The 144,179-nt window shown below is 41.1% G+C and overlaps 3 protein-coding genes across 5 annotated transcripts; all 3 read left to right on the forward strand.

Moving 5' to 3' along the window:
• Nucleotides 1-2,326: 2,326 nt before the first annotated feature.
• On the forward strand, nt 2,327-13,190 carry slc38a11 (solute carrier family 38 member 11; the record flags this gene model as incomplete). The annotated part of the gene is made up of 12 exons (XM_080752770.1): nt 2,327-2,392; nt 4,018-4,138; nt 5,062-5,136; nt 5,222-5,356; nt 5,442-5,507; nt 7,944-8,050; nt 8,155-8,234; nt 8,318-8,388; nt 10,842-11,003; nt 11,117-11,229; nt 12,647-12,778; nt 12,926-13,190. The coding sequence occupies 12 exons, from the start codon at nt 2,327-2,329 to the stop codon at nt 13,166-13,168; spliced, it is 1,371 nt and encodes a 456-aa protein (XP_080608896.1). The 3' UTR covers nt 13,169-13,190.
• A 1,745-nt stretch (nt 13,191-14,935) lies between these two features.
• cobll1b (cordon-bleu WH2 repeat protein-like 1b) lies at nt 14,936-48,105 on the forward strand. Of its 3 annotated transcripts, none has more exons than XM_080752564.1 (15): nt 14,936-15,504; nt 15,735-15,821; nt 31,913-32,092; nt 35,854-36,061; nt 36,177-36,402; nt 37,015-37,059; nt 37,154-37,248; nt 37,443-37,679; nt 37,967-38,081; nt 40,746-40,883; nt 44,324-44,393; nt 44,470-44,558; nt 44,699-46,146; nt 46,944-47,092; nt 47,486-48,105. In XM_080752564.1, the coding sequence occupies exons 2-14, from the start codon at nt 15,757-15,759 to the stop codon at nt 47,049-47,051; spliced, it is 3,024 nt and encodes a 1,007-aa protein (XP_080608690.1). In that variant the 5' UTR covers nt 14,936-15,504; nt 15,735-15,756; the 3' UTR covers nt 47,052-47,092; nt 47,486-48,105. The 3 variants fall into 3 exon arrangements, with proteins under 3 accessions (XP_080608690.1, XP_080608689.1, XP_080608691.1); XM_080752563.1 differs by having other exon boundaries at nt 14,937-15,645; XM_080752565.1 differs by having other exon boundaries at nt 14,940-15,645; nt 44,324-44,381.
• A 7,439-nt stretch (nt 48,106-55,544) lies between these two features.
• On the forward strand, nt 55,545-102,294 carry grb14 (growth factor receptor-bound protein 14). The gene is made up of 14 exons (XM_080752615.1): nt 55,545-55,930; nt 57,612-57,741; nt 86,503-86,659; nt 88,831-88,952; nt 89,429-89,503; nt 90,076-90,213; nt 92,996-93,106; nt 93,275-93,370; nt 93,773-93,835; nt 97,618-97,734; nt 98,079-98,148; nt 98,259-98,346; nt 98,840-98,933; nt 99,703-102,294. The coding sequence occupies exons 1-14, from the start codon at nt 55,746-55,748 to the stop codon at nt 99,847-99,849; spliced, it is 1,593 nt and encodes a 530-aa protein (XP_080608741.1). The 5' UTR covers nt 55,545-55,745; the 3' UTR covers nt 99,850-102,294.
• The last annotated feature ends 41,885 nt before the right edge of the window (nt 102,295-144,179 follow it).

Consider the following 144,179-nt stretch of genomic DNA (forward strand, 5'->3'; position numbering starts at 1 on the left):
GGCAGAAGAATAAAATGAACAAATACAAAGGGGTGCTTTAGCACTGCATGCTTGGTCCCCTAATATTGTACATTTGGTGTTTCTATAACTAATCTGGTATCTGATTGTTATTGTATGTGGTCTTTTAAGAATGCAAACTCAAACCAACACAACCAAGGAAACACACGGCAACTAGCCCACAGTACAGCTGAGCTTTACTGACTGACAATTCTACATCAAAGACAAAGATCTTCCCCTCAAACCAAGACACCATTTAAATCATCGCGATATAATGTAATATGTTTAATATATCTGAAAATGAATTAATTTAAGAGGTTAATCAATCATTGTTCTTTTATTCCTATTCCCAACAAGACATTGCCCCAACACCATAATCCACTGTCAACATTGTGACATCTATGGAAAGTCTATCTATAGACTGTCTGCTAGCCACGATCATTAGACTATAGGATACAGGCAAACATAGATCTTTACAAAGAGAGAGAGAGAGAGAGAGAGAGAGAGAGAGAGAGAGAGAGAGAGAGAGAGAGAGAGAGAGAGAGAGAGAGAGAAATTGAGTTGGGTAGTTAGTTTATCAATGGTAGTGCTGTCCATGGTACTGAAGGTTTCCTCCACTGGGTTTACCAAAAGGTAACGATGGGATAATCTCACACTAGGGAGAATTAATCTACCATTGGAATAGTCTGTCAATATTATCTGAGAGAATGAGCAATGTGGGTGGTCATCTGGGAATATGAGCCGACTGTATATGTTGGCTATAGTGAATTTGCGCTCTAGAGAAGGGGAGCCGCAATCAATCAATCAATCAATCAATCAATCAATCAATCAATCAATCAATCAGTCAATCAATCAATCAATACCACAACATTGACATAATTTGCTCTGTACACAGGACGTCACATATTCTGGATGGGGTCTAACGCCCTCCATAGGCACCTCCATCCACTGATGAGAGCACCTGCCACCAGGGGCAGGGCACCTCCATTTACTGATTAGAGCTCCAGTCCTGACACCTCAATGCACTGATGAAAGCTCCCCAAGCACCACTTGAATGGAGCCTCTATGTGCGCTACAGACTCGTAGGCCTACTAGGGCGTTGGCGAAATAAATAAGTTGTGGGATGTGAGTATCTGAATCAGACATGTTACCAGGAAAGTGGAAGCTGTTGGTTTAATTTGTTTACAATAAATTGAGCAGCAGACTGTAAACTCTAGCCCAAGGGTCTTCAATAGGGGGTCCGGGCCCCCCAGGGGGTCCTCAGAGTTACTACAGGGGGTCCTCCAAGGGGGAAAAGAGCAGACTAAGTACAGAGTGAAAGTTCAAGTTTATTAAGTATTGACGGTTCAAGTGGTTAAACATCTGAAAACACAAATTGACAGGAATCCAAAATACACTGATGATTGTGCTGTCAAATGATGAGTCAACCAAGGAGTCCTTGGCCTGAAAACGTTGAAGACCCCTGCTCTAGCCTATTTGGCAGGGCTATGGTATGGGCTATATAGGGCTATGCAGTTCCTAAGTTCGATGTGGACTGGTCTACTGCGCACCATTGCGTCTGCCATGCCCCATAATAACACTAAATTATTTGTAAGCTCCCGAGGACTTGATAACATGGATGGTCCCTAATCCCTATCCACGTTATCAAGTCCTGTCCTCGGGAGTTTACAAAGTCAGAGCAATGACGAGAATTAGAACTAACACAGACAAGACACAAGTCATGTTTTTCTTCACTTTCTCTAGCCTATAACGACCCTTTGGGCACAGCCCTCTCCAGCTCAGGCCTAAACCAAGGTCGTTACAGGTGGAAGAAAAACTAAATATCAGATACATTTAAAATATATTTCATGTAGCCTATGCTATCTCCGTCAGATTCTACCCAAAAACAAGTTGTTCTCAAGTTGAAAACTTACCACATATAGCCCACATATTTTAAATGTGGCCTGTATGACCAAAATACAACGTGACAGGCCTACCACAAACTTTTAGACCTATCACAACAGAAACGGACAGGGAGACATAACTTTTTTTAACATAATTATTAACAGCAATAACATAAATGCTACTCACCAGGCTTTAATTTATCCTCTGGCAGGTGAAGAAGCTACTCGAAAAGAATTACGAGGCAGGTTGTCGTCGGTGTAAAAGAAAAAGAAGCAAAATACAAAAAAATCGAATATGTCGTTCCACATTTCAGTCTTGGTTTTCCACACCTTTAGAATGAATATTTCCCACCTTGTAGAAGAGAGTAAAAACTGGGCTACAGTGTAGCGGTTTGTGTCTCGTCCGTCTGTCGGTGCAGCGCGTCTGACTGTTGCGCTCCTCCCGGATGTTAACTGGGTACCAGACTGGCAGCAGAGAGCCAGTGAGAGGCTATGAGCAGTGGTGGAAAGAGGTAGGTCTTTGTGAGTATAGGCCTACTTTTTCCACCACTCAAGTAAAATACTGTAATATAGAAATATACTCTCAATTACAAATAAAAGTCCGCAATTCAAAATGTTTCGAGTAAAATTATGAAAGTGTTGGCATCAAAATGTTGTGAACTTGTAGATCTGCTATTTTCAAACATTTTGTTGGCTACTTTTACCAAAGTACAAAATGTTTGAAAAATAGCAGATCTAGAAGCTCACAGCGCGCACAACGCTTTGTGAGCTTGTAGTTCTGCTAATTTCAAATAGCAAAAAAAAAGGGCTAAACTGGTTTGTGTATGTTTTATAATATTATAATTTATATCTTCAAAGTAACAAGTAGACTTAACTAAAGTTTTCAAATAGCCCAAATGTAGGAGTAGGCCTACCTACATTTTTGAGTAGAAGTAAAAATATTGTTAATTAAAACTACTCAAGTAAAATTCACCTCAAAATGTTAGCCTACTTTAGGCTACTCAAGTAAATGTAGACTACTTCTTTACTTTACACCACTGGAGGCTGAGCGCTGAAGCAATTAGCCTACTGACTGTGTTGGTCATCAACAAGCGTAAAATTCCAGGAACAGGGCAGCAATATGTCTCGGAAACTGAAAGGTGTCATTATAGACTATCTCTGATTTCTCCATATATTCTTTTCCCCCTAGGAATGTTTGGAACACAGTTGTGTGATATAGTGCCGCGTGTTGTCAATGTTGTGGAGTGGAATCTGAAATGTCGAGTGTGTTGCTTGAAGTCTGATAAGAATGGAGTCTGGATGACGCCAGGGTAGCTCTTTCATTATGGCCCTGCCAGTGTCGAGGAGGCTTAACACTTAACCAACCAAGTGCACGGGGATGAACATATCCTACCTTTGAGCCTACACTGTCTAAAAGTGCAATATACTTTCTAAAGAGCTACAGTATGCCTATCTCGGTATGGGGATGGTGCGCAAAAACCTTAGACGCACTTCCAATAGAATGAGGACACCTGGTGTCTGTTAACAGCACTAAATTAAAGCCTTGGTCAGGCTACACAGAACTGAATGCCTCGTAGGCTAACTTGTGAATGGGAGTACCAGTGGAAAGTCACAGTGGAAACTGGAAAAAAGTGAGAGAGAGGGCGAGTGCTGGAAAAGTTGCCAATAAATAATAATAAATTTCACATCTTCCGTGTGTGCAAGTGAGAGTAAGGTTTTTGAAGGTTTTGTGCTGCGTCATGTGTGCTGTGTAAATGTAGCAGCCTACATGAACCGATTTGACATGAACGGACATGAAATGTGATGAACTATACATCCAATAGGAGGCAGTGTTGCGATGTTTTAAAAACCTCAATGCTGGGTTAAAAAAAACAATTGGCCGTTCTGCTATATAACTCATTCATTTTCATTGCAGATTAGACTATATGCCTATGGGAGAAGTAGGTTAAACACTGGAATTTGCTGTCAATAATAGAACCTGAAAACGAAGCGCCAAGACGGTAATCAACAGGTGCTTAAAATGGCTGAACAGGTACAGTGATGCCTATGTTATTAGTAGCCTACGTCCTATAAATTCATTTATTTACGTTGTGATATATTTTTGATTTAATTTGATCAATAATTCTCTTCTCCCCAGTTGAACAATGAAAACAAGAGTATCCTTATGCCTGCTCAAAAAGTGGCTGGAGAGACAGGAAGAAGTTCAATGATAGCAACGTTCAATTTTATTAATTCGATAATAGGATCTGGAATCATAGGTAAATAGCCTAACTAACATAACTTTAGTATTGATGAGCAACAGCAACTCTTTAATATGCCAATAAAGCTCTTTTGAATTGAATTGATTTGAAGTATGCAGCATGTTTTTGCTATTAATTAAGTAGGTCTATAGTTCTATAAATCGGTTCTTATGCCTGAGTTTTCGAGCAGTAATAATAATAACAAAGAAACCCCTTGGGTCATATGACTAGCGCCTGGTAACCCCCACCCCTTCTTTTAACTCTTTCACCCTCACAGTTTGCATGACCAGTGGTGGAAGAATTAGCCTGGAAATTTAGATTCTAACATTTTACTATTAAAAGTAAAAGTAGCACATTTCGAAATATTCTGTTAGTTTGTATTCAGAAATGTAGGCCTACTTAAAGGAGTAGTTCACCACTTTTCAACCTGTATTCATATAATAGGTCCTCACTAATGTTCATAACAAAATAGCACAATTATTTTCTATTCAGTCTGGGTCTCATAGGAGAGCTGTCAAATCCTTCTACCGGTGACATCATCGTTTGACAAAAAAAAATCTAACAATATTTTTGAAAAAAATAAATAGATTTTTATTATCACGAGAACAATTGCTTCCACTTTAACATTGCAACTTTTTCAGGAATAGAAAGCCTGCAGTTTCTATTAGCTTGCATTTCCCATTGATGATGTCACCGGTAGAAGGATTTGACCCTCTCCTATGAGACCCAAACTGAGTAGAAAAAAATTGTGATATTTTATCATGAACTTTAGTGAGGACCTATTATATGAAGATAGGTTGAAAAGTGGTGGAGTGCCCCTTTAAGTAAAAGCACAAAATGATTGGCATCCAAATATATAAATACCACATATATATGTATATATATATATATATATATATATATATATATATATATATATATATTATTTTCTTCTACCTCAGGTTTACCATATGCATTGAACCAGGCAGGCCTTCCTTTTGGCCTTCTGCTTTTGATAGGTGTAGCTTTCATTACAGGTGAGTATATATCTCAACATGGTAATAGGGATTGGTTGCATGAATTTGACCATCAAATAACATACTGCTTATACTTCAATTACAGATTACTCAATCATCTTATTGATAAGAGGAGGTAATCTATCTGGGACAAACAGTTACCAGTCATTGGTTTACAGCACTTTTGGATTCCCAGGATACTTGCTTCTGTCTGCACTACAGTTCCTATACCCGTTTATTGGTAAGATATCAAATGCATTATGATAGTTCATCCTTGATACAATAAATAATGATATAAAGATAATTTACAGTGTTTTCTTCCATAGCCATGATCAGCTACAACATTACAACTGGCGACACATTGACCAAAGTATTTCAGAGAATACCAGGAGGTACTGTATGCCACATATATATTTTCCACAAAAAATGGGAGACCCCTTTCACACTGAAGAAACAATCCAGGAAAGACCTTAGTTTTAGTGTTGGATTATTCCTGTATCATAGAGGCACACTAGGCATATACACTTAATACAAAGGCAAGAACACATGGTAAAAGAAATCAAGTAGTGGACCACCTGACACATTAGATCTTCTGTGTTAACTTTGAAAATGTGGTATTCACTTTAATGACATAAAAACTACAAGTACACTTGAGGATCCAGGTCTTGTGTGGGGATTTATTTATTACAGTGCAAATCATTGGGTGCCTTACAGAGCCTACACACTAATACCCTGATTACGTTTAATAATCTGGTTATGGCAATACTTCAATTGAAGTGTTCACATGCATAGCATTATAGTGCGACTATGGCAATGACCTGTATTAGGCTACTAGGAATGAAACTGTTCCCGCTGAAAATCCATATGGTACTGGGGTTCATGTGTATGAGGGTCATTTAGTTTGGCTAAATGTTTAGGGCAGTTTGCAGACTCACCAACCCACAGAATTAGAATTATTTTGGGTTCTCAAGTGCATCTTGATATCTGTGGACTGGAGAGTAGGTTTGATCTGTTCAGTCAACTAAAAAATTGAATGTGCAGTTGGAATTAGTGAGTAGACAAGATAGGCTGAAGTTAGAACATTTACCAGTCCCCTGACAATACCCTCCATCTCCACTTCCCTGCTGGTGCTGTGAAGATATTGCAATGACTTTCTCACACTACACAGTCACACAATGGTTAGAATATATGGTCCCTTGTGTCTCATCAGCTCAGCTTGTTTGCTTGCTTATTATGTTTTACTGTGGACTTTGAGAGTTTTGGCCCACTCAGTCAGAAATCTCATTAACAATATATGGAGATTGGAGTGTGTCTCCAACCATGGTAAAGACTCCACTTGATATTACAGTAAAGTAACCTGACACCATGGTCCAAATGTATGAATAGGCATGATATGGCTTATTATGACCATCTTCTTCCTTTTAAAACTTAAGTCACCCAGGGCAAATTCATTCTGGGTATGTGAAAAGTCATGTTTTATCACACAGGCCAGTCTTTAGTTGACCTGGGTGAGAGAAGTGATAAAATGACAGTAGGTAGAAAGCTTCTGATGATTGGTCAGCTGCAATATAACCCTTAGTGCTGAAACAGCAACTTTTCTGCAGCTGTGGCCATGGAGCTCAGCATGTCAAACATGGATGAGACTTGGCCGAACAAAAATGGCTGCTTCTTCTCGGCTGAGGAGACACGGTGTCAGGCATAATCGCCTATAACATTTTCGCCAGGTCTTTTCGCGGGGCACTTTTGCCGTGGAGGAGAGTCTTTTCACCTACCTGTCTGAGCCATTTCGCCTACCCTCAATTCTGCTGTCAGACTGTCCATGTTTTCATATTATCTCTTTGTCATTTAAATATTATAGTGACTGTGACAGTGGTGTTACATGTCAAACCTACACACGGCTATCCTATGCACTCCATATAGTAATCACATAAATACAGAGCTATTGGAATCAGGTGCGCCCAAATAATTAATTTGGACATGGATACATTCTTTGGTGCAGTATACTGTATTGAACAGTATTGTAAAATGAACAGTATTGTAGGCCTATATTGTTTTAACATTAGGCTATACAAAATATATATGTAGGCTATTAGCCTATATAGGTCTATATAAGATATGCTACACCTAAATAGCCTATAGAATCAACCTTGCCTGTCAACAGGCATAAAAAACTATTTTGCCATTTTTTAGGAATAAAATGTGATGTAAATAATAAATGTCAAGTAAACTGTTAGATTCACTTGACACCACTGTCACAGTCACTATAATATTTGAATGACAAAGAGATAATTTGCAAACATGGACAGTCTGACAGCAGAATTGAGGGTAGGCGAAATGGCTCAGACAGGTAGGTGAAAAGACTCTTCTCCAAGGTGAAAATGCCAGGCGAAAGGACCAAATGCGTGTAGGCGAATATGTTATAGGCGAAAGTGCTGGTGACCGGAGACACTGGAGTTTATCTGGAACCAAAACACAAGCAGAAAACTGCGACCTTTGTTGGTTCACAGAATGGCTGTGTAATAATGGTGAGGCTCGCAGGCAGCAGCACCACGTGCTGTGTTTTAACAATTCTTCATACTGTCTAGAAATCCCAGCGACTCTTTGCTTTTGTGTCAGTTTTGTGTAGGAGCCTATTTTACCCTTGCAATAACCCAGTCAATACTGGGTACCAAAACCTGTACAACACATCGCTTTGCCATTATTTTCTTTAATTATTAAATCTGATGAATTTGATGCATTGATGCATTTATCTTCCTTCTATAGCTCATTCTGTGCAACTTGTTGTGTTCATTCATAGTTGACAGTAATACATTTGATCATGTTTGCAGTTGGTCCAGGCCACATACTTGCAGAACGTCACTTTGTGATCTTGGCATCCACCATTCTATTCACAATACCTCTCTCACTTTATCGCAACATAGGAAAGCTTGGGAAGGTAAGTCTACTGATGAGTCAGTCTGATGTGACAGTCTCTGTGATGTTTTAACAACACACTGTTCATTCATACTATGCTGTTTGTGTTAAAACATGTGTTCTTAGGTATCGTTCGTGTCAATGATGTTGACCCTCATCATCGTCATCATTGTCATTATCAGAGCTGCTACATTAGGACCTCAAATGTATGTGATATTCATCCACATTATGCTAGACATTTCAAGTGATCTCATATGCTTTTTTTAATGCACTTTCTTTCGCTCTTTAGCCCCACTACAGTAAATGCTTGGGCATTTGCCAAGTGGAATGCTATTCAGGCTGTTGGTGTTATGTCTTTTGGTGAGTTAAGGGTGATAATGATGTCAATGTTGAAAACTGCATTGATGTGGCGAAAGTACAAAAGTAGTGCAGTAGGTTCAAAATGTAATTATGTTGTTTTTGTCAGAAAGCATTATATAATTAAAAGGACAGTTCTGTCTGCTAGATACAAGCTTGGAAGCTGGCTTAAATATAGAAAAGTAAAACAAAACGGCTTGACAACTTTTGTTTTGGCTAATAATAATAATAATAATAATCTTTATATAGCACTGATCAAAACAAGGTGCTTTACATAAAACTGAAGAAGAAAAGAAGAAAACTAGAATCAGTAAAAAATAAAAACATGCTAAACAAAACAAGGAGTTACCTGACATTTGTTTATTTAAATTGGATCGTTTTAAAAAGCAATTTAAAAAGAGGCCGGTTATGGATGATTTAAAGCATTTGGCATATGTTCCTGGCTGATAAGCTTTTAGTCATTTAAAAAAAAACCTCGGTTCGAAGTGGAGCGGTGAATTTGAGCAGCTGTACCCTATGTGAGTGAGTGAGTGAGTGTAAACTGTGCCTGTGAGTGAGTGGTGAGTGTGCCTGGCCTGCACAAAACAGCGCCCCTCCTTTAACTAGTGTGTTGTGTGTGGCCACTCAAGGTATTGCCCAGGCTACGGACAGGGCCAGCCAGCCACCCACCCACCCAGCCAGCCAGCCACATACCCACGGATATACCTGTTCATTGGGAGCGCTTTCACCGCTCCAAATATCCCATTCCAATGCTCTGACATGTGGAAGCAAATTTCCCCCTATGCTTGAATCAACAGGTTTTTGAGCACTGGTAGTGCCCAGGGCTCTACGTGCAGCAGAGTAATTATTTCAGGGAGCCAAGCTTTTTGAGCCAGCGGGGAGCTTGTGGAATCATTCAGTCTCCCTTGATGGACTCTCTCCAGTGTGGACTCAGTTCCACTGGAGAAAATGTGTAAAGCGGGGCCATGGGCCATGAATGCACTGGGGTATCTGCTTTTATGTTGACGAATAGACTTTTTCATTGGAGGTTAACAGATCTGTCTGCATCCCCACTGTTGTTCCATTTGAGAGACCACCCTGGGTGAAGTCTCCATTCTTCTGTCAGGGGTGTTGCTGAAAGAGGAGAATCACTGCCAGATTCTTGACACACTGAATTTGTGTGACTTTTAGTGATAACAAGTTCCTGCTATTCCAAGTTAGCAAAGCATGTATCGATGGCAGGGGAGAGAGAATCTATTTCTCCCTGAATGTTTATAGGAGTCACACTACACAACGGCATGTGTTGTGTATGATTCAAGAGAGATTCAAGAGGTTTTATTTATTTGTCGCTCTCGCATCCAGGTTCAAGCAGTAAAAGCAGTGTAGCATGCTACAACAATAAAATATTACAGCAAGATAAAATAATAATAATAATAATGGATGTATTTATTTTTAATTAAATGCTTGTGCATTTATGACCATGCTCATTTTCAAGGTTCTTCAAATCCAGATGCACTGTGAGGAGATTTAGGGATATTGAGTTGGTCAGCACGTTACTCCAATGACCAGGACTTATCGTTGCACACTTGGAGAAGAGAGCCAGTCCTTCCAGAGCATAGCATATGACAGGGGGCTGCTCTGAGAGTCTTGTGTCTGTGTGAGTGCCTCAAGGGGTTTAGGTGAGTGTCTAGAACCCAGCACTGAAATGTTCTCATGTGTTATTATGAAGGTCCTAGCAGGACTAACACTATGAGAGCTACCAGGCAGTCTCTACTACTCTAACTAGTCTAGTCTTCTAGTGAAAGTGTAGTATTAACTTTACCCATATTCTCATGGGTAAATATTCATATTTTAAGGCAACTGTGAATAATAATACCAATCTTCATCCTTTGGAGGGACTGATATATTCAGTTTGCTGTTTTGTACCAATTAAGAATACCCTCAGAGTTGGGACACGGCCTCTTCTCTTTAGGTTTAATATAAACTCCAAGTGCTGCAGGAGTACGAGCGACTAAAATAACATAGATACTGCATGTGCAATTATGCTGTACTATTGCCGTCCCTTGATCTCTAAAGAATAATAAGGCGATCTGCTGTAAGTGATTCCGTTTGCACAGTAGTTATGCAATACTCCTGCCCTGTGGTCTAGGGCAGGGACCCCTAAGAGAGAGTAAAGCTGGGACCCCCACTGTGAGTGTGTAGATCGTCTATTTTCAGCAAAGGTTCCCACCAGAATAGGGATTCTATATCACGTGTTCCCCTGTAGTAACATCTGTTGGAGACCCATACATATGTATGTAAAGAGCATGTCAAGTTAGTAAACAAGCCAAATAATAATAATCGTAATAAACCGTAGTCACATGGTTGTCATGTGACAGCAATGGCATGTACAGTATAATGTTTTTTATTTTATTTTGTAGGACTATCAAACTCTGATGCTGAGAAGAACTGTATCTTCTTTCTGTTTCTATTTATAGCCTTTATATGCCACCACAATAGCTTTCTGATCTATGGCACTCTGGAGCAACCCACTCTAACTAACTGGTCTCTAGTCACACATGTGTCAGTCGGCTCTGCACTGATCGTCAGTGCTGCATTTGCTGTTGCAGGATACACTACCTTCACTGGCTACACACAAGGTGATACACTGTCAAAAATGTGATATACTGTAAAATGCATTATTACAACTGTCAAAAAAGTATAAATGTTACTAACACATAGGCCAATCAACATCTCCTCTCCATGTTTCTAGGCGATATCTTTGAGAACTACTGCAGAAATGATAACCTGGTGACAATTGGCCGCTTCTGTTTTGGAATCAGTATAATAACCACATTCCCGCTGGAGTGTTTTGTGACACGGGAGGTAAGCTAAGAAATAATGAATTGTGCAGAGATCATGTTAGTTGAGTTATTTAACTCATAAATGTTTATTTTAAATATGTTAGAGACAGTACCTTCATAAAGATTAGATACATGCTTGTGACTGAACAGCAAATTGTACATAGAGGAAGGAAATAAACAACACTTCCCTCAAACTAATACTTGTATATGTTACTGCAGCAACCGGTCAACTGTTACAGAAAGTGTTTGGAGTAGGCTAGGAGCTTGACTAGGACAGTCAAGACATTATTGAATGTTCAGTTGTTTATTTTTTCTACGCAATTGAATTGTTGCTAATACCCCCCCTGCCTCCACAATGTGTGTATAGATCCTGTCTCTGCCAACTCCTACTAGTTGGTTTGGGCTGGGTGTAGACAACCATGTGTCTCCTCCGATACACGCGTTGTCAGCCACTTTACACCTGACAGTGAGGCGTTGCGCTGGGAGGGCGAAACATGTGAGGACGAACCACACTATCTTTCCTAGCTTTGCTCCATGCTGAACAGGCACTTCAACTAACTTTGAGGAGTCCTTAAAGCAGCGACAGAGAGAGAACGCCCCCCTTCCCCCTCCCACGAGTGCCCGGCCAAGTTTGTTGGGACGGCCGTAGCTGCTGAGTGGGTACGAGGCCGTCTGGTAATCAGAAGGGCACCGGTTTGTCCATGCCTACGTGTCTAAAGGTGTCCAAGATACTTTAAACCCTAACTGCTCCCTCCGAGCACTCAACATTAGCATCTGAGCCAACAACTTGCTGAAGCTGATACTGAATTTCCCCCGCAGGATTAGAGGTTTCCCTCAAGCCAGGGGCACCGTGGAGGAGTCAAAGCTCATGCAGTCCCCACAGTGGTGGGCAGGAACTGCAACCCCATGCATGAAATCCCACATATTAATGCAAATTTAAGTAGAGAGCAAAATCAATTCAAACATTAATGGGAGCATCAACCTGGTTCACCTTGGTTTCTCTGTCTTTAACCCATGTAGCCTACTTTACGACAAGTTTTCATTTTCTTTTCCATAGCATCGCCCCAGTCTGCAAGATAAAGCACAGAGAAAGTTATTGTCTGATTGCTGTGACCCTGTAACCAACAACAAACCGCACCCCACTGCCACATTTCAACATGAAATGTTATAAGTTGTACTGAGTTAGATCTGAGGGGTGTGTTGTTTGCCCTCTCTCCCCCTGATAGATGCTGCTGTAAATGTGTTTGTTGTCATCTTGCTTGAGTTTTAATAACCTAGTTGTATACTCTCTTTGTTTGTGTGTGTGTGTGTGTGTGTGTGTGTGTGTGTGTGTGTGTGTGTGTGTGTGTGTGTGTGTGTGTGTGTGTGTGTGTTGTGTGTGTGTGTGTGTGTGTGTGTGTGTGTGTGTGTGTGTGTGTGTGTGTGTGTGTGTTTTCCAGGTTGTTTCCAATGTTATTTGCAGTAGAGGTCTCACAAAGATGGAACATTTGATCATCACTTTGATCATAGTTGCTGTGTGCACTGCGATATCTATGGCCTATGATTGTTTGGGAATTGTTTTGGCACTGAATGTAAGTGACTCTTTTTTTCTTGTTCTTATACAGCACTGATATTATGCATTTAATACATATTTCATAAGGATATCTATATACCCATTTGGACCACACATAGCCTGATATATATTCTACAATGAATGTATTGGTATTTATACCTTCCAGGGTGTTGTGAGTGCTACGCCCCTCATCTTCATCATTCCCTCGGCATGCTTCCTCAAGCTCTCATCTGGTCGCTGGTTCCAGGGTGAAAACCTGATAGCATCCATTCTTATTCTACTAGGTGTGTTTGTCATGGTAACTGGCTTGACCATGATTGGTGTCTACCCCCAAGACTGTTCACATGGTGCTGAGATGTTCTACTGTGCAGACGCAAATGTTTCTGCTGGCACCCAACCACCAAACTAACTATTTTTAACTTTCACTTCTGAATAGCTTGCTTGTTCTTTGTTTGTGTATTCCTTAACTAAGACGTGGTGTGGTGTATATTTGTTTGTTTGATTGATTGATTGATTGAAGACTTTATTAGAAGTTTGCATAGGAAAAGGTACAGTTTCATGACGGTACAGTTCACTGGTACAAGGTCTACTAAAAGGAGATTTCCACAGGAAACCATTTAAGTATCTCATATAACATTGAATGACAGACGAATAGAACACAGTACTATGCAGTAAATATGTAAAGCAAATAAAACTAGAAGCAGTGCTCTTCCGAGCACAGGTCTCCACCAGGCTGTGTGTCCTGGTGGTGCTACTGTATAATAGGCCAATGTAAAAAGGGTGGCATATGTTCTTCACCATAGATCTTTCATGGAAATCGGACGCTGCATGCATGATTTGAAGCATTGTGTTCCAAAAATTTGTTTTGCTAAAGGCTACCTGCTGGTGGCGCTATAACAGGCCAATGTGAAAAAAGGTAGCTTTTGTTCCTTGACCTAGTGGGAATATGTGTGGCAAATTTCACGGTAATCGCAAGCTGCGTTGATGATTTGAAGCATTTTGTTCTAAAACGGAGCAATCCTGCAAACTTTGGAAGCTAATATTAGCCAATCAGGATGGAATATGAAATATCAGACGGATCGGACTTGATCACATGACTATAGAGATACTGTGTACCGATTTGCGTGATTTTTGGATAAAATCTCAAGGAGTAATATCCAAAAATGTGTTTTACATAAGTCGGTCCAAAGGTGGCGCTATAAAAGGCTGGTGTGAAAAATGCAGGGCAAAGGTTTATCCTTAGCCTCTAGGGAGTGCACTTACAAAGTTTGAAACTAATCGGTGGAGTTATAGGTAAAACCACAAATCGGCCTGTTATAGCGCCACCATGAGGCTGATTTAAAAAAAATTAAGTGGCTTTTCTTCCTCGGCCTAGTGGGAACGTGTGTGCGCGATTTCATGATAATTGCACTTTGCGTTTGGGATTTGCGGCATTTTGTTCAAAACGGCTCAATCCTACAAACTTTGGAAGCCAATCTTAGCCAATCCGGATGGAATAGGCTATGCAAAATCGGACAGATCTGTGTCGATCACATGACTGTCGAGATGCTGCCTACCGATTTGTAGGATTTTTTGACAAAATCTGTAAGAGTAGTGCACAAAAATGTGTTTTGTGAACATCGGCCACTAGGTGGCGCTAGAAAAGGCCCATTTGAAAAATTTAGGGCAGAGGTTCTAGATTGGCATCCAGGGAATGTGTGTGCTCACTTTGGCAGCGACCGGGCCAACGGCGACTGAGATTAGCTGCACACAAACTGTGAGGACACACGGACGGACGCACGGACGGACGGACGCACGGACGGACGGACGGACGAAGGGGAAAACATACTCTCCCCCAAGCCTTCGGCTGGTGGAGACAATGAAAGAACAAAAAAAAAAGAAAACAGTAAGTCTAAACAAACAGTAAGTATACAAAGAAGGGGCAGGGGAGGGTAGGGCTGGGCTAGGTTTTTTTTTTCTTTTTTATCAGTTGCGAACGGCTGCTTGATATCCTACTACTCATATGGTTGTTTTAATTTTGTTTGTGTGATGTTGTTTTATTAAGGTAATCTTTACTCATATTTATTCTGAATTATTTGTTTCAAATGATAATGTCCAGTAGGATGTCTCTAAAAATAATAATGTCCAGTAGTCTCTAAAATCAGCCACACGATGTCACTGTAACCAAATAAAGCAGTCCAATTCATTAAATTAGTACAAAAACAATTCCTTTATATTTGTTTCGAAGTAGCGTCGGTCGTATGTGTATTTTGCGCGCGTGCACGTGTTATTTTGAAGTTTATCTGCGTCTGCGGTCTGCTAGAATCATAGGCTAGAATATGCTATGTGCGTTCCAGTGTAACTACAAAGTTGTAGCTTATGCTTGTCAAACTCAAACCCCCTATGGAAGAGAGCAAAACTGGACGAGATAGACGCCCTACAGACTACAGTACCGTTACAGCGTCCAGCCGCAATGCAATGCCCTCGATGTGCAGAGAAAAGTTGGCAGACTTGTGTGTATGGTGTCATGACTAAAAATTGTGTCGCTGTGCTGCGTCTGTTTGGATAGTTAAAGAGGAAGGGAAGAAAAGTGTAGGTGCTCTGGAATGCTGTGCATGAAGAAGTGGAAAAAAAGGCACGGAACTTCTGAACAGAAAGAATGGATGACTGAACAAAACAAAATCGAAGCGTAACATTAGTCCGCTAATGTTACCTTGGTTTGGTGACTGGTGACGGTTGACAGCTGCCCCGAAAACGACATTCATGGTAAGACATGATCCAATAAATATCCAACACATATAGACACAATCTGTCGCTCGAAGAAGGGAAAAAAATTATTCATGACTTAGAAACCGATGACCTCATGTGGGATTCGCCCATCTACATCACTTCAAGCAGCTAATCAAAGTAAATGCATACTTTTCATTCTTTAATCATCGATTCTTTAGGTCAGAAGTTATTTGTGAAATTAATTGTTTTGTTTGTTGTTTGACTAGTCCGGGGGATTTTGTATAACCTATGCAATTAGTCATGGATGATCGTGGATCCCAGGGTCCTTCGCATCGACGACGCTCTGGTATGAGGTAGGCTACCATATGATCTGTCATTTGGTTTACAGTAACTGTCATCTTTATCATCCTTCTTTATCATTTAGATTAGAGGCAGCATAGTTTAAAAGGACCTATGTGACCCATGCTAGCGCGGGAGAACATTTCCAGCTGTGCTGAGATAGCTTGGAAAAGGATATAGGAAAAAAGTGTCAAAGCTGAAAAGGAAAATGTCTGAAAAAAGAAGGGAAAAAAGTGTGCAATGCATAGCCAGGCGCCCTAGCCTATGAACCAATTGCTTTATCTAGATATGCCTATATAGCCTAAACAGTGGTATATATCCAGCATGCAAATTTGCAAAATTGTTTGCCTACGCCACAGGGTAAAAAGCAGTGCATCTTTCTGATCAGCATCTAACAAAATATCCTCTTGACTTAAGTCCCTAAGTGAAGTCACAGTTGTTGCAGACATTTCAACCTTTGAACTTTACTCATTTCCTGCTCTCAAAGTTGTACTGAGAAATTGCCATGACCACATGTAGAGGTCATGGGAAGCATTTAGAGGCAAACCAGTCTGCATCCCTTGCCTATACAGTGATGAGCTGTAGTGTGAGCTACTACAGATGACTGATGAGCTGTAGTATAGCCTATGAGCTTAACTTTATTTTGTGGGAAGTATGCGGTCAGTGTGCTTCAAACCAAATATTTCATTTGATATGCGCAATCGATCTCAAGTATTGATTTGCCCTGTCCAATAACAGTCAAAGAGGCTCTACCTCAAAGTGTTGTGAGTGTATGACACGTTGGAATTTCCCATCCAGTTTGGTTCAGGGACGTGGAGATGAGATGATCTCAGCTGCCTGTGTTCCAGTGGTACTTGGAATCATTAAAAAGAGGGAGTGAGTTTCCAAAGTTTTCGTTCTTTTCTTTTTTCACAGTTGCTGCTCATTCCTTTGGCATTCAAGGGAGGGCTGCAGACTTATTGTGATTTTAATTAGAGGTGAGATGGATAATTTGAAAGCTTGATAGCAATCCATTGGGATGTGTCCAAAGTTGCCGTTTTGCGTTGCAGTTTTAAAGAAGCTAAAAATAGTATTTCTGTACATCATATGCAATTTGATGAAGAGAAAATATGGTCTTCTTGGTGTGACTATGTGACCATATTTCATAAGCATTGTGTAATTTGGTAGCAGAGCCACACTTTGGCAGTGGTGAGTTGCAGACTACCCAAATCTCTCTGTGGTTTGACTGTTATTTGGAAAAGAAAACCACTCTCTCCATAAGTGTGGCGCGGGGGAAAGCACATGTTCCCTGTCTTATTTGTGGCTCCTATATTTGGAGCCAATAAACCACTGCTTCTGAAATCCCACTCACTTTTGAAGTACATTTGTATGCGAACACTCCATGTGACCCTCAATGCTATGCTGTATTTGTTAGCCAGCTACTGACGTTGCCAAAAACACTGGGCCAGCTGTTCTCTAAGAAGGGCTGTTGGCACATAAATATATTGCTCATATAAAAAACATATGGTTCACAAAATTGCTGAAATCTTTATTTTGTTTGTTGTGGAAACTGTCACATCTTTGTTTTTATTTTAAAGCACCTGTGTCATTGTGGAGGCTTGACAATTTGGCAGTAATGCTGATTTTTACAGTTTCGCTTTTTGGAGCTGTGTGAAGCACAGGCTCCCTATACGTGGCCGTGTGGGTGGGTCTGTCTGTGTGTCTGTCTGTATGTAGCCTGAACTTCCTAAACTTCGGCACGCCACTAGTCCCACAGTTTTGCCACCACACACTCGCGCCATATGTCAAATCGAACGGCTTACTCGGGAATCGTGGGCTATTACTTTTCTAAGAGAAAGGTTCTATAGTTTAATTGATATTAATTTATTAGTGAATTAATTTTCCCCATTGACTTATAATGGGAATCGCAAAAACTCACATTCAATTATTTGTCTCTCGCAAACCATAGGGGCTAGAGTTTCAAGACTTGGAGAGGAGGTTCATAATGATTTCAAGGATTAAATAAAAAATAATTGTGTCATTTGGCCGCATGGTGGCGCCATAACACCCCACTTTACGTTTTGGCCTGTAACTCTTGAACCGTAGGTCGGAAAATTAAAAATATTTTTCCCCTGGATTCCTTGGGTCATGACGCATCTCCCCATATAGGCCACGCCCATTTGCGCCATGATAGATTTTCCGCCATCTTGAATTTTCTCCAAAACACACTTTTTGCTCCTTTTCCTACATATTTTCTTCAAATGTCACAAAAATCGGTACACATGATCCACACACACACACACACACACACACACACACACACACACACACACACACACACACACACACACACACACACAGCTCCACTTCACACGGGTGTGATTTTTTTTTTTTTCTCCATAGTGACATAACAAGTAGCATATAGATTTATTCTTGCTTAATCTAAAGTGCTCTGCTTGGACCTATTCCTGATAATTGGACACACCTTTAAACCATGATCTCACATGGCTGGCTTTCCTCAGGGCAGAATGTGGAATTGGTTAAGGTATTGTGAATCCCCACAGCTGTTTCCAGACATGCAGGCAGTCCAAGGGCACAGCTGCTCACATGAATCCAGTGCTGAAAACGATGGCTAGAGGGATGGGCCAGCCTACAACAGACTCCCAGAAAATTCTGATTTAATTCTGAGATTGAACAAATGGACCTGAAAGGGTCCATTTGTACACTCTCAGAGTTAAATTAACACTCCGGATTTTACAGCACAGACGATAGAAGAGCATTAAGCAACAGGCCATGTCATGCTGAAACATTGCTCAAGCAAGATGTTATAATCCTGTGTCATATCAGCTGTCATTATAGAACAGAACACGCAAGACTACCTTTTAAGATTGTTTTAACCACCAGACCAAATCATTGAACCTCATTAAAACACAGCAACATTATTGATTTCTTTGTGGTTAAAAAATAATGCATTTCCCTTTGAAATGATCCTGACTGAGCAATAAGACTGTTATACCAGAGAAACCAGACTGTTTGGCCATGAACATAATTCCCACTGTAAGCTATATCAGAACATAGTGATAATACATAATAAATGGCTCAAACAATGCAACCATTTAAAAGTCAGTTTAATCATACTACTGTATACCCCATATCCCAATAATGATCCACCCTCAAGGATATTGGAATAGGTCATTCTTGCAGTGTCTCAGACTGAGGGTCAAGAGTGTAGTGAAATGAAGGAGAGAAAAAATATTGACTTGAAATAACAGTTTGTAGCAAACTGTTGCTGTTGAAGAAGCCCAACAAATATTTGACAATGTGAAGTCCTGAGTCTGACAGTGGCATTGAATACAGGGACTTTTCATGTGAGGGATGGTGTGCCTTCTGCTTCACAGAGCTAAATGAGACAAGATGGCCAGCATCCAGAGGATGGGGAATAATGGGTTGTCTTTGTTGCCCTGTCGTAGTCAACCCACTGACCGTAAATACCAATGAATGCATATTACTGGCTTGTTATGAAATCATAAACTCCAATTCATGAGTTGTTATGGATTGTTTTGAAGCAGAGTGTATACAATGAATGGGCAATGTTTTGATGTGCGGTGCCACTATTAAATATACTTCAGATGACTTATTGGATACAACCCACCTGAACACCAGTGGGAATGTAAGATATGCAAATAGGCTAGAAGTCTTGGCACTTGGTCTGTGTCTGTTGTGCACTCGCCCAGTCCATAACAGATGGGTGCCTCCCACACTCAGTCTGCATGGCATTATGAATTGCTTAAAATGAATTTGTTCTTTGTTATGCTTTCAATAGGAACTTTTCATGTCTCATGTGAATGAGTTAAGTCATCACGAAACCGATTGCTTGCATTTGTTTGACCTCTTTAGTCAGTGTTTGTCTTGGTTAGATGAAATCTCTCTGAAAAGTGTCCTAACAACAAGAGGTGGCATGTCATCAGTTGGGATTTGGACAGAACTGGACCTGTTTATTAAACAGTTAATCCATTTAGGCCTAGAATTATTGAATGCTTTAACTATTGAAAAATAGCAGATATACAAGCTTTTTTTGAGCTATTTTTGAAAAAGTTGTGAAAATGTGTGTGAATCTTTGAATATATGTATTTTTAAAGTGAACGTTTGTAAATTTTGCTTCTGGGTGGTCCCTGGAACTAAATATTTTGAGATGGGGGTCTGTGGCCAAATACACATCATTTTGGGCGTCCTTCACCTGAACAAAATTTTGAGAACCACTGATATAGAAACATAGGTTTTTCAAAAAACCCTAGAAGGATTCAAAAAACACTTATAGAATTGGGTCAAAATCGGGTCAAAATTCAAATTTTCAAGATAAAAAAAATAGCAGATCTACAAGCCCCCAGCGCAGCACTCGGTGCCGCACTGTGATCTTGTATATCTGCTATTTTTCAATAGTTAAAGCATAAAATAATAATACGCAATAATGCGTACCCGGTCTAATTAATTGAACTCTTCAGAGTTCAATTAACACTGCAGAGTTTTTCTGTGTATAGTTTTGACAACAACAACAACAACAATAAACAATAAATGCAAGGATTTAAGGCTTTAAATCAACGTGTTAGTGTACAAATCCTCCCAAGATGTAACTTTCATGTGCGCACATTCTTCTTACTCACAATATCAAACCTGTGCAGCAATTATATATTAACCACTTAAACCATACTGTAGTTCATTGACTGGGGTCCCCAGGGCTCTATACTTGGCCCCCTCCTTTTTTAGCCCTCTACACCAAATCTTTGTAAAATAGCAGATCATTGCAACGCATTTTGAATTTTTTCATCTCCTATTTCAAACGAATGCGCGCTTATTAAGACATTCACAGAATTGGGATGCTTACCTGCAAACCCATAATATAGTAATACACACCTGTAATTAATTCAGGCTCATAATAAGTACAATAGCTTCGCTCTATGCAGCTGTATCAAAACATTGAATGTCTTACTTTTGCAGTGAAATGAAAAAAAAGAACATAGCTACCGTATGTGTTTCAGTGCTTCATGTGACCAACAACAGGGGAAAAGCACACTGGTGTGCCTTTGGTAGATGCCTCAGTATACACAATGCTGCATTGTTTCAGAAGAAAGGACACAGTGTGATAGTTATAATTATGACTCAAGGGATAACTTTCTCTCTTCCCATGTCATCTTATGTAAAATGTTTGTCTCACAGAAAGCATCCACTTTGAATTGTCTACTGTTTTCCGTATATTCCATAGGCAGCTGTGAGTTTCCATGTGTATCTGATGGATTTTAGTTGACGGTCTGAGGAAAAGCCTGGTGGCTCGAAACGTTAGACAAGTAAACATGCATCTGGGAGCAGCAATATTGGTGTGCAGATCGTTTATTCTTATATATTAATTATTTTCTATCAATTGCACACCCCATGATGTCTTTAATTCATGGAGATTGTAGCATTCCTGACTGAGCCAATCATTTGATGACCGGGTCATCGGTCAATAGGAGACTCAGTAGGAGACTCTTTGAGTCTCACTCCGCCGGTCATCAAATTATTGGCTGAGGAATGCGACAAAAACTAAAGAAAACATGAATCCAAGGCTTCATAGAGTGAGTAATTGATAGAAAATAAGTCATTTTTTGGGTGAACTACCAGTTTAAATACCTTAAAGCACCTACTGTACTCAAATTCTACCCTCTTATCAAGTTAAAAGAAAAAAATGATTGTGCATATACTGGGACTGAAACACAACCGCTTGTTGTTCACTTAATGTTTGGCAGATGTTTACCATTTGTTGACCTTGCCAAGTCACTGGTTTGTCCTTGGGGAATACTCTGGGCAAGAATATTTGAGCTCCACTGAGATAAGGTGTGGGGAACGTAGACGGTCTAGCTCACAAGCTAAGATGACCTCCCCTGTTTTGGTTCATTAATAAAGAACTGAAAGATCAGCAAGGATTATTTGAAATCTCATCATCTGACTGGCAGACGTACGTATTACTGACTCTTTGACCTGCTGGCAGTCAGTCTTGCAGGGGTTTTCCTGGCCCAGAATGGGCCTTTGAGGGTGAGTATGATAGTAAGCATGATACCCCTGTGTTGCAACTATGTGCTACAGTAAAGGCATTAATTAACTCAACTTTACTTGACAGATAAACTACTTGACCATTTCATAAACTAAAAACATTATGATAGAGGAAATGTAACCCCAAGTACCTAAATGCTTTAATTCTATATTTTTTACAACTTTGGAAGAGGAGCGGGAGCCAGCCAGGTGATTGGCTACAATGATTTGTTGATGATTTGTCTGGCGCTGCCGGTGAGGATTAGTTCACTGAAAATATTGAGGGCGGATGTTTTGACGCGCCGCATCCACGCCACCTCCGCGTCTGGTGCGTTTCCCTTTACTTGGGCACCAAGGATACATAATGTTTTTATTCTAAATTCTTATCATTTTGGTGCAAGTGGTTTTTCCTCTATCCAAGAAAAGCCATGGTCATCATGGGCTCTTGGCTATGCTGTGGTATTAAGTGCTGTACAGTTTATATTGCAGGACAATGAGTGCCACAGGGAGCAATGAGTAGTTAATGAAAATGAGACAGATTTTAGCATATGGCTCTTATACTGTATTGAGAAGCTAATAACACCCTGTGGTTGGTACAGTCCTTGTACAGTATATCTACCAGACGTCTACTGTAAATAAGGGTGCCGAGTATCTGCCTTGGGAGTTTGTGTTTGGTTGCGCGTGTGTTGGAACCCGTTGTGGGAAAATGGTTTTGTTTTGCCTAAAATAATAAAGGATACACATAGGAAGTGGGGAGTTCTCATAGGGTCCCAGTGCTTTTTTCTTCTCCCTAATCTCTTTCCATCCCACACAGCTCCTGGAGTAATGGCCTTTCCAGACCCTCTTTAAACAGCTTGTGTTTACTGTGAGTGACCTCTCACCAAATTACCAGCTGTGGCCCTGGCCCTGTGTTTTGTCTTTCCACAGGGATTTTAGACCCCCCCCCCCCTCTTCTGTGCAACTCTTCAACCCCACCTCTCTGTCCAGTTCCCACTAACTATAGTACCACCACTTCCCTCCTTATAATCTGGGATTTGTGTTGCCGTTGAATGAGAGATCAATTCCAAAGTGAAAGTGTGTACAAGTCCGGCCACTGATGGCGAGTACCAAGACAGTTAAGCACTTTCAACCTGGTATTTTTTATTTTGGGCATGTGATTATAGGCACACAGATGTGTTAAAATGTGTATTTAAAACATTTCAAATATATATAGGCCTATATTTTCATACAATGAAGCATATAGGGCTTGAAGTGGTTCTCTTATTGTCTCCGCCAGGCCAAAGGCCTGGCTGAGACCATCCGTCCGTCTGTGTGTGTGCCCGTCTGCAGACAGTGAATCTCTGGCCTGTTATAGTGCCACTAGGAGGCAGATTTTTGCGAAACAACGTTTTTGATATTGCTCCGACATGTTTTGTCCAAACATCCCGCAAATCGGTACATAGTATCTCTATTGTCATGTGATCAAGATGGATCTGTCAGATTTTTCAAATTCCATCCTGATTGGCTAACATTGGCTTCCAAACTTTTCAGGATTGGTGTGTTTCGAACACAATGCCTCAAATTCTGAACACAGCGTGCAATTTCTGTGAGATTCAGCACGCACATTCCATTCTACTAGGAAGAAATGACACCCTTTTCACATTGGCCTGTTATAGCGCCACCAGCATTTTTGTAGCCTGAAGGAGCCAGACCCTTTCTAAGGACTAGAGGGGCGGATACAAATTAGCGCTGGCTCCCTATTGGTTCACCAATCTGTGTCCCCGCTCCTGCCGGCTCCCTATTTGATCACGGATCTGTGTCCCCGCCTCTACCAGATTCCTATTTGTACACCGATCTACAGCCCAGAGCCCCCCTAACGTCACAACATTTGGAGCCACGCCCCCTGCACTCTGGTTGTTTGGGGAAATGGAAGGTTGACTCCCACTTCCTATGCCTCAAATGCCAACAGTTTAGCCTAGGCTTTTCTTTTTGAGCCAAACGTAAAGGTCAAAGGCCAAAATAAAGGGTCTGGGTACGGAGGCTACACATTTTGTGAACAAAATGCTTCACATCATGAATGCATTGCCAAATTGTCGTGAAAGGCAAAGGCACCTTTTCCAGATTGGTCTATTATAGCACCACCAGGAGGCCACAATAACCTACCTGACTTGGCGGAGACCTGTGCTCCAAAGAGCACTTTTGCTAGCTCCAGAATGAAAGACATAGGTCACAGGAAAAGTATGCCTTGCTAAAAATAGGCATAAACAAAATAGGCTATTATATTACAATCAGTACGCTTTTAAATCTATAGGGTGTGCCAAATGTAGTTCTAAAAGTGGCCATTTCTTGGGTAAACACAGCCTAATTACACAGGTGTTCTGATTAGACTATAGCATTAGGCAATCAAACAATTGAAACACCTGTGTTTTTACCCAAGAAATGGCCGCTAAGGACTACAATGACGTAGGCGCTGGCACACACTATAGAGAATACTATAGTCAAATTATGCAAGGCATCGGCTTAAAGGTGATACACCATGCATTTAAAAAGTAGTTAAGTCATATTGTTTATGTCCCAAAAACGTTTTTCAAAAGGTTTGAGGCTAAATTACCACTCCTAAATAGAGAGCCTCTCTCATTTTTGAATGGCTCTCAGAGCATTTTCAGCTGCAGTACCACCTTTGGCCTGAACTGCGCCAGCACCCCCCCCCCCCCCCCCCCCCAAATCTTTTTGAAAAAAAAATTTTTTTTTGAAAGATTTTTTTTTTTTGAAAAAACATTTTTTTTTGACCTTTTTTTTGTTTTTTTTGTGATGACGTCACAATCGGCAGATGGCGTCACAATCGGCAGCAAATCTGGACAAACTGTTTTGAGAACCCGTGGGATACTTTTAACCTTCGCCTTCTCAAAACCAGAGAAAGACACAACGGTCAGACTTTGTGAGGATAGGTGCTAGTGGGACCCCAAAAAAAGGTTTTAAAATAGGAAAAGTGAAATTTCATGGTGTATCACCTTTAAGGGAAATGCCATGCTAACATTGTTGATTTAAAGTTTTCATTGTGCTTCAGGAAATTTGCATGAGTAATAGAGCATGACTGCTAGAAGCCAAGGTTAGGCTTCCTTCTTTTTGTTGCAAATATTCAATAGAACTATAGAAGGACTCCTTGCATAGACTTTTCCACTGCATATTAACTACTGCATGATCAGAACTGTACTATGTAGAGTGTACTGGTTTATATGTGGCATTTATCATATTATTAGGTAATGTATTTAATGTGAAAAGGTTTCCCATTTGAGGTTGTAATGTATAATTATTGTTTTGCAGCTATTGTAATGTGTTGACTAGATTAATGATGATGAAAGCATTAGAACGCTTGCCAGAGTGAACAGTGTCCCTGGTTTCACAAAGTGATACGTGCTGACAGGCCCTTTTCTCAGCCATCACTGTTTACTCTTTACATACAGTATCAACCATCTGTCTCTGTTGTAGAACTTTGTTGAGTTTTGAATATTTCATTAGCCATGCCTTTTCCTCGGTTTGGTTACTGAAACCACATTCTAAGTTACTATCACCATGTGTAAGAGATTTATAGAGCGTCTGTGCAAATTCAATCAAGTGAAACTGATATAAAAAACGGAGAAAAAAAAACCTTTGGCATAGCCATCCAAAAGCAAAACTCTTGATTACAAGTTATTTAAAATGGCAATGATGTAATGTCTTTATTTGTCTGATGTAATAATCTTCACATTCACACAATCAGCTCAAGCTCTCTAATTTGTTTTTGGAGTGCTTCACTGTACTACCAGGACAGAATGTGCGTCCTGCTGACCCAATCAAAAGCCGAATAGTGAAAATAGCTGATCTACAAGTTCACAACACGCTGGGATGCGTGCACGCAGAATCTGCTATTTTAGCAATTTTAGAAAATGATTTATTTAACTTTTAATGCCATGGCCAAAATAAGAATGCCAGGTTGAAAGTATAGTGCACACACCCATGTCATGGTGTGTTTCAGCGCACTGCTCTTCCGGCAGGCCCTGCCCACAGGTTTCATGTCTGTGCAGGGAGGTAAAGCTGCTTACGGCTTTGCTTCTTACTGACAGACAGTGGGGGAGTGCCTCTGCGTTGCAGCCACGCTGTGCTGCCGCTCTCCCTGCTGAGACTCTGTGAGAGGGCCTCGGTGACAGGGATTTAGGTACAGGAGACAGATTTCTCTGATGTCACCGATGGGGCGCGGCATTAAGGTAGACCTGTGGCAGCTATACAGATCTCTATCGCTCTCTCTCTGTCTGCCCAGGGGAGATACACTCAACAGCATGGGAAGTATTTAGGAAGAGGGAACCTCAGGCAAAAGAGGTAAGGCAGAATAATGATTATTTGGCAATCTGCTTGGATGAGTGTGTCTGTCTCACATGCAGTCACATGGCTTTCCAACTTTCCACTGCTTTTGCCTTGCTACGGCTAGGGCTAGGCCTTTACTATACTATACTATACTATACTATACTATACTATACTATACTATACTATACTATACTATACTGTCTTTATACAGCATAGCGATAGGCAACTGTAAATGCACTGGCTTACTCCAATTGGTATTGTAGAGATAGAGGTCCCTTGTAATTATTGGTTATAAGCCCCATCCTGCCTTACAAGCTTGTACCAAGCCTTAGATAATTACACTATTGAACACAAAACAAGAGATGGCCAACGTATGTATTTAGTGCACAAAGCGTCCGGGTTATGGTTAAGCTATGTTACAGTTTTGACATTTGGCTGAGATGGGGCATGCAATTGAGTGATAATGCTGTGGCTTGTTGGAGCCTGCACAGTTGACTTGTTCCACAACTGCTCTTAAGTAGAGGACTGTGAGAAACGGTGTGTTGTTTGAGCTCATGCATTGATGCCGTTGTTTCTTAAAATATGCTGGGTGTTGTCTGAAGGGGGACAGGAGCAGGAAGCTTCCTTTGAGAACTTGTTTGCACCTCTGTCCGTGAACCCACCTTTCCCCAAGGGGCCCACTATACTACTAGCAGCTGGCAGCTGACATACCACAGCAGCCAGGCCTGATAAACTCAAGCCTTTCTCAGAAACTATAAGAAGGTCAAATATGAATCCTAAACACTGCCTTTTTTTGAAAGTTTTATTCAGGTTTTTCACACAACACAACAAAACAAAACATAACATAGACATACAAACCCCACAAGACACACAGTAAAACATTAAAACAAAAAGAAAAACATAAACTGCAAAACAAAACTAAAAAAAGATGACAACTGTTTACATGACAATTCTAGATTCAAAATAGTGAAAATAGGCGATCTACAAGCACATGCGAGGCGTTGTGTGCTTGTAGATCGACTATTTTCATTAATTTTGTGCAATACTTGATGAAGTAGGGCTTTAATTGACCAAAAAACATACACATTTGAAACTTGGAGATACAAGGTTTCTGCCTGACAGTGACGACATTCTTGTACAGTGTTATATTTATTATTTCCAAGCCCTGCCTTAAGGACATTAATATTGATTGTTCTGAAGAATCTCTCAGAAATGCAAGTTCTGGTTGAAGTCCCACCAGCTGCAACAATGTGCAAAAGAATGTAAGGAATTTGGACATGTCTCTGTTTAACAGTTATTTATCAATAAGATCACTTGTCTATATTCTACTACTAGACAGATACTGTACATCCACTTGACTAATTGATATTATATACATACATACCACTAATGTATTCATATTAAATACTATGTGTTACTAAATGTTAGTGTTCACAATTACACCCCCCACTCCATATCTGTAGCTCCTCTCTCTGCCTCTCTTGTCACACTCACGCACATCTTTCACACAAACACACACACACACACACGCACGCACGCATGCACGCGCGCACACACGCACGCACACACACACACACACTGCTCTCTCTGGCTGCTCTCTCTTTTTCTCTCGCACACAGAACCATGGAGGTATTCCAAGTATTTTTGCATCAGAAACTGTATCTGGGGCTGATGTTTGATAGCCAATAGACAAAGAAGTGCTTACTGCTTACATGGACACACAAAAAGAAACATGCCCAAGTTGGAAATTTGGCTTCTGAGAATATAGGCATTATACTATAGAATATCAATTATTTCTTAATTATTTAGGCTTCTTTTGTCTGTTTGCGGACAGAGAAGAATCTGTGGGATACACTAGTGCAGTGTTTCCCAATCATGAGGTTGTGTGACCTATTTTGGGTCGCGGACCCGTGTTTGGGGTAGGGAGCGAGTGAATTCCATGTTCCTTTAGAAAGTTTCCTAAAATAATTAAAAACATTTTCAGAAATTGGCGGTGTCACAATGCGATGCGATGTGAGCTTGTATTTTGGCTATTGGCTAAGTTCTTAAAGCTACACTATGTTTTTTATTGAATACATTTTTATTTTGATGGTGAAGGGTATGTTAAAAGCAATATAACTAACACAACTGCAGTGGTTGTATTCGGTCTTCCTTCTGTCCCTCCGTCCGTCCGTCCGTCCGTCCGTCCGTCAGTCAGTCAGTCAGTCAGTCAGTCAGTCAGTCAGTCCCTCCGTCTGTAAGTCACGTCACGTCACGGCACGGCACGTCACCTCACATTTTTGGCCCTACTCTTATCTCTGCCACCGTTAGCCCCTCAGTTTCTCCCTGGAGTAAGAGGTGTGCTCTATTAGCCACTTGTGTGGGTGAACTGGGTTTGAATCTGGAGTGGCACATTACGTAACGTTACTGAGGGCAGCTTAAAGTGCTTCATTCATAATGTATTGTATTTTTGTACGTCCGGGTCCCAGGGAGACACCAAATCTTTCGGGTCTCGAACTGAAAAGGTTTGCAGTAGTCGCAGGGTACAGCCAGGCAGCACTAGATATGTAATTGAAGTTATTACAATTTGGCTAGACCCCAACAGTCTTTATCACAGTTGCTGTATGGTGAGTAAAGAGGACTCTTATTGTGATGCTGTGGTTCTCAGGATTAATCTATGATGAACCATAACACATGGTACAATGACACAAGGCCTGTTATTTCCTGGAGGTCTGTGATCATCTCTTACAACTGTGCGTCCTGTGGCATTGAAAGGGCTTGTTTGTGAGCATCAGACCTCCCTGGGAAAACCTGTGAATGAGATCTCAGCCTCGGGTCAAGCTGCAACACGTTTTCCCCTTATCCAACACACCCAGAGCTTCTGAAAAACATGGGTTTGGACTGTAAAAACAATACGGCATCCGTCTCCTTGTCTGTCATCTGCCTCAAGGTTCAAGGTTTCTTTATTGTTACGTTGTATACGGGTACATACTGTATATTTTTGTTATGGTTCCTCAGACATTGTAGCACCAAAAATAATAACAGTTTTCTATTTACATTTTACATGGCTGGGTTGGCTTTATCCAAAAACATATCCACAAACATAAGGCATTAATTCTGCTTGCGCATTTTCAGATAGATTAATATTTTGAACATCCACTGCTATTGTGTATATTGTTATTTATTTTGAAGATTTAGCATTCGTATTCCAAAGGATTCACACCCAGTCCAACCATAGCGCTTCATTGCACAAAGTTAATGTTATATAGTTTAGTATGAGAAACCGCACATCATGTGTATCACAGCATAATATCTATGTCAATTAAATAAATTGACCCATTAGGTTCAGTAGTAGCTGCTACGAATGCCTATGATAATGTGATGAAGTGAGACAACTTATTACTTGCGCCAGCAGAGCGCGCAAGTACTGCGTTCGGTGTATCATTCTGTGCATCCCTGTGAGTCTGTGTTCATGTCATCCAATGGGAAAACCCTTGAAAAACCGTCACCAACTTGGTGATGTCACCAACAACAAGTGCGACCTGGCATAAATAGCAATGGCACAAGTTGGCACCTCTGCAGAGTGTCAACTTGCCCATCCACATGCATACAGACAGCACCGAACAGCACCGATCGCAGTACTTGTACGCACAAGTACGCCTAGGCCATATATGGCCACGAGTGCATGAGGCGCAAGTTGGCATCTCGACAGAGTGCATTTTTGGTTTGTAATCTCATTGAGACAAATTGACCTAGAATGGCACAGTGTGTGTGTGTGTGTGTGTGTGTGTGTGTGTGTGTGTGTGTGTGTGTGTGTGTGTGTGTGTGTGTGCGTGGGCGTGGGGGGGGGGGGCACGGTTTAGTTGACATACATATTCACGTCAAAAGAAAATAGTAAACGCCTGCACACATACTTCGCTGCATTTATTCATTTTAAAAAGAGACCTTTCTCAATTCTTGAGAGATGAAATGTGGACCTTCTATCCTTCAATCAAGGCAGAGGTGAAGTGTGTGGGGGAATTTCTTTCTTTCTTTCTTTCTTTGTAATTGGATCATTTGGGGACTTGGGGATGGGGACTCCCTGTAACACAAAATAGACAAAGCAAGTGGTGAGTGCGTGTTGCCTTCTACTTAACACTGATTTGTTCACGGTCATATCTAGAGGCTCCAGACCCTACTGTGACCGTGGGCTTTATATTATTGTTTATGTAACACTTTTACTTCCTAGTCTGCAGTGCATCCTGTTCAGTGGGCTTCCTGGGCTCCTGGCAGTAATCCTATTCTATTATTTCACAGAAACCTTTCAACAACCTTTTGCTGTTATACCAATGTTACTGAAAGTGACTGCAGAGATAAGCAGCGATATCATTGTGCCGCTAATGTGTTTGTACACATTTCACTGTAGGGTGCTATAGGAAATGGCTTTCAAGTGCAAAGTGTATACTGGCTGGAGAATGGCAAGCGACATTAGAGCTGTGCAGCAACTTTGAATACGATTTGTTTGTGTGCTTGTCTGTGTCTGTGTGTGTGTGTGTGTCTGCACGTATGTGCTTTCATTTATATCATTGTGTTTAAGGACAGGAACCCCCTGGAGAAACTAATAATCCTTTCCAAGATGTGGCTTAGTGGGGCCTATAAACTTTAGACATTGTTCAAATTCCTCTTTGGAAGTAAGTTGTGCCCCCAGAAGAGACTGTGTGGGTTGTAGTTTGCTTGTAACTAGTTCATGAAATAACTTACATTTATACATACTTTCATTGAGATAAAACATTTGTTTTTAAAGAAACATGCCAGACACAACAAAAGTATTAAGTATTAAAAACTGAGTATTAACGTAACTCTGTTAGTGTAGAAATGGACCCATACAGGTACATTTGTACAATTTTCAGAGTTCCATTAACTCCATTTTACTGTGCAGAACTAATCCAGCTTTACAATGAGGATCCTATTCACATAATTTTTAAATGCTGTTTAGAAGAATACAGCTCTCCTCTCTTCCCAGGGAGCCCAATCTATTTAATATGATAATGGTGTAATTAGCTTAGAGGGCAGACTGCTTCACAGTAAGGATTTCCTATATGGTAACAGATGGCTGGCTCTTCAAGCCTAGACTAAATTAAGTCAGACAGTTTGCTTGTCCAAGACATTTTCTGTGGTTTACATGTTGGTAGATTGCTGGTTGTCTCACAATTGCCAGGATTCTCAGACAAACATTCAACAATAACCACATCATTATAATATCAACACAATCACACTAAACTCGATTCACAATCACTCTCTCAGAGTGAGGTTTACTGATACAGTACATAATTATACTAAACTTACCTTGTACAACCAAAATGAGCTGTCTACAGTTATTTAAACTGAGATCACTTCTCTATGCTGTATTTGTCAGTCTCACATGCCTTGTCTCTTTCACTGCAGGCAATGAGTAAATCTCTCCACTTGAGTGTCTTGTGACTTGTTTGCAAAGTGGACTTGAGCTCTTTCATGTAATAGCCTCTCTGCTTACTTTAACATGGGGAAGAAAGGATTCCTTTCATACTGTCTGATGCAGTTTGATTTTCAATCAGATTGTTGTCTAAGATTGCACAGACCTTTCTAATGAAATTATAAATAAATAAATAAAGACAAGTGGTATAGGCATAGAATCTACCATTTGTCACTTGTTTTTCTAACTGGTTAAGTTTGAATGTCAGTGTGTATGGAACGGATGCTACCGTATTGTGATAATAATGTGTTTTTCTTGTCATCCCAATAACAGGGTGTCAACCAAAAGCAAAGCCCCATCTCCACCAGTACTAAAGAGCCTGGACTCGCCTGGCTTCTCACAGAAGTACCCAGGATACCCCCATCTGACCATGGACCAGAGAGAGAACCAAGATGTCTCTCTGGTGGTCGTACTACCTGGCGGAGCGGAAAAGACAACCACGGTCCCTTGCAGGTAAGACTGCGCCTTAACCCATTTAGACTGGGTATAGATATCTGTGTCACCACTTTAACCATTATTTCAAGCTTTAACTACTATCACTGGCCATCTGGCAGTGAAGTATATCGGACCAGTTACCCATATATGGAGATCCATGTACTGTACGGTATGTGGAGATATGCTGTGAGAGCCCAAACATGCTTACTCAGTTATTCGTTATGTGAAAGTCAGTAGCGCTTTGGAGGCCGGACGCGACCGGACGGCGTGTGGTCGAAAAATTCCCACACGGACGCACGGACGGCACCGAACGGTGCACGACCGTGTAAACGCGTGCATACCCCCCGCGAGAGCCGCGACAACCCCCCACCCCGCGAATCTGTGATAACTACAAGCAATACTTTAATCAGTGGCTACTACTTTGCATAACAGGTTTCTAGTGGTGAATGTGTGAGCGTCCTCAAGCCCCCTCTATTCATATGGATATAGCCTACTACTTTAACACCTAGGTTTCCAGCTGTGACTGCATGTGCATGTGTCGATGTGTGTGTGTCCTCATACATGGCTCCATTTAGTGTTTGAGATTAGTTCAAGGCAAACTTTGTATCTCTAGCCTACTGCAGCGCTGTATTTTCTAAATGAATTAAAAGAAAGTAGAACATAAAATCTTAAGTAACAATGGAAATGTAATTAAGACTAGAAAACTATTGTTTTCCCACCATTAGATCTGCTGACATCCTTTCTATCTAAATAGCCTCTAGAGGCGCGTGCACGTGACGTCAACAAATGACTGTCCGCCCGGAAAAGAAAATCCCATGCACCACTGGTGAAAGTCCTATGATGTCTATGACATCTGACATCATACCCTTTTATGCCCATACATGGAGATCCCTGTCTGTAGAACCAGCCACACAGATATGGTCTGTCTTGGCCATATGTCTTGGCCATATGGATTCTTTTAGTGTGGTATGTGGCCCATGTGGCCTCCATATATGGGCATTCATATATGAAATCCTGTTAGATATGGGCTTAATATTGATGACATCAGGGAACTCCATATATAGGCATAAAAGGGTTTCTGTTAGTGTGCCATCACAGTGAAGCCAGAGCGTGATGTCAGAGGAGCGGCAAACCCAATCTGTTAAGAGTGGTTCCCCTGACATCACAGCGATGTCAGAGCATGATGTCAGAGCGACAAACCCATAGACCTGTGATGTCACAGTGATGTGTCAGGGAAACCACAGTGTCAGGCGTGACCTACAGAGATACATGGACAAGATGTGCCGGTTTTCATAGTTAACTGCGACCTATGGTCGCAATTAAAAAATAGCAGATATACAAGCTCACCGCGCGGCACTTGACTTGGTGCCGCGACTTTTTTCTAAATGGTTAAAGAAATAGATTCATATGGGACTCATGAATGGTATCAGCTATGCATATTCCAGTGTAAGTATATTTAATATTATACAATAATATACGAGGAATTATTGTATTATTGAGGAAAAGGACATAGTACATAGACTGATAGGCTTTAAAGACAAACTGTTTGGAGCTTTAGCTGAGACACTGTATCATGATCATACTTGTATTATGTCATCCTTGCAAAAATGTGTTCCAGAGAGGTTGAGTCAGAGAGGTGGAGCAGCTGAAGTTGTGGTTTTGGTTAACAGTACGTGTGCCATTTAAAATAAAAAATATATTGGCTGGACTTCTTTCTAGTACTATATGATTACCAAATGTGAAAATACAACAGTAAGGTTTCATGCACCATTGCGTCGTGTAAACTCATGGCTTAATACAAACTGGTGCATATTCAGTACAAACACATGTACCGGTATGTACTGTATAGTGGAAGTCTCACACTGTTGGATTTGAGCTGTAACCACACCATTTAATCAGATCAACATGTGTCAACACATCCACGTCAATGAGGCCTTTTAGAACAAGGTCTTTGTGTCCTAGACACGCACACACACACACACACACACACGCATGTACGCATGCACACGTGCGCAAGCACACACACACACACACACACACACACACACACACACACACACACACACACACACACACACACACACACACACACACACACACACACACACACACACACACCATCAACACCATCGAGTTTTTCCATCAACAAAGTTTATTCATGATATCATTGTTCTCTCCTCAGCTCACAATGCACATTCCCTCATATGTATCTGGTGCCCCTTGGCCTCTTGTGAAACAGCTGAGGCCATTTTAATATAAAAGGATTAGGCATAACATTCTTCACCTTCTTTTCTCTTTCTAAATGTGTTCCAACTGCCTGCAGACTTCAATGAACTCTTTATGTTGAAGATTAAATGTTTGACGTTTGATGTTGTATTTCACCCCATGTGTATACTCAATACCGTAGTCCCTGTTACTGCTAACCCTCTACTAAAATGTGTATTTTTTTTCTTTTTTCCATCAATATACTTATTACATTTTTTTTACAAGCATAGCACAACAAAACAACATGACAACATAAAATCAGATAATACAATCACTTAAACTGACAAAACAAACCACAACAGAAGACATACGTTAAATACATAAACAAATTAAGAAATAAAATATAAAAAATAAGGGCACTTAGTCTGGTATCACCATCTGAGTCCTAATGGCCACAAGACCAAACATCTGCAGAGAGTCAACTCTATTTACCTGACCAGGAACACACTACGCCTCCCTCAACAGGCCAGGCGCCCCAACCTGTAGGAGTCACTTGTGCTGCAACAGAGATTGGCCCTCCCCTGCTGGCTTCTAAAACATGAACACAGCCAATCAAACCCATGTGATGGGCAGTTACTTTACCCTTGCGTGCATGGGGTTTTAATGTTAATCTGATATTGTAAATACATGTAGACACATTTGCTTGGAAAAAGCCTGGGCCATAAGGATGGCAGTTGTTCAGTCTGCCGGTCCGTCCGTCCGTCCGTCCATACTACTGGTTGTACGCCCTCATGCTCCCCATGGCCCCTACTGACGCTGGATACCCCTGCTAAATGCCTAAACTGTAAACTGTAAACTGTAAGGCATTTCCTCTAGCATCACCATTAGGCCTAAATGTCAAATTGCATACAATTCAATTGCATACAATATTTCCATATTAGATGATCAAATTGCCATGACAGTTGCTTAATTCACTCTACAACTGATTCTGGTGACCCCATGGTCTCTTCTTTAGCACAACCCTTAGGCCAAATGTACAGCTTGCATGCAAGATGTCTCAAAATCTAATGAGTTGGATTGCTAAAATGTCAACTTTGCACACAAGATATCTCATACGCCAACAGGCAGATTGCAGGATTAACCCTACTGATTTTGGTGACCCCATGGCCTTTCCCCTAGCTAGTGTTATCCTTTGGTCAAAATTACTGGTTGGTTGTAAGGAGCAGCACAGCCTCTAGGGGCTACACGCAGTGCTTGTATCACTCGTTAATGTTTTTCTTTATATTATAATATACAGTATATCTTTCACAAGACTCATTACAAGTGCAATTACCTTGTTAGAACTAACCACACAACAGACAGCTACACATAAAAACTGTACTTCCATGATGCTTTTCCACTGTGACAACCAAGCATGTCAAATTATATATTTTATTAGATTCCTAGATGACTTAATGAGGATTTGCTATTTTGCAGTGAGCCAATGGCACTAAATCAGACTTGCCCAACATTACACCCTCTGATGACTAACACCGAGCTTGTTTTTGTTTGGGTGTGTCTGTCTTGTCTTCCAGCAAACCCCTAATGGATCTCCTTGTGATGCTGTGTGCCAAGTATCACCTGAACCCTTCTAGCCACACCTTAGAGCTGGTCACCACCAACAGAAATCACATCAAGTTCAAGCCCAATGCGTTGATAGGAACATTGGAGGCAGAGAAAATACTGCTCAAGCCAAAAGGAATGGAGGATAAGAACAAGAAAACCAGCCCACAGATGCCTGAGGTACTGATGTCTCAAGTTTATGACTCACGTTTTTGCTGGCATAAACATTGTCATCTTTCATTCCCACTAAATAAACTGTACAGTATGTCAAAGAGGCTTCCTTTGTTTTCTCAAGGCGACTGTTCGGATGGTGATAAACTATAGGAAGACTCAGAAAACGATTCTACGAGTCAATCCCAGAGTCCCTCTGTCCGAGCACTTACCAGCCATCTGTGAGAAATGCGAATTTGATGTGCAGACGACAGTCTTGACAAGAGATGTACAATCACATGGCCCTTTGGATTTGTCCAATTCTCTCAATGATTATGCCATAAGGGAGGTATATGCAAGGGACACAAAAGGTGAGAACGAATCGCATTCAATAACAATTACCATTGTATAGCCAACACTAGTATGGGATGAGATTTGTTTTACATACAGCAGGGGTCTTCAACGTTTTCAGGCCGGGGACCCCCAAACTGATGGGGAGATGGAGCAGGGACCCCCTACCACCTCGTAGGGTGGGGGGTCGGGGCTACGACATATTTTTTTTATTTTAAACATGTACAAGTTACAGCGAGCAGGGTGGGCCGTACCACTACCATTTTTAAACATACTACTTATTAACCGAGAACCAATGTCAATAATATCAACAATCTGTCAATTGCATAGTAATCATGTATTCAAGCTATTCAAAATGGATAGAATCATGATTTATTTTTTAACATAAATGTAAAAAAACAAAAAAACAAAACAAAAAAAAAACATTTTTGGATTTTTTTTTTCCTTTTTTTTCTTTTTTTTAAGCAATTATTTCGCGGACCCCCTGCAGTACCTCCGCGGACCCCCTAGGGGTCGCGGACCCCCTGTTGAAGACCCCTGACATACAGGAAGCATATTTGCTTTGCATTGTTTTTGTAAATACACAATGTATTGTTTTACTGCTGTACTACCTGCTGTCCTCTCACATGCAGACCAGCCTCCCTCACCTATCTGTCCAGCCTCACCAACTCTTTCAGGTACTGTAGCTCAGCCTGATTCCAGCATTAATATACAACTTGTGCACTTCACATGAACAATGTCACCAAACCATATCAACACTGTTCTTTACAGATACAGTGACTCCAGGCAAAGATAAAGTCCAGAAAGAGAAAGAAAATAAAGGCCTTTTCAGCATGTTTAGAAGAAGCAAGAAAACATCTGAGCAGGTAGATCATGGTCTATATACAGCACATTGGTTCCTCATTTTCACCTGCTATGAGAATACATAACGACTCAGCTGATTTATATGTACATAGGGAGGGTTGATTTCTTTGGGCTGCCATTGGTTGAAGCGTGACTTTTTTTTCTTTTTGGAAATGGGCCTCTTATCATGACCTGACTGGATGTTTGTTCTTTACAGGGAAGGACAGCCAGCGCTCCAGCTTCCCCAGTACTAGTGAGCAAGCCTCGACCTCTCAGCATGGCCTTGCCCAGCACAAACTCCTCTCCGTTCATCTCCACCACCGCACCGATTGACACGCCAAAGAAGAGACGTGCGCCCCAGCCCCCTATTCTTGTGTCCCAGAGCTGCCCCTCAGACCTCAGCCCTCGCCAGAGACTCAACTCTGAGCCTGAGGCCCAATCCGATAGTGACCAGGTAAGTGACTATTGACAGAAGGGAGTCACTCTGGCTGCTTGAGAGCTTCAACTCTTTAACTGCATGGATAGTATATTTTGGGAATGACTTTCTTGTTTGGGTGAATTGATTGCTTTAGTCAACTCACTCAAAGTTTGTGTCATCGGTAATGTGGAAGTGTAGAAGTCTTAGTCAACTCATCCATGGTCTGTCTCATCTGTATCGTTTGTGTCCTCTGTAAACTGTCTTGTAGAAGTGTGTATAAGTCTTAATCAACTCAACCATGGTTTGTGTCCTCTATAATGTAGAAGTGTGGTATAAGTCGAGGATCCTCGGCTGAGTCTTCCCTGAAGAGAACCAAGCGCAAGGCTCCTCCACCCCCTGTTGTTGTCCAAGATAAACCTCTAAACGGGAGTTCACAAGGTTTGTTGTTGTCAAAAATGTCTCTATGTTTATCAGTGGAGTATTGACTGATTGCATTTGATTCTGTTTATTTCAAAGGTAGTTTATGAATGTATAAAGAAGGAAAAACATTGGGATATTGGGGCATTTGTACTTTGCCCTGAAAGTCAACAAATCAAAGCCATAGAAAGCCCATGTTTTTTTTATTCAGACTTCAACAGTTCCTTTCCATTTGACTCTTTTGCCACCTAGTGGTCATTCTGAGACAGTGACTCAATAAACTGAAAAAGTTTTTTAAGATCATTATTTTGTAAAAATGCAGCAGTCAAAGACCGGGGGATGATTTTAAGTTGGCATTCTGTTTAAAATTGCAGATTTTGATTCATCATTGGAAGGCGAGTGAGAATCAGTAGGGTGCTGTTGCTGCTTCCTTCTTCCAGCCTATGCCTGCTTCTGTGCTGTCTGTTTCACCTCTTCAGTCCTCCAACATTTTGAACTGTTTTTCCTCCTTCACCTGCGCTTTGACCTCTACTCTGTATCTGCATGATACCGACCTTGTTGCCACGGACTTTATAATCTCCCAGTTTCACTCTTTACTCATCCAATACACAGACTCTCATAATTTTCAGTTCATGCTCATGAACTAGTTTTTTGCAATGACATCAGATTTATGTTTTACAACTGATATAAAAGATAATGTTCCAATATAAACGGAAAAGGCTCAAAGTAGGCCTAATCCTTGATACATTCCAATTGTCTTCTTTATACTGAGGATTATGTATTTGTTTGTCTTTTGGATTCTTTGTCCACTCATTCTTTAAATCTTTTCATTGTGTTTTTCTGTACTCTATTACTCTACTATTTTCTTATTGTCTTTAATTTAACAAGAAATTATGTAAAGCAGTGCTCTACATAATTTGTATGAAATTGTATGTGCCTTACTGTTTCATAAATCATTTCTGTATGTTTCATAAATACCAGACATGATACAAAGATATCTGAAATTAGCTGTTGTTTCTGTGTTGAGTAGTGGACAGTTTACAGGTCAATTCAGATAATGTTGTTTAAGTTTCGTAACAATATTTTGAATTGATACATTGATACAGTCATCTGCATGTATCAAAGCATTTGTCTTACAAACAAGCATTTTGATTGGAACTATTCACCAGTAATAGTATGTAATGTAATAGTAAGTAATACCATGTAGCCTAAATCTGATATATACACACAGACACTTTCATTCTATCTTGGAATTTATGTTCAGAATGGAAATTATATAGATGGGAACTGGGTTGTCAATGCTGTTGCTTGATTACATACAGTATGGTTGACTTGTTTCTCAAAGTGCATTATAGTTCAACTATTGCAATATGGCAGTGCAGACAGACAATCCTTCATCACATGTAGCTGACCTAAAGAGATCATTTTCATGGACTGACATGATGTGTTGTGAATCAATCTACCAGGCCCGGTGGCACAGGGGGGCAAAAGGGGGCCGGGCCCCCTCACGTGGACCACCTTTCCCCTCCCCCGCGCATCAGCTAAACCCTAAGCCATTGTTTCCTGGCGCTGGGCTTGCTGTCTACATGTTTTGACAATTCTTCATACAGAGTGTCACATTTATTAGCTATTCTTTCTGTATGAAAGATACTTGAACAGCTGTGTGTGTCCCAGATTTCGTAAATATAAAGTGTCATCATAGATACTCTACTACGCCCTGTATGTAGCATAGTATATACACTATATACATGATCATGTTTTGCCTTATTACTCTTGATATTTCATAGAGAGATCAACTTAAGAGGGACACCTCACTAGCTCAGCGGTAATACAAGTTTGAGCTACAGTGAAACAAACTGAGCAGTGAGCACAGTGAAAAGCATCTGCTTTTTATTAAGCAACTTTGAATATTCTAGTGCTGAATTAGAAAGTATAGGTGAGGGAATTGGCATGCGGAAGATATCTTCATCAGGTGGAACTTGCTCTTCAGAAGAGATGAATATTAAGGGTGCTGTAACACAAAAGAAATATGCAAAATGGCAACAAACCACTCCATTCCCATTGAAAAGCATTGGCAGAATCCACCCTCATAGGTAGAATTAAAGTTTGGTGTGACCGTTAACTTTGTCCTAGTTAATTGGGTAGGTATAACACAATTACAAATATTCTTTTGAATTGATTCTACATATTGCCCTTAAAACGCTTTTTGGAAGGTTCTGCCAACAGAGTTGTACTGTTTCTCTTTCACTCAATATTAGCTATTTTACTTTCATAGGATATCACCAATTTACTTAAAGGGCCACTTCACCTCTGGGACAACCGACCCTATCTTATTTTATTGTTGTTTGTCTGTGTTTTTAGATATTTTAGTATTTCAGCATGACTAGTGATGCATTTTGCATCATCAGTGATGCCACTAGTACATGCTGAAATACTAAAATATCTCAAAAAACTGATTGAACACAAAAAATAACTCAGGATTGTGTCGATCGTGTCCCAAACAATAATAAAATAAGATCGGGTTGTCCCAGAGGTGAAGTGGCCCTTTAATTGTTGGCTTCAGCTGGATCGGCACAACATTCAATTCAACATACAGTATGTTTTCTGTTGAATAGTCCTTCTCAGCTGTCATACCTGTCTCAGTCTATATATCTTTGGTTGAGGTTTTCTGTGCTGTTGTTACAGAGAGCTCTGCTAATAACACACTGGAGGAGATTGTGGAGCAGGAAGAGAGCACTGCCTCCATCGTCTCTGGAACCGTGAGCGATGTCCAGGGAGACAACAGCAGTCTCAACCTGTCCGCAGACGTTTCCTTGGACCAAGGTTATTATAGTTTTGCATTTATTTTTATTTTTATTTTATTGCGACCGTCAGGGAGCAGTTTACTATGAAAACCTCCACCGGCCGTCCGTCCGTCGGTCGGTCGGTCACACGTCACACGTCACACCTTTGCCCTGCTCATATCTCCGCATCAGTATATAGCAGGGGTCTTCAACAGGGGGTCCGCGACCCCTAGGGGGTCCGCGGAGGTACTGCAGGGGGTCCGCGAAATAATTGCTTAAAAAAAAGAAAAAAAAGGAAAAAAAAAATCCAAAAATGTTTTTTTTTTGTTTTGTTTTTTTGTTTTTTTACATTTATGTTAAAAAATAAATCATGATTCTATCCATTTTGAATAGCTTGAATACATGATTACTATGCAATTGACAGATTGTTGATATTATTGACATTGGTTCTCGGTTAATAAGTAGTATGTTTAAAAATGGTAGTGGTACGGCCCACCCTGCTCGCTGTAACTTGTACATGTTTAAAATAAAAAAAATATGTCGTAGCCCCGACCCCCCACCCTACGAGGTGGTAGGGGGTCCCTGCTCCATCTCCCCATCAGTTTGGGGGTCCCCGGCCTGAAAACGTTGAAGACCCCTGGTATATAGGGCTTGTTTGTTTATTGTATGACATCACGCCACATCATCAGCTGTGGACTCTGTGATGTCATCGTATCGCATCAGTATATAGGGCTTGTTTGTTTATTGTATGACATCACGCCACATCATCAGCTGTGGACTCTGTGATGTCATCGTATCTCCATATATGGCCATCTCCGTATATGGAGATATAAGTCGTCCATGCCCAAGTATGGGCTGGTGAGGTCAGACTTTGTGTGATGCGTAGGTTATCTCCATATATGGAGATTCAACATTCCAGGCAATGCTCTCTTCCCTGGTGAGAATTGCCCCTTTATATAGGGCTTGTTTGTGTATTGTATGACATCACGCCACATCATCAGCTGTGGACTCTGTGATGTCATCGTATCTCCATATATGGCCATCTCCGTATATGGAGATATAAGTCGTCCATGCCCAAGTATGGGCTGGTGAGGTCAGACTTTGTGTGATGCGTAGGTTATCTCCATATATGGAGATTCAACATTCCAGGTGTAACTATGGCTACCCGTATGACGTGAGAGGTGGAGGTTGTGATATTTGTGGAGATAAGCGACCAACGGTCGCTTATCTCCCGATTAGGGAGTCTTACTGGTATATATATATATATATATATATATATATATATATATATATTTTTTTTTTGAGCGGTGGTCACACCGTCTCCATAGCGTGGCCGTGTGTGTAGGTATGTATGTTTGTTTGTATGTATGTATGTATGTATGTGGGTGGGTGGGTCTGTATGTAGCCTCAAGCCTGTGGTGTAGTACCTTTTCTGACCACACATGTTAAGGGAGGGGCGCTGTTGTTCAGGCCAGGCCAGAACAGGCAAGGCACACTCACACTCACACACACGCACGCACGCACGCACGCACACACACACACACACACACACACACACACACACGCGCGCGCACAGACTCCACCGCTCAGTTCACACGGGTGTGATTTTTTAGTTTAAAGGGCTGTATTTTGATTGTCTTAAGTAACAGCTCTTATGCCTTAAAGCTATACTGTGTAAGTTGCTCAACTAGTGGTCTGTAGCAGTATAGCAAACCGCGGTCGCGTCTGCTTTTTTCGGCCGTTTTTCGCCGCGGACCGGGCCGTCAGACCACCGCGTCCGCCTCGCCGAGCCCAGACGATTTCAATGAGGTCTCCCGTGTCCCTCTACGAGCAGCGGTTGGGGAGTTACATGCTAGACTTCTAGACCAGCAGTAAACAAAGCTGTTGAAGCAAGCTATTTCCTGAAAAGACGCAAGATGCACTGTAATTGGCCGGTAGTGTATCATGTGTGTACTATCTGCGATGTGATTGGCCAACGTATACACAACGTATACAGATGATGCAGATTACGTCATTTTGCCGCGAAATTCTCCCCCCTCACGGCTCATAGAAAACATATAAAGAGAAGGCTTCAGAAGCTGAAAAGAACGGAGTGGGTGTTCTAAAACTTTAGCGATTTAACAGTTAGGACAATTTTAAGATTTGTTTTATAAAATAAGTTACATGGTATAACTTTAACTTAACCCTTATTGTGCCGATCCCGAACAAGTTCGGCTTTTTTTCAATACAATACAATATATTTTTTTGCTATTTTACTTACCCTGAGCTGCTTGTAGAGACGTGGGTGGTCCTGGCTCGTCCTACGCTTTCCAACGAGCAACGAGATTCTACGTGGTCCGACGATTTATTCCATTGAAAATGGCCAGATGCAAAGTTTAGAGCCCCCCAATTTTTACTCCATCTATGCTGTCGGCGGCGCGACGTATTCCGGGGTGCCGATCCCGAACTAGTCCGGCTTTTTTAATAAAATAAATTAATTAATCGGAGGCCTCGCCGAAGCCTCCGTCTAAATTTTCATCCAGGCCGCCAGACTGTGCTCTGTTTACACGGCCCGTGAGAGGGTAACGCTGCCTAATCGCGCCGCCGAATCCAATACATTCTCACATCTTTAGAGGTCATTTTCTCTGAACTGTGTTCCTATGGAAGCGAAAAAAAAACTTGCGGCTAAATAGTCCCAAATCGAGCTTCTAAAATGACTGAGTGTTAGCCTATAGCCATCTTGTAGCGATCTTCATGCGGGTCACTTTCATTCCACTAGTCAACGTGTAATGAAAACTGACTGCTGGTCCCCATATGTAACAGCAGTGGTCTGTGGCGGAATGTCTGGCACTTTGGCGCCCTCTTGTGGCCTTGGCACGCAACTTGTTAAAGGCCTGTCCATACTGTCCCCGACCACCAAACATTTCGTCTGAGAGTTCCAACTTTCCGACGTGCAGCTTTCCGAACGCTAATTCAGGGTAATGCTTTTCAGAAGATGCGAGTGACGTCATTTTGTAATTGAACCGTACCTTTACGATGAAAGGTTTGGTGGTCGCAGACAGTATGGACAGGCCTTTAAGTTAAGGCATAAGAGCTGGTACTCAATCAAAATAGAGCCTTTTGTCTTCAGTTCCAGGTTTAGTTTTGATTCGTTTTCTAGTTTAGTTTAGGGTTCAGTTTTTTGCTTGTAATATGGGGTAGTTTGGGGCAAGATTTGAGAAAAATAGCAAAAATAGCAGATATACAAACTCACAACGCACTGATGGGACACATTGTGAGCTTGTAGAGCTGCTATTTAAAAAAAAAACTAAGGACATTTTATCTAACTATATTTAGCTATAGTTAGTTTTAGTTTTGTAAATGCACAGAACAGTTGTAGTTAGTTATCTTTTTATTTTTGTAAAGCCTTGTTTTATTTTTATTTCAGTTTACTAAAATGTTTTCTCAATTCAATTTTTCCCCTCTTTTTTACTACTGTATAATAACTCTCGCAATCCCCAGATGCTGAGAAGCTGAGCTTGCCACCCACTGATTCCTGTGATCTGTCCTCAGATGGCAAGTACGAACTCAAGTATGGCTTCCTAAGAATAAGGCATGCTTCTCGCTCTGGTATCTGGAATGCTTTTAATGCTCTCTGTATTTGACAGGCCAATGGAGAGCACAGCAAATGATTTTGTTGCTCACAATAATCAGAGGCTAAGTGCTGATATGGATTTATCTGAACCGGCAGATAGTGGTGGGTTGACACTAGGATTACATACAGCAATTTCCTGTTAAACTCTGTTTCTGTACTTGTATTTTTCTATATTAGTTTGGCACACTATTTCTGCCTTAAAACGGGCATCCTATCATGTATTGTTTTGTTCTCTACAATAGAGAGTGGTCCATGCCAAGTTGAAGAAGTAAGTCAGCAGCCTGCATGCGAAGAGTCCCCAGCAGAAGTGGTCGAAGGCAGTACTGTGTGCTGTGGCTCCCCCAGCCTACAGACCGAACCTGCAACTCAGGGTGCAGAGGCACAGGCCTCTGTTCAGGCAAACACTGAAACCCCCCGGGAAGAGACAGACAGGTTTGAAAGCCCAGTGGCCAATGGCACATCACGTCCCCATGGAGAAGACGCTCAGGTGCAAACAGATTTCACTCCAGTCCCTGAGCCGTCACAACAAGATGTGGACAAAGTTCTCTCCTCCGCTCAGCCAGCCAGCACTGGAGCAATGGGGCAGAAGAAAGATATGGCCACTTTCACAGAGGACCTGAGCCCTCCTGACCTGAACCCTGCCTTATCTCACACCTCAGAAACCTCGGCATGCCAAGTATCAACACCAAGTCCCCTCGCTGCAACAAAGGAACCTTCTATTTATGCCCCGGACTCTGAGCCAAAACCTAAGCCTTCCAATGAGCTGACAAGGGACTACATTCCCAAGGTGGGGATGACAACATATACCATTGTGCCTCAGAAAACTCTGGAGAAACTCAGATATTACGAAGTTGAGCTGACTCTGGAGTCACCACCACCTGCGGCGCCAGAAAAAGAGCTGGATATTGTTTCTCTTAACCTGGAGGATGGCACTGCACAGCGGGAACATCCAGAAGTCCCAGCGCAAAAAACAACCAGGGAAGACTCACTGATGTCTGATACTACTACTATTTCTACTACTACTACTAGCCAGAGCACTGTTAACGGAAGTATGACTGAACCCATTCATTCCCCATTGACACCAACAGGTTTACCTGCAACAGATGACAAGGTCCCATCCCCAACTAATGGGGGATTCCAAGCGGGTTTGACGACAGAAGGCAAGGAAATGAAAATTCCACCCGCAACTAAACCTAAGCCTGGTTCTTTCCGCTTGGCACAGCACAAAAGAACACCTGGGTATTATGTAACCTCGGCAGCAGAGAAGCGCCTCAGTGCCACTCCTGGGGCTGACCAGAGGGAGGCTCCAGGCAGCTTAGAGAGGGAAAACCTGCCTCCTCCTCCACCACCTCCTGTGCAATGCCCAGAGGAGCCAGTAGGGGGTACTCATGTTAAACTGAGCCCCAAAGAGGGTGACAGGATGAATGTGCCCATGATGCGACTGGCTAGGCAAAGTAGTTTGCCTTCCAAAGAGCCAACCTTAGGGTTAAGCCTGGAAAAGTTAAGGAGTTTTGCAGCCCCTAGACCCTATTCTCCCTCGACACCCTCCCGCTTTGCACAGGCGGTGTCCTCAGCTGTCAAAAGGACGAATTCCTTACCCTACGGGCCAAGGTCTCCTCAGTCGCCAGTGTCACCAATCATCTCTCCAATTACAGGCCACTTTTCAATGAAAGAGTCAAAAGCATCTAAGGTGAGTTGTTGAGTTTCATATATATATATATATATATATATACACACACACACGCACGCACGCACGCACGCACGCACGCACGCACGCACGCACACACACACACACACACACACACACACACACACACACACACACACACACACACACACACACACACACACACACACACACACACACACACTAGCTTCTATTCAATGTGTGTGAGAAGCTGTGTCCAAACTTTTGACTATTCTGACTATTTTGACAATTCCATAATTGCACAATTCAACAGCGTACCTCCTTGTTTGTGGCTGAAATCAGATATCTGAATAACATACAAGTTAAGATGATGGTGATGGAGTGAAGGAGACTAGGATTGAAGATGACCCGTGCTTGTACATCTGCTATTTTTGAACAATCGTGACATTTTTTGCAAATCTTTTAACTTAAATCTTTGCTTCTGGGAGTCCCTCAAACAAAATATTTTGAGATTGGGATCCGCGGCCTGAATACCGGTTAGGAAAAGTTACGGATTGCAGGTTTAAGCCTGTTTTCTCTTTGAGAAAGATACACAGTTCTCTCTCTCTCTCTCTCTCTCTCTCGTCTCGTCTTTTTACCATGCTATAAAGGAAGCCATTGTTAATATAGTAAATAATAAAAATCAACATTAGTGAGGACCAACTATACGTAGACAGGTTGAAAAGTGGTGAAGTCGTACTTTAACCAAATTAAATGATCAGGATGAGGATTTGAATGCACACTTTGTTCAGAGTCTTTTGTGATTGCATTGCATTGCGTCTCTTCTCTGCCAAACACAGGAGAGCGACAATGGGGAGGTGGGCGATGTGGACAAAGCCTCCACAATACAGGAAGAACCATCAGTTCCTGGAGGAATGGTTCAGCCAGCAGGGGAGACCGTGCCTTAACCATTACCTTAACTGAACACAGATCAGCTCAACCGTCTACTGTAAGGAAAATACTGTGTTGTTGTTTTTTTTTCCTTCTTTATGTTGCGTCAGTGACACATAGGGCTTATTAATTGTCACTCAAATAATTGCGATTAATGATTTAATTGTGTTTTTGTCGTTGACAATTACGTTTCTGTTTGGATGGTAGGCTTTGAAGTTGCACATGGCAGATATGATACATAACCGAGATATACAAAGAAATTACTGACATATTTGACAACTTTATACTTAAAAAAGAACATTGATAGTGGAAATAGCCGATCTACAAGCTCACAACGTGTTGCAAGTGAAAAGGATCGACCTTTTCACTGACAATGGCTAGCCAGACTGCCCCTTAGTGACACAACAGAAATTTCATTAAATCTAATTGCAGCTTCCTTTTCCGTCTCTAGGAGGAGCCTGGTGTGCCTTCCATGGGTTTGCCCAAGACCGTGACACATGACGAGAAACCAATTTTCTGTTTTACCTCCTTGGGTATAGTCTCAGTAAGAATGTACATACAAAACAAGAGGCTGTGCTTTGATAATAATTAATTGCTGTATTTCTCATACTACATGTTATAAAATAATATTATTCTTGTCTGTTTTTAATTCTGATTTTATTTTGTGATGACCATCATGCATTAAATGCATAGTTGTCATGAATGGACAAGTCATATTAAGTCGACAGTATAATAAATTATTAGATATGTTATTGCGTTTTTCTCTTACATTAACTTTTTATTTTAATGTTATGTACATTTTAATGTTATGATATCAATAAAGTCTTAGTGTTTTGACAATTATTTAGGGGGCCCACTATACTGCAATATACTCAGCCCACCAGTGGGCCCTGGGTTAAGAATCACTGCACTGTCTAATTGATTCTGGGCTTCAAGGTCAATTAGTGGTACTTACATCATTTCAAATCTGCATATCACACCAAGCCATGTGCAGGCTAGGCCTGTTTTACTGTCAAACAGTGCTGTTACGAATAAAGTTTGTTGTCATTAAAGTTTCCTTTAAGAAAGTCATACTCTGCATTCTTGCTACATTTAATAGGTACATGTTTTTCAAAGACAAAAAAAAACATAAAACATTATTTTAACCAATCTATATGGTAGAGTAAAGAGCAGTTTGTTACAGGTGTTTTTTCATTGAGAATTTTAGAGTTAAGTGCCGGACACCTACTGGTTGAGAAGTGGTAGGGTGAACTGAAAAGTGTATTTATTTTTTTAAAGGCGAAGTGCATGTGCAAAGCAACACGTCGCTTCGCACAACGTTGCGAGCTTGTAGATAGGCTATTTTCACTAATTCTTAAAGGGAAACTAGTTAACTTTAAGACTATTTTTAATTGCGACTGAAGGTCGGAATTAAAAAATAAAATAAATGTAAACCGCCACATCCGGTTTGTAGGGGTCCAGTCATTCTTTCAACCTATGATGCAGCAATAGTAACACCTCAATGTCTATAGCTGACCTCAATGCCTGTGGCTGACCTGCCCATATATGGAGGCTCACCTGCAAGGGCGAGGTCACTTTTCGCCCGTAGGTGTCTTACTGGTATTATGTACAGTAGCCTATATACATTTTTTAGCAGTCATTTCCCTTTATCAGTCACTACTATATTATTGTGCTGGGTGTTTCCTTGCAGAAAGACACATTCCCCTGACTGTATTTTGGTTCTGTTCCACTGTTTATGTTGACATTCATCCCTTGGAGGGACGTTTTTATCAGGGGGAGCTGGCCAGAGGTGTTGTGCACTGAGGTAATTGATTGGGCCATAAAAGTGTCAAGTGCTCGTTAGTGATCTCTTATCAATGAAAGCATTAAAGACAACTACCTGTGTGATGCCTGTCATAGAGGGGAGGGGATAGGGGGTAATGTGTTTGTATACACACAGGCTATACTTTAGGGAATTTATTTCATGTTATTTTATTTTATTTATTTATTAAATTACTTAGAAAAATCATTGCCTTTATTTTATTTTTATTTTTCCATGAAACTCTTAGCTTTTGGGGAAATGTTTTTTGAAAATGTTTTGAAATAAATAGGCCTAAATAATTAATTTAAAACAAAAGGGTTAGGGTCCCAGTGTTTGGGAACCAGTGGTGTAGTAGAGAGACGGACGGGCTGAGAGCTTTGTTGGTCGACTATTCTCGGCACGCGACACCTTCGCACGGCGAAGTATGAATCGGGCGAGTTTATGCTTTCCAGCCGCTGCAGCTAAGCAGCGATATGAAGAGCAGCACTGATCAGCCACTCTCTGCAGGCATAAGGTAAGAGAAACAGACAGTCAGTACAGACGTTGTGTGTGTTTGCTTCTCTTTTCGAAAGTGTAATGTGGTTCATGTATTAGTGCGAGTGCGACACATGCAGAACACCTGTGGAGTGTGGAGCAGCCGATCACCTTTTGGACACTTAAATCTTGACACCAGTAGTGGAAAAAGTAGCCCACTACAATGTTTTAAAAGTATCAGTACTGCAATGTAGAAGTAGGCTACTCTGTTACAAGTAAAAGTCCAGGAATTCAAAAAATGACTTGAGTAAAAGTACAAATAAAAAAAGTACAAGTAAAAGTACTCATTATACAGAATGTCCCATTTAAAGTTCTCAAAGCTTAGTGGGTGTGTTTTGTAATAATCTACAAATTAAGTAACCATTTGTCAACTAAAGTTTTCAAATAATTGTCGTGGAGTAAAAGTAGGCTGCCTACAATGTAATGTGCCTCTGAGATGTAGCGGAGTTGAAGTATTAATTACTGGAAATTAAATTGGAAATACAAATATACTCATACATAGTAAGTAGCCTACATCTACTTTAGTTTCTTCACCACTGTCTTTGACACATTCTGAAGTTTTTTCTTGATGTGTGCGTGTGCCTTTACTCGAGTCACTGTCGGGAAATTAAAGCACCTGCTTGTCAGGTTGTTGTTATTTTAAGACAATTAGGCATGGCATGCTGTTAATGGAAAGCCTAATGGATAATTTAACAATCCTATTTGTGCAAAGTTTGTGAAAACTTTCTATAGCGTTTTTTTAACCAGTGTTTTGTCCCTTAATTATGAAGTAAACGTAGCTATACCGGATTATTGGCACAATGTGACGGATCTTGCGTTAAAGGCTACTCCACTTTATCAAACAACGACAAGGATAGATTATCTCAACCAATACGACGTCGCATTACGATGCGTTCGAGATGTGTTTTTTTTTACCAGCGACACCGTCGTACTAAGAATTATAAATGCAACTGTGCCTGTATAGTTGTGGGTTTGAAATTCCCCTGTGTCCACTGTCCATTCAAGAGGAGCATCCAGGTTCATGTTGACACTTGTAAGCTACTGCTTATTTGCACAGGATGCAAAGATGTATCTCATACAACATTGAAAGACAGAGTGATAGAAGATGGCAACATTTATTTTACTGTTATGTTTAATGATACAACACATTGACACATGTATGTGAACGTGCTACTCTGTAAAGCTTTAAACCACATTAAGTACAGATTTTGACTATAGCTGCAACTGTTACTGCATAGAAAACAATAGGCTACTTTTATTTTCAACATATAGGCCCTATTGACATAAAACTGAACTTTTGTCGATTAAAGGTGTACTTTGGATTCCACAATCAGGAAAAGGGGGTACTGCCAAAAAGGTTGAGAACCACTGGCCTAGGCTATCCACAAGTTTCCAGCGTCCCATCGTGCATTGCGTTGTGGGCGGCAGTTCCCAGCTATGTGATGTGAGCTTGTATGTCAGCTGGTACCCGCATGTGTCCCACACATAATTCTACAGTAAATTCCCTTGGAAACAGGTGGATATAGTTTGCTGACAATCTATAGGTATAGCGTATAGGCGAGTTTGAGGACAGAAGTAACTGCTAGCCATATTTAGAGTAAACTGACAATGAATAGCCTACTCATACACAGTACACAATGGCTGGAGGCTGGAGCTATTAGACATTTATAACCAACGTTGCATATCCAGGTTGGTTGTGGGTGCCTCAAACTTCTACACTATCGAGTGTATTATTTCAGTAGCATGTTGTAGCCTACAGTTTGTTTGGAGTCAGTTTTCTCATGACAACATGTAGGCTTCAGTAGGCCATCATATATCACCCTTTTTCAGGGATATAACATCAGAATTGTACTTTCATAGGTTTGTGAATCTACTACAAATTTGAACATAACAAGCCGCTTCATATAGTTTAATATACATTTATCAGACATTACACAATTCTGGTGTCTCTGTTGGCGATGCAGGCTGGGGGTAGACATGTGGTAAGTTGTGCTGTAAAGGTCAAATGAGTGAGATAGTGTGTAATGTAGAGCTAACCTGACTGCGCCCGATGATGGCAGCAGTGCATATGCCTGGCTGCATATCGCTCTGCTTACCATCATCTGGGATCGCTCGGGCAGACCCGATGTAAGGGGCGGGCCATTTTTTCAAATTCTTTAGCAGGTGATTGGATGTGGCCGTCTCTTTATCACAGTCTGGGAGTGCCAACTCCAACCACTCATATTGGCCTGTCTGCATCCACGTGGTCTGCAATCAGACTCTATTGGCTCAGAGCCGCTCAGAGCCCGCCCGTAGCTGCCGCTGATTCGTCCGGCCCGGGACTTTACAAGCGTTATCAACTCCCCCCGAGAGATCTCAGATGGTAAAGTAGCGCGGTAGCCTACGCACTACTGCCACCATCTGGCTCAGTCAGGTTAATGTAGAGCCTGACTGATGCCAGATTTCTTAGGCCTGATGACAATCTTAATTTTGGAGGGTCTAGACTACTGATTATGTCCATAAGTGTAAAATCTTCTAATCAATTTGAAAACATTTGATTTGATTAAAGTTTCCATTCGAGAAGATTTATCTTATGAACAAGCAAACAGATCAAAATAAACACCAATAACTTTTTGATGGATAAATAGGTACAGTATAAACTTAAGCCTATATCAAAAATGTTTCGAGCTTGTAAATTTGCTATAGCCTACCAATGTCATCACAAAAGTAAAATAATGTACAATATTTGTTATCAGTCAGACCGATATATTGGTCAAAGTGCTCCTTGTTTCTTATATGCAATTATGTTTCTACGTGGCAGTCTAAGAATAACTGTTTCTAGCTGGCCATAAGTGAGCCCCACTTGAATGTTGCTTAAAATAGGTTCTACGAGTGTGAGCTGTAAGGATAACATAAGGATGCTTGCCCAATAAATAAATACAACTAAAAACGAATGAAACCTTTGCTGCTTTCATGTTTTTGGGTTGTTATTTTCAACATGCTCTAACAATATTTCTACAAATTCAGCTTTGTTTTTTATAACCATCTTGACATGTGTCAGTAGGAGGGGTTAAACGTTCTATACTTGAGTTGGTGGTGCTGTACTTAGACTGCTCTTTTAAACCTCTAGTCTACACCAAAATATTGCCAGTCTACAAGCTTTGCAACTTTTGAGCTTGTTGGTTAGCTATTTTCCGTTAATATTTTATCTGTGAATAGTTAGTGTGAAAACGTCCACCTCATGTCCGTGAGTCCGCGAATCACATCCCTATGTCACGCTAGTAACACTCACTCACATGGATCTGTAGTGTGTCGCTGATTGTCTCTTACAATTTGGCAGCGTACACACACAGACACAGGCTTTGTCTCAGGTTCTTAAATGAAATCCTATTTCCTACACTTCTATCCTATTTCCTTGTATGTTAGTCCTGCCCTCTGACAGTAGAACACCCCTACAAGGGAGTTGACCTATCACCTGTAATGTTGTCAAACTTGTCATCAGAAATGGGACATCTCTCTTCTCTATTTCCTCAATGGGAGGGTCTAACATACAAGCAAGGGGTGCAAGTGTAGGAAATAAGATTTGATTTAAGGACCTGAGACGCAGCTATACACAGTCTGCGAGAGGATCGCCACAACTGACTGAGCTTCGGTCCGTGAAACTGCGTGTTATACACAACAATTACCCAGAAAGAAGATGAGTGGCAAAGCAAAGCACACAGACTCACTGGGGCCCGTTGAACTGCGTGTTATACAACATCCAGTCGTATTTAGAAGCTCTGTTTCAGCACGACCCGCCGGTCGCTTCTCGCCCTTACGGCGCGTTACTTGTGCTAAACCAAAACTTGTGCTATAAAAACTCCTGTGAATGTCTGAAGAGGGAATCTGAGCAATGATCAAAACAATGCAATTCCAAATACTGACTCTGTCCCTATAAACCCTCCTGAATCCCTGTTGCATGTTCGGTTGTCATCCTATTATAAATGCTTGAGTGTATCTGTCCTTCACCCTATCTCCAGAACAGTCTGACTGATCAATTTCAAACTCACTGCGTGTATCGCCGAGGACTTCCATATGTTATGGTCATAAAAGGGACACTGACAGTGAGATAGATGCAGAGATTTCCATATATGGGCATAAATGGGACACAGACAGACAGATCTCCATATAGGCCTAAGGGCATAAAACGGACACAGACGGACAGGTGAGTACAATGGGTACTTTGACAATGGGTACAATGGGCACAACAGGTATTGCATAACTGGATGGGGCATGCATTCCCAACATGCATCGTTCTCGACTTGCATCGTTCTAGAGAAGGCCGGGTTCCAAATGTGCAACGGTCTAGTTGCATTAAATTATTCAACACTCACCGAGCTTGAAATCGATTGGTCGGAAGGTTCTTGACATGCATGAACAGTGGAGATATGTATAGATTGCGCACATTTATAGTAGGATGACTTGAAAAAATAAACGTAAAACTGTGTTCTCCTCTAAATGTGTCGATCGTCCAAACTGCGTTCTCCTCTAAATGTGTCAATCGTCCACCCCTGGTAAGTGGCATGAGAGCATAATCTGTTGAGTGTGCTGTGAATGTGTTGAAATAATTCTTTATAGTTGATTAAACGAAATAGTTTGATTGACTAGTTATCTTCACCGAAGGTTGGTCTATTTTCACAGAATGTTTGCCTAGTTTGCCTAATTATGACCTGCTCAGACCAGGGTTCACGTGGTTAAAGTACGGACTGATTATTGGAAATGTCTCAGTGAAAGAAATTCAAACATCCATGACTTCTTAAGCATGCATTGATGTTTTGCCAACATTTACTCAATTAGTCAGACCTTTGGTAATTATAATGACTCTGGAGGAAGAGTAAACAGACTGTAAAGTGTTTTGTGTTTATATTCAATATGGCAGCTGTGAATAGACTCTTGACATGTATGGTCCTTTTAGTTTTCAGCTGGATTATTTGACTACCCCCATCTGCCCTTCCTCCCTTCCTCCCAACCCCACCTCCACTATTTAATTACCTAGTATTCACAATGCTGGTTTTACCTCAGACAGCAGCAGCAATGGGCACATGGGAGACACAATTTTGTCTGCTGTTAAATTGTTTCGTGTTTTGTTTGTGCCATGCTTTTGTAAGTGCATTTGTGTCCCTTGAGGAAGGCCTTTCTTATAAGATAGTGCTTAGGTGAAAAGGTAACCCAAGCCAGGTGGAGCTGTGTTATTGTGACAGGCCCGGTAGAAGCCAGGTCCATGTCATGGAGAGTGCATTAATGGAGACAGACAGGCCCAGCTCATACAGATCAGTGTGATTTCCATCTCTCTGCCAACAGCAGAGACACAGAGGATTTCTTTACTCCATGAATCAGTTGCCTCTCTTTCTCTATCTATTCTGTTTCTATTCATTGCAGTACAATGGAAAATGTAACTTAAACATGACCTTTTTTTAAAGCTCTTTTTTCTCCTCTTCTATTCTTTTTCTTTTTTAGCTTTTTCATATGTATCGCAATAAGTGGGTCAGTTGTGGAGCTAGGAAAGAACTGTCATACGTTAATGAATCCAGATGTTGCCTTAACCCTTTGCTGCCCAACAGTCCATATCTCCAGGAGTCTGTCAGCCCCCTCTGTTACACATTACCTCTGTGAGATGTTATCAAGCCAGCTATCCCCCACATGGAGCGTATCACTGAATGACACAGCCCACACCACAGCCTGGCTTGGCTCTGCTCTGCAACCACATGCCTTATACACAGCAGCACTGAGTTTAAAGTGCAATCAGGATCCCAGCACGAAGTCCATGACAAAGGAACAGTTGGTTTTATAGTGCTGGCGACCCTCCAGCACTCATTATTGTGCTGACTGGCAAACAAAGACAAATCTTTTGTGTAAATGTGCTTTTTGTGTGCAATACCTATGCTTTCCAGCTTGTGAGTGGGAGCGATACCTAAGAATTAAGAGAGGAAAAATAAAGGGCAACATAAAAATAACAGTCTAGAGATTTACAAGACTAGAAGGGACAAAACATGTTTGGATTGAAATACGCTACAGCAAGGAGGAATCTGTTGGGATTGATCGTGTTAAATAACCAACTAACTAATAAATAACTTTATTGTGCTGGATCATGTTTGGGTAGGAGGGATCGTTTTGCCCCACTGGGCCAACCTCGTGGGCAGCAGATGAGCTGGAGAGGCTGTGTGTGTGTGTGCGTGCGTGCGTGCGTGTCTATGCACGCACGCATGTGAGTATGTATGTGTGTGTGCTTTCTTTGCTGAGCTGCGAATAGAGGAGCCCCGGCAGCCAGCTTGCTCTAACTGTGCTCTGCACACACTCCAGTCCAACAGCTCGTCTCTTCTCTCTGCTCCAGATGATGCCTTGGATGTAGCCGGCCCACATGAGTGATATGAATAACACACTGGACGATATACACACCGGACGCCTCGGAAAGAAAGCAGAGATTTTTCAGAGTACTAAGGGTAATGTGAGTGGCTTTCCCAACCCAGCCCTCATCCCTTTGCGTGCTCCTTTACTACCACCAAATGCCCAGAAGACCAGGACTGCTCTCTGCAAGGGGAATAGGTAAGACTGCTTTCTCATTTGTTCTTGGTTGGTTCTGTGGTTACGCTAACTTGAATCTGAGCTTAAAGCATTGCTTACTTCTACAGCCTTAGACAGTATTTCTTAGTTTATACCTAGCTACTTACTACTTAGAGAGAGTAGTAAACATATGTTATTAAGGAACATATACAATGTGCCGATCCCTTGGAGAAGTATAGTGCAGCCTTTGTTTTTGAAAGAGTAGTGCACAGAGGTGAGGACTTTGTACTTGTAAACACTATTGGTCTGATCCATACACAACTGTCATATCAACAGTAGACTTCAAGATTAGTAGATTCCAGTTCTTCCAGTAGAAGAACCGGAATCAAATCAAGCACCTGTTACTTTATGGGTGATAATTAGTAACTCAGTAACTGCTGTGTTTACCAAGCAGTAAAGGAGATGTCAGTCTGAGAAAGACTAACTTTTGGAATTGAAGGCCTTTTCTCATCAGCCTGTGTGCTATGCTAACTCTGGAACCTCTCTTCTGTTTCCTCATGAAATTTGTGTAAAGTGTCGTCTAATCGGACACACTATTGTGAGAAGTTTGTTCTGGTGGAGTTTGATGAAAACTCCATCAGCCACTCCCATATGAAGCTTTTTGAACACGCACTATACAGTATGTCCCTATAAGTAGCAGATGGACTTTCTGTGATCATGCCTTAATATTTTTAAGGCAATATTTTTACATGTGTCTGTTGTTCATCAGCGATTTTAAAATACAAGTACTTGCAGTCTGTTGAAAATAAAACTAAACTTTCCCTTTTAATAATGTATTTATGTTCTAACAAAGATTATTCACAGCCTGCCTATAAGGCATCTCAGCTACCATATATCGTTGAAGTGAGGGGCAGCTCTCATATATGCATTGTTATCTACCATCTTATCAAATGTCTGTTTGTCTGTGAGTGGGGTGTGTCGTCTGATAGCTGAGAGCAGATGGGGGCCATGCTGAGAAGGCCTTGTGTTTCTGTTCAGGCCTTGTCTGTTTGTTTTGAGGCTATCCTCTGCTCCATTATATGCTGCTCCCTTCTCATGTGCACAGGACACATATTTTTGTCTCCAACAAAAGCACCAACGATATCTTGGGACCATAAGGCACTGCTCTCAAACTACAGCCAGGATATATAGGCTGTGAGATCTGATGTCTCAGGTAGACGCTTAAAGATCCCATGACTTGCTGCAGGCCCTCTCAGCAGCAGACTGTTCCAGCCTCCAGTAATACATCATCACAATGACATGGGCCTGGGCTGCATGGGACTGCCTTCAGCCAGCAATACAGTATAAGGAAGATATACAGACAGTCATGATATTGTGTGCAATGTGCATTAACCACATGAACCCTAGTGTCCCTATTCATGTCAAAAAAGGTGAACATTGTGCAAAAATAGGCTAACATTCAGCAAAAGTAGGTGAACATTCCTTAGAAATAGCAGCTGTATGAGCTCACAGGCCTGATATACTTAGTTTACTTTGTGTCCTGTGCCAAAGATAGCTGATCTACAAGTTCACAGCACGTTGCATGGTGACGCATTGTTAGCTTCTAGATCAGCTATTTTCGGTATTTAACGTACAAAGTATATAGGATTTATGGTTACGTTAGTGATGTCAAATATACTGTATGTTTTATGCAGTCTCCTGTCCCGTCTCTCTCTATTCCAAGGGGCATTACGGAAGGCGAGGAGTCACTGGCTTCCCCTGTTCCAAATCCTTTTCCTGAGCTAATTCACTCAACTGTCTCTTCCCTCGTGTCTGAATGTTTATTGCCATGGACCAAAAGCAGTGCAACTCAGGTGAGCATTTGTTCCATTTACCACAGGGTCTTGTGTGACACAAAGAGGCATGTTATTTGGGGCAACAAGGCTTCTGTGTTCTGTTGTATCATTTTTCTATACTTAACCTCAGGCACATTGTCATGTAACTCCAATTATGGGGACAGTTCCAGAGAGGCAGCCACAGGACATGTGTAAATCCAAAATCCATGCATAGCCAAGTCGTGTTTGGCGTGCAGTTTGTCTGAAACTCCAGGGCATGCATGGGAAGGTGGAACCAGTTGTGCGAGTATGGAGATGAGTTGCAGTCAGGGGATGAAAGTGCCATGTCAGCACACTGTGACAGTGCAGCCACACTATGACTTGACTGTGAAATCCTAACTTTGTAACTGGATCTACTACTAATGCCTAATTTATTCTCCCATCATACGACCTTGTCACGCGCCAAAAAAACAGCCAATCTACAAGCTCTCAACGGGTTGTCATGTGACTAGTAGATCGTCTTTTTCCGGAGCAGGACACCGCTGTGCGTCAGTACACCTAGTCAGGACTGAAGCAGGCAATAGATGTAAAATTCATAATGCATCACTTGTCTTCCTTTATTTCACAATAACTGTATAACAGGGGTCTTCAAAAGAGGGTCCTCAGAGTTACTACAGGGGGTCCTCCAAATCTTTAAGTGATAGAAACTTTTTTTTTCTCCTTTTTTATAATAACCACTTGAACCCTAGCATCCATATTCTGAGAACTTTAGCCAAAAATAACAGATCTACAAACTCACAACGCCTCGTGCTGCGAGGCGGTGTGAGCTTGTAGATCGGCTATTTTCGGCAAAGAGCTTTGGTGTAGAGGGGGAAAAAGAGCAGACTAAGTACAGAGTGAAAGGTCATATTAATTTTTGACAGTTCAAGTGGTTCAATATCTGAAAACACACATTGACATGAATCCAAAATACACTGATGATTGTGCTGTCAAACGATGAAACTACATTGAATCTATGAAAGGATTGCGGGGGTCCCTGCTTCATCTCTCTCAACTAAGGGGTCCTTGGCCTGAAAACGTTGAAGACCCCTGCTGTATGATGTATGTGAGATATTGTATATAGCACAGTAGTCCCACAGTCCCACGTAGTGTACGCAGCCTTCTGTTATCATAGGGTGTGTAATCTGAAAGGAGATGAATGTGGAGGAGTGGCCGTTAGCACTGGATAAGCTTTCACTCCAATCCAGACCCTGAGCCAATACTGTTAGATCTCTTTACATGGCATTCCATTCTCCATGTGGCTTCAGGGTGCAAACATCTAGTTGAGTTTTGTGTCCCTTTGTTCGCGGACCGCTAAAACATTTACTCTTCAGTTGTTACTCGCAAAGCCTTGTACTTTGATCAAGGGATTTTCCCCCCCTTTACACTACACATTCCCGAGTGTTCGTTTAACTGTGGATGTGCAGAAATGGATCACTGAAATTCCATGGGTACATTTTTAAGCGCCATATACACCGGGCATGATAACTATAAAAATAACTATATTGTTTACCATTGTAATCTTGTTATAGTCGATGTGAACACTGCCATCCACTTGACATTTTAAAAACGATTCCTTTTATAGTTATAGTTATAGTGTGTATGGCCCTAAATAACACTGAGTTAAATTAACATTTTAACAAACTTTATTTTAGTCTATTTAAATATTTATAAAGGCAGGACTTCCTAATCTGTCTCTCCTTTTCCAGTCATAAACACTGATACTCACTTGTAGTATCATCCATTTATCTCTAGGCCTATTTGTCAGCAATTTATTGACTTACTAAATAATAATGTGCAACGAATATAGTTCAGTCAAAGACAAGTACACATGAGCTGATGTTAGGAATTCAGTAATCTGCCAAATCAATATTGTAACAGAGATTGAATTGAATTGAAGACGTAGCCTAGGTTTACTTACACATGTGCTGGTTTCTCACGCAAAACAGTCAAATGTCACCAGCCAAAAATGTTTCATGAAACAAAACATGTAGGCTACTTTTAGGAGCAGTGAATGTCAGTCAAATTAAATACTTATCAACAAATGTAGATAAAAGTTTCTCAAAGTGTTCAGTAAATATTGTAATTTTAGCTCACATGATTATTATTTTACTTTTTAGCCAAAAGAGTGAGACAAAAATTCTTGTTCCCTCTTTTAGGTGCAAGTCAGCAGTAAATGTGTACTTCTGCACAGCTGATTTGATTAGATTTGTGCTCATGTGGGATCTGTAGTTCATGATTTATGAGGTAATACAGAACTCACTGCCACATTCTAAAAAGGGAGCACATTCATTATGTTGAAAACCTAACAATTATGGTTATGCTTCAAAAGTGGATAGATTTCAAAATGGAATCTTTTCTATACGTTTTCCCAGGGCTGTTAAGTCTGGTTAGTCAACCACTGAACATTCTCTGGAGGCTGATCCCTATAGACTAAAGCTGTGTGTGCGTGTGCGAAGCGTGTGCGTGTGTGCATGCATGCGTGTGAGCGCACGTGTGTGTGTTCGCGACTTCACGCGTGTGTGCATGCGTGTGTGGTGAGGGGGAGCAAACGTATGACTCATCATTGGAAAGGCTGAAATTACAGAGTTCAGCAATGACCAAGGACTATCGGCAGCATTAGACCTCCCTTGGTTTTTAACAAGTTACTCTCAAGCTTAGAATGAATAATACAGGTTTCAACATGTATTTACAATTCCACTCTGAACAGCTCTTCTCTGTTCAGGAGCCTTCCATTGTGCGGTGAAGTGTACAGCCTGATTTACAATAGTGAATAGGCTTAATCAGATTTGTATCTGTTATTTGTGTTTCTGTTCATAGTTTGATAAGATTGTGACCAAAGAAATCGCGATTTATGATATTATCGTGATAATTAAAACTCACTGAATGCCACCCTTTATTAAAAATCTACAAAACTGGTGCCATCCATTTTGTTTAATTTTAACTTTTTATGGGGGCCAAAATCATATTTTGTACTTAAATTACATATATAAATCTATACTTCTATCGAAAGCCACACTACCCCTCTTACAAAGGAAAAAATGTATATTTATATATATATATATATATCCTATCATTAGATTTGGGCTTCAATAGAACATGTGTAAGATGTCTTGATCATCATCATATGTTCATGCTGTCATTGGGCCTGTGTTTTCTCTAGAGTGTAATGGCCTTTGAAAACCACCAGGTGGTGTTCTCCTACTATCTGATCACACATCAGAAGAAGGAAGAGACACGTCCATTTTGTTTTGGTCCGGGCCTAGTTGTTTACATCAGTGCCAGGCCTTTTTGCTAACATGCTATAACACTTTCGAGCCCTGCCGATCGCTATCAAGGGCTCTGATGGCCGAATGGATGGCACGGCTGGAATCGCGTTATTTTTTCGAGTTTTTTGAGTACTTATACTTCGTCTGGGAAGCACGGCAAGTGTATAAACAAACGTTTTATTATTAACTCATTAAAAGCCAACCCCGCGATGTCGCGGGAAAAGTAATAGAGTATCTATAGTGCCATCCACGCGATGTCGCGGGAAAAGTAATATATTACTGTAACGGCGAGTAAAAATACCTAGTACAATGGCCGACGCTCCGGAGACGAAATCCGCGCTGATTTGTCATCATCACGGCTCCACGAGCACACAATAGTCATCCCATAACATTGAGGTGGACGGCCGATCTCATCTTTAATGTCCATTATCTCAAAACTACACTTTAGAAGCTAGGATGGAGGCAGATGCTCGCTTATTTTACACAGTTATAAAAGCTCCCGGTCGGCCATTACACAACTCCACGTGGACACGCATCGGTTCCGGCGCACGATCCGATGACGTCAGACCGGAAGTACTTCCGGTCTAGACTTCTGGCCTTCAAAATAAGACAGCGGCCGTTAATGGGGCCGGGAGGGGGCACTCTGGACCCCCTAATCCGTTAATGTCCTGGGCTCAGAATGAGTTAACATTAAAACGGCCGGAACCAATGTTCGGTTATACCGGTTTCCCGTCGGACTGTGTTACACTGGTGCTACAGTCAAATCTGTCGTGGCGCTCCGGTCACGGAGGCTTATGGCTAACTTCTAGAGCGATTTTTTTGAAATTACAATTATGAAAAAATGATAAAACTTTTGATTAATTAAAAAGACGTAAAGTGCGTTTATGGCACTCAAGATCAAAGACGTTTTAGTCGTTTATGGCGTTCAGTGAATTAAAAGCCATTATCCTGGGGCAGAACATTTGCCCACATTTGCAGATCTACAAGCTCACAACGTGTCACAATGCGACGCATAGTGAGCTTGTAGATCAGCAATTTTTTGGCAAAGACATTTGATAGAGTGAAAAAAGACTATCAAATACGCATATTATAAGTACGTTTTACCAATAGAGGGTTTAAGTGGTACCAGATATGCAGCTGGGAAAATAAAAGCTGGATTGATCCCAGTGCATGACGGAGGACGATATCGCGCTAAATAAAATCTCTGCGATACGATTATCGTGAGTGTTTTTTATACTCTATTTCCTCCTCACACAACTTGGGATTCACATCAGGAAATGAGTGAGTGATTGTAGAGCTTTTATGCTCTTGCCAGTCTAGGTACAGATTTGGCATTTGGGATTTTGGCATCAGTGAAAGTTTCCCTGCAAAGAGCGCTACGACATGCAGGTGACCTTACCCTTCAACATGGTAGCTTCCTTGTTAGCGGAATCTCAGTGTGAGATGCTTATGTAACTCAGTGATGAGGCTTTCCACTTCATGGGCCTGACAGCCTTTCACTTAGCCTTTTCAGCACAAGTATTTGGAAGACAAAGGGAATATGTCAGACCGAACAGCTGTTTATGTGTCACAATCCCCATGTCATGGGGTTATGACCTCTCCTCAGTAGCACTCAAGAAACCAATGACATCATTGTTCCAGCCCTCAGCGCCCAACCCCCGCACCGCCCAACCCTCCAATCTTACAAATGAAACCTTTCTTTTGAGTTTCCTTGTGCGTCCTTGAGGGCAGTTATTTTCCCATCAGTTGCATTGAGGCTCTATAGTTTGCATTGCAAGCGTTATGCCTGATTTAGTTGTGTGCGGGTGTCACACAACAAAAATATCATTATTAACATATCACTATTGTATAATGTCCTTTGACTTAACGGGGAAAAGAAAGAAGGGGAGAAAGAGAGAGAGATCATAAATGTTTTGGTTGCTACTGAAGTGGTGGTGTTTGTGCCTGTTGCTATGGTAATTCAGATGCTATAGCACTGTGATTCCCAAACTTTTCAGGTCGAGGTCCCAAAAGAGAGTTTAGAAGTTTGCCCGGGACCCAAACTAGAGAAAACGGCAGATCTAGAAGCTTATTTATGGTATTTCTTAGATTTGTTTGTTTCAAAGAAGAAAAGAAAAGAGGGAAAAAATATTTTTTATTAAATATATATTTATTTTTAAACGTAGGAAAAGAAGATAGGATTTTTACTTGAGTCGAAAAATTGGTCCGCGACCTACAAATGGTTCCTGAACCACTGTTTGGGAAACGGTGCTATAGTGTGTTTGGCCCACGATCCTTCCCTGAATTGTTGCAAGGTCTTTTGGTTGACATTGCTTTGTTTTACACAGGCTTAAAAGCTATTCCAGTCGTGAGAAACCCATTTTGCATGAGCTCCCTGTCAGCCGTGCGTTTGCAGTGTCATGGTGCATTTCCATAACAAAGCCACAAAGTCATGACTGCCACGTACATCTGTGTGCAAGCAGACCACAGATCTGCTGCCTGACACAACTTCATAGTATATAGTGTTAGTAGTATTAATTCCAATAAATAAAATAGATATAACCAGTATATGGGTAGATTAACCACTTTCAACCGGGCATCCGTATTGTGGCATTCATTATCTTGCAATAAATAAGTGTAAAAAATAAATAAGTGAAATCTCTGGACATCTGTCTGTACGTCTGTCTATAGTTCACGTATCTCGAGAACCGTTTGACCGACGACTTCACACTTGGCGTGCATGTTGCCTAGAAACTCTGCAGCCGCAATTAGGTGCTCCGGTCAGAATTATATCGGACTCGAAAAATGTGCTCCTAGGGGCACAGGTCTCCGCCAGGCCAGGTAGATGTGCGTGATGTTTTTTGGACAAAATCTGTAGGAGTAATAGGAGTAAAGTTGGCTTAGCAAAAAATTGCCTCCTGGCCGATGTGAAACATTTGGGGCAGAGGTTTTTTCTTCACCTCTAGGGATTGTTTCACACCGATTGGTCCAGTTAGAGGTAAAAACGTGAATACCATGAGGCCAATTTGAAAAATTTAGGATGGCATTTCTCCCTTGACATAATGGGAATGTGTGTGCAAAGTTTCACGGCAATCGGACGCTGCGTTCATGATTTTAGGCATTTTGTTCAAAAGTATACCACTCCTGCTAACTAAGCCTATCAGGATGGAATATGAAAAGTCGGACAGATCCGCATTGATCACTTGACTATGAAGATGCTGTGTACCGATTTGCGTGATGTTTGGACAAAATCTGTGGGAGTTATATTAAAAAAAGAATTTCGCACTATAAGAGGCCAATGTGAACAAGTTCTGCTCTGATCGGTCCAGCGGTGCTGGAGATTAGCTGTACACAGATGAACGGACACACACACACACACACACAGACGTGCGAAAGCATAGTCTGCCGAGGCTGAGACACAATTAATTGATTAATAAAAATGAAATTCGCTATGTCTTCTGAAACAATGTTCAAAGGAGTTGAAAATAATTGCTGTCAGGCAGAAACCAGCTAACTCCATTTTTCCTTTTTTTTCATCATCAACGCTATTGAACACTCTTTACACCTCTGTGTTGGTTAAAAAATATCGATCCAATGAAAAGTATTAAAAAGCGCTATGAACTTCATTGGATCCTCAAACTGTCTACAAAACCAACTAACTACACCCCCTTCTCCCCTGTGTTCCACACAGAGCCTGCAGAGCAGAGTATAAACACACTTTATTAACAAGGCAGGGTTTATTCCCCTGTAGTCTTTAAAAGTAACTATGCAGTGTACCAGTATTATCAAACTTGAGCACTGACGCTAAACATAATACATTGTATTTTTCTGAGGAGAGCAATGTGACAAGAAATGTGTGGATTTCTCTCGCTAGCCATGGATTATACGATACGACTGTCGCCTGACAGTCATGTTAAAGGGCTATTCTCTTGCTAGTTCTACTGAAACTGCAACTCTGTGAACCCCTCTTTGCAGAAGTTATTGTAATATTTAAATCCATGCTTGTTATTGTAGGCATATTTAAGCAGTGTCATGAAGAATCAGGGCATTAATGGGGCGGCATAGCTCAGGGGTAGAGAAACCGTTATTAGAGCACGAAGGGTTCCCGAAGGGTTCCCAGTTCGAATCCGGGCTCCCCCTGAGTTAATGTCGAAGAGTCCTTGAGCAAGACTCTGAACCCCTAATTGCTCCCGGTGAGTAGGTTGGTGCCTTGCATGGTTTCCTCCGCCACCGGTGTATGAATGTGTGTGTGTATGGGTGAATGTAATGCACAATCTATGTAAAGCGCCTTGGATAAAAGCGCTATATAAATGCACCATTTACCATTTACCATTAATTCATGTGAACTTGTAATGCATTGTGAGCTTAGAGATCCATTGTCAGCTGTGACATGACAGACACTGACGGACAAAACCTGTTCCACTTGAGCTGGAATTTGGTAAAGTGGTGATAATATGCAAGTATCTGACAATATATAAAGTCACAATATCAACTTTGATGAGGCAGTATTGCAGTTATTTGATACTGCAGTTTTTTATTAGAAGCCTAGTATTGTATTTGTTATTTCTTTACAGTTCGATGTTGGATTATACATTTGTGCTTGTAAGAGTGCATGAATGTTGCTCTTTTGTCCGCTATTCTTTAGTTATTTTCCCTGGCTTTAGTTTATGCGAAAAATGTATTGAAGATGTTCATTGAAATATTTGCCGGAGGATGAAGACTAGCGCGTGTCTGTGTCTACTGTAAGTTAAAGAGGTGGTGCCATAGTTTTGTACTTTTTCTGTTTTTCATGTGTCTAGGAGGTTGAAAGTACTTCATTAGACCCCCTTATGTGTTGTTTTTTTTTTAGAAATGATTATTCTCTTAGTATTTGTTTGTTTTCTCTTGGAGGCTGCCACCTTGTGGTGAAAAGTGTCAGTTAAAAAAAACAGATAAGATGACATCACAGAATCAACTCCTCCCCTATTTACCATTCACCCAACACTGTGGGGTGTGGCTATATCAGCTGGGTCACCACCCACCATGCCATCCATGCATACTTAATGAACTGGGGGTGTGTCCACATAAAAACCCAATTCTAACTCTTTCTGTATACTTTTTTGGAAAAAATCTTCCTCCTAGTATAATCATAATACCTGATAATCATGTTTTATAGGGGGGGGGGGGGGGGGGGGAATCATGGCACCACCTCTTTAAAGACTGTAAATTAGCCAGTGTTTCGCTGAATTCTGTGAGCTTATGCCTGTTCAGAATATGGGGAGGCATTGCGGACTGAGGAGTCACAGAAAAGATCACTACTAGCGCTACTACTACTACTACTCTATCTACCTATCCTCCCAAGAATAGCAGATGTAACACGTTCAACTTGTAGATTGGCTATTACACTACTAAGCGTTTCAGTCATCAAATTACTACATGGCATTGCATTTTTATTTTCAGGTAAATTAGGCCAACTGTAATTGTGAGGACAGATCTGTCGACATAGTGAGTAAATCAGTAAGTGTCCTATACCACTCCAGCCTTCTCAGCCTAACAGCCACTTATGTGTTTACCTTGTGAAATAGAATCCTCCTGCACTTTGGAGCATGACCTCAGGAAAGATCCCATTGGCACTGTCGGGGGCTTAGCTTCTTCAGCTATTGGCATAGCCACAGCATCACATCTCTGCACTCCTAATACAGACTCCCGGCAATGCATACGATTGCTATGACGAGTGTTTATTAAATGGAGAAACCTGTCATGCTACCTTGCTGTCAGTGGTGGCATGTAAATAAGTACATTTACTAAAACACTTGAGTACAGATTCTAGGTACTTTTATTTCACTTAAGTAGTTCCTTTTTATGCTCCACTACATCTTGAGGCAAATGTTTAACTTAGTGCAATACAGTTATTTGTTAGTTACTTTGCAGATTTAGCTTATTAATACAAAACATACATCAACTGATAAATGTTGGTGTTTTATTATAGTTTAAGCTACTCAATGAACATGAAGTAATTCAAATCAGCCCCACCTTTCCAGCTGCAACATGAAAGTGCTGAACAAATTATTACAATTTAATATGTTTGTGAAATGGGCTATTCAGCATAATGTTTACTACTTTTTGATGCCAATACCTTTGTACTTAAGTAACATGAATGCAGGCCCTTTACTGGTAACATGGTATTACAAAATGTACTTAATTATAAAATACGAGTACAACACATATGAACACTACGAGTGTTTATTAGATAAATAAATCACACAGGGACTTTATCAGGTGGTGGAAAATATCAATATTTGCCATTAAAAGATTAGCTGTTTCGGTAATTACAGGATGTTTTCTTTTTCTTTTTTTGTTCTTTTCTCGATGGCGCGGAACCAAAATAGTTGGAGTTTAGACAGGTGGTGCCCGAGTGGCTGGCACAGCGTCCAGACTCCAGGAGGGGCTACCGCATGTTTGGACTCTCTTACCCAGACACCAGACACACAGACCCACACACACACACGCATGCACACGCACAGACGCACATGCACACAGGCACTCCTCCTCCAGACAGAGCACCGTTTCCAGACGGCGTTGGTGTTCAGTTCAGTATATGACTCAAAGGGAATGTCTGTACCCGGTCTGTACTGCCAGCACTGTCATTTTAGCAGGAACTTATACCTTGTATAAGTGCAGAGGGGGTGGAGGAGGGCTGATGTCTTCAAGGTTGCACATTTTAGAGTCGTTTACTATTCCAACAACCATCTTTTCCCTTGAATGAATCTGAAGGTGAATAGCCTTGTACCGTCTGATTTATATAGAAGACTTTAATACATATATATATATATATATATATATATATATATATATATATATATATATATATATATATACACTCGCCACAAAAAGTTCGGAAATCTAACTTTGGTCAATTATATCTCCCCTTTAACTTTTTCAGTGCCAGATGATGTTATTTATTATTGGGTTTTGTGCCAGCAAAAGCACCTTACCTTTGCGATGTTATAGACAAAGATGTATTATTATTTTTTTCATTATTATTTTTTTATTTTCTCCTTAAAGAGGTGTACCGTGGCTAGAGGGCAGCCTCATGCAAGAATTAATGTGAAAATGGCCGCAGTAGGCTACCATAGGTCAAGGCAGCTCAGTCGCTACAGAGCAATAGATCCAGAGAAAATCACATGGAAGTGTTTTGTTACTCCATTGATGCTAACGTCCAGTGGGTTTTTGAGAGTACTTTTACGGGAGCTGTCTCAACGGTACACACTCGCGCGACCCCTCATCAGTTTACAGACATCAAACCAAGGTACAAAAGAACGAGCCAAAGAACGTACAATTGGCATTGCGCCGCCGTCAAAAATGGGGCGAACGGGAACGTTCAAAGCGTGGATAGAGTTAATAAACCCAAATGGTATTGTGTTTTATATCATTTTCATTGCTGATTTGTCACCTTTACAACGAGAAACAGCTTGTAAGCATCGGGCATTCGAGGCATGAGCTACACAGCCAAACGTGTGCGCTGACCAAAGATTTGCCAACATTCGGTCCATTATATCCCCCCTTTAATTGTGCCAAATGGTATTGTGTTTGATATCATTGTTATCGTTGATTCGTCACCTTTACAATCAGGTACAGTTTGTAAGGATCTGGCATTCGTGGAATGAGAAACACAGCCAAACGTGTGGGTAGCGCTCCTCCAAAAAATTTCAAAATGGCCTGGCAGGCCTGCAATACTGTTCTTTTGGTCTTCACCTTTGTTACTTGGGGCATTGAATGATTGCACTCTCTCACAGTAATAAGGAAAAGAAAAAACAACACATATTGGCAATTTTTACACTTTATTGCGACCGTAGGTCGCACTTTACTATCAAAACCACCACAAAGTGTAAGTAACTCCGTCCCTCCGTCCCTCCGTCTGTCTGTCAGTCTGTCTGTCACACCTCACACGTCACATTTTTTCCCTGCTTATATCTCCGCAACCGTTGCCCCGATCCATGCCAAATTTTGCACACACGTTCCTTGGCTGCCAAACTACAACCTCCAAGGACCCCCGGAGCTCCAGGGACCCCCAGGTCCCTGGGGGACCCCCAGATGTAAAAAATGACCAAATGCGCAAACATGACCAAATGACCACCCCAACGGGGCTGCTCACGGGGAATTCCCGGGGACCACCGACTCCTGGTGCTCCAGAACGGATGCAAAAGTGGTGGCGCCCCCAGTGGAGGACCCCCTACACTGCAGCTCACATAAAATGCCGTAACTCCGGCTAGGAGCGACCGGGACAGCCGGGGCCGGTACCTATTCGTCCGCCTTGCCGGAGCGGAGACCCCACCCCTCATTTCTCACATGGCCCTCTTCTAGCGCCACCATGAGGCCGATTCTTGCAAAACACATTTTTGGACACTGCTCCTACAATTTTCGCCCTAAAATCACGCAAATCGGTACACAGTATGTCTACACTCATCCCATCAACATGAATCTGTCCCATATAGCGCCACCTCCAGGCCGATTTAAAAAAAAAAAACATTTTTGGACACTGCTCCTACAGATTTTGCCCTAAAATCACGAAAATCACTACACAGTATGTCTACACTCATGTCATCAACATGGATCAGGAAGATTTTGGCAAAACACATTTTTGCCCTATTTGTGGAGATAAGTGACCTACGGTCGCTTATCTCCCGATTAGGGAGCCTTACTGGTTAATGTTAAGCTCAGTGTCAGGGAAGCCCAAAACGAGAGTAAATGCCAGCAGAACGGTATATTGCAAGCCATTTTGGCAAAATTCTGGTCGGCGCTACCCACACGTTTGGCTGTGTAGCTCATGCCACGAATGCCCGATGCTTACAAGCTGTACTTCGTTGTAAAGGTGACAAATCAACAATAAAAATAATATAAAACACAATACCATTTGGGTTTATTAAAGGGGAGATATAATCGACCAAAGTTAGATTTCCGAACTTTTTGTGGCAAGTTTATTGCGACCGTCAAGGCGCACTTACTATCAAAACCTCCACAAACTGTGAGTCAGTCAGTCAGTCAGTCAGTCAGTCAGTCAGTCCGTCCGTCCGTCCGTCTGTCTGTCACACCTCACACGTCACACTATTGCCCTGCTCATATCTCCGCAACCGTTGCCCCGATCCATGCCAAATTTTGCACACACACTCCTTGCCTGCCAAACTACAACCTCCAAGGACCCCCGGAGCTCCAGGGACCCCCAGGTCCCTGGGGGACCCCCAGATGTAAAAAATTACCAAATGTGCAAAAATGACCAAATGACCACCCCAACGGGGCTGCTCACGGGGAATTCCCGGGGACCACCGACTCCTGGTGCTCCAGAACGGATGCCAAAGTGGTGGCGCCCCCAGTGGAGGACCCCCTCCACTGCAGCTCACATAAAATGCCGTAACTCGGGCTAGGAGCGTCCGGGAGAGCCGGGGCCGGTACCTATTCGTCCGCCAAGGCAACGCGGAGACCCCACCCCTCATTTCTCACATGGCCCTCTTCTAGCGCCACCATGAGGCCGATTCTTGCAAAACACATTTTTGGACACTGCTCCTACAGATTTTGCCCTAAAATCACACAAATCGGTACACACTATGTCTACACTCATGTCATCAACATGGATCTGTCCCATATAGCGCCACCATCAGGCCGATTTTTTCAAACACATTTTTGGACACTGCTCCTACAGATTTTGCCCTAAAATCACGCAAATCGGTACACAGTATGTCTACACTCATCTCATCAATATGGATGTCCCATATAGCGCCACCATCAGGCAGATTTTTTGAACCACATTTTTGGACACTGCTCCTACACATTTTGCCCTAAAATCACGCTGCGACCTGACGGTCGCTTATCTCCCGATTAGGGAGTCTTACTGGTATATATTGTATTATTTGTAGTTTCGCCATTATTTTTTTCGGTACGGTTATAACATGAAATAGGTTTAAATATTCCACAGACAAGGCGCAGAATGATATTATATAATCATCTCAGTGAGCAGGCTTGTCAACTCTCCTGAATTTCCCAGGAGTCTCCTGGATTTTGAACCCCTCTCCTGGGAATCTCCTGGATTGGCTAATCTCCTGGATTTCTCCTGGATTTTGTATCAAACTCCCAAAATTCACCAGAACACAGGAAATGACATCTACTATGTTAAATTTGTTCTGGGGGAGGACCCCCAGACCCCCGCTTTAGGGGTGGGGGCAATGCATGCAAGAAAGTTCATACAGATATTCACTTAAGTAATGACTTAAAGATGAGAAATCATTATTAAAGATGTCCTTTTGCTTCAGTCATCAAATCTGTACACCAACATTTGGCATTTCAAGGCTGAAATTGTACACATGCTAGTAAAGCAAGCCTTATAAAAGTATCAGACATGCACAAAATTCACCAGAACACAGGAGATTAAATCTACTATGTTAAAAATGCTCTGGGGGAGAACCCGCATTAGGGGTGGGGGCTATGCATGCAAGATCATATAGATATTCACTTTAGTAATGACTTAAGGATGAGACGTCATTATTAAAGATATCTTACTTTGCTTCTGTCATCAGATCTGTACACCTACATTTGGCATATTAGGCTGAAATTGGACACATGCTAGTAAAGTAAGCCTGATAAATGTATCAAACATGCACAAAATTCAACAGAACACAGGAAAATATATCTATTAATACGTTTTGGGAGAGGACCCCCCAGACCCCGGTTGGGGAGTTCCGCGCACCCCCCAAAATAAATCTCCTGGATTCTGACAGTCCAATGTTGACAACCCTGTCAGTGAGTGTAGTTGAAAAATAAAAAAAACAGTGTTATGTTCTTATGCCTCATCACTACTGCATTTTGAAATCAGTTAATTGAGGTTGGATGCTTTACTTACACAGTAAAATCCTCAATTAACTTCTCCTTAATTTGTACAATCTCAGAGGATTTGACAGTGTACTTGTAGAGACACGAGCAGACAGACATTCCCCTCTTGTCTCTCAGACCGTCTGCCTGCCTCCTTAACCACTTGAGCCCTATATACCTCGTCTCACAATGGATAGCGCCAGTCTACATGCTCACAACGTGCGTTGTGAGCATGTGGACTGGCTATTTTAGCTAGACATGCCCAAAATAGTGCACCGGGTTGAAAGAGTTTAATGCTGGAAAAACATGTGAATTGAATAATATTTCTCTGCACACAATGTTTCTAAAGCTGCGGCCTAGTTAATTGCGATGCTTATTCGCTTGTCGGGGAGGCTAATGCAAGCGGTCCTACAGCAGTTCAAATATAATTCTGTCCATTTGCAGTGTGTAAGTTGCAGTACGTGATCCTTGCATGCTGGTGGGTCTCAGGATTGCGTCTTGGGTCTGTGGAGGGGGTCTTGTTTGAAACAACTCCTTGGTCAAGGACACTGTGTCTGGAAGCCAGCTTTGTTATGAGAGTTGTGGAGACTCCGTTATCAATCTGTCTCCATTAATTCCAATTCATTTTAGTGTGTGTGATAACTAGCAGCGTCTGCTTGTCTGTGCTCTCACAAGGCAGTGTGTTGTGTTTCCAGATAAACATGAAGTCTTGTAAGGGGAGGGCCTTTTCTGTTCTCATGACTGGAAATAGAGGGACAATAATTAGTGCCCTACCTCTTGCTCTGTGAAAGAGAATACTGGCTGCAGAATAATGTCTGTGATTGTCACACCCAGCTATAGAATGTGACATGTACACTGTTAACATATAGTATAGATACAACAAAAAAAGATACACTATATAGATCACATTTATTGTGTACTGTCATAGTGCTATATGCAATATGCTATATGCTTCCTAACTTGCAGAGAGACGGTCATGACCAAAAGGAGTGACTAAAGGCCTGTCCATACTTTGACCGAAACTGACCTTTTCGATCAAAAGGTCCTTTTTGACCATAAAATTGTGTCCCTTGCGACTTCTGAAAAGTTTAGAAATTTGCACCTCGGAAAACACAACTCACATCCACATGCATTCATTTCACACCGTGATTGATAAAGAAGTCTTGCTGAACAGGATATGATTGCATTCTGGACAGGATAGTTGTCAAAACGTGACATATTAGGCTTCAGGGTGTCTGATGGGACAAGAAGCAGCACCTGAACCCATCTGACCTCTTCCACACGCAGCACTTTGTCAATTGTTGAGGAAACAGCCTGAGAAGCAAGCAAGCTGCAGCTCTGAAAAGAAGCAAGCTACCGTGTTAAGGCTCAAAAACTACCCAAAAGTATCCAAAAGTATACCCAAAAGTACACAAAACTACCCAAAAGTACACAAAACTACCCCAAACTACCCAAAAGTACACAAAAGTAGGCAGGGGCCGGCACTTTTGGGTACTTTGGGGCAATTAGTAGGACCCTTAACCAGCGTTAGTTTTACTGAGGTTAGGGTTAAGGTTAGGTTTAGGTGTATCTCCTTCCCCCCCGACTTTCGGCAGCTCCACGCAGCCAATCACAAGCTTCCACTGCCTTAACCCAGTTGCTTTTTGGAGCTGTGTGAAGCACAGGCTCCCTATACGTGGCCGTGTGGGTCTGTCTGTCTGTCTGTGTGTGTGTCTGTGTGTATGTAGCCTGAACTTCCTAAACTTCGGCACGCTACTAGTCCCACAGTTTTGCCACCACACACTCGCGCCATATGTCAAATCGACAGGCTTACTCGGGAATCGTGGGCTAGTAACTTGCTAAGAGAAAGGTTAAATAGTTTAATTGATATTAATTTATTAGTGAATTAATTTTCCCCATTGACTTATAATGGGAATCGCAAAAACTCACATTCAATTATTTGTCTCTCGCAAACCATAGGGGCTAGAGTTTCAAGACTTGGAGAGGAGGTTCATAATGATTTCAAGGATTAAATAAAAAATAATTGTGTCATTTGGCCGCATGGTGGCGCCATAACACCCCACTTTACGTTTTGGCCTGTAACTCTTGAACCGTAGGTCGGAAAATTAAAAATATTTTTTCCCTGGATTCCTTTGGTCATGACGCATCTCCCCATATAGGCCACGCCCATTTGCTAGATTTTCCGCCATCTTGAATTTTCTCCAAAACACACTTTTTGCTCCTTTTCCTACATATTTTCTTCAAATGTCACAAAAATCGGTACACATGATCCACACACACACACACACACACACACACACACACACACACACACACACAGCTCCACTTCACACGGGTGTGATTTTTTGATACACTTGGACTGAAAGACCTGCAAAAAACACTCTTCCGCTCCAAAACAATGGTATGTAGTTTGAACGTTTTGAAAAATCGGGACACGTCGGCTACAAAATTACAGATAACGATGTCATCCAAAAAGTCAAATAATGGTTGAAATATGGACTAAATTGATATAGTGGTCGAGCTCTAATGAAAGCTATTTGCTTAAAGGGAGATTTCACCACGCCTCAAGCCCAAATCAGGCTGATCCGGTGCATCTCAGGAGTGGACACATAATAGCTCAGTGAAGAAGGTGCTGGAGCAACTCGGATGTTTGGAGATTTTTACTTTAATATAGAACAGGGCACAAGGCAAAAGAATGCCAATGTTTCGATGTTAGAATACATATTCATCTATTGGCTAGTTACACCACCACTGCTGTTCATGACCATCCATGTTTCTGAGACCAGTAAAAGTGACAAAAAAATCAAATGAGGATATCACGTGTGCTGGTGGTCCACATTGGACAATGCATTTCAGTTGTTGCTCGTTCACAGTAAAACACTGTACAAAAAGGACCTTTAGTGGTCCATTTGGCAGTTATACACGCTGAGGAGTAAAATTAACACTAAGGATTTTACTGTGTAAGTGCAGTAATGGGTTTTATGAATGGGTTTCTATTACAAAGCCTCTGGTTTCTTGCCACTTTCTGTCCAGTACAGTAAATTAAATTAATGTAGAACATTTTCTAAGATAAATAGCTTATTGTCACTGTTGACATTTCAGAAGGTTAGGTGTCCCTTGCAGCAGTTCTATCACTGAGCACCTCTTGTTGTTAATTTGACATTAATCTCTTATCTTCAATAATCACTTATGATATTCATAATTGACTCAAAGTAGACCCACTTGTAAAGTGGCTATGCCATAAAAAGCCTGTACCCTCATTCTCACAAGGCCTCTTTGTCTAGTATTTACAGTAAAACAGATGTGGATAATGAATTGTGGCAATTGTGGCTGTGGGAACAACTTGCAGAGCTATTTTGGACCTCCAATTCTCTCTGTCTCTGTCTCTGTCTCTCTCTCTCGTCAGGGTAATCATCCCTCCCCAGCTCCCCCACCCCATATGTGTCTTAACATCAAATAAGTCTGCAATTTCTCCTTAACCCTGATCACCTTTACATTTGACAAATTACATCACTTTAATTACACAAATTTGATATCCTCTCCATTCATACAGTACACTGTTCTGGTAACTATTATTGTCTCCAGTACTGAGAAATAGGTTATAGTCAGTTGCTCATTATATCTGCCCATAATTCAAGAAAGAATAAGCTCTTCTTGATGGTACTCAGAATTCATGTATTTCATCCACTTTTGCCTGTAAATGGGATGTGACAATACACTTTGAGCTAACTTCTTTGTTGCAATATGTAAAAAAATAATATATATATACTGTATATTGTATTTTTTATTACCGTTGGGTGTAGTGGAGATACCAAGTCATTTTTAGCTTTATTTGACCTTGTCTGTTATGACTCTTTTTGCCATGGGAACTATTTTTATCTAGGCTTGTCTTTCGGAGAGGCAGAGAGAGAGAGAAAAAAAAAGTTTTTACATTTTCAAGGACAAAGGAGGAGTTTGTATTATAGTGTTGTCTTTGTTTCTCACACTTTCATTCACTGTAGAGAAAGATACTGTAAATGATGATTTAAAAACAGGATTCCATAGCTAACAGTCAAATCACCAAGTTAAAACTTACAACGCTTTAGTTGCCATAAAAAGAAAACTTCTATTTATAATTAAATATATGGCTATTAAATATTTGTACACTCAAGGAAGAAACATGAATTTCTATGCAAGAAGAGCCACATTGCCAGCCATCACTCCTCTGTGTCTGCAGAAGCGGGTAGGAAACATGGATTCTTTCTCTTTATGGATTATAATGACTTTACATTCTGCTTGTATAGTATTGCCTGTTGTTGTTGAGTGTTGGCTGATGATTCCACATTGAAGTGATCTTCTCAAATATCAAATATTACAGAATACAAGAGGCTAAGTGCTTCTTAAGAGATAATTTAAACACAGTTTAAGAGCGCTGTAGTGTGTGTGTGTGTGTGTGTGTACATGTGCGTATACACACGCACGCATGCGTGATTGTTGTGTATGAGGTATAGGTATTTATATATATATATATATATCGGTAATATTATGTAATAACTTTTTTTATTAGGGGTGCAACAGATACACGTATCGATATCGAACCGTTCAATATGAGGGTGTACCGAACCGAATGACCCTGTAGCGAACAATACAATACCACTCCACATCCACATTCCCCTGGAACCCCCTCAAGGACCCCTAAGGGTCTGCAGAGCCCACTTAGAGAACCACTACCCTAAAGGTTGGGTACCGTATTGTTCAAAGTTAAAACAAAAAAATACGTAGTTATAAAAATACATCTATAAATCAAGGACATTTCTGTTTATTTTATCGAACCGTGACATGCAGCATTTTGACAATGTTGCATTTCATTTCACTTTCACTGTGACACAGATTAAATGTGACACCTGTCACTTGTTCTCAAAGTAGAAAAGTGCAAATTTGTCGAAACAAGTAGATTGTGTCAAAAGGGGAATTTCAGTGGAGACAATCCTGTCTTGAGAATTGGCGTGACAAAAGAGATTAGAGTGTTGGTTCTTTGATTTATAACTGTGGTACGAGTTGCTCATTTTCACAAATGCGGCCTGTCCTAGATCAACAGAATGAAAAACCATAAAACGAACAAGATTCCTTCCCCTTTAAAGGTGTGTGTGTGTGTGTGTGTGTGTGTGTGTGTGCGTGTGTATTCTCAGTCTTCTTATTCTGTTCTGATCTATACTGTACTGTTTACGTTGACAAGTAGAAGGTTAACAGTAATGTCACACAAACAATGCAGTCACTGTTACTGAGGTGACTTGGAATGTAGACCATCTGGCAAGTTGAAATATGTGTCTATAATGGTCTGTAAACCTATGTGACAAATATGACACCTGCCAGTGAACCATGATTAGGTTACATGTGAGGAACATGATCCAGTAGGGCTATGATTTTGGCATGCTTTTTTAGTGTCACAAGTCACACACTTTTGACACATTGAATGTCATGTTTAGGTCTTGTATTTCTATGTATTTTCTTCTCTGGTCTGATTTTCCTGGTTCTATGTTTCTGTCCGCTCCAGTATTCACCCCTTGTGTGCTGTATATTCCGAGTTCCCGAGTCAGTCCTTGTTGAGTCATTGTCTCGTGTCACGTGTAAGTTTGTCTGAGATTTTCTTGTCTTTGTTCACCTGTGTCGCCTGTATTTAAAATACATTCTTGGGTTTGATCCTAGTACCTGCATTTGGGTTCTCGCCACACCAGTATGTGACAGAATGATTCAACAAACTGGACCCATGCCAGCAGACTACCAAATAGGCTTTTGCCCAGTGAGCTCTGTATGGTTTTTGTGACTGCAGTACGAGCCTTAGGGGTGGTGACACTGGTGTGTGCCTGTGTGGACTTTGTTGATGCTCCGGCTGGCTGGTCTAATGGTGGGGGGTATTTGCTTGAGCTTAGCTGGTCAACTTTTGTAGCGCGGGCTGGTCGATTGTTGGTTCCTAGAGATCCTGGTCGTGAGAGCTCCGGTATCTCTCCTTGAAGTCCTGGTCATGCAAGCAAGGGCTGACTGTCCAATGCCACTTCATCCCCATTATCAATGAAAGAGACTCAAAGGGTCTGTCTCAATGCCCCCTGTCAGTCTACCTGCATTCATTTAGAATATATATAGAATAGAATTCAGACACAACCTTTGTCTCATTGATTTTTGTGTCTAGGTCTTATATTTCTATGTATTTTGTTCCCTGGTCTAGTATGTCACAGGGACTTGCCCCCAATCCGCTGAGTGCCAAGCAGGGATCCATTGGGTCTTGGTATGACTCGGTCGGGCAATTGAACCCCAACCACCCAATCTCAGCGCAATTCACGATGCGTTGTTTCTTTAATACCTGAAGTATAAATTAGTGTTCCAGTGGTTCATGTTTTCTATTATTAATCCATCTACAAAGTATCTACTGTAACTAAAGCTGTCAAATTATTGTAGTGGAGTAAAAAAAGTACATTATTTTCCTCTGAGATGTAGTGGAGTAGAAACAAGAATTGACACAGTCAATATATAAGCTGGTCAGATGGAAAAAAAAAAGTTTTTTGAAAAAAAAAAAAAAAATGTTTTTTGAAAAAAAAAAAAGGTTTTGGAAAAAAAAGTTTTTTGGAAAAAAAAAGTTTTGAAAAAACTCGGGCGTGCTCAAACAACAGTAATAACTGCGTATTACCTTACTGTACTTTACTGTACTGTATACTGTACCTCACTGTACTGTACTGTACATATTCTGTGTTCTATATCTATGAAGTCTGTGTTCTAGATCTATGAATTTTGTAGCTCCCCCCCCCCCCCCCCGTGTATGTGTGTGTGTGTGTGTGTGTGTGTGTGTGTGTGTGTGTGTGTGTGTGTGTGTGTGTGTGTGTGTGTGTGTGTGTGTGTGTGTGTGTGTGTGTGTGACTTTTACTTATAACTGAGTACATCTACAGTGCAGTATTGATACTTTTAAGATACTTTTAAAAAAACAAGTGTAAAACATTTGAGTACTTTTTCCAACAGCTACTTTCCCCCATAGCCTGGAGGACTCCTGCTAAGTTTGCAGTTGCCTTAGAGCCTATTACTCTATAAATCTATCTGTGATGTCTGATTGTACTAAAACTAGCATGCTTATTAGGCAGTAGTGGGAAAAGTACTCGCATTCTTTACTTAAGTATCATGCAATACTGCAATGTCAGTGGAAGTCTTGTATTCAAAATGTAGGATACTTGAGTACAAGTATAAAAAGTATTTGTATTAAAATGTACCAAAAGCAGAAAGTACGCATTATGCAGAACTTAATGTAACCAAGGTGTTCAAATAAGTGTATTGATTGTAGGCATTTTCCAAAATCTTGTGGTATTTCACTGCTACATATCGTTCTAAATATATGCTTTCTTGTCATTTAGTACAATGAATGTGTTACCGTGTCTCTAGAAATGTGCTCATTATTGGTGAAGATACTAACTGTAATTCTCAAAGACTCGCATTGGTTCATTCAGCACATCGTTTTTGCTCTGTTTCATTTGATATTAAAATGCAACTCGAATTAATCTACTGTGTGGACACTGATCAGATGACAGGAAGAAGCAGCTCATCAATGAATGTACTTTGTGTTGCTTTTGTAAATTGTGTAGGGTACGATATTTTCATGACTTCACACCAAAGCCCATATCATGGTCATAGAGTTAAATCATTGACAACTTGCATACTCGTTCAGTTCATATGTTAATGCAGATGGTATGCAGATGGTGTGACACATCACCTACTACAGCCTACAACGATGCCCAGGGCAACACTGCATATTGTCTATAAATGGCTCACAGTTTAAATAACGTACGGTTTATTTGGACAATCATCTGTAACAGATGAAGTATAATTAAATACGACGTGATTAACGTTTGTTTGACATCCTCATCACAATTACATTGGATGCATCGCGTTGATTAAAGTGAATGGCTGCTATAGTTTTGCTAGTTTTCATCACCTAATCACCTTCCTTTCATAACCTAATCTCTACGTTTAGAATTGAAAGAAAAATAATGTTAATGTTAGTATGAAGCTAATTATAAAGCTTAAATGGATGATGATGTCAACAATGACTTGTGAAAATCAAAGAATGATAACCGATCTACAAGCAATCATACAAACATTTTGTACTTTGATGCCAATACTTTTGTACTTTTACTCAAGTATAGACCTCTCTTTTCTTCTGTTTCATTTATCACAAGCAGGCTGGCCACAGGCACCGGCTCAGTGTGAAGGAATGGTGCTCCCTGCTGGACAAAATATTTCATTACAGCAGTACAGGTCTGGCTCCCAATCATGAGCTCGGTGACCATGTGACATGGACAGCCAATCGGCAAATAGGTCCCCTAGGTCCCCTGAATGTCTCAGGACAATGTAATCTGTTTAAAGAGCTGGTCCTGCTGACCAGCTAAAAAGTGTAAAAAAATAGAATTGAGTATAAATGTGCTTAGTTACGTTCTACCACTGTCTTTCTGTGAAGGGCAGCAGATTGAGGAAGTGTGTTGCTTTCCAGTGGTGTACTCTATCAACCGCAGTACTTGAATCTAAGAATACTTGCTTTTTCCCCCAAAAAAATTAAAGTACAAATTACAAAGTACCTTTTCTTTTTAATACCAATACACTGCTGTTTTGAAATTCATAAAATGTAAGAAATAAATTAAAAGATTTATTAGAAATTGACAAAATATCAATAGTGAAAATAGCAGAAAGCTCACAATGCGTTGTAGAGAGCTTGTAGATCAAAATTTTTGTAATAATGCACCTTTTCCCCTCCTGGAAGTGTAGTGCCGTCAAACGTACAATATTTGTCTTTGAATTGGACTGGAGTGAAAGCCATATGTTTCCAAAAATACAAATACTCAAGTAAGGTACAGTTACTCTGTCCACCACTGTTGCTTTCACATGCAGAGGATGCCTGAGGCCACCTCTCCGGCAGAGCTGCAGCTGTGGGAGTGCAGTTCAAGGTAAAACCACAGCTCTCTAAATGCCAAAATGGACAGCACAGTCCTGTCCTTGCGATAAGGACTTATAGAGGAGTTTATGCACGGCCAGAGCTATATTTAGGGCTGCATAAATTAGATGTCTGGATTTCCTCTTGCTTATCCTGACTTCATTTTGTAGTTTTTTCCCTCCTCCAGCGCCCCTGCCTCTGTTAGAGTGGTGTAGGTAATACAGTACAGTAATGTGTATTCAACATTTCGGTTGGCACAAGGGAGAGTGGAATGTGGCTTGCAGTTTGCACTGTTTTATAATTACAACTTGGATTCATAATTTATAAGCCGTCACACAATGGTGTCCCGCGCCAGTAATGGCAAATCTACCAGCTAAAACATTCTGATCTTGTAGATCAGCTATTTTTGGCTTAACTGCTGCTTGGTTCTGTCATCACCATATTGCTACACCCCTATCTTTTTTCCCTCTACCCATTTGCTTGCAATGACAGAACGTCCTGGATTTACAGTTGTACTTTAAGTAAGTTTAAAAAACAAAAGTAGTCGTAACATTCTGTACAGTACATTTGCTAGATTAAAAAAGTGCATTTGATTGACATGCTGTTGTTACACATGGAAGCTGTTCAAATAAAAGCAAGTCTACACTTGGCTGAGGACAGTCAACTGATGAATGCAGGTCTTTGTGCTCAGTGATAAAGACAGCAGCAGTTCTCCACAGCTCATAACCTAGCCTGGACAATCATTGCAAACTATTTGCTAATGATTAACAGCACCACTGCACTGCATGCTGCCTGCTTTGATAAATCATGTAATGACAGTATGACACATAGCATACGGTTGACGTAGCTTTTTTTTTTATAATCTACTTTTGTAATCTATTTATGTAATTCATTCTTTTGGAATACAATCTATTTGAAGACTGTAACTTTTTCCTATTGATTACTCACCCCAAGGTGACTTGAATTAATGGATAGTTCTTAGTTTTTTGTCACATTCCTAAGCCAATAATGTGATGACTTCAGTAGCAGTGGTTCCCTATGGAGACACAAATAGCCTGCTTTGAGCTTTGTGCTTTGACACAAAGAGTCTCCTCAAATTATGGGGCTTTTAAGCCGTGACATCATTTTGTAGGGAGAGGAGAACTCTGCCCCCAGAGCATTTTCTGTCCCTCGCTATTTCAACAGATCTGAGACAAAAATAACGACTAAAGTATAATTCTAACACTTTCCTTTCAACAACAAAGAGAAGAAAAATGTGTAAATAGTAAAAATAGTAAAAAGATTCACGGAAACTGGGGGCAGAAATTCTCCTCTGCCTACAAAATGATGTCATACTTAACGGCTTAGGAATGCAAAAAAAAAAGAAAAAAAAAGGTCCCCATCGGGTGAGTAATCGTTAGGAAAAAAAGTCATTATGGGGGTGAACTATCCCTTTAATGGCTTGAATCCACACAACATAATCTGTTTTTGTCTGGGTTGTCAATTATTTTCGTTGCACCATATCCATTTTGTGGTTGATATTGTGACTTCAAAAAGTCTTCCTGAATCTATTGCTAAACAACTAGCTTGAGGGTTGAACTGTACTAGAAGTGGGAGAGGAAAGATGCATATGAAATGGAAGTGTCACAAGTGTGGAAAATCACACATGACAACAAATTATTTTAAAGCTGCATTGGTCAATATGTTTGATAGCAAGAAAGCAATAAGGCCTGAAAAAATCACACTCGTGTGAACTGAGCGGTGGTGTGTGTGTGTGTGTGTGTGTGTGTGTGTGTGTGTGTGTGTGTGTGTGTGTGTGTGTGTGTGTGTGTGTGTGTGTGTGTGTGTGTGTGTGTGTGTGTGTGTGTGTGTGTGTGTGTGTGTGTGTGTGTGTGTGCCCCCTGTGTGTGTTTGTGTGTGAGTGTGCCTGGCCTATGCCTGGCCTATCCTGAACAACAGCGCCCCTCCCTTAACATGTGTGGTCAGAAAAGGTTACTGCAGGCTACATACCCGGAGACAGACAGACAGACAGACAGACAGACAGACAGACAAACAGACAGACAGACAGACAGACCCACACACACGGCCACGTATAGGAGCGTTGTGACCACCGCTCAAAAATAATAGTCTCTGTGTGAAGATATAAGGTTACCAACTATTATCAGTATGGTTTGGGCTCCCCTCTTCCTATTCCCAGATCTGTTGAAACACCTTATGCTTCACACTATTATCTAGTGCAAGATGACCAACTTTCTACTGTAGCTTTGTCTCGCAGGAGAACAGGCTTAATTCCCCTTGTTTATCAGTTATGGGATGCATATCACACTATGGGGATTTTAAAATAGCAAGTATGAATACCTTGAAGGCCATGGGGCAGTAGTGTGGTGTGGCCATTCAGTGTTATGGCGTGTGCCTAACAATGCCAATTTGTGTGCCTAACAACACAGATTTGCACAGGTGCCGTTTCAATTTGTCCATGATTGTCCTGAATTTGGCATTGTACTGGATGGACCATGGTTTGCTGGCCAGCCCTGTGGGAAAAACAAATATGACCTATTTTATTTGGACATGGCCTCCGAGTTATTCTTGTACTTAATGCATGTAAAGAAAGGTTGCACATCATCTAATGTCTATTAAAGGTAGTGTCAAAATGTCTTCATTTATTTTCCAAATCCAGATTATGCATATTTTTACCAATACCTAAAAAATCTTTTATTGAAATTCCATGGCAAATTTCTTTTTTAACTCATTGAGTGCCAGCGCCCTCTAGGGGCCAAAGAATGCCAGCGCATCTCTCATAGGCGAGCGCTTTAGCTTCCAGGACTTCACCTTCCAGGACCTGACGTGCTCACGTTCATGCACGGCATGGAAATGTCCCGGATGAAGATGCTAACAGAATGGCTATTCCCATTTTGTCATCTAAAAGATCATTTTTGGGCGATTTCGCCGTAAATAAACCTTGCGCCGCTTCCCTATGACACAATCCAGAGATATAAAGAGATATAAGATGTGGTCTTTCATTGGATTAGGCGGAGATTGGCGATTGCGTTCGCAAATAACGTCCGGCCGGGACGTTGCTAGCTTTCGGCTAGTAGCTACAAAAATCAGGCCAGGCTTCAGAAGGCCTCTTATCATTTTTATTCATTTCATTAAATATCCCGGACTAGTTCGGGATAGGCACCCTGGAATACGTCGCGCCGCCTACAATGAACATTGGGTGAACATTGGGGGGGTCTAAACTTTATTTTAAACCATTTTCAATGGAATATATCGTCGGACAGAGTAGAATGGCTTGCTGGCTAGCGGCTAGCGAGCCGGGACCACCCACGTTGCTCCAAGCAGCTCGGGGTAAGTAAAATAGCAAATAAAAAATTGTTTTTGATCCCGAATATCCCGAACTAGTTCGGGATAGGCACTGTATGAGTTTGTTGTATTACTCTCATATGCATCTGAACACAAAATATGTACATTTGGTCAAAATGTGCAAAAAGCCCTGCTGGACAGTCATATTGAAATGTGGCATGAATGAGGTGATGACTACATTTGTTATATTACTGCATTATTAGACTCAATATATGTCTTTTCAACATGTCAATATTATTGTGGTAGATAAAATTGTCCTTATTTTCATTTGCATTTGGGGTTTTGCGTCATCAACGTGCATCATCAAATATTTCATCAGCTTGTAGCCGAGAATGTAAACGGGTTATGTTCAGGTTTGAACCAGAGGTTAATTAGAAAAATGCTTTTTATTACAAAAAAGCACTGGTGTATAATGCATGTGCTGTATAGCTCCTCTGTCACTCCCTCTCATGAAGTAGTCATTGTAAAAGGTCACTGTGACCGGTATACAGGCTATGGCCTGTGTGTTTGATTGGATTAGTTTCATGGTTCAAATTAAATTTCACCTTCAAAGGACTCGGAATGTCTCTGTGTGCATCTGGTTGACATCCAAATTAAAACGTGCAAGAAATAGACATATCTTGGGTTGAGATTTGTGCTGAGTAATGCAAATCTAAGTCTGCAAGGCTAATGCACGACCAGGCTCTCTCACCTTCTGACAAACCCTGCCCTGTTCCTGGTGAAATGTGATGCCAAAGTGATTTGATTCAGGCCAATTCTCAGGAAGTGAGTTCCTTACAGGGACATGCAACTGGAATCCACTCTAGATGCATTTTCCACAGCCATTACTGTACAGTGAAAGAACACCGTTTTCTTGTGGTGGATACATTTCCAAGAAAAAAAAGGGAACGCATTGTGGTATACGTATTGATTTAGAGTGGTAGTTTTGCTCTGGTCCTGTGACCACATGTGATCTAATTGGCACACACTGTTTTTCAAGGCAATACGTGTGTGCTTCATTATTAACACGATACACTATTAACTCATACGGAGGGACATTGCTGCTCAAGTAATCTCTGAAATGCAGTCCTTTGGTTTTTGTTAGGTGCCTTGCAAAAGGAGATCCTTGGCTTGTCTTGTAAATCTCCACATGGACTGATTAAACACTGGATGGTTCTCTTCACTGAGGGGTGATGTCATAGCTGCAGGCTCTCATTCGCTGCTCGCTCCTTAAGGGTTCTAACCCCGGCCCCAGTTGGAGTGCTCTGACCTCCTTTCTCTCCACAAAAGAGGGCAGGCTTGTCCTGCCCAGCCGACCCGCCTTAAACCACCAATCCAGCTCACTGAGTGAAAAGAGGCAGCCAGTTGGTCTTTACTGCGCTTCTCTCCCAACCCCCTTCTCCCCGCCTACCTCTGTCAACTTTAGACAGAGTTGACCCAACTAGCATTACATTTAACCAGCACCTTTGTAATTGCTCTTGAGGGATCTTGCAGGGCTTTATCCTGGTAGCTCTTCTTGCCATTGGTGTCTGTTTGTGAATAGAGAGGGGGTGGGAGCCTTGTGACTCTCTCGCTCTCCCTCTCTCTCTTCCTTGCGCCCTTGTTCTCTCTCATATTATCCCCTCCTCCTGAAGGGAGCAAACTGATTCTTGGCTTTTTGACTTGGTGGCAGTGGGGGGAAAAGGTAGCAGGTGATTGGGTACGGAGCCCCAGTGACAGAGATCTGTGGAGTCAGGGAAACGCTGCTGCTAAGAGGCAGCTTCGTCTAATAATTACCTCATTTCAGCTTCACTGCAGCACAGAAAGGGTGTGAGAGAGAGAGAAAGAGAGAGAGAAGAGAAGAGACAGACTCATCGCTTCCCAGCTGACACTCGCTTTGCTGTCTGATGCATGTTTCCATGGTCCTCACAAAAGCCCTCATTTGCAATGCTGTGCACTCAGCCCTATATAGGCTGCAGAGCTTGCCCAAATTCAGAAGTCTGCTTGGGACCAAATAGGGGGGTAAGTTGTACTGTTAGATGGTTTAATTAACTCAGTATTTGACATCTTGGTATGGTCTTGCAGGATTACTGCATTATTTTCTCTAGGGGCTTGTGTCTTGCTGTGTCCTTTAACACGGTTGGCACACTGTGATGTACTTTGTGCAGGCTTTGATCAACTTACTTTGAGCATTTTTTAGGAATTTTCTGATGGCATTTGGGAATATAGGCTGCATTTATGTAGGTCAAAGTGATTCCTTTGTATGACTTGTTGTCAAGCATTTTTCAACACACATGCTGTAAAAAATCAAATCCTCCAAATATTGACGTAGACTTTTACTTTTGTGCCCTCCAATACAAATGAGTGTTTTATATGTATGCATATATACTATATGTGGTAGATGTATGTGGTATGCATGTTTTATTACAGGTAATCAAAGTGTACAATGAGGACAACACCAGCAGAGCAGTAGAGGTTCCTAATGACATCACTGCCCGGGACATCTGCCAATTGTTTGTATTGAAGTGCCATTGCATTGATGACCACTGCTGGACTCTCTTTGAACACCTGTCCCATCTAGGCATAGGTAAGATGTATGTTAATGCATGTTTTTTATGTTCATTTTCGTCCGTCCATCCGTCCCAAATAGTGTTTGTGTTGTGTTGCAAATAAATAGGAACCTTTGACAACTCGTCAATATTCTACAAACCTAATAATCTCCTAGAAAAGTGACACTGTTTCCAAATTAATCATCCTACGCTCTCGTCGTGGAACTCCAAAAATAGAGGTGCTTTAAATGCCTTGAGGGACTTTTAAAAACTGTGGAACATGACCTGTAGCTGTTCTTGGCTTACTGTTATATTTCACATCCATGCGATGATGCATGTTGGTTACATTTGTACACTTCCACGAGTTTAACTCAGGATCGTACTGTGAGAGACGAGACATGTCATGCCAAAGTGTGGCCTTCCTCGATATCAGCAGGGCATTCTGCAGGACGCACACCCCATGCTTTTAAATGTATTTTACTGTAACTGAAATTATATTTTGTAGTCTGAATGATTTATAGTGCAAAATAAGTAACATTTTAAAGTGTAGACATTTAGTTGATGCTTTTATGCACAGCATCTAACAATGAGTGGAAAGGTAGCACAATAAGCTTGATTTTAGAGGTGACCAATCCATAAGAATGTGTTCATTAACTCATTATGTGGGTTTAATGACATTGGCACTATCTAGCAGTACAATATGCCTTACATTAGTGAGATATTGGAATCCTAATGAACTCTTAACTATCACCACAACGCAGGTAAGGTTTTCTAGTTTCCCACCAATCTGTAGAGTTCTTTTAAACTTGTGTTATGCTTGACCTTGTCCTCATAGTTCAGCAATGCGACAGCTGTCTGCCTGGGAATTATTTCACACAAATCCTGCGTGTGTTTTGTTTTCAAGTGGTCATGTAATCTCCAGTTAGGAAATGAATCCTGTCTCTTAAATTGGATGCCCCCCCCCCTCCAGAGGTTACTCATTAACAATCCATGAAATAATGTCAAGTCAAATTTGACCACCTAAAGATATTCATCTCGATCACTGTTTCCCAAACAATGGGTCGGGACCCATCTTTGGGTTGCATAATCCTTTTTTTTTTTTTTTTTTTTTTATGGGTCACAAATAAATATCCATCTTTTTCCTGTTACCTACATCTTTATTTATTTATTTATTTTTCCAAAAGATTCAATTCAAAACAATTCCAATGAGAAGTATTTGTTTAATAAAATGAAAAATAAATCTAATTTCCATAAATACATTCTTAATTCTTTCATAGGTAGTGAAAATAGCCGATCTACAGGCTCACCACGCATTGCTTCACGCCGCCTTGTGAGCCTGTAGATTGGCCATTTTCACTGTTTTGGGTCCCGGACAAACAACTAATTTCTCTTTTGGGTCTTGAGTTAAAAAGTTTGTGAACCACTAATCTAGATTAACTCCTGTTGATGCACATATTCGGTGAACATATTTAGTGAAGCAATAACAGGAGAGGGCGTATAGAGCCCTGGGGGACCCTGGTCAACTAAGTACAGGGGTTTAAGTGGTTAAATACAAAGTATGTTGGCATACTTCATCACATTACTCATCTGCCAGGACCTGGAATCAAATTGGTATCACTTTACGGTCAGTGGTGTAAAGTAACTAAGTACATTTACTCACATACTACTTTGAGGTACTTTCCTTTACTTTACTGGAGTATTTCCAATTTTCAGTACTTTTATTTCTACTCCACTACATCTCAGAGACAAATACGGCGTTGTGAGCTTGTAGATCTGCTGTTTTTGACAAATGGTGAACATTTGTGCAAGTCTTTTGACCCGATTCTATACATGTCTTCTAAATCGTTCTTCTAAGTCAGTGGTTCTCAAACTTTGTCATGTCAAGGACCCCCAAAATTACTTGTATTTGGCTGTGGACTCCCATCTCAAAATATGTTGTTCCAGGGACCCCCCAGAGTTACAAATGTTTGCTTTTAAAAAGATATATTCAAAGACTTGCAAAAGAAAAAAATCTAATTTTTTCAAAAATAGCAGATCTACAAGCTCGCAGTGAGGCACTCTGTGTCGTGCTGTGAGCTTGTATATCTGCTATTTGAGGACTTTTCCACCACTGTTCACGCTTCAACTCCAATTCAAGTACCTCCCACACCCTGCAGTGAAAGGTAAAGGTTATCCACTCATTGATTCTCTCCCCTCCTGCTGTCACCAGAGAGAACCATTGAAGACCATGAGTCCGTTATGGAGGTGCTGTCCAGCTGGGGCATGGACACAAACAACCGACTGTATTTTAGGAAGAATTATGCCAAATATGAATTCTTCAAGAAGCCCCTGGTGAGTCCATGATGATTGTTGTGTCTTCTAATATGGCAAAAGCCACAGTGTTGAATTAACTGTTGAGAGACCTTTGCAGTGTACACCTGGTGTATGCAGAAGTGTGCTATCTGCCACTTTAAAAGGGGTGGTTTTCAACGTGTTGTCTGGGGACCACCAGGTGTCCTTTTAAGGGGGCTCAAGGGGGTCCTCGGCTAAATTAACGATGGACCCGTAAGATCCATTTGTCCACTTGCAGAGTTAAATTAACGCTTTAGATTGTGGCATCACAGACATAATAATTTAAAAAAAAATCAAATGGATTCTGTTGCCAAATGCACATGGGGTCCTTGAAATTAAATTGGTTTGAGAACATACCGTAGCTACTGTAATAGACCAGTTCTATTGCCAGTGTACTGTTGCTCGGGTGGTGTTAACTGGTGTTGCTGTCATAGTGCTTTGGTGGTGTTAAACTGGTCTTTCTGTCACACTGGTAGGATTTCTTCCCAGATCACATGGTATCTATATCCAGTGAAGCCAATGGGATGATGAATCATTCTGAGCTTATACAGGTATATCAGTTTCTATTTGCAGTCCCATTTTACTGTGTCCTTAGGAGATGAGTTGAGATGACTTTATATACTGTGTGTGTGTGTGTGTGTGTGTGTGTGTGTGTGTGTGTGTGTGTGTGTGTGTGTGTGTGTGTGTGTGTGTGTGTGTGTGTGTGTGTGTGCGGTGCGTGCGTGCGTGCGTGCGTGCGTGCGTGCGTGCGTGCGTGCGTGCGTGCGTGCGTGCGTGCGTGCGTGCGTGCGTGCGTATATACAGTACGTCACCTATATCCAAAAGTATACACGTAGAGTAAAATAAGCAAGCAAATAGAAGAAACAAAAGCTGTTGTGTGTGTGTGTGTGTGTGTTCTTTTTGTGTTGCTGTATAGAGCATCGCAGTGGGCGTGGTTTACTGGTGCCACCAAAAAGTCTCCTGTTCATTTCCTCATAGACTTTCACGAAAATATTTATAACAATTATGTTAAGCCTAGAAAAAGCCCAGTTAAAATATGATTATTTTGGGGGTCGCTGCCTGAAAAGGTTGAACCACTGCAGTACAGTATGTGAACAGTTCTTCCTTCCTCTGTGCAACACAGACCTTCCTGAACTGCAGTGCATGTCCAGAGATCCATGGACATCTCCACGCCAAAGAGCAAGGCAGGAAGTCCTGGAAGAAGTTCTACTTTGTCTTGAGGAGGTCAGGACTCTATTTCTCCAACAAGGGGACATCTAAGGTCAGTGGTAGACAACATCCACATCATTTTCATACATTTTTCATTTTGGGCTTTATCTTTTCTATATCATATAATATTAATGTTTAGACTCGTACACACACACCTCGTGGTGTTGTTCAGCAAGCATCATGTAACGTGGATCAGGGTGTCTGCTGGTCCTCAAACATAAATTCTTGTCTTATAATTTCCAGTCCAGAAAAGATCTTAAATACTGTTTGATTTTCTGTTTAAGTCCTGAGTTCAGTCTCACAGGTCTTAAAATATATTTTCATGATGCACCGACTTGAGTTCTCTCTCATTTTGCACGTATGCTTATTATTTCGGGGACTGCCCATAAGTCCGAAGGTTCATTAGTCCGAAGGTTCATTTTGTCCGAATTTAGTTAGGGTTACTGAGGTTAGGGTTAGGGTTAGAGTTAGGCATAGTATTCTTAACAAATTCTGACAAATGAACCTTCGGACTAATGAACCTTCGGACCAATGCCATGGCAGCCTTATTTCACCCATCAAATTGGTCTTATTTCACTCTAACCAGTATTTGCTAAGTTCAGATGCAGATGTGTTGGACAGTGACATGAACTAACATTTATGAACAAAAATCCCGCACTCTGCTCTTGCTCAGCATCGGTTTTATTCAAATTGACTTTTTGACACTGTTGCGAAAGTCCAGAGGGACCGAAACATTGTCAGTTTGAATGAAACTGATGCTGCTGAGCAGAGAGCAGGATTTTTGTTCACAAAGCTTTGTTCATGATTGCTTGCTGAAATTGCTGAAAACTCTACTACAAAAAGTATGCTGGCTGTTTTATTGGGCTTTCTAAAGACAGTGACCTAACGTACCTCACAGCTGGATTCTCGGTTCGACACACTGTGAAGCACTGGTTCCCAAACACTGGGTCGGGACCCATTTGTGGGTCGTGGACCCATTTCTATGGGTCCCTTAATTTTTGGTTTGCTACATTTTGTTTTTGATTGTTCTTATTTCAAAACATTTTCAAAAAACATTCCCCCAAAAGCTAAGATTGTCATGAATGAGAAAAATAATGCAATGAAGTAAAAAAAGAAAAAAAAGAAAAACGAAGAAATTCCATAAATTAGACACCAAATGTTTAAGAGGTAATGAAAATAGCCGATCTACAAGCTCACAATGCGCCGCTTCGTAGATCTGCTGTTTTCACTACGTTGGGTCCCGGGCAAACGTCTACCTCCCTTTTGGGTCTCGACCTGAAAAATTTGGGAACCACTGCTGTAAAGTGTCCAAAGTGTTAATTTATGTCTGAGACTGTAATAATTGAGCTGTACCGTAAGTGCAGCACTACTGTCAGTGGGGTCATCAGTTCATCCTACACTGTACGTAAAGGCTTATGAGAGGGGAGTGGACCGTGGAGGAACTGGTTGGTTTAGATTTTCCTTAGGTCAGCTGGCATGGCAGCCCTGGCAGAAACGGTCCTCTCCGTGCTGCTGACAGGTGAAGCTTATACCCAGGCATTGGCTGTGCCAAGCCAACCACTTCTCAACCGCTTTCATCCCCCACAACAGAGGAGCTTTTGTTCCCTGAGCACAGGAAGGCTTTGGTGTGGAGTCTACCTTTACTCTTGTTGGGTTACCATCCATCTGTGTTGGTCCAACCTGTTGCTAGTCAGTCAGTCTGTCAGCACTCAGCACAGAGACTAACTGCTGTATGTTAACTTTAACCACTTAAGCCCGGTTTTTACACTTATATTCGAAAATAGCTAAGCTTGTACAGCTATTTGCTATTTTTGAGAGAAATAAACTGAACATTTTGAAAGAAAGAAAATATAATATTTGGTTTTAAAAAACATTTTTTAAATATATATATATATATATATATATATATATATATAGGAAAGAAGGAACATATTTGCTTATAATGACGTCCACAATAGGGATGACAGGGTTAAAGTTTTTAAATGAGGAAGCGGGAACACTGTGTCACATAAAGGCTGAACAATGGGAGTCTTTGTGCTGCCCCGCTTATGAAATATCTCCTTGGCTCTGTGACAGTGTTCATGATGGCTCAATAAAGTTTCTGTCAATGTGTCATATAATTTTATGGCCATCGTCTTTCAGTACATTTACATACTAACCACACCTGCAACGTAACTGATAAGGGAGTTTTGTATAAATAAATGTGCTTTGTTTGAATTTAAGTGTGCCAGCCTTTCTTTATCGTGGATGAATTGCCATTTTGTTCTGTGAACACAGAAGATTAGATTGAAGGCTCGGTTTGATTTCAATGAGGGTGGGGATTTTTCAGCTGCATTTTTTGTTGGTTCTTTTTGTAGATATTTGAATTATTTTTCCACCCTGCATTTGTACAAAAAATGTGGTGTGGTCAATCTGTGGCCACTGTGACTAAACTGTAAAATAGCATTCACATACCTTTACTCCCAGGCCCAGACAGACTGACTCCTGGTGCTACTGGAGCATAGCCACACAATATTTATGTTGAATTGATATTTACTCAGCATCTGTCCTTACACAGTCCATTTCTCACCTCCTCACCCAACACGCACGCACGCATGCACGCACGCACGCACGCACGTTTGTTTCAATTCCTCTCATAGCTGGATTTGTACAGGCATTCCCATCTTCTCTACAGAGCAGTGTTTGGGGACCCAACCCCCCTATACAGAGGGTGACTAAATACAAGCACCAAGTGTTCGGAGACGGGGAATTGGATGTGGAATGACCGGTAACATCCTTCTGTACGCAAAGAGAGTTGTCTGTGTTTTATTAAGACCTATCTCTTTGTTTTACAGGAACCAAGGCATCTTCAGTTTATTGCTGAATTCAGCGACAGTGACGTCTACACCTTACTGTCAGCAAAGAAAACTCACGGAGCGCCTACAGAGTATGGTTTCTGCGTCAAGGTACCATTACGTATTTTTGCAGTAACACAGACCTCTTGCCATTTTCTATTATCTGTATTTATTGACTGTTATGTTATGACTTTGGTACTGGGAGGCCTGTAATGGGAGAGATAAAGCACAATGTATGTGTGTACAGTTGTATGTAACCCAACGTTTCTTCTCATCCAGTCAACTAAGTGTAGCTCAGCGCGGGACCTTAAGCTGCTCTGTGCAGACGATGAACAGACCAGGACATGTTGGGTCACTGCCATGCGGTTGTTTAAGGTGACTTGACTCGATGTTTACCACGAGACTTAATGCAGGAATGCTGAGTCAGTTGAAGTATCTGTTTTAGCTTTGAGATTATGAACAATAACGTGGTCAAGGGGGGTATAGTCATTCATTCTGGATCTGTTTCATTGTCTTCATACTGTATCATGTGTGGTGTAAGACAAAATAGTTCCACCGCTCACTGTTATTTCACTGAAAGTGTGCAAATATATGTTCTGAGCTGTGATATAAACAATATATATATATATATACAGGTATATGTGTGCACACACACACACACACACACACACACACACACACACACACACACACACACACACACACACACACACACACACACACACACAACCATATGAATGTTATGTTTTTTGAATCCTCTTGTGTTTTGCTTTTCAGTACGGGATGCAGCTCTACCAAAACTTCATTCAACCGCATCAGAAACAGAAAGCTTCACCAATGGTAGGCTAAAGGTCTTTTGTTTGTTTTCTGTCGTATAACAACACTAAGCGGTTGCACCAGCTCACTCAAAAATAAAGGCTGCAGCCATTTGACAATGTTTTGGAGCAAATGCTGAAAAAAAAAAAAAATTGCTGCTGTATTATAATAGTGTAACAGTCCGTGACAAATGAGGGCAGTGTGTATATTGAGTCTGGACCCATGTCCTAGAATAGTCCCACTCTCAAATGAGAGTATTCGGCAGGGGTGACCACAGTCTATTTTAAGGCTTTTGGACATGTCCGTGGAACCTCTGCTTTCTAAAAATATACGCTGATCAGCTGCTCTCAGACTTAACAAGTCATCACCTCCACTCTACTGTCAGGGGAGCAAATGCAAAAAAAGCAGCCTTGCCAACACCCAGATCTGTGGGCAGGCTGGAGCTTAAAGAGACAGCTAAGGACAAGGAGGATGGAGTGAAGGGTCAGACTGTGTTGCTGGACATAACCTAAGCTGTGGACATATACAGTGTATAATAAAATTATACTAGAGGTTCGGGCCTCCACTCGTCCTAGACAATTTGCCCTCTTGGCCCCCAAACTGTGGAATAAACTCCCTGTCGCACTTAGAACAACAGACTCACTCCCTAGCTTCCACCGTGGTCTGAAGACTCACCTCATTACACCTACATTATTTTGTCTAGATTGATATTTCTATGCATTTGATGTATTGATGTTGATGTATTACCTTGCTTATTGTAAATCACTCTGGATTAAGAGCGTCTGCTAAATGCCTAAATTGTAATCTGATTGATATGCCCAATGCCCATATACAGTATGTAGATCTCTGTATCTGTCAGTCCTTATTCCTTTTATGCCCATACATGGAGATCTCTGTCCTTGTCCATTTCCCGTCAGCCTCCCCATTGTCGTTTTTATTGGTGCCCCAGTCTCATCTCCTTGCGTTCGCTAATCGCCACCCCTCCTGGCCAACGTCGACTCGCGGCCAAAAACGTGCGTAGTACGAGGCTACGAGCCCACGTCATAGTATATAAACTCATATTTTTCATGTTCAGTGGGTGTTATGAACGAATTATTGATTGTTGTCTCTGCCAGGCCGAATGGTCGAAGATCATGTTTTCACCCCTTTTAGTCTGTCTATCCGTTTCTCAGTCTGAAGTTGTTCAAACCGGGCCTCATGGTGGCCACATAAAAGCTGCTTCGTATTTTCGTATTTCTCGTCTTGTGTGTCACTGTCAACGACCGTCAACCAGGGTTGACTCCTTATCGTTTGCCTGTAATTCAATTTATAAAAGACAGTGTGCGTGCATATGGTATATAGTATACTGTAAAGCATAGTGTATGACCTATTATGTTTTTTTATGTGCTCACACCATAAAATTACAGCAACAAAAAAATACCTAAAGAAAAGAAAAGGAAATTGAACTCCGTTGTGAAGTTAACCCTCTTTGTGAACAATGATACCTATGGTAATAGTCCATAGGTATCTTTACATCATCCGCATTGGAATACAGAGGATAAGGCGGATTGGAATGTCTCTATCCTCAAAGTAAACACTGGTGACTTTGTTATAACCACTTGTATGGATACTGAGCTTAGGAGGTGGTAGAGGGACGAATGTGGCAATTTAAAGGCTTCCTGGTAATCCTGGTCAGAAGCATTTTTCTTGAGTGTGCAATTATTTAGAGCAGGGGTCTTCAACATTTTCAGGCCAAGGACCCCTTAATTGAGAGAGAGATGAAGCAGGGACCCCCACAACCTGTTCATAGATTCCATATAGTTTCATTGTTTGACAACACAATCATCATTGTATTTTGGATTCATGCCAATTTGTGTTTTCAGATATTTAACCACTTGAACTGTCAATACTTAATAAACTTGACCTTTCACTCTGTTCTTAGTCTGCTCTTTTCCCCCTCTACACCAAAGCTCTTTACCAAAAATAGCCGATCTACAAGCTCACAACACCTCACAGCATGAGGCGTTGTGAGCTTGTAGATCGGCTATTTTTGGCTAAAGTTCTCAGAATATGGACACTAGGGTTCAAGTGCATGCATATAAAAAAGGAGAAAAAAAGTTTCTATCACTCAAAGATTTTGAGGACCCCCTGTAGTAACTCTGAGGACCCCCTAGGGGTCCCGGACCCCCTGTTGAAGACCCCTGATTTAGAGCCACTCGCTATGACAGCTTAAACGACTACAATCAAAGCCATGTACCGGGTACCCGTGTGTCACTCTTTTGAAAACCTCCTCTAATCCCTTTTCAATGGAACACATTCTGCCTGGAATCATCTAGAAATTATATGGAGTTACGTTACTCAGACACTAGGTGGCAATACAGTACCACCCCACACACAGAGTCGGCATGCATCCTTTTTGCATTGTATACTGAAGAAATTCAAGTTACATTATGTGCTCTCTCATACGCGTTTCATAAACCCACCAGGCTTGAGTTAAGACCAGGAGTGGCTGAAATCCTTGCCGGACACATGGAGGGTGGATAAAGCCAGTAAAGGCATGAAGACAATCTTATGTGTACTGAGAAAAGCCTGCATTTGCACAATGCACAGCTATTAATTTGTTACTACAGTGCTAAAAATAAACTGCTAAAAAAATAAAAAAATAAACTTACTTTGTACTGTGCCTAAAAAAGGGAAAACTTTATAACTTTGCTAAAGAGAAAAACGTACTGAAAAAGCTATACATTTGTCAGTACTGTGAAAACTCTTACTAATTATCAGTTAAATTGTTATAGTTTGGATATGGCTTTGTGCATATTATGCTGCGTGTATTATTGTAATGGATCGGTAGGGCTTAAGGCCACTTTTAACCAAACAGATTCGTGGCCGAATCGGCGGCGGATAGCGGCGGAAAGCGTCTGTTGCCGAACGGGAGCTCATCGGTAGGTTTTCGGCAGCGGGTCGGGAACGTTATCGACGGAAAACTGGAAGACTGGACTTGCTCAGTTTTGTAGAGTCGCCCCTGGACGTCGGTGAATTGTAGTGAGTTGTAATGGACCATTAGTTTGCTACTGCTGCAGCAAAACCAAGCCTAAATAAGCCAGATACATTTTCCCGTTGCACATTTTAACTAAATAGCATATTCACAATCTCAACTCTCAATTTCCTATACTAATCAACTCCAAGGCAACGCTAGTAATAGTGATGTGTGTTGTTTTGGTGTGAGGAGAAGAAAACTCCGGACAGGAAGCATCTCCGCTTCTGCTCCCCGGTTGCCAGATCCTGTGAGTTAAACAAGCGACCAGGTCTATGAAAACAAGGCCTAAAGAAGCGTCCGGTTTCACCTATTGAGCTCTATTACATTAGCTATTTTCGAAAAGAATGTTGAAAGCAAGGCCAAATAAGCAACTACAATTCAGAAACATGCCCAAACAAAAGTAACCCACAACTAGCAACATTATAGGAAAACAGGATCAAAGTCGCTTGTAACGAGCCGATATGGCAACACAGTGCGCATGCGCAAAACTGTACAGTAATTACAGTCGGCATACAGTCGGCTGGACAATTCAATGTGCTTAGTTCTTTGCAGTTCTTTGCAGTCTGTGAACAGTTTGAACAAGTCTCCTGTTGTATTTTCGGTGTGGAGGCACCTTTAGGTACAGTATTGCTTTGTTTAAGATCATTGAGAGGGGCGTTTCCGCGAGGCGGGTCTTAACTCAATCCTGGTGGGTTTAGGAAACACGCCTCTAATACAGATCAAAAAGAGGCTTTAGAAGTGTATAATAATAATGTGTACACAAATTACAATATGAATTGTGTCCTTCCAGAGAAGCATCTCAGAGAACTCACTGGTGGCCATGGATTTCTCTGGCCAGAAGACCAGAGTGATTGAGAACCCATCTGAGGCCTTGTCAGTGGCAGTGGAAGAAGGCCTGTCATGGAGGGTAGGTCAGAGGTCAATATTATTACATTTATTTCTGCACTGAAAAGAGTAATGGCAAAAGGTTTCTTTGTCGTACGACTGTGTAGACTGACGAAAATAACAGATATTTTTGTTTCCTTGGTTGAAAGATCGTATAAATTGGGCTTTAGAAAGGATTTCCTGTGCTGTACAACAGAGAATAAATCAAAAGTACAGAAGTACATAACCTTCTTTAGATTTAGACAGCTGGTAAACGTATAGGCCTACCTAAAGGGCCATCTATTAACACTTAAAAATCCAAGTTGCAGCTGATTGCGTGCTTCACTTCGACAACGATTGTGACCGTAACTCATGTTTCTGCCATAGAGGAAAAGCTGCCATCGTTTGAGCTCCCACGGGAGCCCCTCCACATCACAGAGCTCAATGTCAAACATAGGTTTGTAACACCCTTATTATTATTATGATCTGCTGCAAGTACATGAGAAACGTTTCTTCCCCCCGAAACGTATAAATTGGTGACATATTGCCTCTCTCCGTCAATTTCAGCTCTCCATTTGGCCCAGCCCTGGTTTCACAGCAAACTATCACGAGATGAATCTATGCGTCTAATCACTCAACAGGGCCTTATTGATGGGTGAGCAGCTATCTTAGTTTTTCTTTTTTAAATGTATATTATGAGGATCACAATAACTTTCTAAAAACAAAGAACTGCACAGATTCCCTCTTGGACGTGCAGAATAATGTCAAACATTTTTATTGACATCACCCAGCGATTATCACTGCAAAGGGATATCTTAACACTTTTCTTTTGAGATAAGATACGATGTCCTCAAGAGAAAATATGCAACAAAACAGAATTCATGTTTTTCCTACGATCTGTGCAGTACATCTGTGCATATCAACAAGTCAACTAAAGACAAAAAGCAAGGGAACCAAGACTATAATCTCTGAGATCAAAGGATGCTATATGGAATGTTTTCTGTGTAAAACTAAACTGAAACTGTTTTAACATATATGGGAATGTCATTGGTACACCTCAGGATGTCTATAACTTAAATACCGGCTACTATTCTAAGGAATATGTCCTCCTTTGTGAGCTAACTGAGGATTCTCTTCTTTTTTTCCAGGGTATTTCTACTGAGGGATAGCCAGAGTAACCCTAAGACATTTGTGCTGTCACTGTGCCACACGCAGAAAGTCAAACACTTTCAGATCCTACCTGTAAGTACAAGCCACACTGTTAATTGACCCAGACATTGTGTTACGAACGTTTTGGGGAAACGAATCATTAAAGTAAAGAATCATTAAACTAAAGGGTTCTTTGAAGAGCCTCGGTCTGAAAGGTTCTTTCTGTTGGCCAAAATGTTTTTTTTTCTATGGCATTGCTCTGAAGAACCTGTTTCTGTTCTGGTTTTCAGTGGTGTAACTGTACTGTACTTACAATTTTCAAAACTTTTACTTATACTCCACTACATCTCAGAGGCAAATGTTGTACTTTACTCCACTACAATTATTTGAAAACTTCAGTAACTAGTTACTTTGTAGATTTTTAATAAATATTACAAATCCCCTTCAGCCCTATATATATACATACCTATAGGCATTTGAAAATAGCCAATCTACAATCTCACAATGTGTCGCATCGTGACGCATTGTGAGCTTGTAGATCGGCTATTTTTTATACATGTTATGCTCTTGAAAACCTGTGAAATGGGACATTCCGCACTAACAGTTCTTTCTACTTTTGGTACTTTAAGTACATTTTGAATGATACCAATACGTTTGTACTTTTACTCAAGTAGATTTTGAATTCTTGTGTGTGTGTGTGTGTGTGTGTGTGTGTGTGTGTGTGTGTGTGTGTGTGTGTGTGTGTGTGTGTGTGTGTGTGTGTGTGTGTGTGTGTGTGTGTGTGTGTGTGTGTGTGTGTGTGTGTGTGTGTGTGTGTGTGTGTGTGTGTGTGTGTGTGTGTGTGCGCGCGCGCGCGCTGTAGGTGGATGATGAAGGTGAGTTGTTCTACAGCCTTGACGACGGCCACACACTCTTCACTGACCTTATCCAGCTGGTGGAGTTTTACCAGCTCAACCGGGGGGTGCTGCCTTGCAAGCTCAAACACCACTGTGCCCGGATCACTCTATGAACTCTACCAGAGCCCTCAAGTGGCCCTTGGGCTCACATGCACCTTAGAACACAGGGCCTCTGTGGAGAAACACTCCCAGTTTTCACGTGCCTTGTAGAAGAAAAGAAAAAAAGGACACACAAACACAACAGCCATGATGCTAACTCAAACCACTGGTATCACCTACTAGTGTCCATTTCCATGCTGTGGTGACTAGTCTTGTATTTTCTTTCTATTCTTCTTCTTTTTCTTTTTTTTTTTTTTTACAAAATTGATGTATTGTGTGAAATGCAGTTTAATACTGCCAGGGTTTGGGCTGAACAAAACATGTACTTTGTAGACTTGTTTGATTAGCCCTGTTCATAGGCCCAGTTGTTGATGGGCCCAGATGTGGCAACAGAACACAAGTCCTCAGACCCACATGGTGCAAAGTCCAAACCCACCTGTACTGTATATACCGTATGTAGAGCTGAATACTCTTTTCGCCAGCAGCTCACTTGATCATTACAGGCTCTCTACTCGGTAAAATCCTGTGTTAATTCAACTCTGAAAGGGTAGAAATGGAACCAAATTGTTCACTTTGGTTACGGGTCCATTTGGTTCCATTTGTACACATTTTTGTTTTTGTTAAATTATCGCTGGATTTCACAGTGTGCATGATTGAATGAGCAATGTTTTCTGTTGTTTTTCATTCTCTGCATTTCAGTAGGATGTCCAATATGGTAAGAGCTCTAATAGCTTTGGATGCTGGCTGTGTTTTTAGCCATCAAACCTGATATTTTCCGTCTCTGAACAAGGCCGTCATTGTCTTTTAGAAAGAAAAGCCATGTCATGCTGCGAAACTTGGTACACCTCTGTACTTTTATCCGTTGGGTAAAACTAAGCTATCTTTGCTTTTTTTATTGTCATTGTATATCTAAGTATTCAGGTATCTTTTTTTATTGTGAAAGAAAGTTGTTTTCTACTGGACACATATGACGTCTGTGCACGTGCATAAGCTGGACTGAGACTGCTCACAAAGGAGACACTTGTGCTTGAGCGGAAGAGAACTTGAACACAACCTCACTAGCCTGCACTGTACTGTTCATTTGTTTGAAATGTATGCTTTACATTTAACCACTTTCAGCATTGACGTCCCTGTTTTGGGGATGTCATTATAGGTGAAAATGTCCAAAAGAGCAGATCTGCGTGTTGCGTGTGACTCTGTCATGTGATGAAGTATAAATCAGTCTGGAGCAGTTAACCGGTGGCAAGCCTGCTCCACAGCAAGGTAAGCCAAATGATGTTTTGACAATTGTCTGATTCAAACCATAAGCTGTAAAGTGAAAGTTGATTGTGACTGACTTCGATCATCATAATTGAAATCATTGTATATTGAAATTAGTGTTTTTATAGTCTGTTTTTTCTGAGATTCAGGTATATGATGTGCATCACCTTGGTTGGTTGTATTTTGATGTTAGTAGCACTATCGCAGACAATACAGTACAACAGTGGTTCGCAAACTTGCTCATGTCATGGACCCCCAAATTAATATGTATTTGGCCGCGAACCCACATTTTGTGCCACGGATCCCCATGCAAGGTTTTGTGTTAAAAGGTTTCAATAATATTCAAATTTGCGCAAGATTTTTGGAAAATGGCTCACAATGCTTCACGATGTGATACGTTGTGAGCTTGTAGATCTGCCTTTTTCAAATAGCCAATGTATATAGGGTTAAAGTGGTTACGGTGATTTTGAGGCCATATTAACAAAATACCAGTCTGTTCACCCTCCAGGCCGTTAGCCCTAGGCGTCTATCCCACGGAATGGTACATGGTCTCTGCCTGCTATTCCTAAACATAACTTTTTTTTAAACGGTTAAAACCTACGTTTTCAAATAATTGTAGTGGTGTAAAAGTTGTGGAGTGCAGTGGCTGGCTCGCCTGGCTGGCAACTCTAAACTGTCTAACCCTAAACGTATTTCTCATCTTATCCTCAGTAAAACAAATAGAAGTATACAAAAACCACCCCACCTCAGTAAAACAAATAGAAGTATACAAAAACCACCCCACCGAGTGGTCAGCGAGGTGAGCGTGAGGTCGGCGGGAAAAAGAAATAGGGCGAACAGGCGGGAGGGCTAATGGATTGGTTACCATATTAACTAATGTTGCTGGGGACCCCCTGGTACCCCTTCAAGGACCCCTGGGGTCCTCGAGGGGCACTGCACAATGTGACATGTTGATGTTTCCTTTACGAGGAGGCGTTGATGTATCATCTTTTACAAACCGGATATTCTGAAACTAACTGTAACATGCATTGACATGAATGAAATGTCTGAGGTGTGTTGGTGACAAGGGAGAACAGTGCATTGAACAATGAATGTCATGTGGACTGCAATGTGTTTTTTAAAGAAAAGAAATCAAGTCTGTTTGCACTGTATGATTTTTGTAATTACAGTTTAGAATATGAAAAGTGAAATAAACAAGAAAAAACGCATTAGGCCTATATAAATTAATGAACATATTGTTGTTTGTGTTGTGGGTAATTGATCTTAATTGCATATTTAGTTTAAATATTTGCAGGATATCTTTGTAATTTCATAATTCCAGGAAGCCAAAACAATTGTTTTGATTCTCAAGATCTCTCTCTGTGAGGCTTACGGTACACAGGAATTTGTTTTGTTCCAGCTTTGTGCACATATTACATAAATTGGGTCATGGCTGCACTATATTGGATTAAAACTTGCATGCTGTTGTAGTGTTATTTGCCAATACATGTTATTTGATGTATTCTACCCCAAGCATCAATGGTGGACATGAGCTGGTAATGCTATAACCACTAGATGGCAGTATAAGCCTTCTATTCTTTCTTCGGTTGTACTTTTGAATTGAAGTCTGTAGTGGAATCTAAATTACATAATATATTAATTTGCTACAATCTGACTGCTAGTACTAATCAAAACGGATTGTGAAATCCAGTGATAGGTGGCACTGATTATGAGTGACATTTGATATGTAAAGAATGATCTCAGGAATTCTTAGTGGAATAAGTTAAGGTTTTTTCCAATGACACAAAATGCAATCCATACAAGCCTACTCCTACATCTATTGATGTGCAGATCAATACTACAGGATGCAACTAATTAATTTGACAGAGTCAGACTTGTTTTCATTTAGACTTTTCACAGATCTGTCTGGTCATTTAGCAGGAATATGTGTTATAGATTATAAATAACATAGGTGAACGTATTGAAACTGTGAGAGTGTGTGCATCTGTTAAACAACATTCTGTTTTGACACAAACATGTTTGCCTTTCTACTTCCCTTGATTTCAATATCACACGTCGTTGAAATGGTGCTAACATCCAGGGGAGATAACACACACACACACACAGGACTTAAATGCACCCGTTTCTAAGGTCTTGTGCTAAACGTTGTTTTGGATGTATTCCTGCCATTGATCCACGTCTGGCTGCAGGGAGAGACATGGCAGCTGCGAGAGACTGCACCTTAATGAATTCATCCAGCTCCATCCAGAGTCCAGACCCTAAACGGCCTGTGGATAATATAGTATTTTTTTCCCCCAGCAAAGAAAGAAAGAAGACTAGATAGAACCCTTGTCCCTGCAACTTCCACCATCCTTCAGTCTTCTAATAGGCTAAACTAAACCCCACTGTTGCTCTTCATTCATCTTGTTTTGTATGTGACGAAATGAGATCTTGTTTTGTACAAAACAAGGTGATTTGTATGTGAAAAATTAGATCTTGTTTTGTATGTGACGAAATGAGATCTTGTTTTGTACAAAACAAGGTGATTTGTATGTGAAAAAATTAGATCTTGTTTTGTATGTGACGAAATGAGATCTTGTTTTGTACAAAACAAGGTGATTCTTATGTGACAAAATTAGATCTTGTTTTGTACAAAACAAGGTTGTTTCGTATATGTTTTCCATTTCTGATCGCCTCTAATAATCCACTGCTCTGTGCTCAATAGCTGCTGTATTTTATGCTGGGCTCTACTGAATTCCCATGAAAGAAACCCTGCTCTGCCCTTGATCTGCATTCAGGTTACTGTCTAGACCGGAGTTTGGGCCTATAGGCTGACCGTGTTATGCTTTAATTACACTGTTTTTTTGTCATACGACAGTGTCACTCACCATAAATAACTATTGCTTTCCAACAAAACACAGCGAGAGACATGCACCGTCGTATAACAAATTAGTATAAAGTAAGTAATAATGGGTCTAAAAGGAGGCTTTGGGTAAGTGATGCTACATTTGTTGAGGGGATGTACTGTACAGTTGGCAATAGCCCCCCCACTGATCCTTAGCAAGGAGTTCTCTCAGCAGGGGAGAGCACTTCTGCAGGCAGATCCCAGCAGCTCTGTCTGTGGCCTGAACGGACTGGAGCAAAGATAATCAAGGCTGATTGGAAGAAACGTTCATAAATGAGTGGATGATAATCTACTTTTTCAGATTTGTTTTTTTCCCCCCTTTGTTTGTGTGTTTGTACACCAGGGGTCTTCGACGTTTTCAGGCCAAGGACCAGAGAGAGAGAGAGAGAGAGAGAGAGAGAGAGAGAGAGAGAGAGAGAGAGAGAGAGAGAGAGAGAGAGAGAGAGAGAGAGAGAGAGAGAGAGAGAGAGAGAGAGAGAGAAAAAACCCCCACAACCTTATCATAGATTCCATATAGTTTCATTGACAGCACGATCATCAGTATGTTAATGTGAGTTTTCAGATATTTAACCACTTGAACTGTCAATACTTAATAAACTTGACCTTTCACTGTACTTGGTCTGCTCTTCCCCCCCCCCCCCCCCCCCCAAAGATCTACAAGCTTGTAGATCTGCTATTTTTGGCTAAAGTTCTCAGAATATGGACGCTAGGGTTCAAGTGGTTAATATAAAAAAGGGGGAAAAAACAAGTTTCTATCACACAAAGATTTGGAGGAACCCTTGTTGTAACTGAGGACCCCCTAGGGGTCCCGGACCCCCTGTTGAAGACCCCCGTTGTACACTGTAAAACCCTGTGTGTTGGACCCATTCCCATACAGATCAATTTGTTTACATTTAGGGTATAGATTTGGTTATATTTGTACTCTACACTCTGTGGAGGCATTGAACAATCAGCACAAACCTAATAATAATTTTAAAAAAGGGAATGTCTACCAAACGTTTGTTTTATAAAGGCCTCAAAAGATCTAACGGGAGGTTAATTGTGTAACCATCCCCTCTATAAAAGCCATCACTCACAGAGCATCTTAAAAGGAAATGCCACTCAAAGTCTCAATTTCAGCTTTTCCCTCCTCTCCTTTCTCCAAGGACTGTTCAAGTCAGTGGAATAACAATTTAGTGAACATCCACTGTTTCCATAGATACTAATGGGCCATAGTAAACCACCACCAACATCATGGAAGAGTTAAAACCTCATAAATCCACATAAAGATAATCTAATTAATTTTATTAATATTTGAAATAACCTTTATTTAACCAGGAAAGCATCAATGCAAAAAAAGGAGAAAATCTCTTTCACGAGTGTCCCAAGACGAGGCAGCGTAATATAAAAACATGATTTTAGCATAAAACAAGTTTCAGACATTAAATGTTAAAAGAAAACCTTACAAAACAATATAAAACAGGATGATCACTGAAAGTAGCTAAATATTACTTCCCTAAGTTTTAAATCAATTTGCAAAGGCTTCCAAGCTGTGGGAGCAGCATAGCCTATACATAAAAAAAAGCCCCTTTCCCAATTCTGTAAGGGCATTGGGGACAGTTCCTGTGTGTTGTGTGGTTTGGTTGAGAATACAAGGCTGGTACAATATGCAACTAGAAAGACGCAATTGGAAATTAGTGTTTTGCCGTGACGCAAGTCACACAAGTTTGCAAATGAATTTTGTCTTACCATTTGAATCTTCCCCATTCAAGTCAACTAGTCCTTACCCGTTCAAAGATATGAGCTCCGAAATTATGTGCAGTGTGTGGGTTATGGGGTGTGCACTGTGCACACAGTATATGAGGGATGGAAAGTAACTTTCTGGTGCTTGCATGATAATATGTAGGAGCATCAATGTAAGAAAGACCCGTTTCGTTTAAAGGCTACAGAGATACTGTGTACCGATCTACATGACAACATCTGAAAGAGGGCCAGCCAACACCCCCCCCCCCCCCCGCCCCGCCCGCCCGCCCACCCACCCACCCACCCACCCACACCACACACACACACACACACACACACACACACACACACACACACACACACACACACACACACACACACACACACACACACACACACACACACACACACACACACACACACACACAGCTGGTTAAACATGTTGCCCCATGCTAGATGCAGAATAGATATGCCTCATGCTAGATGCAGAATAGATAGTAGTTACACCATAAAAATGCTAATATACAGCATACGATTTGTGAAAGTGACAAACGGGCTTCACAGTTATGTCAGGTGTGTTCATATGCTAATGGTGATGCGATTTCAGATCAATTGCTCCAGCCACTGAGGAGAAACGCTGTGACAGACACTCAGACACTCAGACAGACACTCACTCAGACATTCGCAAAATTATAGTATAGACTAGCCCTTACCCGTTCAAAGATATGAGCTCCAAAATGATGTGCAGTGTGTGGGTTATGGGATGTGCACTGTGCACACAGTATATGAGGGATGGAAAGTAACTTTAACTGGTGCTTGCATGATGTAGGAGCATCAATGTAAGAATCCCGTTTTGTTTAATGGCTACAGAGATACTGTTCCCCCCCCCCCGCCCGCCCACCCGCCTGCACACACACCCGCCTGCCTGCACACACACACACACACACACACACACACAGAGCTGGTTAAACATTTTGCCTCAAGCTAGATGCAGAATAGATAATAGATACACCATAAAAATGCTAATATACAGCATACGATTTGTGAAAGTGACAAACGGGCTTCACAGTTATATCAGGTGTGTTCATATGCTTATGGTGATGCGATTTCAGATCAATTGCTCCAGCCACCGAGGAGAAACGCTGTGACAGACACTCAGACACTCACTCAGACACTCACTCAGACACTCACTCAGACATTCGCAAAATTATAGTATAGATGGGGAGAAGGCCATAATATGGAGATCTCTGTGTCAGTCCTTGTCCCTTTTATGCCCATATATGGAGATCCCTCCTCAAATTGAGCCCATATCATTGAATGCCCATATGGACATAATGTGTCAGACGCATGTGGTCTATGATTAAAGTCAATGAAGAAAATGTATTCACAAATACATTTATATCTATACTATAATTAGGGAGAGAGGTCAGTCAGTCAGTCAGTAGGTCACACAATGCATTATCTATTCACTCGCTTCAGCGACTGATCTCAAATTTAACATGGCATTAGCCATTAGCATTATACACACGGTGACGGAGCCCGAATTTCATTTTTCCCAAATTCTAGCTATTTATTAGCGTTTCTTCACTCTACAGCTCTACAGCCTGTTGTCAGGGTTACGGTCCGTTCCTCCAGGCCATGGGATCTGTAGCCCCGGGCCCACACACCTCTCTCACAGTTAGGAATGTTGCAGTCTCTCTCTCTCTCTCTCGCTCTCTCTGCATGGGTCACGCATGCAACGGGTGATGTGTGTCTCATCTTCCAACGGGTATAGAAAAATTAGGTGGAGCAAATACATCCTCATACTTCTATTCACCTAATTTTGCTGTTAAATTATTTGTATCCATCAGAAATATACACTCCCCCATGGGCTGCTCCTTACATTATGATGCTCCCACATATTCTCACGCACGCACCATGCAGTTACAGTTACTTTCCCCATAACCCACACTCTGCACATATTTTGCAGCACATATATTCGAACGGGTAAGGTCTAGTAAATGTAACTATATAACGTATCTCTTAGCAAAATGCAAGGAATCGATTCCTGATGAAGCTGATTTGACATATGACTCAAGTACATGCCACCAAAACTGTGGCGTAGCAAAGAAAGGCTTATTTAGGAGGGGAGTCGGACAAGTACTATGGTCTGGTTTCCCTAATTATGCAGTCCACCCACCTGTTTTACCCAAGAAACGGTGATGTCACACCAACAAATGGTTTTACTGCTTGAAAGCATTGGGATTTGAGGGTAAAACCTAACTGAGAGAGGAGGAGTTGTGAATAAATCTTATGGCAGGGACCAGAGTGTATATAAGAGAGTTACGTCACTTACGTCGACTCCCATAGTAAGCGTGGAAAGCCTATTTACTCTATGGTGGGAAGCTTACGCATGCGCACTTGCGCACGCATGGAGCCTGTTCTCATTCCTAGCTAGCCTCTGCTGCTCTTCAGCCCGTCCGCCCCCACTATAGCCGAGGTATTTTCAATCACTGGTAAGTAGACGAAATCACGTCTTTTTCACCCTTTTAACGCATTCACGCATTCACACATTCACGAGAGGCCCGTGAATGCGTTAAAAGGGTGAAAAAGACGTGATTTCGTCTACTTACCAGTGATTGAAAATACCTCGGCTATAGTGGGGGCGGACGGGCAGGAGAGCAGCAGAGCCTCGATAAGAATGAGAACAGGCTCCATGCGACGCCACTTCCGGTCTGCGGCGAGTTCAAAGCGTGACGTAACTCTCTTATATACACTCTGGCAGGGACTAGTTATCACCACTTAACATTTTAAGTGGTGATAACGTGTCCCTGCCAAAACTCATTGGGTCCACAAATTCATTCATTGTCAGTGGCTCAAAAATGACCCTTTAAAGTGGTCCATCTCTCTACTCCTTTTTATTCTTTTTTTTGTATTATCTTTAAAAATATATTTGGGTTTTATTTTACAGTAGAGACAGACAGGAAACAGGGAGAGAGAGAGATGGGGAGAGACATGCAGTAAAGATCGTCAGGACCGAGCCTATAGGTGCCCGGAACACTACGCCAGCAGTCCGGGACTATGTGGAATTCTTGATTATGCATGTTCTCCCTTGAAAGGTGCTGAATTCATGTTCACAATTGTCCAAGTCAGTCAATAGCACACAGTAAAAATAGCCTATCATCTATTTTCACAATATTTATCTGTGGAACCGAGTCAAACTAAATTGTATGCCTCAACTCCTACAATTCCAAGTGCTTGTCAGGGTGGGGGGTCCCCACAAATATGGGAGGGGGGGCACTGCCTTATATCACAGCTGAGACCACATCAATATCAAGATGTCTTTATCCATCAACGCATTATGGACTAAGTTGTTTATGATGATGAACAGAGGCAAATGAAACCTAATAAGAAAAATAAGTACATACAAAACAGTGGTACAATACACATAATTCAGCATTTCTTATGTGTTTGTGCTGTTTCTAAACAATTATACTATCTGAAAATCCACCTGATGCTTTGAATGTTAGTTTTTGTTTCTTCTCAAAATGAACAATTACAATATGAAACATACTCGTGTTGTTGCTTATTTTAAGGGTAGTTGCAAACCGTGATATTCTGTGTTTATTGTTAGGTAAATGACTAAACACTGACTAAACACTTAGCTCTTTTTTGGTTGTTGAGCTCTGCTTGTCTACAAGAGGTGCTGTACTAGTGTACACTGTTGAAATAGCTACACTGTTAGTGTTAAGGTTTAAAAAGGTGCCAATAGTGGATGTAAATTAATTTAAAAAATGTAATAATAATAATAATAGTAATAAAATGTTAGTTTATTAAAATACTGCTAACAAAGACTAATGGACAGCAAGTGCATAATGTGTATACATCATTTATTTCCGGAGTTATCACACTGTACAAGACACTTACAGCGGTGGTTTTCTTGCTATACGGTGCATCTTTTGTGATGTATTGTGTCTCAGCTAATTGCCCAGACAGTGCTGGCTCTTTTGTCTCCTCTCTAACCCCTGAAATATTTTTCCAGGGGTCTTGAAACTGGCAAACGGCAAGTACCAAGCTTTGTTAATTACAAGGATAACACATGCACTCGTCAAATAATGGATGTGGTTTGCAATTTCAAGTTTTAATAATCAATTATGGTCTGTAATTCTCTGTGGAGTCACAGGAGAGTCATTAAATCTCAAAAGGCGAGACACATAACGTAGCTTTTTCCAAAGCCCTATTTTTAAATACATAAGGGAACAAGGTCTGCTTTAATCCTATGCATTTTGTTGCCTTATTATGATGCAAAGTAGCTAAATTAGATTTGGACAGTTCGGGTTGTAAAAAAATGTGTTGAAGACAGTGGATGATGAATACAATGGCCACATTACAGCCCATTCCTACAGGGATATACAAGCACAAAGATTCTAAGTTAAACTCTTAGGTTTAAGTCTAAACACTCAGACGCTATATCGTTTGTATTTCAACGAAAAGCAGAAATAGCAGATCTACAAGCTCTTAACACTTTCCATGATGACATGCCAAAATAGGGAGAGTGAAAGTGGTTAAGCAGGAGCAAAATATTGGCATTCATGATCTGAGATCTGACAACAGAAGAAAGTAGCACTATCTCATGTCAAATCACCTTTCCCCAGCAGCAGGGCCCCTGTTATTGTCTTTTCAGTTCACCTTAAAAGTAGAGACATTACAGAGGGTTTTCTTGACCTTGAGAAATTAACATGGAGAGAGCGGCTCGGCACTGAGGGAGCCTTTATAAGAGGCCACATCCCCTCCTAATCCCCAGTTGAAAGGCATACCTTTACCGCTCAAAGGAAACAGAAACATCTCAGCAGGCCAAGTGTTTGTGTGATATCATCTGACATGTGTAAATAATGGTGGTAAGTATGAGAGGCAATGAGATGACTGTAAGACTGCTCCAGTGAAGAAGAAACTAGAAATGACAAGTCATTATATATCAGGTTGTTATTAGACTAACAAAGAATAATGAATTAACACCAATTACTGGAGTAAGAGAGGAAATTACCGTTTTGTCTACCCAGGGCGGAGATGCGAGAGACTAGGAAAGTCTTTTGTACCGGCTGCTCTCAAGCTGTACAACGAGACACACAACGGTCGATTGACAAGGACTACCTTCCTAACGTAGGACGATGGTAGCCTTTTTTTCCTTACTGGAACTATATCTGCACTGACTTTGACCTCTAAGGACCTTCCAGGAAGGGTGTTTTTTTGTGCGTCTTGCCGCATCACCCTTTCTTGTTAATTTATTCTTTTTTGCTAGTTGTTTTTATCGCTCTGACCTTTGGACAATGCACTATTAGGTTGTGTTAGTAGTTTTCTTTTAGTATTTCTGCTTGTGTTTGACATGATGTAGAGATACTTGTTGCACTAACTAGCATTGACTGTATGGTCACTTTGATTTGGGCACTGTATTATTTTTTGATAGTCGTGCTTTAAGACACTTTATGTATATATATTTTTCGTTCCCTTTCCTGTTGTACCTTGCTCTTACTGTACTTACTGTACTCTGTACTCTGTTCTTGTTTTTTCTTTTTATCTTTTTCATACTTCTCTGTAACTTTGTAAATAACCTTATACTGCTGTGCTGCCTCTGGGCAACAAATTTTCCCCCTTGGGATAATAAAGGTATCTATCTATCTACCAATATAAATGTGATTTCTAGTTTGACATACAAACCTAAATATTGATGTAACATGTAGCCTAAAGACTATACACACACGAAAATACGGTAAGAGCCATCGTAAGCTACTTGCTCTTAAGGTTTTCCTCCGAGGTGGAAAGTCTGGTGACGCGAGAGACACATTTCATTCGTCCGACTTTCCCCATTACTAAGCCTATCTCTAACCACACGCCTCGGAAGAGACAGGAGACAGTCCCATTCAGATGCCATTTTCTGAGAGGACATTGCCATATCCTGGGGGAGCGTAACCATGACAACAGAGAGGACCTTGACGCCAATGAGGAGAAAGTGAAGAGAAATGAGCCAATGAGGAGAAGGGCATTGAAAAATGCAAATGAGGGAGAAAACCACAGATATAAAAAGCTAGATGCCTCGTTCGACTCTGCAGTTCATTGGAGCGATGTGCATCAATTGTAGTTCGGACTTCCTGGAAAAAACAAGGGAATGCTGCCAGTCAAGTGACTACTGGCCAATCGCAGCGCGACTTTTCCGGGACTTATCCAAGGACTACAAATCATTTCAACAGAGCCAGTTCCGATATTGCGCAGCTCGGCTGTTCTTACAGGCTGCAGTGTGTACGTAAAGACCCGCCCCCACCTACCTCTGATTGGCCTAGCAACTTCCCTATGTGTGACACACGTGGAAGCAATGCACACGTGATTCCCTTGGTCCCTCGATGCATATGCATCAGAGTCGAAGGAGGCGTCTACCTTTCTATGTCTATGAAGAAAACGCTATGATTTTGGAGGATCTCTTAGTGCCATGTAATTTCTCCAACCACCCAAACCTAACTTTAACCCTAACCTCAGTAAAACTAACCTGGTGAAATGCTAACCTGCCGGCACTGTTGAATGTTAACCTGGTCGGACCAACGGGAGGTCGATACAAATGCTCAGTCCCCGATCTCTTGACCAGGCCGTTCTACGACCTGATAAAAAAGACAGCAACTCCACAGGTTCTTTTCCCCCCTTCTTTTTTTCCCCCAGACTCTAGACTAGAGGGTTTTTCATTGGCCATCTTCAGTCTTTCTGCCATGTGACTGTTGGAAAGGTTGTCTCGGTGAGGCAGATGGATTGAGAGAGAGAGACAGACAGAGGGAGACCTTGAGAGTGAAGGAGTGAGGAAGAGGGAGCTCTCAGCTTCGGTCCAATACAGATGAACAAACAGTGATTCTGAAGTGCAGCGCCCTGTGTGGTTGCTGGCCACCAACTGAGGAACATTAAGGCAGTCCTCCATGTAAAACCCGCTCACTTTCCCGGCAAACACTTGAGTTTGGCAAGCCAGGCAGCCACTCAACAGGGAGGAGCTCTCACTGGAAGGCAGACAGTGAGCTGTGGACAGCGGGGGGACACAAACCACAGCTTAGGTGCTGATGGAGTGATGTTTTAGGTGATCAAAAGGACGGATAAGAAAGAGAAAACGACAGGGGTAAAGTCGGGAGGGGGTCTGAAAGAGGAAAACATTTCTTTCATTTTTTGGACTTTAAAAGGTAGGAGAGGCATGAAAAGCATAGCAAAGCTGAGATGTTTGACAGTGCGATACTTGTGGAATAGTATATTACTCTACGAGTTTACAAAAAAGTAGGCCTCAACTCTCTGATGCATTTTTCTGGCATTCCCCATCATTCACAACATATCCAGGCAGCAAAGAGTGAAATAAATTGAAATAGTGTATGTGTATGTATGTATGTACGTACAGTATGTGTATGTGTATGTGTATGTGTATGTGTGTGTGTGTGTGTGTGTGTGTGTGTGTGTGTATATATATATATATATATATAAAGGGCAATTTATAGTATCTAAAGACTACAATGTAGAACTTAGGATGATATATTTCCCATGCATCTTTTCTGCAAAATAGGTCAAAATGTTCACAGGGGCACACATAGCCTACACACATACACAAGTACATGTATTGGATCAATTTACATTTCTGCTGTACTTTTTTTCCCTTCCCTTCTTTCTCTCATTTACATGGTGTGCGAGTGACTCTTGAACGGGGTAGGAAGCCTCGTGGAGGAACTAGGAAATGGTCCATTTCTCAGAACACAGTGGAATAGAAGCAGAGCAGCATATGTTGGGATTTGAATAGTCAATCGATGAATAACCCAGAGCGGTGTTTTTCTGGACAGATTGGCAGGCATTGTGTGGTGGTGGTGTGTGTGTGTGTGTGTGTGTGTGTGTGTGTGTGTGTGAGAGAGAGGGAGATAGAGACAGAGAGAGAGAGAGAGAGAGAGAGAGAGAGAGAGAGAGAGAGAGAGAGAGAGAGAGAGAGAGAGAGAGAGAGAGAGAGAGAGAGAGAGATGGGGAGTGCGGGGGGTTCATACTTCCCCAAAGTATAAGACAGTAGTCAAAAATATTTGCAATGCCAGGAGGTATTTTGAAAAATATTCTAAGAAATTCAATACTGCACTGACCTTTCACTGGGCATTTTGTGATCTTCTTCTCTTCCCCCATCTAATCTCGTTCAGAGTCACGGAGAAAACAATATCTCTGTATCGTTTTTCTGATACTGCTAAACCAGATCCATGATGGAATCTGTCGATTTACCTTGATGTCTCCATGAGATATTTATTTGAGCTATGCATTTTATGATGCCATTAAAAATTGTGAATAAAAAATAAAGTATTATAATTTGTAAACACAAAAGTAACAGATGGCTTGCTGTGCCTCAGTGGTATTAAATTATTTAAAGGGATATAAACGGCTTAATGACGAATGTATTTAATTTAATGTTTTGCCAATGTTAAATCGGTGTAGAAATGTCCTAACCCTTTGTGAAAATACATTGAAAATAAAACAATGTGACAAAGAGACCTAAAGATTTCAGATTTCTTATTATAAGCTGTTAGTAGCTGCATATTATACAATCTATCCAACAGAAGCATTCATTGTGGCCAGGCCAACTGAACTGGTACTGACTGAAACATGAATCCTAATGCTCACTGATGAAGACATGAGCTAAACCTGTCGTAAACGCCATCACCGCTAGAGGGCAGAAAGGATCCAACCAGACCAGTCAATCTCTCCTGGAAGAACCTGGGCTTGAAATCTGGGGGAAAATGTGATGTGCATTAATGCTGCCAGCTCTGCGTTGGGTTTGATAACGGGGTTTGGCGGGGGCCTCCTCCAAGAGTCAATTGCCCTTTACCCCCTCTTCTAAAAAAAAAAACCAAATCAACGACCTTGTTTGTGACACATATTTATATTTGTATTTATTTATTTCCACTGTGCCTCCACCACCAAACTTTGGAACACACCCTCCCTGCTGGCTGGTGGGAAAGAGAAGGCCAACATCACTGAATGTTACTTTTTCACTTGTCATTATTCCACGACGACGACGATGATGATGAGAGAGAGAGGAGAGACAGAGACAAATAATGACAGCAGACAAGGGAAAATGCCAAACAAACAGCACGGAGAAGAGGCAATTAGCAGAGCTTGGATAAGTTTTCAAACCTGCAAAAGTTGATGGAGAAGCATCCATCCATGCTGGTGGTGGTGACCCACCCAGCCGCAGCAGGCTGTGCTGTGGAGGAGGAAGCCGAGGAACAACGTCGTCTAGGCACAGATAATTTACATTGAAAATAAAATAAAAACAATGTAAGCTCGCGGGCACTGCAGGTCTGCTAGCCTAGTAGGCCTAAAAGCATAAATTAGGCATATTCTTCTAGCGCGGACTGTATTGGTTGCCAAAGAACAATAGCCTATTCTCAAATACTGAAGAGACTTAATTATGTTTTCTATTACACCTACAAAGGGTTAGTTTGCTTGCCGACTTATTGGTGAAAGAAAGTCAACAACTGCCCTTCAGTTCGGAGTCTAGACTGGCCGGCTAGTGTGTGGAAACACATGCTAACAACGAACGAGAGTGGCTGGCTGAAAGTTAATTTTGCTGACTCGATGAAGGACCGAAGTCAAGGTAGGTAGGCACACTGTTTTTTTTCTTCTGCTGCCTGTCATTTTCTGCTATGCTCATAGGCTACTAATTTCATTGTGGCTCCGCTGCTGTTGTATTGAGGCCAAAGACTGAGTGGCAATGAATCATGTTCAGTCAGTAGTGTGTGTGTGCTCTTGGCTGTACTGTACAATAAATGTACCCGTAATTGCTGGACTATAAGCCGCACCTGAATATAAGCCGCACCAGCTAAATTTAGAAGATTTTTTTTTTTACATTATACTGTATAAGCCGCACCTGACTATAAGCCGCAGGTGTCCTTCCTGCTTCCCGCTAGACCGCCCCTCATATAAATCTATATATTAAGTCCTTGTTAAAGACCATTGTAAAACTAACTAACTGGCCGTTAGCTGTAAAAATCTTTATATAAGCCGCACACACCGTTGTATACGCCGCAGGGTTCAAAACATGGGAAAAAAGCCGCGGCTTATAGTCCGGCAATTACGGTAGTTGTGCAGTGGCTGTTGTTGAAGCTTTTGTGACAGGATGGCTGTTGTATTGGTTCCCAACTTCCCATGATCAATATTCACTCACTCACTCACTCACTCACTCACTCACTCACTCACTCACTCACTCACTCACTTACTCACTCTCTTTTTTATTGAATACTTTATTTAGTCAGGTACACAGACCAAAAAAGCATTCATCACATTATTTAGGCAAGGCAAAGTTGTCCCCTTGGCATACAAAACCTGACCCTGCCTACACCCCAAGCCAAGACATTTCACCACATCCTATAAAAACTGTGTGAAGTGTGAAGCATGTATGTGATACACCAACTGACAGTGATTAAGCTTTTTGCACTGTATGACAGCTATGACACAAATATCATCACCCATTGTGCATCCAGAAAAATAACAATTCCATGTTGTCACACGAAAGATGAAATAACTGACCACTAATTAGATGGAATTGCAGTCTGGAGGCTGATGTTGTCAAGCGCTGTTAGTCTGTGTGAGGAAAGTCACTGGAGCAGATTGACAGCTGACAGGAGCATTATGTCAGCAACAGCAGCTCACGATGTTTAATGGTTCTTAAGGGGACATAAGGGGTGCAATTAAAAACTGTTAGTAGCCTACTAAAGAAATGTGAACAAACAGCTGTGTGTATACAGTACACGTAACCCCAATAATTAGAGGTGTTGTGGTGATATCAGACGTGATCATCACACAGTGGGGTTGTAAAAAATATGACAGTTTAGCCTTTAAACGACTTCACTTCAAAACAAGATTTCTCAGCAGTGTTTTATTTAGAGCCCATATGCCATCTGCAGTGGTTTTCAAATCAACAGCACTGACAACCTCTGGGTTTTCAAGTGCCATCACACAAGCATACCGTCTGGGTCTGTGTCTATAACTGTCTGACAGTGCAGAGTGACTATGCTGACTTAAAAAACGATAGCGATCGATGCCTGCTAGGGAGGATGTGGACCCTGTCGATTAACTATTCTGTCACACTAATACAATGTTGGACAATGGTGGCACGTGATCAGCTGTCATTTGGTCAAATCTATGCATAGTTTGAACGATTATACGCAGTCAAACTTAGATAATTAACATTAAAACTTAGAAGCCATAGGCCTATACTGCAATTTGACACGGCCTAGACGTCTGCTGCTCTCTGAGAAAGGAATGAATAAATATAGTGCTTAGAGTGAGTTGTGGTGTGCTGAGAAGAACATGTCTTCGGGTTGATACTTAGGCTATCATTTTGCATTTTACAGTAGTTTTATGTCTTCCACACAAGACAAGTGCTCAAGACTAATATATTCTGTCTGCACAGGGAAGGAAAGGGTTGTGAAATGTGCAGTGAAGTGAAACGTACGAATGTTCGAGACAAGCTCTGACACTGTCATTCAGCAAAACCCTGTTCATCACTATACTGTACTAACACCCCTTCAGCAGCTTACTGGGAGTAAAGAGAACAAACACACGTGCAACTGCACAGATCAATGCAATGATATTAATGCAAGCAAAATATGAAAAGATAAGATAAAACAAAAATTAAATGCTGACTTTTACTTTTTAGAAATTACCTAATGTCCCTCTCCCTGACCCCCCTTGTTCTTATCCATCGCTAAAGATCAGGGACATGCTGGGCCCCTGATTCAGCCTGGGAAAAAGAGTTGGAGAGGCCCTCATTGCACGCTATAGCTCTATAGTGCTGCTGCTACTCAAAAGATTTGTGACAAAGTGACAAGCCAGTGGGCCAATTACATGAGTTATATTTCGCCGTTGTCGGGTGGAAACCTTGTATGTCCAAAACCGTTCGTTTTGTATTTATCATTTAAAAAATGATTTAAACTAGTAAAAACAGCCGATCTACAAGCAATGCTTGTAGATCTGCTGTTTTCACTACTTTTGTGCGACAGCCTTGTATGATGAAGCAGGGCTTTGCTTTGCGAAAAAATTTACAAATTTGAAACTTGGAGATACGAGGTTTCTGCCCGACAGTGACGATTTACTTTGTTGGCCGCCCAGCCCCCAAAATGGAACAATTTTTATTTTATTTTATTTAACCTTTATTTAACCAGATAAAAACACATTGAGACATGATCTCTTTTACGAGTGTGACCTGGCCAAGAGGCAGAAATAAAAAATTACACAATCCCTGCTTATTTACAAGACATCACAACAAAAATAGAACATCCATGATACACAAACAGATACCTAAGAAATACAAAAAATACAAAATGTACACTAAATAATAAAACTAGTCTGCAATTCACAGGTAGCAGTACACGGCACGCACAGTGTACCCAATGTACCCAAAGGAAGAGATCACAGAGCAAATTAATTACAGATCTGAACAAGTACAAGCGTTTGTAGATCTATCTAGAGTGATTCTCTTAAAACTTCTCAAGGGAATTAACACAGCCAATTTGAGACTGGACTGAAGGTCATTCCATGACCAGGGGCCAAAAAAGGAGAGGCTTTTTTTGCCTCCCTCAGATGTAAATGTAGGTACTACACATCGTAACCAGGCATTTGATCTGAGATTTAGCCCATTCTTAACCAGTACAAATTTGGAGGAAATATAGAAAGGAATCTCCCCAAGCAACGCTTTGTATACAAAATTCAACCAATGTTGTAACCTGCGAGATGTCAATGAAGACCAATCAACTGCAGCATACAACATGCAGTGATGAGTCCTGAAAGGCGAATTTGTTATGAATCTCAGAGCTGCGTGATAAAGAGGATCTAATTTGGCCAAAGTGGAGGCACAAGCAAACCTATAAATGGTGTCCCCATAATCCAGCTGGGACAAGAACAAACCATTTAACAAAGGCCGACAATTTATTTATTTATTTATTCTTCCTAATGGCCGGCCGTTCGGGAGTTTCCCGCTTTTCCCAATGGCCAGCACGTCCCTGCTAAAGATGTCCCAAAAATATTTTTTCTTCTCCCCTCCGATGGAAGGCAATGCTGTAGTAGTGTTTGTCCTTCATCCCGGAGATTTACAGCACTGCTCACTGACTTATTCAATTCATCAGCCAGGCACAATACATGCCCGTCTCAGCACTGATCCTGTGGACACTGCGCTACTTCATCATTGTCCGTCTCCAAACATCATTTTGTGAGTTGAGAAAAAATATGGGTTTGATTCAGTGAAAAAGTGTTTTGGGCATGTGCTGTTGGTTAAGCGGAGAATGTTTTTGAGTGCATGCTATTTGTTTACTTAGCTCTCTTCCTTTCAAGCTGAGGTTGAATGGAGGCTTAGTCATACCTTTGGACCTTAGTTGTGAGCTGCTGACTCCCAGTCTTTGTCCCTTATTATAAGATAAGTTAATTGAATCTGAGTCGAATGCAGCCTTCCTGATGCTTCTGTGTGTGAAGGTACAAAAGTGATGGAGCGTGTGTGGCAATGTTTGCACTTACAGTATTTCCATTGAATATCAGCTTGCTCTGGTTCATTTAAGAGAATAGTCCCAGCTTTGTAAATACCTTTCATTTACCACTGGGCAGTATTCCTCCTATCATCCTGTTTTTCAAAAGATTCATCTTTGACCCACATAGACCGACAACAGAGAAAGGCCCCAGTCTCAGCCTCCGTACGTGGTTCGCTTGCTTTCCTGCTACAGCAGCTACACTAAGAAATGGGATATGGGCAAAATGACCATGACCCCAGACACCACTGCACTTAAAAAGGAAGGGAATACATCTCTGTCCATAACAGACTGTTGAACACAGGGATCACAACAGATTTATGTGTGATGGTTTGCAGAGGTGGTCAACTCACATGCTGGTACAGTAATTGCTGTCATATTTCTCCAACGATGGAAACACAACAATGTGGTTATCTACAAAAAGAAGTGTGTGTGCGTGCGTGCGTGCGTGCGTGCATGCGTGCGTGCGTGTGTGTGTGCGCCTGTCCCTCCATGGATCTGTTTGCAGCATATTGTATATTGATCAATTTACAATACGATTTGTGAATTACATTCCATGAAAAAGCATGAATGAGTATTTCTTTGTACTTTGGACATCAATAATTTGACTGCTGACTGAGTTGACCTGTAGCTCCTTCAATTGTGATCTGATGAAAGCTGTCACTAAAAAGTGGTTGATGGGTGTGAGATATAATGAAGCCATACACAGAATATCTTATTTATAAAACTACAACAGCAAAATTAAATATTTCCTATTTCCTTGCTTACGTAATGAAAGTATTCCATAAGTGTTGTACTGGCCGTCCACCCATACAGCGCAATGGAAAACAAGAAAGTGTTGATCAAATAGAATAATTGTTTGGTTACTGCATCGTCTATTTCTCGTTGCAAATGTTTTCAAAAACAATCTTGAGAGTAACGTTTAGTTGTAAATTACATTGTGTGTTTGTTTACATGGCTTTCATGTTGCATACGGCATAAAGATCAGGCAGTGCAGCAGGTGCTCTGAGTCTTTGATTGCATGGGTCTGTTATAGAGCGGAGCGGTCATTATCAAGAAATAACACACCGCTGAATTCAGCGATTGACCAACCAAGCCATGTAATAAAATTAGTTAGTATTTGAGCCAAACATTGATTACATTATATATTAGCGTCATGCCATCGTGTGTGTGTGTGTGTGTGTGTGTGTGTGTGTGTGTGTGTGTGTGTGTGTGTGTGTGTGTGTGTGTGTGTGTGTGTGTGTGTGTGTGTGTGTGTGTGTGTGTGTGTGTGTGTGTGTGTGTGTGTGTGTGTGTGAGAATTTGTCTAGCTATACTTATTGGCACTAAACGCATGTTCACACAGTCACCTGCAGGGGACCTCTGACAGTGTGGGGACAAAATAGTAGGTCCCCACAACGGTTAGGTTTAGGGGTTAGGGTTAAGGTTAGGGTTAGGTTTAGGGATAGAGGTTAGGGTAAGGCCACAGGACATAAAAATGAATGGAAGTCTATGTAATGTCCCCCCAAGTGATGTAAAATGTGTGTGTGTAGAGAGAGAGAGAGAAGGCTTTTTTTTGTTCTCTTTGACATGATTCTTTAATGTTAGATTTTCCCCCATATTTTCCTCCCTCTTCAAGAATGATAGTCTTACGCCTGTGGCATGATTTAATCGTGCAATATTTAACCAGTTGCTGAAATTAATTGTTATTAATAATTAATTTGTCAGTGAAAGAAAAATGTTTTAAAATGCCACCAAAGCAGATGATCAAACATATTGCTGGACAACAAACTAATGGAGGAATATTTTCTTTTGCTCATAAATATAGGCTACCTCTCCTTGCCTCAGCCAAAGGTCATCATTTTGTACTGTAGTAGCCTATGTACACTCACTGCTCATAATGAATCACAATCATTTGTGTCATTTTATTCCATCTTTTGTTGATAACTGTACTGGTATACTTTATGCTCTCTATGCAGTGGATAACTATACTTTAGTATGTTATATACAACTAGAAAAATATTGTTCCTTCGAAACAATTGTGGGCTCGCTTCAAGCCAGAAAACAATGGCAATAAAAGCACAAAATGTCAAGATCGCGGGCAGTGCTCTCTTTGACGTTACTGACGTCAAAGATTGGTCCATTTTGTTCCAAAAATGTGTTATGCAAAAGTTGACCCGCTGGTGGCGCTATAACAGGCCAATGTGAGAAGGGTGGTATCTGTTCCTTGACCTATTGGGAATGTGCTTGCAAGATTTCACGCACATCCCAGGCTGTGTTCATGATTTGAGGTGTTTTTGGCCTTGGCCACTTTATCGCTGCTTGCAGCTATATTTATTATTATTATTATTATTATTTTGTGTGTGTGTGTGCACTTCATAGGCATATTAGATAAAGGTCCTTAGATTGTGTGTAGAATGTTTCATGCAAATTGCTAAAAAAAATCTTAACGGGTTTAAGCGTTTCACAAACTGCTCAAAATGATATAGCGCCCCCCCTTTGGCCAATTGGGGTAAGATTGGTTTTAGTGATATTTGGAATAACACTCATCATACATCTTTGCCAAATGACATGAATATGTTACTTTGCATAGATGATTTAGAGGCAGAAGAATAATTTGCATAAAACTGCAATATTGATTTAATTTATTAAAAAAGCATGTTTCAATTTAAAAAAAATCCGATCTGACAGATCTTTAGATATCGGTCCAAAGTTCACATAAAAAAAGTTTTGTGCACGTGACGCGAACATTCCAGAATAAAAGCGGGTTTACGCGTTTTACAAACTGCTCATAATGGCGGAAAATCGAAGGGCGGAGCTTACTTAACAATGACACAGATGTCTTCCGCTTGAGTCAAAGCACGCGTGTAACAAGTTGCATGTCTTCAAACGAAACGAGTCATGACTTATGCCCGTTTGAAGTTTGAATTTTCAAACGCTTCGTATAGCGCCCCCCTTTGGCCGATTGGAATAAAATTGGTTTCAGTGATATTTTGACTAACCCTCTACATCTTTGCCAAATGCCATGAACGTGTGACTTTGTATGTATGATTTAGAGGCCGAAGAATAATTTGCATAAAACCGCAATATTGATGGAATTATTAAAAAATCATTATTTAACGTACAAACTTCTCACCACATAGCCTGTGTAGATATAGGTTCAAAGTTCATGTGAAAAAAGTTTTGTGCACTTGATGCGAAAATCCCAGGAGGAGATAGATTTTTACTGTTTTTCATATAATTCCGAATTGTGGGAGACCTAAAGGTCAGAGGTCAAAAGTTAGAGGGTAAAAGTTGTTCGGCATGAGGAGACGCATAAGTGTATACAGTAGGGCTGTAATCTAGCCCTGTTTTAGGGATTCGAACTTCGGGGGGATTTTCGGAACGAACCATCGAACCTTCGATGGTTCGTTCAATTGAATAAAAACCGAACGTTCGGACGTTCGAACCATCGAACGTACTGTACCTTTAAACAGTGTAGGAAACTAGGAAATGTTTTAAATGCGCTGTTTTATCCATTGAAAACGCGTGGATGCGTGGCCGCATTAACACCTAGGCTAACACTTGGAAAATCCAACCCAATCGGAGAAAATGTCGCACAGTTTGTTGACGAACAGGCTCAATGTATAGCGGAGTTGCACGGATGATGATGATTAGACTTGGTGACTGCATCGGAGCTCGTCGCGTTCGGGCTAAACTGGTCTCGATGTAACAACCCCATACATCGCATTGATTATAGATCCTTTAGGGGGTTGCAATGAAATCCATCTTTGCTCATGCTTAGGAGAAAGGGATGTTTAATCTTTGGGTGCGTGGATGGCTGGGTGTTCGCTGTTCAAAGCACACACGTCTCTCTGAGCTGCTCTCACTCACTGTCAACAAGCGTGTGTCAGCGAGGCTGATTCGCCACCCGGTTCGCGGCCCCAAATAGGAGCGCAATTGGAGCGGAGGACGGTCCTTGATCGCTCCAAGCTGTTCTGGTGCATTTTATAACTACTATAACGGTCACCATTAACTGTTAGTGTTTACCGGTAGGCCTAACTTATTTCGTATCTGGCTATCTCTACTACTGTGATATTCTGAATAGGCCAATCACATTCTGATAATTATTTTTCGTGTAAAAAAAAAAGAAAAAAAAAAAGAAAAAAACCTGAACCCATTAATTTCGAACTTCGATTGCCAACGTAACGAACGAACGTTCGAACCTCCGAAGGTCCGCTTGCAGCCCTAGTATACAGGTTTCATGGCTGTACCTAAAACACAGCATGAGCTATACCTGTTCAAAGATCGCACTTTCGAAGGCTTCCTACAGCGCCACCATTTGGCCGATTGCTATAATAAATAATAGCACACTTCGCCACTGTAAACTGAACACATTGATGTTTTTATTTTCATTTTCTCACTAAGTATGTAGGAGTAGAAAGGAACCGAAGATCCCGTCTACTTACTAGATAAATAAATAAATAAATAATGACAATATCTAAAGTGTGCTCGCCAGGTACTGGCGAGCCCACAATAACAATACTGATATACTTCAATATGTTTTATATTACTACTGTATTTTTTAGATTATGTCATTATTGACATGTGTATACAGTATTCCTTTACAAATTATTTAATTTCAGATTTGGGATTGTTTAATACATTTTCAGATAAATATTCAACATAATGAATAAACATAATTATGACACATATAAGATCAGACACGAGTTAAACACTACAAAATCAGCGCAGCTAAATTGCGATGAACTGACTTTGCAAGTGACCTCCCTGTTCAAGGCACTTACATTAAGTTGAAACTCGGACGCCAACCATGGTTGCTGCAGATGATCTGGAATTCTTGACTGTGGAGATACTGGAGTCTATCTGGCCGCAAATGTACTATCGAACTAAATACTGAAAACGGCAACCTTCCACAGTTCACAGAATGGCTGCTTACCAACAAAGGTGATGCATGCTAGCAACACAGCTTCCATGTTGTGAGCCAACTCTCTTACCACCCTGTCAAGGAATCCCAGCAGCTGGACTATACATTAGACTCTATGACCGTAAGGTTTATCTATTATATTAAAGTGTTGATCAAATCCTAATCCAGGCAGCGACGAATGCCGGGGTAGTAATATCTATAATCGTAATCTATATATCTACAGTATATATTCCTGTCTCTCTGTCCGTCTGTCTGTCCTTCGCCTATCTCAAGAACCGTTCATCCAATTGACTTCACATGCGGCCTGGCAGGTGTATTGCTGAGGACCCGAGGGAAGTGTAGTGTTGAGCGTAAAATCGATTGCATGAGCAGTTCTCGAGAACACTGCAAACAGCCATATCGCGGTTCTCGACATTGCTGCAAGCAGCACTTCTGGGTGCCAAGTAGTTGGTCCTCTCTGAATAGCGAGGCGATGCCCCCGAACAACACTGTAAGCCAGGGGTCTTCAACGTTTTCAGTCCAAGAACCCCTTAGTTGAGAGAGAGAGATGAAGCAGGGACCCCCACAACTTGTTAATTAATAGATTCCATATAGTTTCATCTTTTGACAGCACAATCGTCAGTGTATTTTGGATTCATGTCAATTTGAGTTTTCAGATATTTAACCACTTGAACCGTCAATACTTACTGCTCTTTTTCCCCTCTACACCAAAGCTCTTTGCCGAAAATAGCCCATCTACAAACTCACAACGCCTCGCAGCAAGTTTCTATCACACAAAGATTTGGAGGACCCCCTGTAGTAACTCTGAGGACACCCTAGGGGTCCTGGACCCCCTGTTGAAGACCCTTGCTGTAAGCAATACCGGGAGGAGCCAAGCAATAGGCCCATCACATATTGCGAACGGTCGTGCCATGAACAGGCTACTATAGAGCTCGATCAGCAAGAGGGAGAGTGAGAACCTATTGTTTTTCAACCATGCAATAACCTGGCCAATTAGGCCACATTAACTCCAGTAGTGCTGGGCAGATATATGTTTAAATTTGATTGTAAATGTCATGTAACAGACAGTAAATGTTCATATGGGAACGTTGAAAGCCGTGTACAAAAGTTGTAGTCGTGTATATTGCTGTCAGTGTACTGCAGTTCTCCCTGCTGCGGCGAAGGGAATGAGCTATAGCTTCTCAGACATGAGGTTACTGTATGTTGCATAAATCCTCATGGTCAGTCCTTATTGTACTGTATATACAACTCAAACCACGTTGACTTAATCAGAATGTGCTTTTATAGATGTCCTAATAGTACAGTGATTCTCTTTTTTTCCCCCTTTTTTACGAGACCAGCCTTTGTTTTGAGGATGCATAATTCATAACTGAGCTCTTTTATCAGCGAATCTGTTACTGCAGGTAGCCTTGTGCCTCATTCACACTACAGATATATAGTTGAACGTTTTGCTTGGTAATTCAATGTAATCTCAATGGAAACCAGCTTTAAAGGCTGGATTCCAAGGACAGCCGACACGGCGACACGCCCAGCCTTTAAAGCTGCTTTCCATTGAGATTACATTGAATTACCAAGCAAAACGTTCAACTATATATCTGTAGTGTGAATGAGGCATTAGTCTAGACCAGTGGTTCCCAAACCTTTTAGCTTGTGACCCAAAAGAGAAAATAAACGTTTGCCCGGGACCCAGACTAGTGAAAATGAAAACAGCAGATCTACAAGCTCTGTGTTGTGAGCTTGTAGATCAGCTATTTTCACTACTTAGAAATTACTTTTTTTATGTTTTGAAATAATAATTAAAACCAAAACGTAGGGGGAAAAAATCAAGGGACCCATAAAAATGTGTCCACGACCCAGAAATGGGTCCCGACCCAATGCTTGGGAACCAGTGGTCTCGACCATGCAACCATTATTTGCTGTATGTGTACAAATTCAGTTATAAGATTATGGATTAAATATTCTCCCTCATGCAGATGTTTTTTTGCATACTTAGAGTAGATGTTTTCCCAACAAGCACACTCTGTGTTGAGTTTATATTATTATTGAGTTTGTTTTGTATTATCATTTATCTTCTTGTTGGATGTAAGCTACAATATGCTGCATGGATGGACGCTTCAAAAATAGTCCTCAGTTTCCCAAGGATTGAAGAGCCCTGTCATTGGAAATGAAATTACAAAGCATGGACATCATTGTCACAAAGCGGGCAACTCTTCATATCTGTGAAGCAGTACTTGAGATAAGGATAGCACAATTTCAGCACAATTGGCAGAACGCCATTTCCCCCAAAGTGCAAGCATGCACTTCATCCTTTACCAGTGTACCTAAACGGCCTGGAACATTGATTTCTAGCACTCTAGAATCTTTTTGGGCGTGTTTATTTGTGGAGATTCTTCAAGTCCTTAGAAACTACATTAACTTCTATAGGTTTAATGTGGCCAATTAATATTTTGGCATACGACTGCTGCTCACCGGAAACAATAGATTTTCTGTTAGACTTTGGTTTCAAATCAATCCTTTTTCATGGGTGTCAGAGTTGTACGACAACAGTGCATTGCAGTATGTGAGCATTTAGACATTTCCATCCTCCTAGCGTTTACTTAATGACCAGTGGTTCTTGTCAACCGGACCCCTCATAAAAAAATGATTTAAATACCGTTTGGCTTTCTTAGTCATCTGAGAGTCTGTCTTGAGCACAGCAATGCTTTAACTTTTCATGAGCAGAGGTTATATCTGACCGTTTGGAACAGGTTTATGGTCTCTGGCCATTATTTTCTTGCATTCAAGGGCAATGTGGAATGCTCAATTGTAGGACATACGACAGCCAAGGTTTGTTGACGTAACAAGATCTTTTATTTCCGTGAGCTTTACCGAATCCAACAGTGCCGCTCACGTGTTGTGGTGAATAGCTGAAACAGAGTACACTAGGGTTTCAGACAATAAAAGCATACCATACATACACATAGTGTTTCAAATGCAAAAGTAAGGGGTTTTATCACAAAATCATCTTATAGCTGTCCAGTAAGTCCCTACTGGCCTACCAGGAGGCTCTGATAGGCCGTTATCAGCCACTCCTTTGAGTGATTCATTGTTAACACATGTGCTGTCACGTGGTCGCGTCCAAGTACCAGAAAAGACGCGCTGAGATTGGCCATTTTGCCGAACGCTCATCCCAAAACATGATTTATGATTCTGTCCCTATCAGGAGGACATACTGTAACTCTGAGGCGCTGAGTCGGCTGAAGCGTCACAACAACTCGCTTGCCTGAGCTCACTCGATGGTGCCTCTCGTGGCTCCGCTTGGGTCACCGTGCCTCATCGGTCGTGATTCGATAATGATTAGCGAGGCACGCCACCAAAGAAGACCGGTAGGAATGCGTGAATCAAAACACTGTTCCGTTTCCACGGGCGGAGCGCTTGTTTTTGGTGGAGATGACGGAAGCTTGCCGTCTCAGGCGACCTTGAGCCACAGCGAAGGTCGCATGAGCCGACTCAGCGCTGTTCGAGTTATTTCACAATATGGACAGAATAGAAAATCTTTGTCCCCCCGACTTTCGGCACTTCCACGTGGTCCAGGTGAACACAACGGAACGCTCCCTACCTCCGGTTCAGCCAATCACAAGCTTCCGCGGGCGGTCTTAACTGAAACCGGAACGGTGTTTTGATACACGCGGTAGGAATGGGGTTTCGTGCTGTATTTCAATGTGACTCCGCCCCCTTTTTGTTATGCGTTAACATTGAATCACCCAAAGGAGTGATTGATAACGGCCTCCCAGAGCCTCCTGGTAGGCTAGCCTAGTAGGGACCATAGCGATGAGTCCAAGGTATCGGGTGCGACAGGAGGTTATGCCAGAGAGAGCTGTACTAGATCCATACCCTAGAAAGTTTACATTTAATTGTAGGATTACAACTCCCATGAATTTTGTCACTGACATGTTTGGCACAGGTGTGACACAGTTTTGAGTGTGCGGAGGCTCCCTTTAATTGTTCATTTGCTTTGCTTTTGGCTCCAGCACCTCACTCTACTGGCAAAAAAGAGCCTGGGAGGATTTCTTTTTTCTTCACTAAATGCGGAATTCTTGCAATGCCAGATTTGACCACCAGGACATGGCAGTTTCAATAATCCTCTGAGGTTTTGGGGGCTTGGGTATGACTGCTTAAATAAGCCATCAGCCATCCTACAGGAAGTATGTGGAATCAATGGCCAATTATTTAGCTTGAGACCCCGTTCTGGCAAACAAGGTACAAGGACAACAGTATTTTGCATACATGTACTTTACAAAAGGACATTGCCACACATACAACTAGAAGCAGTGCTCTTCCGAGCACAGGTCTCCACCAGGCCACACAAATCGGCCTGTTATAGCGCCACCATGAGGCTGATTTAAAAAATGTGGGGCAGAGGTTCTGAATTAGCATCCAGGGAGTGTGTGTGCTCAGTTTGGCAGCGATCGGGCCAACGGCGCCGGAGATTAGCTGGTAACAACCAGGCCACACAAATCGGCCTGTTATAGCGCCACCATGAGGCTGATTTGAAAAATGTGGGGCAGAGGTTCTAGATTGGCATCCAGGGAGTGTGTGTGCTCAGTTTGGCAGCGATCGGGCCAACGGTGACTGAGATTAGCTGTTCACAAACTGCGAGGACGCACGGACGCAAGCACGCACGGACGCACGCACGCACGGACGCACGGACGGACGGACGGAGGGGAAAACATACTCTCCCTCAGCCTTCGGCTGGTGGAGACAATGAAGAGCAAATGATACACACACATCTCAGTCTACTTCAGCATTCAATGTGTGCAGTAAAGCAGTGTGGCTCAGAATATTCTTGAAGAGAATTGTCACAAGTGGGGAGCAGAGCCTTGCGCCAGGATTCCAATGTGTTACTGAATAGAAAGAGATGTACAGTAGGCCTATAACATACATTTCACTGCATTGGAGAATACGTAGGTAGTTATGCTGAATAAAATGAGGTGTTTGTAATGAATAACAGGGACTGAGTACATGTATTCCTAGGGCTGAAAGGCATAATGGTCGAGCTGTTTCACATACTAGTGTTGTGCACAAGTTCTGCAAATCTTCTATGTAACTGTCTTTGCTTATCTGCTTTAACCCTGGAATCAACATTTTGGGCAGTCAGGCAAAAATAAAAAGACTATATTTTAAATAATTTAGAATGATTTTTTTTGACACAGCTTTTGAACACCTTTTTGGAACTTATTTATGAGTGTCGCTCTTGGTACAGACATCGCAGAGCAAGTTCTGTCTCAGTGTAGTTGTTGCCCAGCTACCACCTGTTGTTTTGGATCTACTTTTATGTACTGGGGATTCGGAGACCCTACTGGTAGAGAGATGTGATGTGCTTTCTCAGAGAACCTAAAAGCAGATCCAATTCATATTTCATAGCCAAACGAAAATAAATATATTATTCAATGCTGATGACTGCTGATATAGCGGAAAATTATGGGTAAAATAAATCTATCTATAAATGCACAAAATCTGTGTATCTGTCTTTCCGTGTGTGTCACAGAGTACCCGACGGAGTGGACCGCCGATCCGAGCGATATAGGCATATACTGTTGACATCAGGGATCTCCCTATATGGTCATAAAAGTAGAGACGGACACAGAGCTCTCCATATACAGTATGGGCATAACAGATACTCATACAAAGTCTACTTTTGTGGAGACAGACAAAGATACAGACAAACACTGCTGTAGACTAGAGCAGTGGTTCTCAAACTTTCAAATGTCAAAGTCTCTCCATACTGTAACTCTGACAGTGTTCAAATGGAACCAAATGAACCGTTAGGGTTCATTTGGTTCCATTTGCACACTGTCAGAGTTACAGACTTGTATGGGTCAATTTAGACCCCCTTAAAGGAACCCACAGAGTCCCTGGAATCCACTTTGAGAACCACTGATGTAGACGCCTATTGGCTCCTTCAGCGCCATGCCAGGTAAAGAAGTATAAAGGAATGTTTTGAATTGAGTGGATGAATAAATGACTTAATGAAAGACCTAGACAGTAACACATTAAAATCCTATCCAAGATTCTACTGCCACAATGATATTGTTCATTCCAATCCTACACTTAGGATCCCAGGTGTCGCTGTCGCTGGGTCCCCTGATGTTGAAAGAATGGAAATACAAGCCATCAGGATTCCACACATGAGGTCTCTGTGATCTAAATTCAGGACCATTGGGGTGACTGAATAATAACATTAATGACATTTTTACATTGACTAAAAGTCAGAGTTCCCCTTCATTAATTTTGCACTCTGTCTCCCGGACTTGGAAATGCAGCTCAAAACTGATGGTCTTCAGCCTCCAGTGCCAAGAAAGGTGGCTCTGTGCATACTGGATATTTTGAACAAATTAAGTTAACATAATACGTTAGTTTTTTTTCCTTCTTCATTTTTCTCCCAGTTATATCTTTACTAATAGTTGACCATTATGAAATTCACAAAATCTAAATAAATTATAGCAATTTTATTCAACACTAACTGCTAGCTGTATGGAAATTAATGAAAGAGATTTGAAAATAGGCAAATAACTGAGTTTATTTTATACTCTTTACAAGTAAGAGCTCATAAATACAATCACTACTTTTGAAAGATGACAAACCTGCAATAATACCCAGAACATTGATTATCTCGCGAAACAGCCTTTGGCTATACAGCAAACTGTTTGCTAGCTAATCCTTTTTACAACTGATGATTGTGTATTTGGTATAATCGGTAAAATATCCTTATCTGCTATTCCCTCTTTGCACATAAATGAAAGATATTGGTCTTCATTTTTCTAGTCAAGGTTGTATTGTTTTGATTAGGATTTTGGATAAATATGGACTTGATCTGCCCGTAAGAGGAATAAACCCCTAGAAATGTAGCTGCAGTTTATAGCGTTTCATGATTCCTGCCTATCGGAGCACGAAGATGTAATTGGAAATGTATGATATGAGCTGTAGCAGATACATATCAAGCTAACATAGGGATTTGCCCAAATCTGCACTAACAGAATACCTATTGAGGGAATAAGCGGATCATTCTGACACTGTTATTTTATTCTCATATTGTTGCACACACAAACCAAACTTCTTTACCCTTCTAAGGGACAAAGGGTTACCTGGGACCTTCTTATTTGACCATGAATAGTGCTTCCCTCAGGAGTCTTACAGTGTTATTGTGTAGGTTGGCCTCATTCCTCTGAAAGGCCCGGTGCCTAGCCTGGGACATTGCGCCTTTAAATCAGCTTGGGGGTCTCACAGACTGCGCTGATTTCCTTGTAGGCCTTTGTGATCTTAAGAAGTGATCACCTTCCTCCAATGCCCCACGGATTAAACAGGGCAGGCTGGTTCACTCCTCTCTCTCCGCCACCACAACGACCGTACCTTTGTAGTCAATAAAAGACTAACTAGAAAAGAATGAGGCGATGGGAGAATCAATCTACTGGAAGCCTCCCCACAGTTTTCTCATCATTTCTCGTGTCGTATGTCATCTCAGATTGTAACACGAAAAGCAAAACTCAGTATGTGGGATGGTTTCGCGGCCATTCAATGTTCAGGGAAGCCGGAGCGTGAAAGGGATTTTGATTCACTGTGAGAGTGTGATAAGTTGTGTTTTACGAGTTAAGTGGAGTGTGTACTTATGTGTCTTTGTGTTGGCCTACCATTCAAAACCAGAAGAGAGACATCCGCAGTCTGTACTCCAGGTACAGGTTCAAAACGTAACCACTTTCAACCTGGTGTCCGTACTTCTTTGGGCATGTCATCATTATTAGGTATGGGACTTAATGTGATTAATGTGAGAAAAGAAATCGATTTACGATATTATCGCGATAATCAAAATCCATTATCCTGGGGCAGAACATTTGCCAAAAAAAATCAAATCTACAAGCTCACAACGGCAATTTTTTGGCAAAGACATTTGATAGAGATTAGAGAGTGAAAAAAAAGACTATCAAGCACGTATATTATAAGTGCCTTTTACCAATTATAGAGGGTTTAAGTGGCACCCGATATGCAGCTTGGCAAATAAAAGGTGTATTGATCCCAGTGCATGACGGAGGACGATATAGCGATAAATTAAATCTCCACGATGCGATTATCATGAGTGTTTTTTTATCACGATAAACAATAATATCGCTTATCGTCCCATCCCTAGTACGTATAGGTGAAAATAAAAACAAACATCCAAATCCTTTTATGTGTTCATTTCATTAAGTGTCCCGCGTAGCTTGGCCAATGAGCCAAGTGTGGGACAGACAGACATGCATAAATACATAGATACAGTACAGTATTTCATAAGTACAGACAGACAGACAAAACCAGATGTGGGAGCGGTTAGCACTGCTCAATAAATAGCTCACAACATGATGCGTTGAACTGTTAGATCAGCTATTTTCACTATTCATGGACAAACGTTAATACAGTATCTGGCTTAAAGTCCTGTTCGCAATTTGGTGTTAGGGGAGTTTCTCACCTGAACTGAGTCAGTGGGTGCCTAGACATGAAAAATCACCGAGGTGCTCGTCCGCCATAGTGCCACGAATGGCGCAATGGCCAAATCAAATATGGCTGCCATCGGCTATGATGAAAATCCAACTTTTCTGTTTCTGGGTGTATATGCACATGTAATACCTCTATTTGGACTAATTGTGGTGTGGGGAATTCATTTCTGATATTGTTTTGACCATTTTGGGTGATTTGGACCTCAAAAGGTCATGGTCAAGGTCATTTTGCTATTCCGAAGACTGTAGGCCATACAGTAACTTGGCCATTGTTAGGAGTAAAAACAGGTGCAGTAGGTCTAAATCAACTAATGCTGACATGTGTAATTAATTTCTGACATTGTTTTGACCATTAAGGATCATCTTGTCTTTGAAATATCAATGTCAATGCAATTTTTCAAAAACGATTTTGTTCATTACTTGCATAGTATTTTTTGTAAGTTTGTTACTATTTTATAGTAAGTTTGTTTTGTTTATAACAAGACATACTAGTGAGAAATACAACAAGTAAACATCCACATTTAACTTTAAGGGGGGTTTTAAATGGGTGTTTAAATGAGCAAATAAGACTATTTACGAATAAAAGTGACAAATAAAATCACACAACAAAAGCACACACAAAATTAAATAACAATTTCCCTCAAAGTGCACCATATTGTGATTGTGTGCATCCAAGTTAGTATGATGTGTTTTTACAGGATGTATTTGCCATTGTTCCATGGCGGTGATGGTGTAAAAGATCCATTATGCGTTAGATCAACGGAGAACAATTCACTTCCTTGTTGATTTCCTCTGGCTGTAAGGCTCTGTGGCCAGTGACTGGTCTTCTTCTTCTTCAACACATAACAGGCAAATTCACATTCATTCTCGCATGACGCCGCCCTCTGCTGCCTGGCAGACCAAAGTGCACTATTGCACAATAAAAAATAAAAAAAATAATAAATAAATAAATGTCTGTCTATCTGCTATAACGTCGCAAAGGTAAGCCGCTTTTTGATGGCACCAGACCCAATAAATAAATAAATAATCTGGCAGTAGGAGAGTTAATGGGCGAATGTGAAATACATTGTACAGCGCTTTGGAGAAGAGCGCTATATACTGTAAATGCAGTCCATTTACCATTATCAGCTCTGTTGTCTCTGTTGATGATGTCGCTAGTGGAGAAAAGATCCCAGACATCTTGAATAGGATTGAGGAGGCTGACACCTGGTGCATGTACAGCCTCCATTATAACTAAGCCTATCCCTAACCTTCACTAACCTAATGGTCAGAATAATGGGATGTCGGAACTATGAGCGGACCCCAGAGAGTTGTTGTCTCCTTCACATTACTGCTATACTACACCCCATATTTCCAAGCACTGGGGATGAAGGAGATCTGGCAGCAGTATGGCACTGGTGAGACTCACTTCCACTGCATCAAGCAGTCTCATCTTGGAGCACCACTAGCCAAGACTAGCCTCGTACCCGCCCTCTTCCGGAAACCATTTCATTTCCTGGATAACGGAAGTTGGTCGTTTACTAGGCTAAGCCAAGACAGTGATCAAGGCACATATGCCTTGGAGACAGGAGATGACTGCATGGGCCAGGTGAAGATTAAACATGTAGTTATGGCTTCTGACCGAGTACAATATCTAAGAAACTTTGGAGAGGCAAAGACCTTGACAGAACAAGACACAGTATTGGTAGCAGAGAAGTACAACTGCTGAGACCAACAAAGCACCTTTCTAGCGCATTTCTTGCCACCTGCTTGCAACAGCCAAGGAACCTGAGGAAAGACTAGAACCAATGGAACATGGAACAGGGCATGACATAAAGGCTTGTCCTGTTGTCCGGGACAAGTGCCCATACTATGGAGTGGAGGGAGCAAGGGGGGTCATTAGCCATCCTTTTGTTATTATTTCAATGTATGTCATTTTTATCCGGACAAGTGACTTTTGTCCCCGGACAAGTGAATGGGAAATATACTTGTCCAAAGGACAACTGCCTCAAAAAGTCAATGTCAAGCGCTGATGGATGGAAGGAGCACTTTGACTTTAGTACACTCCTGCCATGTCTGAAGCAAGACACTCGACACTGATGGAGTTCTGTGCATCATATTTTGCCATGGAACAATGACAAATCCATCCTGTAAAAACACCTCATACTAACTTGCATGCACACAATCACAATATGGTGCACTTTGAGGGAAATTGTTATTTAATTTTGTTGTGTAATTTTATTTGTCACTTTGTCAAATAGTCTTATTTGCTCATTTAAACACCCATTTAAAACCCCCCTTTAAAGTTAAATGTGGATGTTTACTTGTTGTATTTCTCACTAGTATGTGTTTTTGTTATAAACAAAACAAACTTACTATAAAATAGTAACAAACTTACAAAAAATACTATAAAAGTGCAAGTAATGAACAAAATCGTTTTTGAAAAATTGCATTGACATTGATATTTCAAAGACAAGATGATCCTTAATGGTCAAAACAATGTCAGAAATTAATTACACATGTCAGCATTAGTTGATTTAGACCTACTGCACCTGTTTTTACTCCTAACAATGGCCAAGTTATGGCCCACGGTCTTCGGAATAGCAAAATGACCTTGACCATGACCTTTTGAGGTCCAAATCACCCAAAATGGTCAAAACAATATCAGAAATGAATTCCCCACACCACAATCAGTCCAAATAGAGGTATTACATGTGCATATACACCCAGAAACAGAAAAGTTGGATTTTCATCATAGCCGATGGCAGCCATATTTGATTTGGCCATTGCGCCATTCGTGGCACTATGGCGGACGAGCACCTCTGTGATTTTTCATGTCTAGGGACCCACTGACTCAGTTCAGGTGAGAAACTCCCCTAACACCAAATTGCGAACAGGACTTTAAGCTAGATACTGTATTACGTCTCTGGTTTGGAGATATGAACAAAATCAAACATCATGATATTTGACCAAAATACGTCAATATCAATATTGTGGCGATAATATAGCCGATGATAGACAGATGGTCTCTTATCACAATATCGATTTAATATTGATATGTACTGTATTGCCCAGCCCTACGACTAAGTATACATGGCTTAAGTGCATACATAAGAGTTAGTTTCCTGTCTAATTTAATATGAATACTATTGTATCCCAAACTAGTGTTTGCTCACCTTTTCCATCCATTCTTCAATACAAATGTGCTGATGGGCAGATTAGACTTTAGGCACCAGAACCTACTCAGCATTATTGCATTGTAATCAATAGTAAAGCTTAGTGCTGACACCTAGTGTTATAGTTTTCCACTCCAACTCATCATTAAAAGATATTAAAAGATACTAACAACAGGTAGTAGGGCTGGGCGATATCCAACATCAAATATCACAATATTTTTTACCAGTACCGAAGTTCGAGTAAATGAAATTTCTTTTCTTTTACCCTTCTCTCTCTCTCAAAATGATTACAGATATAATATGTGTATTATCTGAATGTTATATACTCACTTACAGGACTATATTTTAGCTTTGAACTTTTTCAGACTAGCCTATGGCCAAAATTACATAATGTTTGTTTTTGTTAAACACCTCAGATCAGAGTCAGATCAGTCTCAAAATGAATGAATTTTCACACAGTAGGATTATCAAATTATTATTTCAGTATTATATATAAATGCTCAGTCAAAAACTCGAACCACAATGCATGGTGTTTATTTAGATTGTATTATTGTTCTTGCAAAAAACATTGAAAGAATTTGAAAAACAAAATTAAAACAAAAAATAACTTTCTGAAATAATTTGCCCTCATCAACATTCAACACTGACACTGTCACATTTTAATTCTGGTCTTGATGACTATAACATTAATTTGAACAAAAATGAATGAATAAAAAAGGATTAATTCCCGTCCACAATGGCTTCAAAGAGATTTCCTTTTTTAAATATGTCATTTTCCATATGTGAACGTTCAAGCACTATTGCATTGCCGTTGGTCTGCTTGGTTCTATTCCATATCAGGGGATGAAGCTGTCTGTTCGGGTGATTGACACAAGCCCACATTAAGAGGTGGTTTTGGAAATTAGTCCGTGGAGACCCTTTGGAGCCGAGCTGGAGAAGGAGAGCTGTCTCCGAGAGGAGCCGTGCCTTTTTAACCCCACTCATTGGTATGCCGATGTGCGAGTGGCAAGCTGCTCTCTAAATGGCTCAGGCATCCAGGCTGGTACCCCCTCGACACGTTCGCGCACAGACAGACCCCGTGGAGAGCTGCCAACAATATGCAGCCCAGAATCCTCAAATTACAATGGGCCCAATTAATAATCACATAGTTAGTTCATATTTCATACCTTACACAGATCTCAGTGGAACAAAGTTTGCATCAGCAATATATAGGCTATAGACTGTTTTTCTTTCTTCAAACTGTGCCCAAGCCTTACCTTTTATTGTGAACTTTTTATTGTTTTGCCTTTCCGCTGCATACTTGAAATTTTGGTTTTGTTTAATGATGTGGTGGTTTGACCATTGCTTCACCTCCCGTCTAATTCACCATTATGGACAGCTTGTGTAAAAAATACATAATAATGGGACCACTAAGGGATGGTCATGAAATTTGAATGAGTCTGTCTTTGTGGAGGCGTACAGTGCGAAATAAGATGTATCCATAAATCAGCAAAGCGATGCTTCATCCAAATGGCTCCTCTGCCCTAATCATTCCTCATATACTGGGTAACTCTCCGAGACTGGGGGTGGCCACTGCCTGAAACTTAAGAGAAGCAGGCTTGTGACCCATAGGTCACCAGTTTAAATTCTTGGTTAAAAGAATCTGCCTGAAGTGAAGGAGTATTGCTCTCCCCACGTTAAAAACTACCACTGATGTGCCCTTGAGCAACGCACATAAAAACGGGAAAGTCCCGATCTGGCGAAGCCCGAACTGGCGAACAGGGGAATTGTCCCCTACCGTAGCGATCTGGCGAAAAAACAGTCATCGTTTAATTGTCTTAAACATGGCTCTGTTTTAAGGCATTTTTCGTAGTTATTGAGTGCTTGCGCATTGGTCTCGCCTGTTGCCCGTGGCGTTATTGTCCATGACACTGCAAGTGGCGCGAAGGCCAGCGCCGCGCGAGTTACGAAGCCGTGGTGAATGCAATCGTTATATTTATGCCCAGGCCGTAAGGCCTGGGCAAGCGCACGATAAACGCCCTGTCCAGAAGGATTAAACGAAAAAGACGAAAAATATGCAGAAGGTTTTTTTTCCCCTTTTTTTTCGCCAGATCGCTACTATAGGGGACATTTCCCCTGTTCGCCAGTTCGGGCTTCGCCAAAAAGGTACGTGCCCCATAAAAACTAGCTGGAGATAATCAGGAGTAGACTAACACTATGGCCACTTGAACCCTCGCATCCATATTCTAGGGGGAACAATTGCAGAAAATTGCAGATCTACTTGCTAACAACGCATCGCAGCGTGTCACATTTTGAACTTGTAGATCAGCTATTATCTGCGAAGACATTTAGTGTAAAGGGGGGGGAAAACAGACCAAATACAGAGCCGACAACGGTCAATTATAGAGGGATTATGGCTAGTGTGTATAGGGGAGCCTCCAGATTTTATTTGTGTATTTTATTTTTCACCTGTATTGTCAGTTTCTAGCAGTGTCTCTGTAAAAAATAGCTTCAAAAATAAACATTTATTCGTGATTAATTAATTATAAAACTGTATAATTATATAATTTCTTGCCTCATAATCATAATAATCATAATCTTCAACAAACTGTTAATCAATCAATGCCAGTCATCAATTAGATTCCAAGTGTCTATAAAGTATGTGCTGTACAATTGTTATGATCATGATTCATGATCAATAGTCACACACACGCTTTTTACCCAAACATTATCCATTCATCTATGCGCTATTGTCAAGAATGTTTGATTCCTTAAATATATTTGATCAAAATAGATGTGCTAATGTATACCCACCTAGTAATAATGTCTGTTGTCCGATCTAATATCATCTAATATTAATCACAGTCTGTGTTGGGTATTTTGTATCATTAAAGTATGTAATGCAGAATGAGTGTGGTCTGCTTTATGTCAATGATGAACCGTTTGGAGATTTTGACATGTTCATTTAAAGTCGTTAATCAGATGTAAATATGCAAAGCGGTTTCCCATGGGCTTCCTTTGAAATGCAAATAGAGAGTGCAAACAAAGGTGGGGTGGATGTAGGTTCTGATGCAGCAGAATCACAGAGGTGTGATGCTGTTCATATCTCATTAAAATGTGAACGGCAGCTACTGTATGTTCCCTCAGTAATTTATTAATGGACTTGTGGATTGTTTCTAATTTGATCATGAGGTGTGTATGGAGTATTTATTTCCATCTCTCTTGTCTGTTGATTTGACCAATCAGCCACTCTTTTCAGTTTCAATCTCAATTACACACAGACAGTACAATCCTCAGTGTTAATTTAACGCTGAGAGTAAGCAAATCCACAAGGGTCTATTATTTGGTTACATTTGTACACTCTCCAAGTTACATTAACAGAGGATACTATTTTTACATCACTATCTATCTATACTAATATTGCTTTACGACTAGGTATAATAACTAAGGTTTGTTAAAACCATCTATGAATATAAATGTACATATTTTTTTTTGTGTCCTGAAAAGTGCATTTTCTACATACAGGTACATAGCGGTTGTCAATAAAGCTGATTCTAAATTTCTGATAGGGGCTTGCTCAATGCAGACAATAAAGTACAGTACATGGCACAGAACACACTGAATTGTGGGATCAGTAAATGTCTGTCTGTCAGTCTATCTGTATGTCTGTCTATACATCTATCCATCTGACATAGGTCAAAAGTTGCCTTGAATCACATTTACCGGTATGTTATTCCTTGGAAGAATTTAGGATACACTAACTGAAAATACACTAACTGAAAATGAACCGCATTATTGCATCCTTGTCTAATTCTAAAGAAATATTTTAATTTTTCTAGCAAATTCAAGAATATTTCCCATAACCACTCAAGCCCTATTTCAAAAATAGCTGATGTGCAAGCTCAGTTTGAGCTTGTAGATCTGCTGTCTAGTGACTTTTGTCAAATAAATTTGGAATATTTTTGAAACTTAAACTTTTATCCTATAATGACATGCCCACAATAGGGATACCAGGTTGGAAGTGGTTAAACTGGTTGATTGTAATGTTTTTTTTTGATGAACCTATAACTTTGCAGGTGTCATTTATGCTATCAAGAAGAGCAACGTTGTCCTTGCTAGTGCTCCTCTCCTCTCACTTTTGAACCCATACATCACACTAATGCTATTACAGCTCATTCAAATTTGTATTCATGAATATGCTATCTTTACTAAGAGGGCAGCACCCTATTGATTGTCATTCAGGTCGTACTGGACTGTTCCACAAAGTGATTTGCGGCTCCATTTTTACACTTTCAGAGTTGAACTATAAAAAGTGCTCCTCGGAGCACAGGTCTCCGCCAAGTCATGTACTTTATTGTGGGCCAGCAATGTTCGGAATTCACCAATCAGGATGGAATTTTGCGTGATGTTTGGACACGATTTGTAGGCATTATATAAAAAATGGCCTCCTGGTGGCGCTATAATAGGGCAATGCTAAAAGGATAGCATTTGTTCCTCAACGTAGTGTGAATGTGCGTACAACAACTCGGATGCTGCGTTCATGATTTGAATTAAAATCTGGAGGAGTAATAATATATATATATAATATAGAAAAATGTTTTACATACGTCGGCCCTCCCGGTGGCACTATAAAAGGCAGATGTGAAAAATAAAATGCAGGGCAAAGGTTTTTCATTGGCCTCTAGGGATTGCGCATACATTGTTTTACGCAGATCGGCGCAGTTATGGGGTTAAAACGTGAATCTGCCTGTTATAGCGCCACCATGAGACTGATTTGAAAAATGTCAAGTGCCATTTCTTCCTCGGCCTAGTGGGAAAGTGCGTGCAAAATTTCACGGAAATTGCACGTTGTGTTCATGATTTGAGGCATTTTGTTCAAAACAGAGCAATTAATTATCTTGCACACTTCATAAGAAAATCTAATCAGAATAGAATGTGAAAAATCTGAAAGACCTGTTTTGTTTAATGACCATAGAAATACTCTGTACCGATTTGCCTGATGTTTGGACAAAATCTGTAGGAGTACTGTCAAAAAAATTATTTTGCTAAAATCTGCCTCCTGGTGTCACTACAACAGGTCCACGGGAAATGAGGTTCTGCTCTGGCATCCAGGGAGTGTGTGTGCACAGTTTCACTGCCATCAAGCCAACGGTGCCGGATATTAGCTGTCCATAGATGGACACATGGACAGTCGGACAGGGTGCAAAACATAGTCTCGGCTATATGCCTTTCGGCCTGGCAGAGATGATTAGCACTAAGGATTGTGCTATGTTGGCAATGCGGTACAGTCAGGTAAATTAGGTCAAACCAGGAGGCAACTGATTCTATCGTTTAGACAAAGGAATGTTTAGCCTAAGCTAAAGGACTCGTTCTCAACATCATCCTTGAGGGGGTCCCCAGCTTTTGGTTGGAACCAAACTCTGTAAGAGAGTACTTATTTGTACACTCTCTAAATTAAAAATGTGTTTAAATATAGAGGATTATAGAGGAGGATATCTCAGCTGGATTCCTGAGATAAAAATAAATGGTATCAAATGGGGATCTATGGTTTAAGCTAATGCATAGTGTGGGGGTAACTGGGGGTCCTTGAAATTAAAATGTTTGAGAATGACTAAACTCTAGAGCATTGGTTCTCAACCTGTGCGTCCGGACCCCCAGGGGGGTCCCCAAATTATTTGGGGGGGTCCTCAGATGATTAACTTAATGTGCAACATTGTTTTCTCACTCAACAGTAAAAAAAAAACTTAAAGTTTAAGTGTATAGAGGGAATCTGCACATTTGACAAGTGACAATTTAAGGACTTTTTAATACCTCTAAAATGACAAATTAAACATTAGCTAAATTGTCAAAGAGGCAGAAATTGTGAACACCTCACGTTGCGAGGTGTTGTGAGCATGTAGATGGAACCAAAATAGAACCATGTTATACAAAATGTAATGACTCAACTCTTAGTGCTCATCGGGGGGGGGGGGTCCCCAGTTAAAATATCATTATTTTGGGGGTCGCGGCCTGAAAAGGTTGAGAACCTCTGCCCTAGAGGACTGCTCCAAAACACAGGAGATTAACAGACATCTTCAAGTCCATCATATACCGTATTCATTTCTCTACATAAAGTATGTGAAACATGACAGAATGGTATAGCTGTTCGTCTAGTGGTAGGCTGTAACGCATGAGTAGTAGCGCAGTCCACCGGGGCATCCAGCCTCTGGTCATCCAGCCCTGTCCAGCTTATTGGCACCACGCTTCCATGTCCGCACATTTCCAATTTCAGGAGGCAAATTGGGATTCCTGACTGCACTCACAAGTGTCTGAAGTACCATTTTCGGACTCTATGGAGTGGAAAATAGGATTCAATTCCTGTTCAACGCCTCTTCATTAACTAACTACCAAATGCCAACCACAAAAAGTGCTTGCATCAAAGAACCTTGATAACTGTATTTCCATTGCTCTCTCTAACATTTTTTGGGGAGTATATTTCTCTGATATTTTTTAATATATGCTGTAAAATGTGCTGTGAAACACTGGAAAAGTCAAGTTTTTCTTAATTATGCACAAGGGCTGCGCAGAAATGGTGAAAGCAATTTTGTTAAAACACAGCAGCCCTGACCATTCCCTCTAGAGAGGTGGCTGGGCTCGCGGTGTGTACAGCCACTTAACCAGAATCACAGACATTCACCACCCATGACTTTACTGCCAATCCAGATCAGACACTCACTGTACTCCCTATTAAAATTTTACAGGTCAAAAATTTAAAAGGCAGTTAAAGAAATGTTCTTTTTCATTACAAGTGACAAAAAATGAGTAGGTCAGCCGGTGGCATAATGGCACAGTAATTAGAGCCTCTCGGCTTGATAAAGTGTGACTGTAAATCAATGTTGGACTAATTAATCAATATTTTAATTATTAGACTTTTTAATGAGCACTTTGTCGAATTCCCCTGGATCTTGCCGCCATATTGGCCTCCTATGTCATCATTAGCAAGTACATTGAGGTTTCACTGTGTTGTGAAAGTGCCATCATCTTACAATGGAGGCTGACATCAAAGCGCTTTGATTCTCAGCTGGCTTCAGCACTGCACTGGCTGATGGCCCTGATCCTCGGGATTCCAATCTCTGACACACTAATCTGGATCACTGTGATTTTTTTTCACGTGCGCCACAGTGTCTTACCTCACATCAACACTTAATTAGATTCCTTTTTTTTTATCACTAGCCACTCTGTAACTTTTAATTGTATGCTTCAAGCAAAGAAACTTTTATAAAAAGAAGAAAAAAAAAGAAGAAGATATTCATGGCATTGGTCAAACATTTGATGCCTCAGGGGTATCTTGAAATGAACAAACCACTGTCAGCCTGAGGATACTTTGAGTAGAATGTTGGATGTTTAGATTTAATAAAGCTTTTATGTGAGGTCTTGAGTAAACAAGAGGTTCAGTGCACCTGCTTCAAATACAAAATGACAGCTTTCCTCAGAAAATGTATGCATTATTCTCATAAAGGATTCAAATGAACTTTCTAGATTGTTGATTGAGGCTAAATCTGAGGCTAAATTAAGCATCAGCACCAGGCAAAATATGGTGAAACAGTTTAATTGCTTTTGATTACAAATGCAAGATTTTCAGTATCATGTGCCTACTGCCTAGACATATTTTTACCAACAAGATTAAGAAATATGAGATTTACTCTCACAATCTTGTATATAATTGATGAATTGTTAATGATAAATAATATAAAAGTGTTCTCATTTAACAAGACACAAAGACACAGATTTTGATTATTGATTTTACAGCAAAGGTTAAAGTCACCACATCTTTTTGTCATAGGTCTTAGCCTACAGATGAGTGGATCTTCCGGGGAAAAGAACTCAAATATTAGCTTAGTCACACTAAAATAGTTGAAAGCCAATTTTAAAGTAATCTCCACATTACAAAAGTTGTAGCATGTTTTGATGAACTTGAGAAAGAATACAACTTTAATATTTTCTCAATTATATAAGGCCATGGCTACACGGAGCTGGATATTTCTGAAGCAAGACATTTTTTTTGTGCTGTTCGGGAAAAATATCCGATTCACTGGATCCGTGTAGACAGGGAACCCGGATATCTCTGAAGACTTTACTGTGTGCCTGCTTGTTAGACCTAGATATCTTTGTCGTGTGGACCTAGATATTTTTCTATGTGGATATCTGAAAAACCGGGATATATGAAATATCCAGCTCCGTGTGGACCTAGATATTTTTCTATGTGGATATCTGAAAAACCTGGATATATGAAATATCCAGCTCCGTGTAGCCATGTACCCTGGCTCCAAGCTGAGAAAACCTTGCCTTTAATTGCAAATAGCTTCACCTGTGGTGGTAAAACAAGCAAATCCATGTACAGATGTGTAGTC

The sequence above is a fragment of the Nannobrachium achirus genome (genome assembly GCF_963921795.1).
Source record: "Nannobrachium achirus genome assembly, chromosome: 22".
Classification (NCBI taxonomy): Eukaryota; Metazoa; Chordata; class Actinopteri; order Myctophiformes; family Myctophidae; genus Nannobrachium; species Nannobrachium achirus.

Excerpts from the sequence above, each read along its gene's own strand:
- cobll1b (XM_080752564.1), top strand. The coding sequence starts at position 15,757 with ATGCAATTAGTCATGGATGATCGTGGATCCCAGGGTCCTTCGCATCGA. Across the intron at positions 15,822-31,912 it reads CGACGACGCTCTGGTATGAG|GGTGTCAACCAAAAGCAAAG; the intron begins GTAGGCTACCAT and ends TCCCAATAACAG. Across the intron at positions 46,147-46,943 it reads AAGAGTCAAAAGCATCTAAG|GAGAGCGACAATGGGGAGGT; the intron begins GTGAGTTGTTGA and ends TGCCAAACACAG.
- grb14 (XM_080752615.1), top strand. The coding sequence starts at position 55,746 with ATGAGTGATATGAATAACACACTGGACGATATACACACCGGACGCCTC. Across the intron at positions 57,742-86,502 it reads CCAAAAGCAGTGCAACTCAG|GTAATCAAAGTGTACAATGA; the intron begins GTGAGCATTTGT and ends GTTTTATTACAG. Across the intron at positions 90,214-92,995 it reads CCAACAAGGGGACATCTAAG|GAACCAAGGCATCTTCAGTT; the intron begins GTCAGTGGTAGA and ends TTTGTTTTACAG.